A 144,179-nucleotide genomic window follows, 5' to 3' on the forward strand; every position below is an offset into this window, starting at 1 on the left:
CATACATTTTAACATATTCATATAGCAACAAGGGCAGTTTAAAAACTAGGATGTTAAGTAAACAAGGCAAGTAACAAGCTGAGATTGGTAGCTTACTGATTTTATGTAAAATAAGTGGGTGAAAAAACTCACGATATGCTTTTAAAGGAAAAATATTTAAGGACGTATTTTAAAGTTTTTGCTTTATTTTGGAATATAGCCAATTAACAATGCTGTGATAGTTTTAAGCCATACACATACATGTATCCATTCTCCCCCAAGGGGCTTCCCTGGTGGATCAGATGGTAAAGAATTCACTTGCAATGCACAAGACCTGGGTTCAATCCCTGGGTCAGGAAGACCCCCTGGAGTAGGAAATGACAAACCACTCCAGTATTCTTGCTGTGAAACCTCGTGGACAGAGGAGCCTGGCAGGCTACAGTCCATGGTGTTACAAAGAGTAGGACAAGACTGTGAAACTAACACAATTCTCCCCCAAACTTCCTTCCCACCCAGGCTGCCACATAATATTAAGCAGAGTTCCCTGTGCTTTACAGTAGGACCTTGTTGGTTTAAGGATGTATTTTAGACATATGAAAGTGAATGCCTTTAGAAACCTTTAGTGGGAGAGGGAGACAAAAACGGGGGTTGGAATAAAGATGGAAAATACAAGGCATACAATAAAAAAAAAAAAATACAACGCGTTACAATGCAATGTCCTGGTGCGAGGGCCTGTTTTGCATGTATTAAGTTGATAATATGTCATCAAGAACACAATTACCTCTACTCTGCAGATGAGGTAAAAAAGAAGGCGCTCCTATGTTTCAGCCCAGTGACATCATGGGAAATACCAGGAATTCTTTGGCTGCACACAACACTCCAGCTCCTGGCTAAAGGTCCAGTGAAAGAGGTTGAAGGGTGAAAGAAGCATGTCCTTTAAAAATCCTGTTTTCATCAGCAATAACGGGCTTAAGCCCCATGTGAAATATGGCCCCAGTTTCACCTTGCAGGACTCCAGGAACCTGGTTTCCCATCATATGGCTGGGGGATTTACATCTCAGCGGGCAATCACACTGTGGTCAGCTTAGGAGATCACCTTTCGGAAACAACGGATGAATTTCCATCTTCCCAAAGCGGAGGACTTTCTTCAGCCATCCGACATGCTTTCTGAGCAGTCCCATTCACCACCGATATCACAGAGAGGAAAAAAGCATCCCTTCCACCTCCAGAACTGGTTATGTTTTGTAATGTGCATGCTAAGTTGCTTCAGTCCTGTCTGATTCTTCACAACCCTATGGACTTAGCCTACCAGGCTCCTCTGTCCACGGGATTCTCCAGGCAAGAATACTGGAGTGAGTTGCCATTTCCTCCTCCAGGGGATCTTCCTGACCCAGGGATCGAACTCATGTCTCTTAGGTCTCTTGCACTGGCAGGCAAGCTCTTTACCACTAGTGCCACCTGGGAAGCCCACAATCGAAACACAGAAGTGTACATTTATCTTCCATTATTTGATGTAGGGCCTTTGCCTTTTCCTTAGATATATGTTCATCAGTTAGAGCCACGCATCATCTTTTTCTGCTTTGTAAAGTGCTCTCAAAATCATCACACAAGACGTGGGCAGATTAGGAATTATTATCCTTGCAGAAAGAAAATGAAAGGGGGGACAGGGGCCACGTTCAGTGACGTACATCTGCGTGACTTTTGCATCCAATCCTACATCTTTTTAATATATTCTTTCTCATTTAATATTTGTACTACTACTATTACTATGAATCATAATTTCATTGGTCGATTTATGACTATGTGCCAAGTACTTTTCATAGAGGAGGTCCTTCTACATATGACACAATTGTATCCATTTTGCAAGCAAGGAAACTTGGTACAGAGAGACCACTTAACTCAGGCAAGGTAACCTAGCTAATATGTGGCAGAGCTGACATCTGAATCTTGCTGATCAGTTCGAAAGTCTCCAACAGTAACCACTACATTTTGCTATCTAGGCCCATAGATTCAATCCATCTTATATTATGTTCTTAAGACACAAGCATCTCATTAATCCATTCTTGCATTCCTAAGGATGTACTGTGCACCTATTATGTCTCAGACATTGGGCTATGTCCTCTGGTGGGGGGATACAAGCATGAGTAGCTAAGGAAACAATCAGAGTTTCAAATTCTAAATTCAACACTATTTAAGCGCAGGTTCCCCAGAAAACAGGCTGCAACAAAGAAGTAGGTGTTGGTATTTTGATGGCCAGGTGGGGTCCCAGGGTGCAAGTAAGGGATGGAGGGATGAAACAGTGAGCCAATACAAGCAGGTGTCACCACTGAGTGGACCATCATGAGATGACACAAGATACGGGGCTCAGGCCAGCCTGTCTTCAAGGAGGAAGAAGGAGGCTTTATCTGATGCTTGCAAACTCCAGTGATCAAAGGTCCACCCAAACTTGGCATTCAATTCCTGCCATATTCCATGATGATGAGTTGATGATGAGCTAGTTCTTTGTTGTGTCCCATAATTTGACTTCTGAAGAAAAGACTAGGGCTAGAAGCGAGATGTCCACAGAGCGGGCCTGGGGTGAAGCCCCGTGCATTGCAACCTGCGTGAAATATGATCGGACCTTGCATAGAATGGGACACCAGGTAATGGCTGAAATCAAAGATAGAGGAAGCAAAGGGACTGGAAGTGTGCATTGCAAATCTCCTCACCAGCTATTCATCAGTTGAGCTCAGGAGCCAAATATTAAATGATGAAATAACTAAGGAAATAACTATGTTATTATATGAGCATGGTACCTGTCACAAAAGAACATATACTGCCAGATCTACATATGGGCACAATAGGCAGTGTTTCCATGCATGCAGAGAATGCACCAATTTTCATCAGGATCCTCTAAACCAAGAGTGGAGCAGGTATGTTTTCCTTTACAAGTGAAGAACTGAAGCTGAGTGGTGATGTTGGTTTCTATGGTTACCCTGACAGAGAGTGATGGCTGGGATTCAAACTCAGATCTCCAGTCCCAGGCTATTTTCCTGGTATCTGCGAAAACCTCAAATTCTTGCCCTATCCTATTTCAGGAAAAGACAGCTGGGTGGAGGGAAGGACAGCTGCCATCAGCCTCATAAAAGACGAGTTTCTTGCCCCCTACTGCTACAGAGAGAAGGGAACGAATCCTTTGGTTCTAACTGGAAATAAAGAAAATGTAGCTAAACCTTTGTGGGACAAGGAAGGCAGAGTTTCCCAATTTCAATCAGAAATATATTTAACCCATTCAGCTATTCATTATCAGTTACTGCCGGTTTGACCCTGGGTGAGTTACTTTTCTCCAGGGCTCAGTTTTCTTATCTGTAAAATGGCAATAATTATAGCACCTAAATGATTGCCCTGAGAATAATAAAAATAATCAGACCAAACACAGGAAGAGACACAAAAGCGATTATTAGCAATTATTATTACCATCTCTAGACTACTTCTATTAATATTACCTGTCACTGGACTGTTAGGAACAATCATACAGACAACTGTGTTATATGAACCACTCACATCATGCCATTTTCCTTCTCAAATGTCTTCAGCGATTATATTCAAGTGTGGTGGTACTAGTGGTGAGGAACCTGCCTGCCAATGCAGGAGACAAAAGAAACACAAGTTTGATCCCTGGGTCAGGAAATTCTCCTGGAGGAGGGTATGGTAACCCACTCCAGTATTCTTGCCTGAAGAATCCCGTGGACAGAGGAGCCTGGCAGGCAACAGTCCATGGGGTCACAGAGAGTTGGACATAACTGAAGCAACCTAGCATGCACCCATGCATCCAGAATAAGATCTTTTCTCCCTTTTCTCTCATTTTCATGGCCTACCTGCTGTTCCCAGGATGCACACAACCATTTTCAGCTTCCGGGTTTCTTCTCTGGATACCCTTCTTCCCATTCACTCATCCATTCATTCATTCAGAGACACTTAAAACCATCCCTGAGGCAGGATCACAGCCCAGCCACAGAGATATAACACTTAACAAGATAGGTGTCTGTCCTAAAGCATTTGCCCTGTCTGTTTAGGGCAGGCAAATAAGGTGTGTCTTGAGAACCAATTCCAGTTCATTGTAGCTGGTTGGGTTGCTAGTATACCCAAGGTGAAGTGGATTCTAGAGATATAAGGCCACCTTCAGGCTCAGCCAAAATCTTCTCTGGTCAATTATGATGTCCACCATGGGCAGAGGAGATGGATTTGAAACGATCTGCTTGCCCTTCCTCCCCAAGGGGAAGTTGGATACACACATAAAGTCCCTCTCAAATTCTACCTTCCCAGTGAACCGTCTGGTTCTTGCCTTCATTTCATCCAGGTCTTTCTTCCAGTGTCCACAGAAAGGCCTTCCCTGACCACCTTGTCTGCAGCAGCCCCATCACTCCCCACTCCCCTTGTCCTTATCCAACTTGATTGCCCATCTTAGTCTTGACACGACTCAACACAGTTGTTGGTTTCATGTCTCTGCAGCTTGAATGGAAACATCGTGACAGCAAGGTCTCTTCCTTGACTTCTTTAATACCAAAGTCCCTGGGATCCCAGAACAGTGCTTGGCATGTGGGAGAAGCTCAATAAATACTTGTAAAGAGCAAAAAATAAGGAAGGATTGGGAGGGAGAAAGGGAAGGAGGAAAATATCAATGAATCAATACCCAAGTGAATGGATAAAGGATTGAGACGCAGGTGGTACTGTTATCTTTCTAGAGTCACCAATGTGAATATGTCTTCCAAACTGCCCATTTTGTTCCTCTGTGCCAATAAGGCCGTTGGTCCTTAGCCTCTAGGTCTTCTAACTCTGGGAAGTACATTCAACCTATTTTTCATGTTGCTATCTAGATTCTAAAAAGAATGGGTCAGCTGCTTTTGCTTGCCTTCCAAATATGGAACATTACAATAGAATAAAATGTAATAAGATAAAAAAATGATTTAAAAAAAGAAACGACTGGTAACACCTAAGAGGTCAAAGGTCCCAAATCAGTCCCCCCCATATCCTATTAAGTCCACTCAACTTGCTCTGCTTGCAGGTTCCCCACCCCCCACCCCATCGGGGTCCTTCTTCTCTGCATTTCTCCCTGTATGGCCCTCCTCCGTTCCTCCTGGCCCCATCCCTGCCCAGGCCTCCCGCCTCCCATGTTGGAGATTAAAAACAACAGCTAAGCTGGCATTTACTGACTGTCAAACACCTCTTTGAGTTTCTTCAGAACAAACAGACTCAGCCGACTTTTTTGTTTGTTTTCTTCCTTTTCCTAAGCTGCCGAGCTGTCCCTGGCATTGTGCAAGAGGTCACACCGAGGGACTGTCAACAGCTCCCTAATGTCAGCTCCTACTCCAGAATGGGGGTCTGGGGTTTTATGGACCTCAACACACACACACACACACACACACACACACACACACAAGCAGATGTTTGTTTTCTCTGACAGGTCTGGCTTTTTCCCCCCTGGGAGTGTGGAGGCTTGAAACACACAAGGCCCCCTTCCCTAATTGCGCAGGAAAAACAACTTGAATAAACGGAGCTGTACCACCCCCACTGTGTAATCCCTTCCCGGAGACCAGGAAGACAGAACGTGTTTGAAGGATTTCATTTTTACTTTGTTTCTAGATTTTCAAAGTTTCGCAATAAAACATTCATCTATTTTACGTAGCAAAAGAAAAGCCAAAAGTCCCAAACAAAACTTTTAGTTCTGTGCCCCAAAGTCAATAGTGATAGTCTGTCATTTTATCATACATCCATGTATTCATTCAGTAAATATTTACTGGATGTCTGCTATATATCAGGCACATTTCTAGGTTTGGGTCTTCCCTGGTGGCTCAGTGGTTAAAAAAAAAAATAAAATCCACCTGCCAATGCAGAAAATGCAGGTTCAGTCCCTGGGTTGGGAAGATCCCCTGGAGGAGCGTATGGCTACCCACTCCAGTATTCTTGCCTGGAGAATCCCATGGACAGAGAAGACTGGCAAGCTGCAGCCCACAGGGTCACAAAGAGTCGGATATAACTGAGCAACTAAGTGTGAGCATGAGCACTTCTAGGTTTGGGGGGTGCTGTGGTGAGGAAAAGCAGATTCTGGTTCTTCTAGAAAGCTTCTCTTTGCAGCCCAAAATGAAAGAAGGATCTGTGATAAACAGGAGAGAGAGGTGGGCACGTCTGTGTGATCTCATATGTTTTGCACAGAGTGATTCTTCCAGAAACACCGTTCTGCGGCTTAATTTTCTATATTTGACACTATGTCTTGAACTCTTTTTCCTATCAGCCCATAAACTTCTACCTTTTGCATTTCAAATGTTGCACAGTGCCTTATTGTTCAGATGTACCAAAATGTACTTAAACAGTTCCCTGGAGTTGGATGTTTGGGTTGTTTCCAAGCTGATTTCTTAGAAGTGAGATTGCTAGGAAAGGAAAGGAGTTGAAAACTTGACAGATATGCAAACGGGGTTAAAGATTCTGAAAAGTGAGAACTTGGCCTCTTCCCTCAGTTTCACGTACTCCATCTATCTCACCTTAAAACTACAGGAACTTGTCCAAGGACACTCAGGGAGTTGGGACTTCACCGATATTTACTTGGCATAAAGCTACCACAAGCTTTAAGAGACCCTAGTTTCCACTTTTCTTGCTGGTGGTAATTATCTAATTATATGTTGGTTTTGCCAGGAGACCCATGTGCTTCTGAGAAGCCAAAGTCTAATCTTTCCAGTGCCTACAGTAGGACTAGGGACAGAGTGATTACTCAGTGAGAGTCTATGGATGGAATAATTAGTTCAAGAATAGAGGATAAAATGAGTGAGTGGCTGAATGGATACTGGGTGGTTAGAGAGACACATGGGTAGGTGAGGGCATGAAAGGATGAACAGATAGATGGATGGACAGATGGATGGGTGGATGGGTGGGTGGGTAGGTGGGTGGATGGATGGATGGGTGGTTGGGTGGGTGAATAGGTGGGTGGATGGATGGATGGATGGGTGGATGGATGCATAGCTGGCTGGACGTCTGGATAGAAAGGTGGATAGATAGATGCATAGGTGGATAGATACATAAAAACATGGAGGAATGAATGAATGACTGGATGGATGAATGGGTAAATCAATCAATCAATGGATGATAGATAAATAAGTAAAAAACACACGCATGAATAAGTGAATGAGTGAAAGGGTAGATGGATAGACAGATGCTTAGCAATAGCCAAATTTACATGATTAACACATTATAAAGATGACTACTTTGTAAAATATTTAATTGTTTATTAAAGAATCCCCCTCCCCACATAAGACTCCCTTTATGGAGCTGTTTGGGAAGGAAGAGTTTATATTCCTACCAAGGCCAAATGTGTCACGTGAAATCCAACGATCAACATGGAAAAGAGAGGATGCCATGCCAGGAACCCTTTGGGCCTGGAACATCACCACATAAAACCACCACCTTCACAAATATACTTCCTCCTGTCCAGAGTGTCTCAATGTCCAAGCCATCATCAAGGAATTAAAGGCCTCACCTTTCTCCATAAGTGGCGCATTGAGCCAGCTTCCCAAAAGCAACAGAGCTTAACCAGTCACTCCACTTTGGATCAATGCATCACTAGGCTTCTGCCCCAGCTTGTCTGGCAAGCCCCTTTGATCTGACCCAAGCTTCTCTAGGTCTCCTGATCCCTTGCCCCAGCCCTCAAAGGCCATCAGTTAAACAAAGCACCTTGGGAGCCCTCAGCACGTCTTCCAAGGCAAACAAGCCTTGGCCCCAGGAGGTCAGCAGCCAGGAGGATGAGACGATTAAGCCACTGTCTTTGTCTGCAGCTTGTCTCTCGCTGCTATTCTTGACAGAGAGCAATGCGGCAAGAATCTAACCTGCATCTGAGAAGACAGGAGCAAGCGGGAGTCATTGAGTATTTACCGTGTTCTAAGTATTAAGCTGGGCTCTGTACAATGTCTCATTTTACCCTGAGGAGCAGGGAGCAATTTTCCAAAGAGAAAGCTGAGAGGCTCAGAGAGGTTAAGTGGCTTGCCCAAGGTCACACAGCTAGCAAGTAACACAGTGAAGATTTGAGGTCAGGTTTAAGTCATTTTAAAAAATATACTTCAAATCGTGTTTGAAAAGGTACACATGGGACCTGCTTCAAAGTTTGATAGCCTCATACTGGGAAATTTTAAATATCAGAACTTATCAGTGCATCTTTTGGTCAAAATTGAATTTTTTTTTCCCCATAAATGAGGTCTTCTATAGCCCAGTGGGAACAGAGAAGAGGAAACTGAACATTCTTGAGTGTGCCTGTGGATTAGGTGGAGACCATGTGGAGCCCAATCTTACCCAGCACACATGGCTGCTTCTCTGAGATCCAGTGCTTGTTTCCAGACTATTCCACCAGCCTCTTATCTTTTTTTCACTCTCACCTACGTCTCTGTTCCCATTATTCATTCTGAAGTTAAAAAATTCTAATCTGATAATGTTCTTCCCTACTTAAAAATCTTTGATAAAGAGCCAAATTATTACAGAAACATCAAAAACATATAAACAATGTTAATGACGTGGGGAAATGTCCCAAGATATAGGTTCAAGGGCATCTTTTTTTAATAGCATGATCTTAACTGATCTTTACTATGTGGATCACATGACTAGGAGGAGAGAAATAGCCTAGAAATATTATGAGCAATGTGGTTTCATGGATATGCCAAGACCCACAAACCATTCCCAAGGTAGATGTCCAAAGAAACAACTTACACATAAAGGCTGCATAGAATCTGGAAGTGCTGAACTGACATTCAATACACAGTAGATGAATGAGCTGCCCTGGGATATTCCCTGAATCCCACTCTTTGGAGGAATTTGCCCTTGGATGAGTTCAACAGGTAAGTTCATGCAGATCTTATTAAGCAGAAAATACTACCTCTGCCTCAGGTAAAGGAACGCCTGTGTTTTGGGTGAAAGAATGGATATCAGCGCTCATTGGTAGGAGGCCCTGCAGAATGTCTAGGGCCCCCAGCCTCTCCTGACCTGTGGCTGCCAGATGGCATGTTCCCATGGCAACCAGGAGATGTGGGAAAGGATACCAAGAGCACCCTTCTTTTCAGTCTTGGGATTCTATCCTGGTTTAATGAGACGGTGATGTGGGTAAAGAGCTTGATTGTTTGCTGGCAACCCAACTCGCTAGTCCAGTGCCAGTGTTATGTAGTCATTGTGTCTAGAAACTTCTTTTCTACAAAACATTTATGTGCCTGGCTCAATACTAGGTATTTGGGGATAATGTCCCTTACCCTCAAGTACCTCCACTGAAAATGAGTAATTATTTCTGAAAAGATCATTTAAATAGACTATAGCACATGGGATTCATTTTTCAAACATCTCACAAATTATCTCTAAACACATGAAAAGAGTAGAATCACCACTCTAGCTGAAAATACAGGATGTGCAATTAAGTTTTCCAAACTATCTTATAAATGATCTCCAAACACACATGCAAAGGGTAAAGCCATCACTTTAATTAAATGGAGATGCAAAAATGCTTGGCATAAGATAGCTGCTCAGTAAATACCAAATGAGTAAATATTAAAATACTGATTGAATAAATATGTATTGAACGAATATTGGCTAAATAAATTGAGTGAACTAACCATCAAAGACAGAGACTGACTAGCTGCACCACCCCCCAATCTGTTTCCCAGAACCCTTTGCAGTTAGTGTAGTCACATGACAGTGCTGCAGCCAATGGGATGGGACAGAAGTGATAAGAGTATACATCCTGATGTGGTCCACGAAAACCACCCATGGTGATCATTCACCAGCTAAATGGAAAGACTAGGGCTTTGAAGGAACTTGGGTCCCTGAAGAAGCACCATTTGGTGGTCACTGGTGGAGGACATCCCACCAATGAGAGCACCTGATTGGCCTTCCACTGGGTAAAGCCAGTGAAGTTTGGGGGTTATTTGTGACAACAGCAAGCTTATCCTGCCTTATACCACTCAACCATGGCCAACTTCCATAACTACAGCTAACACATATAGCACCTTCCTGCGACTCAGAAAAGGCACTCTTTCCCCATGTTCCCCTTGCCTGCTGTCTCTCCATTTCTCATCTAGACTGGTATGTCCCCAGACATCAGTCATTCTTTATTGTCTTCAGACTTTTGCAACCTCCATAAATTGTCTGCACTATTAGACTTCATGATGTTCTTCATACCAACTCATTTTATTGTCTAGTACTTTTTAGTAAGTTCCCTACATACAGGGCATCCCTGGTGCCTCAGTAGTGAAGAGTCTACCTGCAATGCAGGAGATGTGGGTACGATCCCTGGGTTGGAAGATCCCCTAGAGGAGGGCATGGCAAACCCACTCCAGTATTCTCGCCTGGGAAATCCAGGCAGGCTGCAGTCCATGGAGTCACAGAGAGTTGGACACGACTGAAGCAGCTGAGCATGCATGCCCAGACGCCTAACTATGAATGGGTTCTATTCGGAAAGCATGTTTGTAAGTCCAACCAAGTTAGCCTAAGTACCCAAATAACACAATCAACTATATAGTACTGTACTGTAATAGGTTTATAACTCTTTTCATATAAATAATACATAAAAACAAACACAAAATATAAAGATAGCCTTTTTAACCTCACAGTGTAGTACCTTGAAAAGTATAGTACAACAGCTGGCCTACGGGGGCTGCCATCGAGTGAACAAGCAAGAAGAGTTACTAACTGGAGGAAAGAAGGGAGGTGAGAGATGGGAGAGCTGAAGGATCGTCAGCAATATGAGACAGAGGGCAAGTGCAATGTCACTCATGTCTGATGTTGATGCCACAGGTTCTAGCTACAAAAATGCTGAACTACTTGACTCTATAAAGCGCTGTACAGCCAACCACTTGTAGACGAGGCACCCACTTGAGACTGTACACCCTACAAGTGAACTAACGTGATTGGACATGCGGATGCTCATTCACATCTTTGAAAGTTTGCAGCTTAAAGTTTTGTATGTACGGACATCACTGCATTTCAAAAGACAACTGTATATTACTCCAGCCCTTGGCATCCCAGGGTCCTTTACTCCAAGTAGAAAGTTGCCTTGAAAATAAACACAAAGAACACAACGACTGATGCTAAATTCTAATCAGATTGTCCCGAATGGGCTCTGGGCCTGTGGGGAGCTCTCCTTCTGTTTAAGAGAGATGAGCAAGTGTTGGAGGAAATAAAGCAGTAAAAGAACCAAATGAAGATTTGCTTCCTGAAGAACCAAAGGAGTGGGAAGGAATAGAAAAGGGAATGTTTCCACTGTGTGGTTTAATGTTACATATAATGTCCTATTCCATATATCTTCTGAAAGTCCCTCCCCATCTGAGAAACTTTGTCCTGGAAGCTCACTTAAGATGAAATATTGGGATTTCCCCCGTGGTCCAGTGGCTAAGGCTCCGAGCTCCCAATGCAGGGGGCCTGGGTTTGATCCCTGGTCGGGGAACTAGATCCCACATGCTGGAATTCAGTGTTTGCATGCTGCAACTAAGACCAGTGTAGCCAAATAAATTAATAATAAGAACAAACACTTAAAAAAAAAAAAGATGAAATGTGGTCATTTTCTGGGTCACAAACGTGTTTAAGATCAATGATACCTGGAGAGTTTCTGGCATTTTATCTTTTAACTGCAGTACATTCTGCCCCATCTCCACCAGCCCCATCAGGCAAGCTCTCAGAGCCTGTGGGGGCCTGCCCTATCTTGGTTGCAAAGCTGAGATGTAGTCCCTGCCACCCAGTTTTTCTCAGGCAGAACCATCCCTGCTCACTTGTGCTTCCTCCCCTCCCCCGTTTATTAGTTCCAAATTCTCTTTCTCAGCAGTTTCCCTCTCTTGGGTCCAAGCCACACTTTCCCGCAGGAAACCGAGCTCAGAACATGGTAAAGACGATCTCCTCCAGGACACATACAGATCCCTTGTGCATGCTAAGTGCTTCAGTCATGTCTGACTCTTTGCAACCCCATGGACTGTAAGCCCACGAAGCTTCTCTGTCCATGGGATTCTCCAGGCAAGAATACTGGAGTGGGTTGCCATTTCCTCCTCCAGGGGATCTTCCTGACCCCGGGATCGAACCCACATCTCTTATGTCTCCTACACTGGCAGGCGGGTTCTTAACCACTAGCGCCACCTGGGAAGCCCCAGAGATCCCTTGAGATGGCCTCATCCCTGAGTGTCATGTAAGGGAGAAGAAGAAACACACACAGCATATGTATCGAAACCCAAAGCACTACCCAAGGAAGAAAGGTGTATGATGTTGTGTTGTGTGTGTGTGTGTGTGTGTGTGTAGGTGTTTCAGTGGGATGGTATCTTCAAATGCCCCACCAGGCTACTTTACAAGTAGCTATTATTTTAATGACTTTGCAATTTGATTTGCACAGAAGAGAGTGTGCATTGACAAAAGATTCCAAGGCCCATTGCAATTCTTAAAATAATAATAATCACGATTTCAAATAGTGTAATAATAATAATTATTATTATTCTACAACTCTTCCAGGAAGTCTGTAGCTAACCAGCCTTATGATTGTTGGTGAGTCACTTTGCCTCTCTATGCAAACCTCTAATATTTCACCTAGATACTGCTTACAGTCTCATCCATCCCAAAATATTCATGAGTTTATAATTCTATAAAATATTTACAAAGTCACTGCCACTGGGAAGATGGCATAGAGCTCTGTCATTACCAGCTGTGTGGTGTGTCCTTGGACAAGCAACTCAACCTCTGTTCCCAGTATGATCATCTCTGTAAATAGGTATAAGGATACTGATCATCTCTGTAAATAGGTATAAGGATACTGATTACCTGGCTAAGTCATAAAGAAGATGAATTGAATTAAACCAGGTAAGCACTCAGTATGCTGCTGCTGCTGCTAAGTCGCTTCAGTCGTGTCCGACTCTGTAGGACCCCATAGACGGCAGCCCACCAGGTCCTGCCATCCCTGGGATTCTCCAGGCAAGAACACTGGAGTGGGTTGCCATTTCCTCCTCCAATGCATATGGCGCCTAGTATAATGAAGTCATTAAACACAGCGCTGGAACCCAAGCTGGGTGGCCTCTTCCATGCCTCAGTTTCTTTATCCATCAAATGAGGATGTGCGCAGCGTACCCTTCCCAGTGCTGCTGTGGAGACTGAGTGCGATCAGTGACTGGCACACGGTCAGCTCTTTGGATGCAGCTGTTGCTCTTATGGATGTCGCTGCCATGGTTGTTGCTATCCCCATCTGTGCCCTGAGAGACCAGATGAGGTCACCCTCCCAGGTGAGAGGGCTCCGGCTATGGAGGTTTAGATTCTTTCAAGACGGGAAATTTCAGAAACCCAGAGATAGGCTGAAATGTAAAACCGTTGCAGTAGAGTTCTGCTCAACACTCTAGCAGTTCCAAGGCAAGGTGGGAGGAGGAGAGAGGGAGGGAGGAAGGGAGGACCAAGCCCTAGTGCAAGAAGGGCTCGCGTTCATTACTGCCACTCTGAAGATTCCAGGAAGACTAAGAGGGCCCCCGTGGCCCCAGGGATGAGCAAACACAATCTTTGTGGGGGGCCTTTGTTGAGTAACTAGGGCAAACTCTCTGTGTGTGTCTGTCTTCCTTCCTTTTATTCTACTAATGAAAGAGAAAGAGAAGAAAGATTTCCCTTTAGAAAGTCAGGAGACAAGGGGGAAGCATTAAACGCTGAAACCCCAGAGGGCAAACTTCAGAATCTACCCACACAAGGCAAATTCCTTGTCTCTCTAAATCCTTCCAACTGCTCTCCGGCCAGGTGTTGGCGGCTAAGTCAACGACTGTCACACAGCAGATGAACAAGTTCAAGTTGGCTCTCGGGACCCGTGGGTGTTGGAGCCAAAGAGAGAGAAGGTCTTTATCTGAGGACGTTCCAAAGCATCTGGGGCCAGGAAGTTCTGACAAAACAGAGGAAACCAAGCAGTATTTTGCAGCAGAAACCCTGGTCTCAGCCTGTGAGATTTTGTTTCAGGGTCTGACATACATCTGCTGTGAGACCTTGGGCAAGTCCTTTTCCTCTTCTGGGCTTCGATTTCCAGGTCTGAAAAGTCAAAGTGTCAAAACACGTGACATCTGGGCTCCTCTCTAGTCTTAACCTCTAGTGTGGAGGAAGTTGGACTAAGCTTTGAATCAGTTTCTGAGATATCATATTGAAAAGGCATTTAGAGACAATTACAGCAAACACTTCCGAGTGATGTTGATCTACATCCATTTAACATGGTGCCATGTTGCACCAGGCATCCTTTTATGGGACACAGAGTAGATTATTCTAGTACATTCTTTTCCCATGTTTGGGTTCAGAGAAGGGATCAGAACCCTCAGTGATAAAGATTTAGAATAAAAATATAGCTAAGTACCAGAACACATTTTTTAAAATAATCACCCATTTATCCATTCATCCACAAAACCATTCAATCATCCATCCATCTATAGGCATAAATGCTTCTGTCATCCATTCATTAATGAATCCACTCATCAGCTTATTCCTGGATTCATGCATCCAAACATGCACCCATTCATACATACACATACATGTGTTCATCCATCTATTCATTTATTCAAGCATTCAAACTTCCATTCATCTATTAATTAAGTCATACAGACATACATACCTATATACACCCATCCATGCATGCACCCATCCTCATCCATTCATTTATACATCCATGAATTCATCCAAATATCCATTTATCTATGCATACACATAACTTTCCATCCATCTAGCCAGCCAGCCAGCCATGTACTTATCCCTTCATTTATGAAACCATTTTTGTTTAGTCGCAAAGTCGAGTCCAACTCTCCTGCAGTCTTGAGGACTGTAGCCCACCAAGCTCCTCTGTGCATGGGATTTCCCAGGGAAGGATACTTGAGTGGGTTACACGCATATATATAGCTACCTACCTACCTACATCCAGCCTCCTGTCTTTCATTTATCCATCAATGCACCCATTCACTCATTTATCCATTCAGTGATGAACCATCATCTATTCATACATCCACCTTCAGAGAGAAAAGACTTTCATCCATTCCTTTAAGGAGCTCACGATATAGTAATAGACGAGAGAAGAGATATTTTCAATAGACTGTGTGAGTTGCTATGATAGGAAGTAAAGAGAGAGAGGTGAGGAGGGAGGGAAATACGTCGATAACAATAACTACCAAGTAATAAACCATCTCTGTATGCCTCAGTTCAGTTCAGTCCCTCAGTCGTGTCTGACTCTTTGCAACCCCATGAATCGCAGCACGCCAGGCCTCCCTGTCCATCACCAACTCCTGGAGTTCACTCAGACTCACATCCATCGAATCAGTGATGCCATCCAGCCATCTCATCCTCTGTCTCCCCCTTCTCCTCCTGCCCCTAATCCCTCCCAGCATCTGAGTCTTTTCCAATAAGTCAACTCTTCGCATGAGGTGGCCAAAGTACTGGAGTTTCAGCTTTAGCATCATTCCTTCCAAAGAAATCCCAGGGCTGGTCTCCTTCAGAATGGACTGGTTGGATCTCCTTGCAGTCCAAGGGACTCTCAAGAGTCTTCTCCAACACCACAGTGCAAAAGCATCAATTCTTCGGCACTCAGCTTTCTTCACAGTCCAACTCTCACATTGATACATGACCACAGGAAAAACCATAGCCTTGACTAGATGGACCTTTGTTGGCAAAGTAATGTCTGTATGTATGCCTAGGTTTTAAATTATAGTTCACACCAATTTTGTGAGCTGCATATTATAATCTTCCTTTTGAGAATGGGAAAGCCAAGGCTTAAGGAGGTTAATTAACTCTCCCCACATAACAGGTAAGTAAAACAGCTGAGACACAGACAGCTCGGTGTGAGAGCCAAGGTCCTTCTCCATATATTCAGAGGAAGGAGGAGGAGAAGGGGGTGACCGAGGGAGGATGAGATGGTTGGGTAGCATCACTGACTCAATGAATATGAGCTCAAGCAAACTCCGGGAGATAGTGAAGGACACGGAAGCCTGGTATGCTGCAGTCCACGGGGTTACAAGGAGTCAGACATGACTTAGCAACCAAACAACAACAATATGTAAAATATTTAGTACACAACATTGTAAAACAACTATACTCCAATAAAAGTTAAAATTAAGTTTAAAAAGAAAAAAGAATATTTAGCACAGATATTTTCTAAATGGCTGATGAATGCTGTGCTGCTATTAATAAGAAGGATCTAATCTAGTATCTGATACAGGCATTTGCATAGACATTCTCTCACTGATTGCTTCTAACCACCCTCGAAAGGTAGGGGTGATTATCCCCTATATACTAGTGAGGTGCCCACAACCTCAGAAATTAAGTGATGGTTAGGCAGTTAAAACAGGATTCTCACCCAGCTCCTTGCCAAACCCCTGTGGCCTCAGCACTTCCCTAAGCCCTCTGGGCCAACAAAAGACAAAGTCTAGATATTGGTGCCTGAGTCAGGAGAAGACCATTTTCTCAAGAAGGAGGGGTTACTCACAACAGCGCAGGATGGTACCTGATTGAGGAAGAAATGATGACACTCAGGAAACAGGGCATACTCATAGAAGCACACGGTTCTGTGCTGAGGTGTCTGATATAGGCTGGAGTGACTTGGAGAGGGGAGAGAAGTCCATGAGACCTGGAAAAACCACAGAAGGCTTCATGGATGTGGCGGCTTTTAATGAATAGCAGGGTTGAGGTGTTTGAACCAGTAAGCAGAGAAGACGGGTACGTAGAAATGACAGAGATAGGGCTGACTTTCCTGCAGCAGACAAAAGGAGAAACAATAGAATAAGATATAATAATGACAGAAACTATAACAATAATCATTCACATGCCAGGAAGTGTTCTGAAGTTTATATGAGCTCACTTAAGTCTTTATATTGATCATTGCCATTTTATAGATGAGAAAACTGAAGCACAGAGATGAAGCAATTTGACCAAGATCACAAGTTAAAACGGAGAAAACCAAAATCAGCCAGCAGGGTAGTTATGAGCACTAGTAGGGAAGAGACTATAAAGGCTGCTGAATAGTATAAGAACAAAGGCTAGAAATTTAGACATTCATGAGTTGAATTTAGGGACTTCCCTGGCGGTCCAGTGGTTAAGACTTCAACTTCCAACGCAAGGGGGTGCAGGTTCGATCCCTGGTCAAGCAGCTAAAATCACAGGCCTCATGGTCAAAAAGTCAAAACATAAAACAGAAGCAATGTGGTAACAAATTCAATAAAGACTTTAAAAATGGTCCACATCAAAAAAAAAAAAACAATCTTAAAAAAATAAGTTGCATCTAGACAATTGGGTAGGACACGACTGAGTGACTTCACTTTCACTTTTCACTTTCATGCACTGGAGAAGGAAATAGCAACCCGCTCCAGTGTTCTTGCCTGGAGAATCCCAGGGACAGGGGAGCCTGGTGGGCTGCCGTCTATGGGGTCGCACAGAGTTGGACACGACTGAAGCTACTTAGCAGCAGCAGCAATCTGGGGTCCAGTGCATGCTTCTGTCCACTTTCTGGTGGTGGAATCCTATCAAAGTCCCTTAACTTTCCTGAACCTAGATTCTAAGCCTGAAAACACAGGGCATGGAAATGGCTAGTTAAGTCCTTGGAAGATTGATGTGAGGATTTTTAGAAACCAGAAGTCATCCAAGTAAGGACACAATACATATTTAAATCAGGGGGATGGGACCTCCCTGGTGGTTCAGTGGCTAAGACTCCATGTTCCCAATGCAGGGGGCCTGGGTTCAATCCTTGGTCAGGGAACATGTTGCAAATAAAAAATAAATAAATAAAAATATTTTTAAAATATAAATAAATTAGGGGATGCTGACATCACTGTCTTTTAGGGTGAGGACCTTAGAGACACAGGTGGAAGCAAATGTATCCTGAAGGTTTAGAACTTTGCGGCCACTTTGGGACCCGCTCTCTGGATTCGAATCTCAGTTTGGCTGTTTCCTAGTTTTGTGCCTGGAGATAAGTCACTGTGTGTTTTTGACCCTCCCTTTTCCATATTTTGAAAGGGGATGGACCTGTTTTCAAGGGCTGCACTGAAGATTAAAAAGGGATGGAGACAAGGCCTGCTTCTAACTGTTGCATGGCAGACTAAATGAGTTCGTGGACTGTACTAAGAACCCGAAACAAGGCCAGGGAAAGGATCACTGGGAAGGTTTATGCTCATTGATGCAAGGGGCCAGGTCAAGGGCAACCCCAAGACCTCAGAGCATGCCATGCGAGTGGTTTCTGAGGACGACAAGGCACAATGCATCCGGCAGCCACAGCGGGAAAGCCAAGCATGTCAGCTAGTACGCTGCCATCAATAGCTGTCAATGTCATGGCTCTGGAACCCCCTGCCTTAGACACCAGAATCTCATGGTGAATCTCACCCCCATGAGCACTGGAGCATTCAAGAAACAAGGGTATGTGCAAAGCAGAAATAGAGACACAGGCTTAGAGAACAACTGTAAGAGGGTAAAAAGGGATGGAATGGATTGGGAGAGTGGGATTGACACGCATACATTACTGATAGTAGGTACAAAATAGATAACTAATGGGAACATATTGTATAGCACAGGGAACGCTACTCAAGGCTCTGTGATGATCTATATGGGAAGGAAATCCAAAAAAAGAGGGATATATGTAGCCGACTCACTGTTAAAGACCCTGATGCTGGGAAAGATTGACGGCAAAAGGAGAAGAGGGCTGTGGAGGCTAAGATGGTTAGGTAGCATCACCAATTCAATGGGCATGAAATTGAGCAAACTCTGGGAGATAGTGAAGGACAGGGGAGCCTGGTGGGTTACAATCCTTGGGGTCACAGAGAGATGGACATGACTGAGCGACTGAACAGCAACAACAATAGGTGATTTACTTTGCTGTACAATGAAACTAACACAACATTGTAAAGCAACTATGCTCTAATAATTTAAAAAAAAAAAAAAGAAAAAGTAGGGCTTCATTCTGTAACTGAAAAGACTTCAGCCATGGCCCCAGGCCCAATAGATACACACACACACACACACACACACACACTTCCACCAGGAACCAGCCATTGTGTGATGCAGCTGAACTTTCTACTGTTCCTATTTGAGTCAGCACGAGCAAGCAATTGCTTCCCAAGTCCTATTTATGGCCGTTTTGTTTTGCAGGAGTTAGCAAGGGCGCGGGTAGCAGACGGATATTGTTGTTTTCCAGAAAGTCTATTTAAAAAACAGAATGCCGTGACGGGTTGGGTTTGAAAGAATGAGGATAAACATACGGTGATGTTTTTCCCTTCATTCGTTTGGACTTCTGTTGAAACCCAAATCTAAAACAACCGTGAACATAGATATCCTATTGTAGAGACAGGGTTTTTTTTTCTTTTTTTTTCCCCTTTATTTGTGAAAAAGATTCAAAAGAGCGAGACCTTCACCATTTGAATCAGCTCTCTGATGAAATCTCTGTCAACATCTACACTTGCCTCAGAAGGCCTTGCAAAATCATAAGTAATTCATTCGATGTATAATTGTGTTTTTAAGTCCTGCCTCTCTCACTATCCAGGCAGAGTGGGTCTGCTAGCTTGGCAGGGCCATCTGGCTCATGGGACAAATAGAAGGGGGATCAACTGTTGGCCCTCTTTTACTAACTGGGACAAATGCTTGAAGCTTTCTGATCCTCAGTCTGTGTACAACAAAGGCCAGTAAGATCTGTTTTAATTTATTCATCCATGTGTGTGCATGCTCAGTCACTTCAGTCATGTCCAACTCTTTGCAACCCTGTAGCCTGTAGCCCACCAGGCTCCTCTGTCCACAGGATTCTCCAGGCAAGAATACTGCAGTGGGTTGTCATTTTCTCCTCCAGGGGATCTTTCCCACCCAGGATCAAACCTGGGTCTTTTGCATCTCCTGCATAGGCAGGCAGGTTCTTAACCACTAGGGCCACCTGGGAAGCCCATTCACTCATTCACCCATTCAAATATTTTTGAGGATGACTTTGGGGCAAGGTGGCATGGCAGGCACTGGAAACAGAGCAGTGAGCAAGACAGACACAGATTCCACCTTCATCCTTGTGTAGGAGACGAGATCATGAACAAAATAAGTAAGTAAAGTGCACAGCAGGTTAAATTAAGAAAAACTAGAGCGAGAAAGGGGAATTGTGTGAGTCCATGTGTGTGTGTTGGGATGGATGGGAGTGGGGAGGTTAGATAGTGTGATCCAGAAAGGCCTCACTGAGAAGGTCACATATGTGACAAAATCTAAAGCAGGTGAGAGAACCAACTACACATATACCTGGGCAAGAACATTTGATGCAGAGGAAACAGCAGGTGCAAAAGCCCTGAGGTTGGAGTCTGCCCGGTGTGTTGGAGGAGCAGCAGGGAAGCCAGGAGGTGGGGGTGGTTAGGGCATGAAAGGCTGGGGAGTAGGGGATGAGGTCAGAGACACAACTGTATGAAGTGGTCCTGGGAATGAAATCATTGCATGAGCTTCATACATAATAGATGTATGATGACTGTATTTTAGATGGTGAACTCATGAACATAACTGGAAATTCAATGGATATCTCTTTTATCCATCCAAATACTAGGATTCAGAGAGCTCTATTGACTTCCCTAAGTCCACTCTGCAGGCTCATGAAGAATTTGTGGCTAGACTTCGGGACCCATTCTAACTAGCCCAACATTTAGTCTTCCCTAGGTTATTGACACAGATAAAAATCGTGATCAGTGCCCTCCCCAATGTCAACAGTTGACATTGTGAAAAGAAGGGATTCTGGGTGCACAGGACAAAATCCCCCCCACCCCCCACCAATCACAATTATCCAGTCCCAGATACTCCGGTGGCTCAGCAGGTAAAAAATTCTCCTGCAATGCAAGATATGCAGGAGACAGGTCTGAAAGATCCTCTGGAGTAGGAAATGGCAACTTACTCCAGGATTCTTGCCTGGAAAATCTCATGGACAGAGGAGCCTTGCAGGCTACAGTCCATGAGGTGGCAAAGAGTCAGACACTACTGAAGGGATTGGACATGCCTGCGGATATCCAAAGTACTAAGGTTGAGAAACTTTGGCTTAGGGGAACAGCCCCAAATCTATTGTTGTTTTTTTCCTCTTCAAATTCTTATTGTTCTAAACTCCATTTGGTGATTCTCCAGGGTGTGTAGGGAGCTGATAGTACATGATTGAATGGGGGGTGGGACCCACTAGCCCCTCCACCCACTCCGGGGTTGGGCTGGTTAGGGGGGGATGATTCCTGGCTGGGATGAACTCAATCCTATTTCCCCTTCCGGGGATCTTTGTTGAAAGCATTAGCATGAACTAGGGGGGAAAGGGTGGAGCTAGAAGCAAGCCCAATTTTCCAAAATAAAGTCATAGATAAGAGATTAAGATCCCTGAGACTGTGGCTGTACTGTTTGCAGCACAAAGCCTTTATCCAGGGCTTTCCTAAGCACGGAGGGATAACAGATATTATCAGGGTAACACATGAAAATAATGGTATCTCAGCTCAAAAGGGTGGGTCTTCTCTTTTGCAAAGAGCTCAGTACACTTCCGTCCACACACTTTTAAAGGGACCAGTCTACTGGGAGACGATGTATTAAGCCAATCTGGAAGGAGGGACTAGAATTGAAAGCAAGTTTAACAGCATGCCTGTGGGAGCATTATTGGGCTTCCCTGGTGGCTCAGATGGCAAATAATCTGCCTACAGTGCAGGAGACCCGGGTTGGATCCCTAGGTCGGGAAGATTCCCTGAAGAAGGAAATGGCGACTCACTCCAGTATTCTTGCTTGGAGAATTCCATAGATAAAGGAGCCTGGCAGGCTACAGTCCATAGGGTCGCAAAGAGTCAGACACGCCTGAGCAACTAACACACATAAAAAGAAGATAACTTGGTTTTCTTGAGTCTCAGCCTACAACTGTATCCATTCATCCATCCATCCATCCATCCATCCATTTGCTCTTTCAACAAGTATTTACTTAGTACCCACCATGAATCAGATTCTATGATATAGCTGAGACACATGTGTGGATGACAATAGTCCCTGACTTCCAGAGATTCACAAGCTAGAGAGAAAGGAAGCCAAAGATGTAGGTTCAATGATACCCAGGCTCTTTCCCTGGAGTTCAGGGACCACAGGGTGGTAGAGGCTGTAACAGCTAAGATCAGAAGTGCATGAGAGCCAAAGAACATATCTCTGCTATTTAAGGAATCAAGGAAGGCTTTCTGGAGGAGGTGAGTTTTTTGGTTTTTTTTTTTTACTATTTTTTCAACCTTAACCCTACTGACATTTTGAACTGGCTAACTTTGTGCCATGGAAGCTGTCCTGTTCATCCCAGAAAGTTGAAGAGCATCCCTGGCCTCCACCCAGGAGACACCAGTCAGTAAGTAGCACCCTCCCCCCAAAAGTTGTGACAATTGGAAGGAATGATGCTAAAGCTGAAGCACCAATACTTTGGCCACCTGATGCGAAGAGTCAACTCATTGGGAAAGACCCTGATGCTGGGAAAGATTGAGGGCAGGAGGAGAAGAGGGCAACAGAGGATGAGATGGTTGGATGGCATCACTGACTCAATGGACATGAGTTTGAGCAAACTCAGGGAGATAATGAAGCACAGGGAGGCCTGCCGTGCTGCAGTCCATGGGGTCGCAGAGAGTTGGACACGACTTGACGACTGAACAACAACCAACTTGTCCCCTGAGTGACAAAATCACCCTCCTCTCAATTTCCTCCAACTCCCCCCACCCACCTCCCAGGAACAATCACTGAGCTAAAGAGAGATGCAAAGAATATGTGGAAGGCAGAGTTGTGGAAGGCTCTAGACCACTGTCCCCTGCGGCCTTGTGCTGTGTGAGCCAGTGTACGAATGTGAATGTTATTCCAGGATCCGTTGAAGCTGCTGGTAAGCTCCTGGTCTGGTCTTGGTTTTCAAAGGCTCCCTCAGTGACCGGATGGGAGATGGGAGCGGGGGTCAAGGTGGCACAGAGTGACCAGAAGGAAGGTCTTCCCCAGTGAATCAGTCTGGGGCCTGCAAGTGACCCCAGTGGACCTCACTTGGCGCCAAGGCTGGAGCGAGGAGCCCCTCCCGGGCCAGGCTTGGCCCCGGGGCAGACACATCCTCCTGGGCAGCGGTCCAAACGCTGAGCCGGGGAGGAGTTCCTCTTCCAGGTCCGCTGGCTCCAGGAGACAATACTGACATCCCGACCACCCCGTGACTCAGAGCAAAGGGCCTTTCCCTTTCTGGAAAGATTGCTCAGTTTTCAACAAGGATTAGGTGTCAACGGGAGAATGCTGAGCCTTTACATCGGAGCCAAGGCACCGTGGGAGTTCTCCTGGCTGAATCCACAGCGTTAAAGGGAAGGAAGGGACCACAGGTCTGAAATCTACCATGTGCCTGGTGGGGCTCACGCCTGACACTCTGCCTATAGGACCATGTGTTAAAATGCACAGCATACTCTCTTGTCATCTCATCTCTTATACATAAATGACCATTTTTCAAGGAATTCGAATAAAATGCACTCAGCACTAAAAAAAAAAACTGCTTAAACTTAATTTCAGTTAACTACCTTATTAATATCAATGGTTACTATTCTGAAGGCAGGATTGCCATCTTACACCAGAGGAAACAGCCCCAGGGGAAGGCAATTAATCCCCAAGTCACACAGCTAATGAAGCTGGGGATGTGCTAAATCACTAATTCAGTCAACTGTAGCCTACCAGGCTCCTCTGTCCATGGGATTTTCCAGGCAATAGTACTGGAGTGGGTTGCCATTTCCTTCTCCAGGGGATCTTCCCAACCCAGGGCTCGAACCCAGGTCTCCTGCATTGTAGACAGACACTCTACCGTCTGAGCCACCAGGGAAGTAAGAATGAAACCTGAGTTTCTGTCACTCCCCACCCTTCAAGACTCAGAGACTTCACACACAAATATTAAAGTCTCTAGACATGAACATTGCTGCAAATCACAGGTGTTGGGATTATTAGGAACTGTAATTCTCTTTCCACTTGATTTTTCAAATTTCTCAAGATTAAAAAAAAAAATCAGCCTGCAATCTTGCAGCTAAGGGCTTCCCCAGTGGCTCAGCAGTCAAGAATGCCTGCCAAGGCAGGAGATGTAGGCTCGATCCCTGGGTTGGGAAGACTCCCTGGAGGAGGGCATGGCATTCCACTCCAGTATTCTTGCCTGGGAAATCCCATGGACAGAGGAGCCTGGCAGGCTACAGTCCATAGGATCCCAAAGACTTGGACATGACTTAGCTACTGAACAACAACAGCAAATAGCCAGTTAACAACACTGTGACACTCTCAGGTAGACAGCAAAGGGACTCAGCCTTACATATACATATATCTGTTCTCCGCCAGTGAAATTAAGACTCTTGCTCCTTGGAAGAAAAGCTATGACAAACCGAGACAGCATATTAAAAAGCAGAGATATGACTTTGTCAACAAAGGTCCGTCTAGTTAAAGCTATGTTTTTTCTGGTAATCATGTATGGATGTGAAAAGTGGACCATAAAAAAGGTTTAGCATCAAAAAATTGATACTTTTGAACTATGGTATTGGAGAAGACTCTTCAGATCAAGTCGGTCATGACTTAATGACTAAACAACAACAACAACAGTCTTGCAGCTCATAAAGATAATAGCAATGCATACCTGTATTGACTGATGTGCATATACTATCCTTCTGTCCATATTCAGACCCACACTACAAAGTCAGTACTGTTATTATGCCCATTTTACAGATGAGAAAATCAAGACCCAATGAGACCTCCTTGCTAGGAAATGGCAGAGGTGCGACTCAGAGTGGACTACATTTGGCTCCAAGGCTCTCAGAGAACACAGCCTGATTTTAGTCTCTGCCTACACTGCAGGCTTTCTCCCTGGGCTGAAGCAGCCTCGACAGAGCAACCAACAGGAGGTTCATGTGGAAGACAACAGCACCTGTACCCACAGCTTTTCTTCCCTGGAAAATAGCAGGGCTGTTATGAAGCGTCAGGCAGGGATCCCGGGCTCTTGAGCATGACCTTGGAACTCTCCATAGGAACCAGCTTTTCTCTCGCTCCCCGACCTTTTCAGACCTGCAAACTCTTCTGAAAACTCAGGCATCGAGGAAGGTCACAGGGACAAAGGCACCCACCGTGTGCTTTCAACAAGGATGTGCCAGGATTCCCTGCAGCTGAGAAAGCCATCACCTTAAACTGGTACAAGATCACATCCCTCTTCAACTGAAAAGACTCCACTTTTTTTTTTGTCATCAGATCCAAACTCCTCATGTAGCCCTTCTGACTTGGCTTGGCTGAAACTTCTCCACTTTTTTCCCCTTGCTAGCCACAAACACCCACACTCATGAATACCCATGGTCCTCTGCACTTCCTGTTTTCTCTGCCCAAGACACTGTTTTCTGCGTTCATCACTGGTTCCAGTCTAAAGATTGGTTCCCCAGTCTTTGATTGGGCTGGTAGCAGGGAGCCATGCAAGGTTCCAGACCAGAGGAGTTGACAAGAGAAAGAAACTTGCCTTTATTGACCACCTCTGATAGGGCTGGCAGTGGATAGCATTTCATTGAATCCTTCCACCACCCTCTTAGGTAGTTTTATAAATGAGAAAACTGTGGTTTAAAGAGTGATTGTCATGAGATTTCCCTGGTGGTCTAGTGGCTAAGCCTTTACAATCCCAATGCAGGGAGCCTAGATTCAATCCCTGATCGGGGAACTAGATCCCACATACTGCAGATAAGTGATAACCTATAAAGATCCCACATGCCGCAATGAAGACAGGAGCTGCCAAATAAACAGATAAATCTTTTTTAAAAAATAAATAAATAAAGAGGGATTGTCCTGCTCAGAGCCAGCCAGTTTCCAAGGGCAGAGGTGAAATGTAAACCCACTCTGAAGTCTGCCCAATTCCCCTCCTCTCTACATCCTTGGTCAGAACCCTTTGAGTCATGAGCTTGAGAAATTCTTGGAAGCTCAGCTCTGGGACTATTCACTTGTCCCAGTGGGAGCTGGCAGCCTTCACAAAGCATCATTAACCTCCCGGGAGGCAAAATGCACCAAGGATTTGGACTTCTTGCTCAGCCAGCCAATTGACTGGAGAATAAAAGGGCAAAAGCATGTAGGAGCATAAATCCATCCAGAAGATCTGGGGATTAAGAGCCTCTTAGCATCCTTGCTACCTGTAATTAGAGCCCCCAACACACAGGAACCCTGGTGATGGGGGAGGAGAAAGAATACAACCGGTTAGTGACATGGGAGGCTTGTCGGCATGGTTTATGGACCTACCTCGGGCCTCTCCAAACAACTTTCTGCCTGATCTCTATCAACCCTGGCTCCAGGGGCAGCTGTCCTTCCGTGTTATCTGCAGATCAGCTAAAGAACCAAACAAGGCTTAAATTCCCACCCAGGGCTTGTTGGTGGATTAAGGCAAGACTCTCAGACATCACATGGGGGCCCGAAGGGAAGTCCACAGAGCGGAGAAGGTGTGATGACCTTTGATGACCCAGAAGGGCCCAGAAAACACCACTCACCAGGGCAGAGTCAGGCAAAAGTGCAGAGATGGAGAGTGGCCTCTCCTCTTCTGGAACTCCAAAGCACTAGGACGAACTGATGTTTTACTTTCTCACCCAATCATACAGACTGCTAGGACACGTGCATGCGTGGGCCACAGGAAGCTCTCTGGAGCAGGGCTGGCAAAGTTTTTTCTGGAAAGAGCCAGACAGCAAAGATTTCCTACATTGTTACAGCTCCTGGACTTTGTTGCTATGGCACAGATTGCCAAGTCACTCCAGTCGTGTCTGACACTGTGATACCCCATGGACTGTAGTCTGCCAGGCTCCTCTGGCCATGGGATTCTCCAGGCAAGAATACTGGAGTGGTTTTCCATGTCCTCCTCCAGGGGATCTTCCCAATCCAGGGATCGAACCTGGGTCTCTTACTCTCCTGCATTGGCAGGGGTGTTCTTTACCACTAGCGCCACCTGGGAAGCCCATGTTGACAACATGTGAATGAATGAATGAGTAGGGCTGTGTGACAGTAAAATAGACAGCAGCCCCACGTTAGTCCATGGGCCATCGTTTGTCAACCCCTGCTTCACAAAGCATGTGAGATCTCAGAGATGTGTATCAGCATTTCATGCAAGTTTCGTTTTCCAAGGTAGAAAGAAGGTCCTCCTGAAGGGGAAGATTTTCCTGAAAAGGTGGATGAATATGGCTTCACACCCTTCGGGTAACCTACTTTCCCTGGACCAGACTGAAACTTACATGGACACCTTGCCCCTACCGGAATCTGGAATTGAAGGTCTGTTTGTGGTTGTACCCCTGATGTCCAGGAAATGTCTGGCACATAATAGGTGATCAGTGAAATAACTGTTGAATGGGGCTTTTTTCACCCATTCAATGATAGCCTTGCTACTCTAGTCTGGCATGTCCCAGGAGCTTTGAACAGGGTTTCAACTGGAGTTGGCAGCCACCCTGTACTCAGCCACTTAGGCAAGCCAGAAATGTTCTCCCCTCTCCTTCCTCTGGCTGACGTAGCTGTTAATCACTATCCAGAGATATAAATTGGTAAGCAGAAAACACCCCAGTGAACATTTCCACATGAATCATTCTGTGAGTGTTCCATCTTTAATCACTTATTAAAAGCAGACTAGATTGGTTTCCTAATTGGTTACAGTGAACATGTGTTACATTTGTTGTTAAAAAAAAAAACAAACTTCTTTTCATGGGCAGACTAGCATAGAAAAGCAGGAAGAACTTTCCTCTGAAACACTTGGTCAAGTTTCTCAAATTTCAGAGCAGGGGACACACCACCTGGGTGCTTATGAATAAATACCAGTCCTCGGATCCCAACCCCTCGCAGCTCCTCTGCCATGGTTCTGGGAATCTGCATAAAACTCTGGTCTCCTGCATTGCAGGCAGATTCTTTACCATCTGAGCCACCAGGGAAGCCCTATTTAGAAGACTTTCATGCACGAGTGCGTGCGTGCTAAGTCACTTTAGTCATGTCTGACTCTTTGCAACCCTACGGACTGTAGCCCGCCAGGCCCCTCTGCCCATGGGATTCTCAGGCAAGAATACTGGAAGGGGTCGCCATTTCCTTCTCCAGGGGATCTTCCTGGCCCAGCAATCGAACCCTGCCTCTCAAGTCTCCTGAACTGGCAGGTGGGTTCTTCACCACTAGCGCCACCCAGGATGCCATCTTTCCTTTAACTGGCTTCTACCAATTGCTGCAGCTTTTAAAAGGACATCAGAGGCCCTCCCACCCTAGAAAGAATCCACGTTTTTGAAAAGGACAAAATGGACATCCTGTGACTATTCTGGAGAAATCCAGGCTGTGAATTACCTGTGAAGGTCTCTGACCCACCCAGCTTCCCCTGGTTTAACTGCTAGGTCGCCTGTTTGCTCTGCCTCCAAAGTGAACAGAGCTGCCTTGGAGTCAGAGCATCTTAGGCTGCTTAATTACGGTAATTGCCACCCGGGGCTGTAAATTTTAATGTTAATGCTCTACCAGGTGATTCATGTGGTAAATTACACACTTATGATTTCACCAAGGTTTACCTTTTAATCCTAAACTCACTCAAGACACAAATGCCCACGCCCCTCAGACGTGCAGCAGCTGAAAGAGAGTTACAGGCAAGCCTAGGGACCTCACACAATGCCTCCTCGAATCCCAGTCCCCACCTTGATTTCCTCCTTGTCATCTGTCCTTGGGCAATCAGAACTCTCCCTTCCCTGTGACAGGCAGAGCCTGACTTGCAGACAAATGCCCTCGCCAAGTCATCAATTCCCAGGGATGGATTATAGACTGTTCAGGAAGAGGAATACAGACAAAGGATTCAATCTTCACCTCTCAACAGCTATCTCCATATCCATCTATTCTTATTCTACTCTTAACCTGGCAGGAGCCTCCAGATTCACCTTCCTAAGCACTACTGTGATCATGTTAGTCACAGCTCAAACATGTTCCGTGGCCCCCACTGGCCACAGCTTTAAATCCACATCTTTTCAACTGACTTTCACAGCCCAGCCCTGCTCTGTTATCTATCGCTACATAACAAATCACCTCAAACTTAATGAAATAAAACAACAGTCCTGTGTTATTCTTATCTCTCTGGGAAGCAACCGGGCTCAGCAGGGCAATGAGGACATAGAGTCTCTCGTGTCCTTGGAGGCAGAGGGTGGCTGAGACTGGAGTCATCATGAAGTCTTCTTCACTTACACGTGTGGTACCTGGTCTGGGAAGATTTAAACAGTAGGGGATGGAATAGCTCCAGCTCCTTGGGCATCTCTCTCTATTCTTTGTGGTCCCTACGTGTGCTGCCTCCAGCATGGCAGCTTCAGGATACCCAGACATTTTATCAGATGGGTCAGAACTCCAAGGGGAATGACCCAAGGTGGAGGGCCAGGCAGAAGCAGCATCTCCTTTTATGACCTAGCCTCAGATGTCACGTAACATCATTTCCATTGCAAGACACAAGGCTCTCTCATATCCAGGGCAAGGAAATTAACAACCATCTTTTGATAAGGAAGAGTGTCAAAGAATTTGTGAGCATGTTTTATTTCTCATTTTTATTATTTATTTGTCTGTACCGAGTCTTAGCTGTGGCACACGGGATCTTAGTTGCAGCATACGAGATCTAGTTCCCTGACCAGAGATCAAACTATGAGCACGTTTTGAAACCACTGTAGGGACTTCCCTGGCAGTCCAGTGGTTAAGATTTTACCTTCCAGTGCAGGGGGCCCAGGTTCCATCCCTGGTCAGGAAACTAGACCCCACATGTCGCAACTAAGTATAAGTATGATGCAACTAAGATCTGGTACAGACAAAAAAATAAAAGAAATATTTTTTAAAAAGTGTCCCCAGTTCATAGTGTGGGTTTGATACAGAACATACGACTTGAGTTACAAAATTACTGACACATGCTGCAAAGACTTTGGAATTAATTCTTAGGTCTTTGGCTGGTTTCTGAGTTGCCTGTATCACCTGGTCTGGAGCCTTCCCAGCGACATTTCCCCACTTCTCAAAGACAAACCTCACTTTCTCACACATTTTCCAAGTTTCAGTTTTTTAAAGAACTCTTACAAACCCCCTGACCCATCACCACTCTTTAAGACTTGATTAGTGCCTGCAATATGCTCCTTTATGGGTTAAATTATGTCTCCTAAAAAGAAACGTTGGGCTTCCCAGGTGGCTCAGAGGTAAAGAATCCACCTGCAGGAGATGCAGGCTTGAGTCCTCATCTGGGAAGATCCCCTGGAGAAGGAAATGGCAACACATTCCCATATACTTGCCTGGGAAATCCCAGGCAGAGGAGCCTGGCAGGCTATAGTCCATGGGGTCGCAAAGAGTTGGACAGGACTTAGCAACCAAACAACAACAACCACAAAATGGTATGTTGAGGTCCTATCCCCAGGAAACTGTGAAAGTGACTTTCTTTGAAAATAGGGTCTTTGCTGATGTAATCAGGTTAAGATGAGGTCATCAGGTGGTCCCTAATCCCATAAGACTGATGTCCTTGTAGAAAGAAGAGGCACACAGGGAAAATGCCACATGACAACAAAGGCAGAGCTTAAAGTGACGCAGCCAAGGATTATCCGCAGGAAGCTGGAAGAGGCAAGGAAGGATCAGGATCGTACCATCCAGGCTTCACAGAAAGGAAGGCCCTAAAGACACCCAGATTTTGGACTTCTGACCTCCAGAACTATGATAGAATAAATCTCTGCTGTTTTGTCTTGTAGTGTTTTTATTTTATTTTATTTTAGTAATTATCAAAGATTATAACTGTACAATATTGAGAAGTATAGAACAAAATTATTGGAGGACAACCGCTCTACAATATTGTGTTGGCCTCTGCCACACGTCAACACAATCTTTGCTGTTTTGAGCCACTTAGTCTGTGGTTCTTTGTTATAGCACGTAGGAAGTGAATAGACACCCTCCCCTGTGGTAGTTCTTTGAAGGCCATCTGCAGGTCGGTGTCAGCCCCATGAGGGCATCAGTCTTGTCGTGCCCACTGTGATACCCTTGGAAAGCACATAGTAGGACTTCAATAAATAGTCCTTTCCTACAGACATGAGTGGACACTCCTCCACTCCATGCTGGTTGAATGTTATCCATACCTGTCGCTGTTCACGTCACCTCAGAACCACACAGCCATGGACCGTGACCATTTGGCTGGACTGCTTGACCCTGATGGCTCAAGCGGTAAAGAATCCACCTGCAAAGCAGAGATGCAGGGGATGTGAGTTTGATCCCTGGGTCGGGAAGATCTCCTGGAGGAGGAAATAGCAACCTGCTCCAGTATTTTGCCTGGAAAATCCCATGGACAGAAGAGCCTTGTGGGCTATAGTCCATGGGGTCTTAAAGAGTCAGACAGGATGGCGCATGTGATGGACAGTGGATAGATGGATGGATGGGTTCTCTCACTGGGATGCACAATGAGGACCCTGTAAATTCAGAAGGGCCTGGAGACTTGAGTGTGCCCCACCTAAGTGTCTTAATCCCGCTGGTCTAAGAGTACCCTGAGGATCATCTCAGCCCTGCCCAGTAGGCGCCTCACCCTCTGAGTAATTAACTAATGGGTGGTTTAGAAGTAATTAGGCTCCTATCAGAGATGGAGAGCCAAGCCTTCTTTGGGAGTCTGGAAACAGAGATTATCTACAATGCACAGGCCTCAAATCCAGGGAAATAAACCTAAAAGCTCCATGGATTGAATCGAACTCCCTGCCTCAAATTGAAGAATGCACAGGCTCCCAGCAATCTTACAGCCTGAGCTGTATTCAGCCGCCAACCTTTCTCCTAAATTGCCCATCCCAGATAGACCATTATTATAATGAAATACCTCAGCCGGGAATGTTCTGGGTTTCAGCTAAAAGGTTTTCTTTCTGACTGCTGTGCTCACAGGCGCTGCTTTAATTTGGGGGAACTTCCCCTTGGCTGTCTTGAAAACACTCCAACAGGTCTCTTTCTATTTTATTTGATTTGCTTCATTTCGGAGTGTGGGTCAGCATGCCCCCATCCTAATGATGATGAAAACTGGAAAAGATGGGGCAGCCCCAAGAAAGGATTAAGAAAAGAGAGCCATCATGTTAGTGAGGGAGACATGGGAGTGAAGCCTCAGGTTCTAGAAGGTTCTGCATCCTTCTGCCCTCTGGGGGACAGAGAGCTGAAGGGAAGAGGTCAGACCTGGATGTTGGCAGCCTCTGGACCCTCCAGGCCTCCCTGTTGGAACTGTGAATTATAATGGTCATTGCACAGGGCTGTCCCAGGAGGCTCTGACTTTAAGAGAAGTGTTAAAGTTCAATGCTAAATTCTGAAATGCTGAGAACTCAGACTTAAATGAGAAATATAGGGCCTGCTGTATTTTGAGGTCCTGCTTATGTGATGTCATGTCTCTGCCAGCCTCTATCCTGGGTCTAAAACTGGTGGTCCCAGGACCAACTCTGGCCGTTAGATGTATTGGGTTTAATTTGCCCAGTGTTTTTTGGTTTTATAGTTTTTAATGCAATTTTATTAAGCAGTCAATATTTTTAAGAGAGATTTCACACTAAAATTTCCAATTCATCTTGAAAAATCAGAAAATCTAGTCTGCTAAGCCAGTCTCTTCTGTCCCCAGTTACATGGAGAACGTCCACCTTTACCTACCTCTGACTTCCCTGGTGACTCAGATGGTAATGCATCTGACAATGTAGGAGATCCAGGTTCAATTCCTGCATCAGGAAGATCTCCTGGAAAAGGAAATAGCAACCCACTCCAGTATTCTTGCCTGGAAAGTACCACGGATGGAGGAGTCTGGTAGGCTACAGTCCCTAGGGTCGCAAAGAGTCGGACACGACTGAGCGACTTCATTTCATTTCAGTCCTCTCAGAGGCCTGGCTCTGTTGAACAGATAGCTTGGGACACAGTGCCCTAGGCAACATCACCCTCCTATATACAGTAACAAAGCAAATGTCATCCTTTCACAAAGACTCTCCGCCTTTCCCAGAGAGATTCCCTCCCAATACTTTCATAGGTTTGTGTTTCATCTGCCTAACTCCTTTGGGTATAGGTCTTCCCCTCCATCTGGGTTATCTGAAATAACTCCATTCATCTCTCACGATGCAGCACCAATGTCACCTCCTCCAGGAAGCCTTCCCAGATTATTCCTCCTTCCCACCTCTCCAAGATAGGTTAAGCACCCCTCCTTTCTGTTATCATTAGCAAGCAGTCTCCCTCCACCTGCCCCAACACACACACACAAGCTCTCAGCACCATGCATCAAAATGTCTTTCTCCTTCATCATCCCTGCTGGACAGTGAGGTCTGTGCTGGTGGAGGGCTGCATGAGAGTTCTATAAACTCAGTATGAAGTTCAGAACCTGGCCCCTGGGAGGGTCCCTGAAAGTGTTTGAATAGAGAGTGGGACCGAGAGGAAGGAGGGGCTCTTAGCACAGGGCAGTCAGAATGCTGACAATAAGAATACATGATTATACATGTATTTTTATACTTGATTATAAAAATAGTAAGAGTAATAAGAAGGATAGCGCCTAACATCTACTGGGAACTTTGTATGTGAGCCTTTAACAAATTAGCTCACTGTATTAGGTAGGTCTCTTGGGAAGCAGATGCCTAGATGAAATTAAGTCAAGAGATGTATCTAAGATGCCTCTAAAGGTGGGGGCAGGGCAGAGGCCTCATGCAGAATACAGGGCGGGTCTGACTCCTGGTAAGGGAGAGGAGGGGAAGGGACTGGGCAGGAATTGCTAAGACTGAAGCACTGAGACGCTCTCAGTCAATGCATGACAGCAAGTGTCCAAAAAGGACCACTGGGCAGAGGAGTCGTGAGCTGGGCAGGAGGGGCGTGGCTCTAGCAGCTCGGGCATGCGCAGTCATTGGCTGGGGCTGGGGGCATCCTGGTTATGGATGCTGCAGCGGAACTGAAGATGGGTTTGCTGGGGGCTGTCCACCAGCCCCTTCCTCGCAGCTGGGAGGTCTGAGTGTCCCACTGCTGCAGCACCTGTTTCATCCTCAGGAGAATGCCTGAAGAGTCACTGTTATGATTTGCCCTTTAGCAGAGGATGTAACCTGACTTGGGCCAAGTGGGTGATGTGACCCAAGGTCGCACACACGACTCTCAAAGATGGAAGCAGATATTAATACCAGACTAGCCGGCTCCCAATTGTGTGTGTCTGTAGTCACCCTTCCCTGGGAATCTTGATCTCAGCAACCCTTGGAGAAAGATCGTAATGGCTTAGAAGGGGGGCTGATGAATTAAGACCCCTTTTACTGATGGGGAAGGAGTATGAGATTCTGGGCCAGGATCTGATTTGTCCATCCCCGAGTGAGGCTGCAGTCATGCCCAGTCCTCCTGGCTTCTCTCTGCATCTCAGAGGAAGGAGACTCAGAGGCCCTACTGCTGGGGCTTAACAGAAGGTGGATTTCCACCAGCTCCTTGTCACCCCTCACCTCCCCGCTCCCTAGCAATGATATCACAGCAGTCAATGCCTAAACAACAACTTTTATGTGCTAGAACTATTGAAGCATGGCATCTTTGCACTCCATTAACCCTCCTGGCAGCCCTGTGGTGAAAGCACCTTTTCATTCTCCCATTTCACAGAGATAAAATTGAGGCCCCCTGACAGGAAGATGTTTACCCAAGGCCACAGCCCCAAAGCTGAGACGCAAGCCCACTGACTGCTACACATAAGGGCTCTGCTACCCTGGGTGGGGAAGATCCCCTGGAGGAGGGCATGGCAATCCACTCCAGTATTCTTGCCTGGAGAATCCCACGGACAGAGGAGCCTGGCTGGCTACAGTCCATGGAAACGACTTAGCGCGTACAGCTTCAGCAAAGCAGACAAAGAACGTATTTGACAGACTTGTTGCGTGAACAGCATCTTTGGAAAAAAGATGGGTCTTATTGATCTGTGAAATGCACATGTTGTTCAAAAGCAGAAGCTTCCTAAAGGTCTGAAGATGCAGTCTTAAGATGCACAGCCCCCTGGCCCCCCAGATTGCCAGCCGCGGGTGGGGGTGGGGGGCGACAGGGGCATGGGCCTCCTCTCAGAGGGGCAGGCGGTGGAGGGCGGGATCAGGGCTCCCGAGGGCGCCGGGCTGGTGGCGCGCCGGTCCAGGGCGCTCTGTCCAGCGGCGGTCACTGGCCTGCGTGCGAAGGCGAGGCCGCGCCCCCGCGCCTCCGCTCGCGCCGTGCCTGCCGCCGCCACCCGCCCGGCCGTCCGGCAGGCCACGGAGCGGCCGCCGCAGACTCGGCGGCGCCAGCGCACCTGCAATAAGGCCCCGCTGCCGCCGCCTCGCGCCCAAGGCCGCCCGCCCGCGCGCCGCTGATAAGACGCGGGAGGGGGGCGCGGGGCGCAGGGGGCGGTGCTAGTTTTTTTCTCTGCCTCGCTCCTTGCCCTGTCTCTCCCCAAAGGCTTTGCCCTGGCCATCCCTCTCCTGTCTGTGCCCCTCTCCTCTGGGTCAGTTTCCTTTGCCCCCACCTCATCATACGTGTGTGTGTGTGTCTTACTGATTCTCTCCAACTCTCTCCTCTTGTTTTCATATTTTCAAAACTGGCATTAGGTATTACCGAAATAAAGAAATAACTCTTAGAACGCCAAATGCCTTCATTTGAATGAAAGCACCTTATTATTTGAAAGGCGCAAAAGCAAGAAAATACAACAGAAATGTATCCACATCTTTCAGTGGTTGTCTGTGTGATGGGTAAATGCCACCTAGAAACATTTTCAATAGAAAAAATGATTTCTTTATTCCTGCCTGTCTCTCCCTTTTGATCTTTCTTGCACTGAATCGCTCCATGCCTGTTTGCTCTCGTTTAATCTCTAAGTATTTTGCGACCCCATGGGCTGTAGCCCACCAGGCTCCTCTGTCCATGGGATTTCCCAGACAAGAATGCTGGAGTGAGTTGCCATTTCCTACTCCAGGAGATCTTCCTGACTCAGGGATAGAAGCGAGTCTCCTGCATTGACAGGTAGATTCTTTACCTCTTACCCCATTGGGAAGCCCTTTTCCTGTCTCCCTCCCTTCTCTCCCTCTCTATCTGTGGCCTCTCCCTGTGGCCTGTTCCCTTTCTCTCTTCCTTCCCATGTCTTCTGCGTCTCTCACTCTGACTCCCCCCTCCCTCTCTCCCCCTTCTCTCTCCCACTTTCTTCTCTTCCTGCTTCTGAGTCACTCTTTGCCCTCTTTCCCCTTCCTTTCTCCCTCTGCCCACCTACCCACACCCTGGCCTCTTCCACCCCCACTCTCAGAGGCCAGTGGCTCTCTGTCTTTCTCCAGGCACCATCTCCTGTCTGCCTGCAGAAGCCAGGCCTTCAGAGCCAGCTGGAGCAGGAACAGCTGGACTCCAGGTGGGTGAGGCTCAGCAGGTGTCCTGACATCAGTGGGCAGGGACTGCTCACCTGGGCACCTTTCATCTGAGGCTCTCCACACACTTCACAAACAGTCATTAAGGCCCGCCTGGGGGCAGGTCAGAGAAAATATCACAGCCTGGGCTGTTTGGTTATCTTCATTATTAATACGCAACCCGCTCTCCTTTAAATGAGTTTAGTGCTGGGGACAGAATCCCGGCTGACGCCCTAGAGATTAAGGTCTCTCTGGGTTGCACAGGACAAAGATGACAAACTGATAGAGCAGGGACCTGAGATTCTGCTGCCTCCTTCCTGCTGGGAGCTTAGGGGCTGTGCTTTCTGAGAGCACTCCCGGGGTCAAGAGAGGAGGCCTGATTTCTCAGAATGGATGCTGACCCAGGTAGTCAACTAGACAGGTAGCCCTGCCTTCTCCTGGGAAGAGGCAAGCAGGGATCCCAGTGAAAGTTCAGTCTCTTTCAGTTCAGTTCAGTTCAGTCGCTCAGTCATGTCCGACTCTTTGCAGCCCCATGAACCGCAGCATGCCAGGCCTCCCTGTCCATCACCAACTTCCGGAGTCCACCCAAACCCATGTCCATTGGGTCGGTGATGCCATCCAACCATCTCATCCTCTGTCGTCCCCTTCTCCTCCCGCCCTCAGTCTTTTCCAGCATCAGGGTCTTTTCAAATGAGTCAGCTCTCCACATCAGGTGGCCAAAACAGTCTCTTTGCTCTTGGCTAAATCATGGGGCTTCCCTGGTGGCTCAGTGGTAAAGAATCTGCCTGCCAATGTAGGAGATGTGGGTTTGATCTCTGAGTCAGGAAAATCCCCTGGGGAAGGAAATGGCAACCCACTGCAGTATTCTTCCACGGAGAACTTCATGGACAGAGGAGCCTGGTGGGCCACAGTCCATGGGGTCGCAAAGGGCCGGACACGGCTGAGTGACTAAACAACAACAACAAATCAGGAAGAGTGGCAGGGAGAGCAGTATCCAGGCTTTATTTCAATATTCCTGTTTCTTGTTTGTTTGTTTGTTTTTTAAATCAGGCAGTACATCCAGATATTACCTACAGATAAACCCTCAGAATTTGTAAGCATGGACAACATAGGAATTGGATCCAGGGCAAAGCCTCTGGGCAGAGAAGGCTGTGCCAAAAGCATATTCAGTTCAGTTCAGTTCAGTCGCTCAGTTGTGTCCAACTCTTTGCGACCCCATGAATCGCAGCATGCCAAGCCTCCCTGTCCATCACCAACTCCCGGAGCTTACTCAAACTCACGCCCATCGAGTCAGTGATGCCATCCAGCCATCTCATCCTCTGTCGCCCCCTTCTCCTCCTGCCCCCAATCCCTCCCAGCATCAGAGTCTTTTCCAATGAGTCAACTCTTCGCATGAGGCGGCCACAGTACTGGAGTTTCAGCTTTAGCATCAGTCCTTCCAAAGAAATCCCAGGGCTGATCTCCTTTAGAATGGACTGGTTGGATCTCCTTGCAGTCCAAGGGACTCTCAAGAGTCTTCTCCAACACCACAGTGCAAAAGCATCAATTCTTCGGCGCTCAGCTTTCTTCACAGTCCAACTCTCACATTGATACATGACCACTGGAAAAACCATAGCCTTGACTAGATGGACCTTTGTTGGCAAAGTAATGTCTCTGCTTTTCAAAATGCTATCTAGGTTGGTCATAACTTTCCTTCCAAGGAGTAAGCATCTTTTAATTTCCTGGCTGCAGTCACCATCTGCAGTGATTTTGGAGCCCAAAAAATAAAGTCTGACAGTGTTTCCCCATCTATTTCCCATGAAGTGATGGGACCAGATGCCATGATATTCGTTTTCTGAATGTTGAGCTTTAAGCCAACTTTTTCACTCTCCTCTTTCACTTTCATCAAGAGGCTCTTTGGTTCCTCTTCACTTTCTGCCATAAGGGTGGTGTCATCTGCATATCTGAGGTTATTGATATTTCTCCCTTCAATCTTGATCCCAGCTTGTGTTTCTTCCAGTCCAGCGTTTCTCATGATGTACTCTGCATAGAAGTTAAATAAGCAGGGTGACAGTATACAGCCTTGATGTACTCCTTTTCCTATTTGGAACCAGTCTGTTGTCCATAGTTCATCAGGCACTCTATCTATCAGATCTAGTCCCTTAAATCTATTTCTCACTTCCACTGTATAATCATAAAGGATTTGATTTAGGTCATACCTGAATGGTCTAGTGGTTTTCCCTACTTTCTTAAATTTAAGTCTGAATTTGGCAATAAGGAGCTCATGATCTGAGCCACAATCAGCTCCAGGTTTTGAAAGCCCGGAGGAAAGGAGTAGTGTCTTATTGGCCGCCGCCTCAGGGAGTAGAGTGGGTGGATTTTCCACCAGGGGTCATTCTGTTGCATCCTTGGGGAAGCAGGTGATGTTGACAGGCGCAAGGGCGGTGCAACAGTGTCTCGAGAGCACTGCGGCGGGGAGTGCGCCTGGGAGAGAGCACGCCCCGGCCACCGCAAGGTGCCTAGCAGCAACGCAGCCTGATTTTCAGGGTAGTAAAGTGTCCCTGCCTCCAGACTGTTCTTTATGTGTGTTTTAAATGCCAAGCGCAGGCGGCTGTGATGGCGCACAAGCGCGGCCGAGAGGAGCACCCCACGTCCAAGGTCAGGGGCGGCGACCTAGAGGAGCAACCCCACGTCCAAGGAGCAGTGGCTGCGCGGGCGCAGGAGGGCCGAGAGGAACTACTCCACGTTCAAGATCAGGAGGGGCGGTGGTGAGGAGATACCCCTCGTCCAAGGCAAGGAGCAGCTGCTGTGCTTTGCTGGAGCAGCCGTGAAGAGATACACCAAGTCCAAGTTAAGAGAAACCCAAGTAAGAGTGTAGGTGTTGCAAGAGGGCATCAGAGGGCAGACACACTGAAACCATACTCACAGAAAACTAGTCAATGTCTAACTCAATGAAACTAAGCCATGCCCTGTGGGGCCACCCAAGACGGGCGGGTCATGGTGGAGAGGTCTGACAGAATGTGGTCCACTGCAGAAGGGAATGGCAAACCACTTCAGTATTCTTGCCTTGAGAACCCAATGAACAGTATGAAGAGGCAAAATGATAGGATACTGAAAGAGGAACTCCCCAGGTCGGTAGGTGCCCAATATGCTACTGGAGGTCAGTGGAGAAATAACTCCAGAAAGAATGAAGGGATGGAGCCAAAGCAAAAACAATACCCAGTTGTGGATGTGACTGGTGATAGAAGCAAGGTCCGACGCTGTAAAGAGCAATATTGCATAGGAACCTGGAATGTTAGGTCCACGAATCAAGGCAAATTGGAAGTGGTCAAACAGGAGATGGCAAGAGTGAACGTTGACATTCTAGGAATCAGCAAACTAAAATGGATTGGAATGGGTGAATTTAACTCAGATGAACATTATACCTACTACTGTGGGCAGGAATCCCTTAGAAGAAATGGAGTAGCCATCATGGTCAACAAAAGAGTCTGAAATGCAGTACTTGGATGCAATCTCAAAAACGACAGAATGATCTCTGTTCATTTCCAAGGCAAACCATTCAATATCACAGTAATCCAAGCCTATGCCCCAACCAGTAACGCTGAAGAAGCTGAAGTTGAACGGTTCTATGAAGACCTACAAGATCTTTTAGAACTAACACCCAAAAAAGATGTCCTTTTCATTATAGGGGGCTGGAATGCAAAAGTAGGAAGTCAAGAAACACCTGGAGTAACAGGCAAATTTGGCCTTGGAATACGGAATGAGGCAGGGCAAAGGCTAATAGAGTTTTGCCAAGAGAACGCACTGGTCATAGCAAACCCTCTTCCAACAACACAAGAGAAGACTCTACACATGGACATCACCAGATGGTCAACACCGAAATCAGACTGATTATATTCTTTGCAGCCAAAGATGGAGAAGCTCTATACAGTGAGCAAAAACAAGACTGGGAGCTGACTGTGGCTCAGACCATGAACTCCTTATTGCCAAATTCAGACTTAAATTGAAGAAAGTAGGGATAAGGGGCAGCAAAAGTTCTGCCTTCTAAAGGCAACGTAAATCCACATTTAAGCCAATTTTCCCAATCAACGTTCCCTGCCACCAGACTCTCCAAAAGGGAGATTTCTGACACCTGCTCTGGTGGTCAGTCACAACTACAGAATTGCTGATTGTTTAAGCACCATCTCCTGTAAATAACGTGTTCATGAAAGCCCCTGAGATGGTTGGAATGGGAAAGGGCGATGCTAACAAACTGCTATACCATTTCAGAATTTTCCACCAGCTCTGCGCCAGTATCAGAAGTCATTGGTCTACTACTGTTCCTGAAAGGCCTCCCTGTGTGATCTCAGGCAAGACACTTGGTCTCTTTGGGCCTTCTCCATAAAATAAGATAAAGATTTCTTTGGCTCCTTCAACTCTCTGGCCAGGCCATTTCTATCTTCTGATCTCACACACACATTCCCCATAGAAAAGACCTAAAGTAAATATCTATTCCATGGTTGCGGGTCACACTGTCTGTTCTAAAACGCTGTTTTTATTTTTTAAATGTGGGAGGGATTATTTTTAAAATAGCCAAATCTAATAGCATACCATGACATTTTATTTAAAGAAACGCTAAGGTATATTCTCAATGTGAAAACCTTCTTGAAATCTGCTATGATTTCACTTTGGTAACAAATACTACAGTCTGTGAGTGAAGAGCTAAAAGATATAAAGAATTGTTAAGACTTTTTCTTATCATTTTCAGATATTTTTAAAAGATTTTTAATAGCATCACTTACTTTGACTATCATTGAAAAGAACTTTGCCTTCACTGTTTTAGCAGTCATTCAGCTAATAATGCAAAATTAACAAAATATTAATTGTAGAATCTAGCCATTGGGTCCAGAGGTATTTGTAAAATTCTTTCAGTTTTCTGTTTGCTTAAATATTTTTGTAATATGTACTAAGAACAAAAAGATAGGATGTCAACCAGCACCTTTCCTGTTCTTCTAAGAGAATGTTTCATATGAAAATCAAACATCTTGACGTTAAAGATCAGGGTCTAGCTAATAACTGAATTACAAGAGGAATCTGGGTATTTAAGTAGCTCCTCTCGAGGAAGAAGAAATGCTGCCTGCCTGGCAGCCCAAAGCTAGCCTGGAGAATCCACAGAAAAGACCCGAAGGTAGAGAAATCTGGAATCCGATTACACACGGGTCACTGATTACACATGTGGCCTTGGGTAAGTAAGTTACCTGTTTTTCCATCTGTGAGATGGGGTTGATAATGCAGGGCTGTTGGGACAAGCAAGCAGATAACTTCTAGGAAGCCCTTTGAGCTTCTTGGAAATAGCACTTGAGATATGATTAGGCGCCAGCCTGCTGCAAAGAAGTGTGTCTGGTGGCAACTGGAATGGTCCCCGTTCACTTTGGGCAGACGTGGTCATTGGGTTATCAGTCAGTTCAGTTCAGTCGCTCAGTCGTGCCTGACTCTTTGTGACCCCATGGACTATATACAGAGCGATAAACAGAGCTTTTTTGTTTTTATAGTTAAATCTCAACTTTTAATGTATTTCTTTACATTTTATTTTACTTTCAACTGGAGGATAATTATTTCCAATATCATGATGGTTTCTGCCATACATCAGCATGAATCAGCCACAGTCATACACATGTCCCCTCCCTCTTAAGCCTCCCCCCCACCTCCCTCCCTACCCCATCCCTCTAGGTTGCCACAGAGCACTGGCTTTGGATTCCCTGCATCACACAACGAATTCCCACTGGCTGTCTATTTTACATATGGTAATATATATGTTTCAATACTATTCTCTCAAGTCATCCCACCCTCTCCCTCCCCCACTGTGACTTGAAAGTCTTAAACAGAGCTTTTCGATTCCTCCACCTGGCTTTTTTCATCTCTATTCTTCTTCCCTGAAGCCCCACCACCAACAGTGACCACGACACTAACACCAAGCCTACCACCATCAAGGCCATCCCCACCACCAACACCAGCACCACTCCCAATAGTCTCTGTCACCATACTTTCTCTGGAAGCTCCTCCCATCATTCCAGCCTTGCTCCTGTCTTCCCCCACAGCCTGAAGGGCCCTCTCCTCCAAACACTACTACTCTCTCAGCCCAGTCATCTTACAGTAAAAATGTCCACCCAAACCAGTAATTATTATTACAAATAGTTGCCTCCATGTTATTTGATTGGCCCTGTGCTAAATGCTTGAAAATCATCATCTCATTTCATCCTCATTCTTACTATCTCCCCTGTACAGCTATTTCTAAGACTAATAGCTACCCACTCAAAAAATAACTTTTCCTAACTCATTCCATTAAGATACTTCTTCTGCTGGGTGATTCCCATAAAGGACACCATGGAGTCCTCACCATAGCCGGGCAAGATAGGACTTTCTGTTCTTACTTCACAGAAGGTCTTCCTTTCCACCTTCTCAGTGCTGGTATCCTCCCTGTGCCTCAGTACATTTTATTTGACTTTGTCAAGATGCTGTTTTGTCCATTTCCCTGGTATTTCAAGGATGTATAGATCCCTGTGGGGCATGTATTAGGTTAGACTAGCTGCTGTAACAAACAACACTCTCAATGATACTTGGCATCTGGTCCCATCACTTCATGGGAAATAGATGGGGAAACAGTGGAAACAGTGTCAGACTTAATTTTTGGGGGCTCCAAAATCACTGCAGATGGTGATTGCAGCCATGAAATTAAAAGACGCTAAAACTAATACAATTATGTAAAGTTTAAAAATAAAATAAAATTTAAAAAAATAAAAATAAAAGACGCTACTCCTTGGAAGGAAAGTTATGAGCAACCTAGATAGTATTGAAAAGCAGAGACATTACTTTGCCAACAAAGGTCCGTCTAGTCAAGGCTATGGTTTTTCCAGTGGTCATGTATGGATGTGAAAGTTGGACTGTGAAGAAAGCTGAGCGCTGAAGAATTGCTGCTTTTGAACTGTGGTGTTGGAGAAGACTCTTGAGAGTCCCTTGGACTGCAAGGAGATCCAACCAGTCCATTCTGAAGGAGATCAGTCTTGGGTGTTCTTTGGAAGGACTGATGCTAAAGCTGAAGCTCCAATACTTTGGCCACCTCATGCGAAGAGTTGACTCATTGGAAAAGACTCTGATGCTGGGAGGGATTTGGGGCAGGAGGAGAAGGGGACGACAGAGGATGAGATGGCTGGATGGCATCACCGACTCGATGGACAAGAGTTTGGGTGAACTCCAGGAGTTAGTGATAGACAGGGAGGCCTGGTGTGCTGCGGTTCATGGGGTTGCAAAGAGTCGGACATGGCTGAGCGACTGAACTGGATACTAAGTACAGCAAAAATCAGCAAAAGGCTCTGTTCTATACAGTCATTCAGAGGTCCAGGCTCCTTCCATTTGGTATATCTGTCCTGCTCTAAGTCCTTGGAATCTTCTTTATTTGGCAAGTGGACGGGAAAAGAGAGCAAAGAGGATGACTTAGACGTTGGGAATATCACTCATGCCCACCATCTCATGGACATAACTTAACCACAAGGTCTTACCCAACCCCTGGAGACACTGGAAAAAGTACATTACTTTTATGTTGGACATAAACTTTCATTTCCTCATCTGCTAAATAGGGATGAGATTATCTAAATTGGACCACTGGTGTGAGAATTAAACAGCTTGTACCCAAGAGGACAAAAAAGAATTTGATAAATTCTATGGCACAAATTATCAGAATATATGGATGTAACAAAGAAGTATTCTTCTTCTGGTACAATTCTGAGGTTGAGCATTTTCAGAGCTGTGCACCTCACCTGAGCTCTAAATAACCTGTCTTCATAACAAGTGGTGCTGGGAAATCTGGTCAACCACTTGTAAAAGAATGGAACTAGAACACTTTCTAACACCATACACAAAAATAAACTCAAAATGGATTAAAGATCTCAACGTAAGACCAGAAACTATAAAACTCCTAGAGGAGAATATAGGCAAAACACTCTCTGACATACATCACAGCAGGATCCTCTATGACCCACCTCCCAGAATATTGGAAATAAAAGCAAAAATAAACAAATGGGACCTAATTAACCTTAAAAGCTTCTGCACATCAAAGGAAACTATTAGCAAGGTGAAAAGGCAGCCTTCAGAATGGGAGAAGATAATAGCAAATGAAGCAACTGACAAACAACTAATCTCGAGAATATACAAGCAACTCCTCCAGCTCAACTCCAGAAAAATAAATGACCCAATCAAAAAATGGGCCAAAGAACTAAATAGACATTTCTCCAAAGAAGACATACAGATGGCTAACAAACACATGAAAAGATGCTCAGCATCACTCATTATCAGAGAAATGCAAATCAAAACCACTATGAGGTACCATTTCACACCAGTCAGAATGGCTGCAATCCAAAAGTCTACAAGTAATAAATGCTGGAGAGGGTGTGGAGAAAAGGGAACCCTCTTCCACTGTTGGTGGGAATGCAAACTAGTACAGCCACTATGGAGAACAGTGTGGAGATTCCTTAAAAAACTGGAAATAGAACTGCCTTATGATCCAGCAATCCCACTGCTGGGCATACACACTGAGAAAACCAGAAGGGAAAGAGACACGTGTACCCCAATGTTCATCGCAGCACTGTTTATAACAGCCAGGACATGGAAGCAACCTAGATGTCCATCAGCAGATGAATGGATAAGAAAGCTATGGTACATATACACAATGGAGTATTACTCAGCCATTAAAAAGAATACATTTGAATCAGTTCTAATGAGGTGGAGGAAACTGGAGCCTATTATACAGAGTGAAGTAAGCCAGAAAGAAAAACACCAATACAGTATACTAACGCATATATATGGAATTTAGAAAGATGGTAACAATAACCCTGTGTACGAGACAGCAAAAGAGACACTGATGTATAGAACAGTCTTATGGACTGTGTGGCAGAGGGAGAGGGTGGGAAGATTTGGGAGAATGGCATTGAAACACGTAAAATATCATGTATGAAACGAGTTGCCAGTCCAGGTTCGATGCACGATACTGGATGCTTGGGGCTGGTGCACTGGGACGACCCAGAGGGATGGTATGGGGAGGGAGGAGGGTTCAGAATGGGGAACACATGTATACCTGTGGCGGATTCATTTTGATATTTGGCAAAACTAATACAATTATGTAAAGTTTAAAAATAAAATAAAATAATAATAAAAAAAATAACCTGTCTTCAATACACCAGCTGGGATTTCCAGCTCCTTAAATAAAAATTAAAACATCTGCCCTGGAAGTCTTAACTCTCTGCTAATAGAATTTCCTCAGGACAACAATAGGAAGTCTCATGACTTCCAAGATTAAAACCTATCAATGACTCCATAAGAACAAGATCTCCTCTTCTTTGCATGTTATACCCACCCTTTGGGATACAAGGAACAAACAGACCTGTGTCTGCCTTTACCCATTGGTGTGTGAGAAAGTTGCCCAAGACAGCAGGACCAACAGGGGCAGAACCAACTTAGCAAGGCTGGCCAAGGAAAAGACAGAAGGAACCCCAGTCTTCAGTGATGCTGTTGAGCCTCTGAATTGCTCAACCCTGGTACCATGCTAACTGCTCTGCTTGATCTGTGAGCTTATAGAGTCCCTAATGTCTAAACCTCCTGAATCTTGGCTTCTTGTTGCTTGAAGAAAATAGCATTCTAATAAGTAACCATGCCATTTATAATTCAAACACTTTTGAGGTGTGCAAGGAACCACTATTAACAATTACACCAAGACAACACGTGTGAACTGCACTGCTGCTGCTGCTGCTGAGTCACTTCAGTCGTGTCTGACTCTGTGCGACCCCATAGACGGCAGCCCACCAGGCTCCCCCGTCCCTGGGATTCTCCAGGCAAGACCACTGGAGTGGGTTGCCATTTCCTTCTCCAATGCATGAAAGTGAAAAGTGAAAGTGAAGTCGCTCAGTCATGTCTGACCCTCAGCGACCCCATGGACTGCAGCCTTCCAGGCTCCTCCATCCATGGGATTTTCCAGGCAAATCAAGCAAATGGGAATTATATTTATCTTAAAGCTAGATTAGATACAGCTCAGCTCATATTCAAGTTTATATACCTATTGGACATAAACTTTCATTTCCTTGTCTGCTAAATATGGAGGATGTCATCTAATTTGCATCATTGGTGTGAGGATTAAACAAGAAGGGATGTGAAGTACTCCCGATAGTCTTTAACACATGGCAGGTAGCTGTCCTTCTTCCTATACCCTAAGGAGAATTCCAGTCTACCCAGGCAGTTTCTCTCTCTCTCTCACATTCAACTGTTGCCCCGCTGAGTCTTCAGGTTCTGTTATACAGAATCACAAAAACAAAGAAGAAGAAGAAGGAGGAAAAGGGGTCCATAGGTTCTGGTTCCATTTCCCAATGTCCAAGAGACAAAAACAAAGAACTTGAGTTATTAGGAAATTACTTCTTCGGCTGTCTGTGCTTTATTAACAGCAATGGGGGACCTGAGCCTGAATCAGACAGTTCATGGGTATCTCACAGAAATGAGTGAGTGAGTGAGTAAATAAATGAATGAGTGAATGCCTCACTTGGACCAGCAACCAGGCAAGAGTCTATTTACCAAGAATATGGCTCCCCTATGGGTGGGTCTGAAAAGAAACGTTTAGAGAAATGTGTTTTGTGCATCTTATATCCCAATTCTCTCCAACTTTTCAGTAGCTGTGCTTTTATGTTGGCCATTGTATATCCTCTTGTTCTCCATGCTCCAGTTAGATAGAAACCTCAGGAATAAAATCAGTCATACGTAAGAGACAAATCTTGGGGAGATCCCTGTGTCTTGTAGTGTTCTTCAAGGAAGAAAATTTGATATAATTAACAATGTCATCTTACAGTGCAAGTCAATCAAGATTTTATTGAGCACCTACTAGGGTTCAGGTACTGTTACTCCATCCAGAGGTATCTGAATTTATAGAGGAAAGGGCAGGGCAATACTTAATCCAAGCCAATCAATTTTAAATGCCCTGCCAAGCCCCTCGGGGGATATTTCCCCCCAATAGAGGTAAATATTTATGATTTTGGAATCTCTCTGAGTCCTCATTATCCCACTGAATGAATGTTCTGTTTATCCCTCACCTAAAGTTTTATGTCATGAAAGAAAATTGGTTAAAAATAAAGAACCCAAGGGACTTCCCTGCTGGTCCAGTGGCTAAGACTCCACACTTCCCAATGCCAGGTTTGACCCCTGGTGAGGGAACTAGATCCCACATACCACAACTAAAGAGCCTGTGTGCCATAACAAAGACCTTGTGCAGCCAAATAAATAAATAAACAAATAAATATTTAAAATAAAGTTATGAAAAAATAAAAAAACTCAAAGGGCAGTCAGCTTCTTGATCTGTCATATTGAAACTCTTTTTATAATATTTAATATGACCTCTTATGATTAAAGAAATAACACAGGAGAATTTGGGTAATATAGAAATGTGCAAAGAAAAATTAAAGCCACCAGTCAGAGAACTACCGGCACTATATCTATCTGGCACTATATATATATTATTATTAAATTTAATAATTATATATATATATAATTATATATATTATATATATAATTAAATTATCTTTAATAATTTTTCTTGGTGTGCAGATACAGATATAGTCTGGAGTTTAGAAAAAGTGGTATCATGTACTGCAGACCTTTTTTTAAATAATTTGTATTTTATCTATCATTGATATTTCTTCCTATTTTTTAAGACCATGGTTTGAATCACTATATAGTTGTCCCTTGTATATATTTTCTGTAAGAGTCAACTGCTGAGTAGCCAATTTCTCTCTTCCCTATCATGTTGTTATGACTATCTTTATATACATATCTTGATGACATCTCTGCTTATCTGTATATCATCTGACTATCCTCACCACCTCAATAATCATCACTCTATTTTTTTCCCCATTTGATAGGCAAAACACAGTATCTTGTTTTAATTTGCATTGATTTTATTGTAATGCTATTGAATAGCTTATTATAGCTTTAATTTATCATTTATATTTCTTCTTTGGAAACTGATCATGCATAGCCCCACTTTTTTTAATTTACACATTTATCTTCTTGCTCATGTATAATAACTCTTCTCATTGTTGTTGTTGTTGTTCAGCCGCTAAGTTGTGTCTGATTCTTTCTGACCCCCTGGCCTGCAGCACACCAGGCTCCTCTGTTCTCCACTATCTCCTGGAATTCACTCGGATTCATGTCCATTGAGTCAGTGATGCCATCTAACCACCTCATCCTCTGCCTCCCCCTTCTCCTCGTTCCTTCAATCTTACCCAGCATCAGGGGCTTTTCCAATGAGTCAGCTCTTCACATCAGGAGGCCAAACTCTTCACATAATAAAACCAATAATCATTTTACTCCCATAATGTATATATTTCTCTTGGTCATCTTCCTTTTGATTTTTATGGTGCTTTTTGGTTTTCACTTTTTATTTGGTTTACTATATCACTTATAGTGTTTACTTCCTTTTAATGACTAAAATAAAAGGCTGTTCAATCCAGGGTTCAGGTAAAGGTATATCTATATTTCTAATTCTTTTATAGTCTTACTGTTTACAGGTAACTCGATTTGCTCATATTAATTACTTCTGCTACATGACATAAGGTAAGCGTTTGACCTTATTTTGTCAAATAGTTATCATATGTCAAACCATATGTCACAGAATCATTTTTCACTTAATGGTCATATTTCCACTGATTTGAACTTCCACCTTTAACATATTCTCATCAGTAATTGGGAGTATTTATGGAATTTTATATTTAATTCCATGGATCTAAGTGTCTATTTTGCATTAGGCCCAGACTGTTGGAATTATTGTAGCTTTATTACATGCTTTAAATTTGGTAGTGTAAGACCTCTTATTTTTCAGATAAAACTGTATGGCTAATCTCACCTAATTTTAACTTTAAGATCATTTTCACCTAATTTTGATGATCCCTTTTTTAAAAAAATCATTTTTAGAATTTTATTGGTGAATTTTTAAAAACTAGGGAAGGTATTGGTCTTTTTCTTTTAATGTTCTGATTATAAAAATTTCCATTGATTCAATCAGGTCATCTGCAAATAATTAATTACATTTTATTTCTCCCTTTCTAGTTTATCTTCTTCTTATCTGCTTTTTCTGCTTTATTGCATTGGCTAAAATTTCTTAAAAATTATTAACTTAAGGGCGCTCATATGACTCTTTGTTCCTGACTTTAATGAGAAGGCCTCCATTATGAATGATGTTGTTAGTGATTTGAAAAAAGATAATCAGCATTAAGTTAGGGAAGCAAACTTCTAGTTCATTGAAGCTTGGTTGGCATTTTGTTTTGTTTTGTTTTAAATCATGGATTTTGTATATCAAATACCTTTTGATGTACATCAAGATAACTCTGTTGGACCATCTTATGTTTTTGGTATAGACCCTACTTCATTATGATGGTCATTATTTTGATGTTGGATTTCCAACATCCTTTGGAGGGCAGTAGGGGTTCTGTGGAGCCCCTTGGGGGAATATGTGGGAGTGGGCTTAGGAATGAAACTCCAATACTTTGGCCACCTGATGTAAAGAGCTGACTCATTTGAAAAGACCCTGATGCTGGGAAAGATTGAAGGCGGGAGGAGAAGGGGATGACAGAAGATGAGATGGTTGGATGGCATCACTGACTCAATGGACATGACTTTGAGTAAACTCCGGGAGTTGGTGATGAACAGGGAGGCCTGGCGTGCTGCAGTCCATGGGGTCGCAGACTCAGACACAACTGAGTGACTCAACTGAACTGAACTGAACTGAGGGAAGAAAGAAGTGGTTGGGGTTAGAGAGAAAGAGGCCCAGAAAGGGCTGCCCACACCACCTTGCTTAAACAAATTCAGACCTCACAAATTATTTTATTGGAATAAAGTTTCTTAATCAAACAAGCAAATAAATTAAAATACTACTTTTACATACCATGATTTAACTTTAATGTTTCCTTTTTTACTCATTTATATTCATTACTGGATATGGCCTATCGTTTCTTGTTTTCAGTGCTGAATTAATGTACTCTCTCTCATTACCTATGGGAAAGTCAGATGACCAGGTTTCCTCAAGACTTTCCAGGTTTTTGCACTAAGAGTCCTGCATCCCAGCAAACCACTAAATCTAGAGGAAACCAGGACAGTTGGTTACCTTGGCAGTGTATAAAGAATGAAAATTTATTATCTTTTGAGCATGGCATACAATTCACTGATAAGTTCCTTCTGACCCAGAATTTTGTTTTTTAGAGATGACATGTTAACTTTACAAAGGTTTTTCCTGGCTTTTATACATATATATAGACACACACATACACATGCATATGTGTATATTTTTACTGAAATCACTAATATTTCCCTAGAATATTTTCCATGTCACGAAACTTTTCCAAAGTGATTAATATAGAACACGGGTTTTCAACAGGGGGTGATTTTGGCCCCTGGTGACATTAGGCATAATCTATAGATATTGAGGCTTTCAAATTGTGATGCTGAAGAAGACTCTTGAGGGTCCCTTGGACTGCAAGGAGGTCAAACTAGTCAATCCTAAAGGAAATCTGTCCTGAATATTCATTGGAAGGACTGATGCTGAAGCTGAAACTCCACTCCTTTGGCCACCTGATGCGAAGAGCTGATTCATTAGAAAAGACCTTGATGCAAGGAAAGACTGAAGGCAAAAGGAGAAGAGGGCAAACAGAATGAGATGGTTAGATGGCATCACCAACTCAATGGGCATGAATGTGAGCAAACTCCAGGAGATAGTGGAGAACGGGGGAGCCTGGCGTGTTGCAATCCATGAGGTCGCAAAGAGTTAGACACAGCTTGGTGACTGAACAGCAACAAGAGAGACTGGGGGTTGTTATAACTTGAGGGGCAGGGGTAGATCCTAGCATCTAGTGGAGAAGGCAATGGCACCCCACTCTAGTACTCTTGCCTGGAAAATCCCATGGGCGGGGGAGCCTGGTAGGCTGCAATCCATGAGATCGCTATGAGTTGGACACAACTGAGCGACTTCACTTTCACTTTTCACTTTCATGCATTGGAGAAGGAAATGGCAACCCACTCCAGTATTCTTGTCTGGAGAATCCCAGGGACGAGGAAGCCTGGTGGGCTGCCGTCTATGGGGTTGCACAGAGTCGGACACGACTGAAGCGACTTGGCAGCAGCAGCAGCAGCAGCAGTGGGCAGAAGCCAGGGATTCTGCTAAATACCCTGAAATTCCCAGGACAGCCCCACAGCAAAGAATCACCCAGGCCCTCAGTGACGAAGCTGAGTAATCTGGATACAGAATGCCTATAGCACTCTTATAATTTAAATATCCCCATTATAACTTCTTATCTTGTTTCTCATTGCTGACTCATTGGAAAAGACTCTGATGCTGGGAGGGATTGGGGGCAGGAGGAGAAGGAGACGACAGAGGATGAGATGGCTGGATGGCATCACTGACTCGATGGACGTGAGTCTGGGTGAACTCCGGGAGTTAGTGATGGACAGGGAGGCCTGGTGTGCTGTGATTCATGGGTTAGCAAAGAGACGGACACAACTGAGCGACTGAACTGAACTGAACTGAACTTGTGATACTTAGGTTTCCTCATTTCTTTTTCTTCTTTAAACTTATCAATAGCTTGTCCTCTTAAAATATATTTGTTTCTCAACATGGATATACATGTATATACACTACCATATGTAAAATAGCCAGCTAGTGGAAAGCTGCTGTATAACACAGGGAGCTCAGCTCGGGGCTCTGTGATGACCTAGAGGGGTGGGATGTGGGGAGTGGGAGGGAGGCTCAGGAGGGAGGGGATATATGTGTGTATATATATATATATATATATAAATATATATATATATAGCTGAGGGGTGGGATGTGGGGAGTGGGAGGGAGGCTCAAGAGGGAGGTGATATATGTATGTATATATAGAGAGAGCTGAGTCACCTCATTGTACGACAGAAACTAACACAATATTGTAAAGCAATTATACTCCAATTTTTAAAAATCATTTAAAATAAAGTTTGTTTCAAAAAAAATCTCTTATATTTACTAATCAAATGTTGGCCATTTTTCAGTCCTTGCTTTCTTATTTTATGTTAACTGCTTCTTTTCATCTTCATTTGCTTGCTTTGTTTTGATATCCTTTTTCTAACTCCCTTCATTGAAAGCTATTAGGTGTGAATCAACAAGACCCATTCCCAGCCGACATTCAGTGACACACACTGTGGCTTGACATCACTTTAACCATCAAAGTCTTGCCAAAGACAGGGGGCCAAGTGGTCAAAACATATATCATGACTTGTTTTCCAGCAGAAATCCTGACTCCAACAGCTGGATCGATTCAACTCACTATGTTTTAACTAAGCCCACTAATGTCCACAGTTATAAAACGGGATTTTCTTTCAAAAATACAAAGAACATGAGATTAAAAAAAAAAAAAAAAAAAAACAAAGATTCATAAGGAGACCCAAGTTATATAGGATATAAGGCAAGGGGATAAAAGAAGTAAAAAAGTTGGAACAGCTGGAAGGAGGGATGGGATCCAAAAAAAGCACCAAAAATGAATGGAAATAATTGTGGCAAAAAGCTGGTGAGAGGCAAGACAGACTGCAACAAAAATAAGTCTTAGGATCAAAACAGAAGGTGGTACATAATGATAACTACTCTCTCTGCATCCCTCGGCATTGAGATCACTATTCCTCTTTTATAGGTAAGGACGTGGAGAGGTTTAGGAAGAGCAGATAACTTGCCCTAAGACACAGTGCTCCAAGAGGCAAACTCACGTGTTCTGTTTGTTTTTTTTCTGATTCCAGAAGCAACGTCTTTCCCCTGCACCACGTTTCCTTGCAATTAGGCCTCACAGGTAAGAACTAGTCTAAGAATCTCACTACAAAGCAGTTTCTCCAACGTTCTCGGCTTCACACACTTCTGCCTGAAGGAAAAAAAAATTATACCCACAACTGAGAATTCAGCTAAGCTGGGAAAAATCCACATAAGGAGCATAAATCTCTAGTTTACAAGAGCAAGGAAAATCCCCCTTGGGAAGGTTCTGGAGACGGCTCAAAAAGACAAAGTCTGGGAATTTAGAAAGGAAAGCTAAAATGAGTTTGACAATGATCCCCGTGAATCGTCACATCCCGGGGGCACCAACATCCTTGGAGATTTATGGTGAAAGAGGACTACGATTTGATCATGTGAGAGTTGCCAAAAGCCCAGTGGGGCAGGGGGGGTGGGGAAAGGCATAAATGTTCCTTCTATTTGGTATCTGCATACAGGGGTGTGTAGCTTTGCCTCTGCTCAGATCTGCCAGTGAAAGCTCATTCATTCAACTCCGCAAAGTGGACCGACCCAGATGATGGTGATCCGGAGCTTATAAAGAATCAGCATTTGGGCAGAGAATTCACAATCAGGTAGAGGAGACAGGTTCATGAAGATAATCACAACAATGTCCACCCCAAGATAGATGCTATTGCCAAAGAAAAGCTGGGATTAGGTGGAGGGAAAGAAGTTCCACGGTCAAATACAAAATTTGTTGTTCTTACTTATGGTTCAGTCACTAAGAAGTGTCTGACTCTTTGTGATCCTATGGACTGCAGCCCTTGAGGTTCCTCTGTCCATGGCATTTCCCAGGCAAGACTACTGGAACAGGTTGTCATTTCCTACTCCAGGGGATCTGATCTTCCCAACCCAGGGATCAAAACTACGTCTCCTGCACCGGTAGGTGGGCTTTTTGCCACTGAGCCATCATCTCTATTATAATGTGTGCTAAGTTGCTTCAATCGTGTCCGACTCTTTGCAACTCTATGGGCTATAGCCTGCCAGGCTCCTCTGTCCTTGGTGATTCTCCAGGCAAGAATACTGGAGTGGGTTGCCAAACCCTCCTCCAGGGGATCTTCCCAACCCAGGAATCAAACTTGCATCTCCTATATCTCCTGCATTGGCAGTGGGTGGGGGAGTGGAGGGGGGGATTCTTTACTACTAGCGCCACTTGGGAAGCCCATCATCTTGATAAATTGGAATATTATTCAGCCATGTGAATGAAGGAAATCTGCCACTTAGGACAACATGGATGGAACTTGAGGCATTATGCTAAGTGAGATAAGCTAGACTGAGAAAGACCAATATGGCATGGTATCATTTATTCATAGAATCTACAAAGAAAGTCAAACTCATAGAAAAAGAGAGTAGAAAAGGGGTTGCCAGGGTTTGGGTGGATATGGGGAAATAGGGTGAGGTTGGTAAAAGAGTACATATCTCAGTTCCAAGATGAACAGGGTCAGAAGACCTAATGTAAAGCATGATGACTATAGTTGACCCAGGTTCAATCCCTGGGTCGGGAAGATCCCCTGGAGAGGGCATGGCAACCCACTCCAGTACTCTTGCCTGGAGAATCACATGGACAGAGAAGCCTGGCAGGCTACAGTCCATGGGGTTGCACAGAGTCAGACACGACTGAACAACTAACACTTTCATATTTATCAACTCTATAGTGTATAATAGAGATTTTCTAAGAGAGTAGATCTTAAATGTTCTCACCACACACAGAAAAAAAGATAAACATGAGAGATGATGGATGTGTTAATTAGCCAGGTGAGGGGAGAAGTTTCATGATGTATACATATGTTGTCAAATTACCATGATGAAAACTTTAATACCTTACAATTTTGTCTGTCAATTATACCTTGAAAAAGTTGAAGTGTTTAAAAATTAAAAAAAAAAAAATTAACATAAAAGCCCCTACCTCGTAAATATCCATTAGGTGTCAGACATATAGTGGAAGCTCAAGTGTGCTAATTATTAGTATTGATCATTATATTCAATAAAATAATTAATATTGATATTAACTAATAACACAATTATTACTTGTGTCATTATCATAATTATTGTTACAAACATGATATATTAATTAATATAATTTAATACCATAGAGTTGTTATTAATATTTAATATATAATTTTTATTATTTAATATTAATAGTTTGGTGGATCCTTATTCTTTGGGAACGCCAGCCCCTTGCACAATATGTACTACGTAGTGGTTTTTACGGAAATGACCACCTCACCCAGTCTTCATTCTTTGCTCTGCAGGTTGTGGGAAATGCCTTACGGGGGTTAAGACCATGGATTCAAGCCAGATTTAGTAGATCCATGACCTTGGCCGAGCTATACAGCCTTTTGTACCTTCATTTTCTCATTCGTAAGTGATGCAATGGTACCAACCTCACAGTACTTGTGAAGTATAATTAGGTTAATTATATATAACACAGCGGGGTGCCAGGCACATAGGAAAGTGCTGTATGCTTGTGTATTATTATTATTTGATGGTTTCTTCATCTACAGATATTCCCTGTGATTCAAACTTGAATGCCTAGAAGCTGCCATTTTCCCAGTAGGTCTAACTGGAGAGACTACCAGTGATTCTGGCTTAAAGAAAAGGTGGAGAATGTGTGAACATCTCTGTCTACTATGAAACAAGAACCCACAGACAATAATCTCATAGCTGAGGCAGCCCCGCCCTCGGTACCAGAAATTACTGAATACAGGCAAGACCCCTTTCCTTGTTTGAAAAGTGACGGAGAGTTTTCCTTTGGAGCAACACAGCTCTTTCTAACCAGTGTTTTCTTGTTGGGCAGCCTATATTTATTCATTCTTTCATTTACCAAATATTAATTGAGCCTCCAATCTGTGCCAGGCACTGTGGTAGTAGCTAGGATCTAGCCACAAATAACACGGTATGGGCTTGTCCTTATAATTTTATATATAACAATAATACATGCACATATATAATACATAAATAAGAATGCTTATAATCATCTCTATTTAATATATTGTAACATATTATTTATACATATTATATTACATATACATAAGAGTTTATAAGGACTTCCCAAGAGGCACCAGTAGCAAAGAACCCACCTGCCAGTGTAGGAGACGTAAAAGACTCTGGTTCGATCCCTGGGTCGGGAAGATCCCCTGGAGGAGGGCATGGCAACTCACTCCTGTATTCCTGCCTGGAGAATCCCATGGACAGAGGAGCCTGTCAGGCTATAGTCCATAGGGTTGCAAAGAGTCAGACACGACTGAAGTGACTTAGCACACCTGCATGAGTCTATAATCCAATAGAGAGACAGGCATTTGATTAAAACAGCTTTTATTCTAGTGGCAAAATAAAGAAAATGGCCCGTATGAAATAGACCAGGCCTTCTGCCAAGTATTTTTTGCTCTGTGTAAAGAATGAGATTTTCTTCACTTCAATCCAATTTAGCAAACGTTAACTGAGCATCTATTATGCTTAAGGCTCCATGCTAGGTACTCTGAGGATACACTGACAAAAGAGAAGCTGCCTTCAGGAAACCTGAGCTCTGGCATGATAAGGACCCCAAAACATTCATTCTTGGAGTGCCCATCCCTATCAAAGGGAATGGGGTGGCTGGGTGGGTAGGGCCTGGGACTTGATCTCAGGTCCCCCGAGTCCCAGCTACCTGCAGCAGGCACCACCTACCCACGACCTTAGGCAAGTGACCTTGTCTTAGTCTCAGTTTCTCTATCTGTTCAGTTGTGCTTCCAAGTAGCTCCAGCGTCATGAGTTTGCTGTGCAAATCTAAAGAGGTGCTATGCCAATGGCCAGCAAGGAGCTTGGCAAACACTCTCAAAAGACAGCTCTTAGGTTGGCCAAAAAGGTCACACGGTTTTTCTGTAAGATGTTACAGAAAACCCAATGAAACCTTTTGGCCAACCCAATATTATTATTGTGATTATTTTAGTGCATAATAGTGGGCCCGGAGGATATCATTTTATTTATTTTTTGTTTTTTTAAAAGTCTTTATTAAATTTGTTACAATTTTGCTTCTGTTATATGTTTTGGTTTTTTGGCTCTGAGGCATGTGGGATCTTAACTCCCTGACCAGGCATTGAACCCACACCCTCTGCATTGTAAGGTAAAGTCTTAACCACTGGACTGCCAGGGAAGTCCCACGATATCATTTTAAAAGCCCTTTTTTGAATTAAGAAAGTGCTGGATTTAATAAAGAAGACTGTCAGATTGTTTTTTTCCCTAATGAGGGTATTTTCTTTTGTTTTTAAAAGTCAGAACAGCCCTTGCTACCATCCACTGCAAGTTTCTATTACCCTGGTTGTTTTCGAGGGCCTCTTGCCTTTTGACAAGGCTTACTTGTCAATCTCCAGGCAAAAGGACCTAGTTAGGGTGACCCAACTGTCCTGGGTTGCCAGAACCTGGAGGATTTCCCAGGATGTGGGACTTCCAGTGCTAAAACCAGGACAATCTCCCACAAACCAGAAGAGATGGTCCCCATCCTGGGCCTTCCCTTACAGTAGAGGACACACAGGTACATGGAAAGACTCTGTATGTGCTGTGGCGTGAGCCTCAGAGAATGCAGGCGACACCCCGACAGGACCCAGCTGGGTCTGGCACTCAGAGGACAAGGTCCATGTGACACAGCAGGGTCATGAGACTTGCTTCCACCCACCTCGGCAGTGCCTAAGCCACACGCAGCCTTTTGGTGACTCATGAGGCTCTCAAGCAGGAGGACAGACGCAAAGATTTTTAAGTAATCTGGGCCTTGGCATCCAATTACTCAGGGCAGCCCTGGCTCCTGACAGGAGGTGTGACTCCCCTCTGAGTCACCCTGGGAGCATTCGGGGTGTTGATAGGAATGAAGGGTGAGCGGGTCCGTGCAAGGTGGCGATGTTATGGTCTCTGCGTTGTGCTCACTGTTCGTCCTGGCTTCAGATGCTGGCCCTGGTACTTTCTAGTGATGATTTCAGTCTGTAAGCCACACACCCTCCTCTGATCATCAGTTTCCTCTTTGGAGGACTAAATTGTATCCATAATGTATGCCTCCTACTTAGTGTAGGAGGGGCTTATAGACAGGACTTCATAAACAGTAGCCTTGACAGATAATCCTTACTACTGGATCAACATTCTTATGAATAGTATTGGTATTATCTGATATTGTGACCAATACAGGTGTTTCCCATTCTTTACCCTTCAAGTAAGCTATTTAAAATAGCCGCAAAGGACTTCTCTGGAGATCCAGTGGTTAAGACTCGGTGCTCCCAATGCAGGGGGTGTGGGTTCAATCCCTGGTTGGGGAATTAAGATCCCACATTCAGTGTGCAGCCAAAAAATTTTTAAGTAAATAACTAAAATTCAGCTTTAAAAAAGAAATAAATAAAATAGGTGCAGAATCTCAGATGAACACTCCCAGGAACAACAGTAGTAATTTAGAAGTGGTGGTGAGCGCGCTTACAAGTTTTAAAAAATGATATACAGGTAGGATGCATTTAAAACACAGATTCTAAAAAGATTTAAAACCTTTTTTCCGGCCATGGAGAAGACAATTTTCTCAAATTCTCTTAGTCTAAATCAATCTCTCCCAAAGCATATTCAGAGAAAGTATATGTTATTTTAAGAAATCAAAGGAAAGGATTCATGTATTTAAAAGGTTTGAATAGATGAAGAAATAAATTGTGGTGTAGTGGTGTACATATATATATATATATACATACACCAGAGAAGGCAATAGCACCCCACTCCAGTACTCTTGCCTGGAAAATCCCATGGACGGAGGAGCCTGGTAGGCTGCGGTCCATGGGGTCGCTAAGAGTCAGACAAGACACACACATACACTGGAATATTACTCAGCCATAAAAAAAGAATAGAATAATGTCATGTGCACCAACATGGTGGGACCTAGAGATCATCATATTAAATGAAATAAGTCAAACAGAGAAAGACAAATACAACATGGCTTATTTCACTTATATGTGGAATCTAAAATATGACAGAAATGAACATATTTACGGAACAGAAACAGACTCACAGGCATAGGAACATAATGTATGGTCACTAAAGGGCAAAGAGGGTAGGGGAGGGATAAACTGGGACTTTGGGATTAGCAAATGCAAACTGCCACGTGTAAAACATAAAAACAAGGCCCCACTGTATAGCACAGGGAACTATACTCAACACCCTATAATAAACCATGATGGAAAAGAATATGAAGAAGTATGTATAACTATCTACTGAATCACTTTGCTCACACCAGAAGCTAATGCAACACTGTACATCAACGATACTTCACTAAAAGAGAATAAAAAGTTCAACAGGTTTGGAAAATATTGAGTTAAACCAAATCCAATCGATTTCACTACTGAAGGACTTCTCAGAGTTTTTACTACAAACTTTGTGGCTTTCCAAAATTAACATAGAATGTGCTGCAGTCTCCCCACTTACTTGGCCAGTAACTCTGTTCATGGAGTGTGAATCAGTGGACAGATGTTGGGTAGAAAGAGTTGGAAAATCCTGATCTAGATGTTTCTGTGCAAATCCTAGTCCCTGCTTCAACTCAGCTCACACCCCATGGCCTGGCTCCCTTGGAAATTAGTGCTTGATTCCTGGTCTCTGAGTTCTTCCATTCAGCCACCTGAGAGCTCTGATTCATTCTTGCACTGGGCCTTTACCCTGGGGTGAATCCTCCCCACTGATCTCCCAGGGAGCATGGTATCAAGAGTCTGAACAACCATAAAAAACCCTCTGTGTGTGCCTCACACCTCCTTTCTGGGAAAGGAGTTTCTTTTCAATGCACCAAGATGTGTCATTTCTCCTAGGAGAGGCTTGCCATTTGAAGAAGATGATGAACACGCTGATGACCGTCATGATGATAAAATAAGGAATAGCATATCTTTACAGAGCACTTAACCACATACCTAGAGCTGTGCTTCACCCCTGGGAAGTGGGTACTATCAGTATCCCATTTTCCAGATAAGAAAACTGAAGTTCAAAGAGGTTCTATGACTTTCACACAATTACTCAGCAAGTAAGTCCTGGGATTTGTTATTTGTACGGACCACCATGAAACTGACTTAATCCAGAAGCCATATTCCTAAAGTACATGACGTGGGTTCACTCAGAAATACATGGAACTGGAGATCTTAAGGAAACTCACACTGGCAGAACTACCTCCAAATGATCACACACCGGGGCCCTGAGAAACATCAGCTCTGAACACCAAGCTACACTGCCTCAAAACACAACACGAGCAACCCAAGCCCCACAAAATATGGTGGCCAATGCCTGAGCCTTGGCTAACCAACTCCACCTTCAACTTCACCTTGGCACGCAGCCGCATGGAACATGCTAATGTGATTCATAAATGCTTTGGCTTTACTCCATCTCTGCCATTGGCATACTTTTATTTGTTTTGTTTTTTTTCCCCCCTCTGTACAGTGGGGTAACACAGCACCAAGGGAAATTGCCCCTCCTTGCCCCGCGACGGAAAGATCCGTTCTTCACCTGGGCTTCTCAGGGAGTTGATCCTTCAGCTAATTAATAACAAGTCCAGAATCACCTCCACCCACCCCCCCACCCCAGCCAGAGGAGATAAGACACAGCCTTACTTCCTGCATCAGACTGTCTCCTCGCCTCGTCATTGGCGCCACTGAGGTGACTGGCGCCTGCCGCCACCTCCCACCCCATTGGATGGCAGCTTATCATCTGGGGGTGAAGGGGAGTGATGCGTGTGTCCTCACAGGGGCCGATGGCAGAGAGGCTTGTAAAAGGTGCTGTATAAATCAATTATTAATACTAATCAGAGCTATTATGCACCATGAGCTGGAGACGGGAGGCCTGGAGACAGTCACCACACCCTCTTTGACACCGTACCAGGGGCCAGGTCTCTCACGAACTAGGGAGAGCTCTGAGGTGAGATGACCCAAGAGCAGGAAGAATTAACCCCTTCGGGCTACCCTGGTGGCTCTGTGGTAAAGAATTCGCCCACCAATGCAGGAGATACAGGCTTGATCCCTGAGTCAGGAAGATCCTCTGGAGAAGGAAACAGCAACCCACTCCAGTATTCTTGCCTGCGAAATCCCATGGACAGAGGAGCCTGGTGGGCTACAGTCATGCGGTCGCAAAGATGCGGACATAACTTAGAGACTAAACAACAACAACTGCAAATCCCACCTGGTCTTTCAAAAGTCTGCCTGACAGCAGGGCCTGAGGTAGAAAAGGTTCCAGAACTTCGAGAGTGTGGGGCCTTGGCAGCAAAGTTTTAGTATGGCTACTTACTTCTACGCTCTTCATTGAATGGGGCTGTTGTTTGCCCCATTGGACTCTGGAGAAAATGGGGCCCACCAGGATATATTTCTCCAAGCCAGCTTGCCGCTTTCTGGCGTGGAGAGGGTGCCATCCACAGGACCAGTGAGCTGGGTTTATTTTCTCAAGCCACTTCCTCTTCCCTCCTGGGATCCACGTCGTGGGCTGGGAACAAAAGCAACAGTTTGTTCAGGTTATGGATGTGATGAGTTGATTCCATGTTTATATTCTCTGATGTTTTAAGACCTGGGTCTGATTTGGTGACCCTCCTGAGAGTATCCAGACCTCCATGGAATGGTGTTGAACTCAACTTCCCTGAGAAAAACTCACCTGGGTTCTCTCAGAAATAAATATTATGCATGCATCCCATGGCACTTTTAGAATCTACTGGTGACAAGTTAAAAGTGGCCAGTGGTTAATACTAACATTCTAAAGGATGAATATCTCTGTCCTAAGTCGGGTGGGGGGGATTGATAAAAAGAATGAACATTTGTCCAGCATGAACTGCCTGAGAACCTAGGGTACCAAAAAAGGTGGAATAAGAAGGAGGAAGGAATTGTGGAGGAAATGAAAAGGAGGAGATGCAGTGATGGTGAATTCAGACAGCAGACAATAGCTCCAGGAAGGGGGACTTCCCTGGTGGTCCAGTGATTAAGAATCCACCTGCCAGGGCAGAGGACACAAGTTTGATCCCTGGGCTGGGAAGATCCCACAATGCCGTAGAGCAACTAAGCCCGTGGGCCACAACTACTGATCCCATGATCTAGAGCCCATGAGCCACAGCAAGAGGAGCCGCCACAAAGAGAAGCCCGAGCACCCAAGGAAGAGTAGCCCCTACTCATCACAACTAGAGAAAGCCCGAGGACAGCAACGAAGACCCAGAGCAGCCAAAAGTAAATAAATTTTTTAAAAAAAGAACATCTCAGATCATCTTCTTTTTTTTCAGACAGTAGAGGTGGCATGGTTGGCAGAATAATGGTCCCCCACAAAGATGCCCACATCTTAATCCCCAGAGCCTATGAATATGTCACTGTACATGGCAAAAGGGACTGTGCAGATGTGAATAATTTTAGGATCCTGAGATGGGGAGATTATCCTGGATTACCTGGGTGGGTCCAATGGAATTACAAAATCCCTATAAGAGGGAGGCAGGAGGGTCAGAGGGAGGAAAGGAGGTGTGATGACAAGGAGAGTCCAACTGACGCAATTACTGGCTTTGAGGAACCAGAAGGGCCATGAGCCAAGGAACGTGAGTAGCCTCTGGAAGCTGGAAAAGGTAAAGAAACAGATTCTCATTAGAGCCTGCAGAAGGAACACAGCCCTAGGGACATCTCGATTTCAGCTGTTCTGATTTCCAGAACTGTAAGATGGTAAACTTGCAAGGTTCGAAGCCACTGTGTCTGTGGTCATTTGTTATAGCAACAATGGCAAACTGATACCTTGGGTAAAGTCGGGACATTCTCCAGTCTCAGCCCTCATGCGTGCTCACTTCATGGAAACACGCTGAAGAAAGGTGGTCAGTGTAGAGTATTATACATGCTTCATTTCTAAGAATCATTCAATTGCTGAGGCTTGGGGATCACTTACTTAAAAAATTAAAATAGGCTTGTGCATTTACTCATTCATCCAACAACTATCTACTGAGCAGTCCCTGTGTACCTGGCTCTCTTCCCAATGTTGGGGGTGCAGATGCGAATGGTCCAGATGTGGAAATGATGGCCTCATGGAGAGACACAGCGATGAGGGAAACAACTAAATGGCTCGCATCACTGCGGACAGTGATGAGGACCATGGAGCCTGCGAAGAGCTCAGTGAAGGCTTCTGAGGAGGTGGCGTTTGAACTAAGATGAACCCATGAAGCCATGGGTGAGACTCCCCCAGAAAGTCTTAAGGGAGAAACTGGCTTGGTAGGTCAGAGGAATAGCAAGGCAACCAGTAAGACTAAAACTGAGCGAGTCCAGCCTGGTAGAAAATGAGGTCCAGGAGGGAACTAGGGACAGATCACGAATATCTTACCAACCACAGTAAGGAGTGGGATTTTAGTGTAACTGAATGGGGAGCCACTGGAGGGTTTTCTGCAGAGCTGGGCAATTCTTTATTTACTGTTCCAAAAAGATCTTTGGTTATCATACCATCAGGCACATCACATCACCCACAACTGCATTTCAGGGTGCCTCCTTGAGGGGAGGAGAAATAAAGCAGAATCAGACCAGGGACTGATCCTGACCCTACCAATGCCCACAACAGTTAGGGACAAGGGGAATTCACATTTGGTGGACATCGACCCTGTGTTGGGTAGCATGCAGGTTGCTTTTCACTCATTATTATGGTTCATTCTCCCAAGAGCCCTGAGATGTAGGACGTGGAAGATCATCAGGTTGAGGCTTAAAGAGGGAAAGACACCTGTTCAAGATCCCCGTGGCCGTTAAGTGACAGAGGCCGGGTTCAAAACCATTTCTAGCCAGGGTGGCTTTCCCTCATCAGCCTCACGACATCAAACCCTCTCCAACCCACAAAATTTCCCATTGAGAGAATTAGTCACAACTGGCTTTGATTGGCTGGGTGGCCAATGCAGTTCCAGCTCAGGGCATTTCTCTAGGGCCCTTATCTTTATTAGCTGTGAATTTATCTCCCAACAGAGATAGGGCTCTGGGTGAAGGGCCCCCCTGTCCACACCTGGGTGAGTCGTACCTGCTTCAAACAGGTCAGCAGGCAACTGGGAGCCTTGTAATTGCCTTCTTCCTCACCTCACCCCCTCCCTCAAGTTCAAACCTGCAATGTCAACACGGTCTCCAGGACCAAAGGTAGCGGAGGGGAACCATGAGGGTATTAACCTGTAATCCCTTGATAAGGCCAGCACATTTCACAGCACCATAAATTAATTCTTGTCCTCCAGGGCCCGTGAGGAGTGCAGAAGGTAAAGAGCAGACGGAGAAATAAAAAGAGGCCAACGACTGAACAGGTAGAGCAGAGCAATGCCATCAGAGGAGCAGGAAGCCCCCACGGGTCCCCTCCTAGCAGGTGAAGGGCTTGACTAGGACTGCCCTGCATGATTTGTGACATTCTGTGAATTCATAGTAGATTTCACGGAGGAAAAAAAAGAGAAAAAAAACACTATGAGACGGGGCACGAGAGGACTTGACCAACCTGTTCTGTTTGCTAACACACAGTTCATCTTCCAGCCAATAAGCAAGAATTAGCTATTTGGTTTTTTCAACAAGGCAGAGATATCCCTCAAATCAGACTGAAACCCACCGTCTCAGAATAATACACCCTGAGAATGAGCAGATAGAATAGGGACCTAAAAGCACGGTCAAACTCATATCAGCCTCATCAGTCAAAAGGTTGTCATCCTAGGGCTTCCCTGGTGGTCCAGTAGCTATGAATCTGCCTTGCAGTGCAGGGCTCGATCCCTAATCTGGGAAGATTCCACATGCGGAGGAGCAATTAAACCCGTGAGCCACAGCTACTAAGCCCGTGTTCTAGAGACCGAGAGCCACAACTACCGAAGCCCATGCACCTGGAGCCTGCACTCTACAACAAGAGCAGCAACTGCAGTGAGGAGCCCACACACCACAACTAGAGAAAGCCCACGTGCAGCAGCAAAGACCCACCACAGTCAAAAAAGAAAAAGGTGAATACAAATTAATAAAAAATGAAATAAATATTTTTTTAAAAAGGTTATCATCCTGATATTAGGAGCCACCTTAGTTAAATTCCTTGTGGTTCTAAAAGATCCACCCTATGAAACTTATGAAAATGAGTTCAAAAGTCTTCTGGTCTATGATGATTCCTCATGAGCAGAGTCATTTCCCAAGTATTTACTTGCAAGATGGTCTGTGGCTAGTTTTCTCACTTGTTGGCTTCCAACACCATTTTATGAATGCCAATTAATATGTGACCCTGGGAATACTACAGTGTCACAGATGTTTATCCATGGCTTCCTGAAATTCATGATCTAGTGGAGGATAAAGACAAGTCTGCTGCTGCTGCTGCTAAGTCGCTTCAGTCATGTCCAACTCTGTGCGACCCCATAGATGGCAGCCCACCAGGCTTCCCCGTCCCTGGGATTCTCCAGGCAAGAATACTGGAGTGGGTTGCCATTTCCTTCTCCAATGCATGAAAGTGAAAAGTGAAAGGGAAGTTGCTCAGTCGTGTCCGACTCTTAGTGACCCCATGGACTGCAGCCTACCAGGCTCCGCCAACCATGGGATTTTCCAGGCAAGAGTACTGGAGTGGGGTGCCATTGCCTTCTCCAAAAGACAAGTCTACAGGACCATAATATACTGTGACAAATTATGTGATGGAAGCCAAGTCCTGGTGGGGTTTTGGACAAAGCCCCATATGGGCTTGTTTTTGTTACCCAGCAAATATCTCTGATCCTTACTCATTTGGAATCAGCAAACACATGGAAAATGAAAAATCATTTCAAAATAGCTAAAACTTATTTACAAGATAAAACTGCTATTTTCATTGTGTTCTTATATCACATTCCAAAGTCAATCATCAAATATGGTTGGACTTTCTGCTTCTTAGGATGGTCTGCTCATCGGTTCTCTTCTAATATGATATGCATTTGTCCACATTCCAAAGGTTTTAAAAATATCACTTGAGTTGTGGAGAAAAAAGTGAAAATCCATTTAGGCATAGAAAAGAAGAGTCTTTAAGAATCTAGCTTTGAGAAATTGATTCAGGATAGAGATACGGTTTAATTCAGCAACCCATCTGGGCCTGGAAAATATGTTTACCTCCCTAAAACAAGAAAAAAAAAAAAAAAGAAAGAGGGAAAGAGGAAGAAAGAAAGAAAGGGACTTAATACCACAAGCTGACTTTCAAAATCAATGCATTTAAATATGTGTGGATTTTAAAATGTCCCTTATAGTGTTACTTATAATATAAGAAATTAGAAATATCTTAAAAGTCCACTAATAGGAAAATGTTTAAGTAACAAGTAGCAATTTAAAAGGTTATAAAAAGCTCTTACATGCAAAAAAAAAAAAAATGTTTCTGATGCTAGGGGGAAAAGGCAGAATACAAAATAAAATTTTATTTTAAAGAAATTTTTTTAAATCAAGGATAAGAAGGACACCAAAATGTCAACAAAAATTGCCTCCGGCTAACAACATAGTATAGTAGTTCAACAAGCGAGATTTGGTGTCAGGGACTTTTGGATCAAATCTGGGCTTTACCACTTTCTAATTGACTTGCTTTGGGAAAAGTGTTTCTCTCAACCTTTCTTTCATCTTCCGGACAATGGAACTGATAGCAACGCCTGCCTCATAGAGCTGTTGTAAGCATTAAGAGAAATAACACAAGTTAAGAATATATAATAAATGTTCAGTAAATGACAGCTCTTATATGGGTATACACATGATGAAATACCATGGGTGTCTAACTTAATAAGCATTTCACTATTTAAATCTACTATATATTGCATCAGAAAGAGACAGACATTAAACATTTTTAAATTTTATAATCACATGTAAAGTGAGTTTATGAATAGCTGAGGAACACAAAAAATTGACACTTAGAATATGAATTCCTAAGTAGCTAGGACTTTCCATTTACCCATTTACAAATATTAAAAGTGATGAGTCATAAGACAAACCAAGGAAATATGTACTTCCCCTTGCTGGTCTAGCTCACCAATGTGCCTGTCATTGGATGAATTAATGAATTGAATAAATGAACTGCTGCCATATAGGAAACATGTACAACGATTACCCACGAGAATGGGGACATGCCAGGCACTGAGATTCCATGTTAATCTCAGTTACACATCAAACCACCTTCACTGAACACCCAGTTTCCCGAACATACCACGTAACATTGTAATGTCTGACATTTTCTGCAGAGATAGAAGTTCCAAGGAGGAACAACCCATCCCACGTCAGAAGCAAGGAAGGATCAACAGGTTGGAATTGTAGAGTAAATATTTAAACATGGGAAGTTCAATAGCTGTTAAGTAGGTTCTGTAACAGGCTCATTTTTAAAAATCAATACTCTTACTAATAGCAAGATGCTAGCCTTTAGTGGAGGGGAGGCAACTCAGTTGAAATCATTTTTTGAATCAGAAGTCAATAGGAGCCAGTGTCTCAGACAAGTCTCAATTGGTCAAAGAAAAACACGGTCATGCAGCTGTCTCCTAGGTATTTCCATGAAGCTGGGTCTGGGCTGCTGAAGCTGATGGGGACCACAGATGTGACTTGAGCAAGGTGGAGGGTAGAAGCTGGATAGGAGGAACGGGTAAGACAAGGAGAGACGGAATCCATCACTTTTCTCTGGGATTATTTCAGCCATCAAGCACTTGGATTTTTAACCTGGTTGAGGATAATAGCTGCATGACCTTGAGGAAGGAAGGTAACTACCTTAACTGTGACAGAAGCCTGAGCATGCTCCCTACCTCTCCTTGGTCTGAACCATTTCAATGCAGTCAGGCTTCTAGCTGCCAGCACCTGGTCTCAGCCTGAGGGCTCTGCCTGGACTCAGACACTGAATGAAGGCCCCCACAAAGTGGCCGGCAACCACTGATGGATGGGAGCTGGCTCCTTATCTGCAGCGTGTGCTCTGCACCACCTCTCAGCTCCCCAAATGGGATGGAGCCCCCCATTGCCCAAGGAGGTGACCTGCTATTACATCCCCTACGTTGGCTGCTTTCTCTTATTCCATCCTTCCAACTCCCCACCCAGTGCCCTGGGAACACCTCCCATATCAGCCACTTTCACTGAAATCTTGTCTCACTGTTCTGTGCCTCAGTTTCCCCAAATGTAAAATGACGGTGGGGGTCGGGGAAGCATCTCCTTCTTAGGTTTTCAAAATGAAAATACACGTAAAACATTTAGCACAGTGACTGACACATAATAGGAGAGGAATAAAGATTAGCCATTGGAATGAAAAAGGGATTAATAAAGAACAGATAGATCCTATATGTATTAGACGTACATATAGATGATTTCCTATATCATGACTAAAAAAATTTTTTTTATTTTTTTACTTTACAATATTGTATTGGTTTTCCCATACATTGACATGAATCTGCCATGGGTATACATGTGTTCCCCATCCTGAACCCCCCTCCCACCTCTCTTCCCATCCCATTCCTTTGGGTCATCCCAGTGCACCAGCCCTGAGCACCCTGTATCATGCATCGAACCTGGACTGGTGATTCGTTTCACATGTTATAATTTACATGTTAAATTTTTTTAAATAAGCTTCCTATTGAAAGAGAGCTTACCCCATGGCTCAGCAGGTAAAAAATCTGCTTGCAATGCAGGAGACATAGGTAATACAGGCTTGATTCCTGGGTCGGGAAGATCCCCTGGAGGAGGAAATGACAACCCACTCCAGTGTTCTTGCCTGAAAATCTCATGGACAGAGGAGCCTGGCAGGCTACAGTCCAAAGGGTCACAAAGAGTCAGACACCTTAGCGACTGAGCACACATTGAGAATGAGGCAAATTAAGCTTCCAGAAGGTCATTTTAAAAAAATACTTTAATGCCTTTACCTCAGAAAGAAGGCTGAAATGGGTTATCAGGACACTAACAATACATACTAGTAATGAGCCAAAGAAAAGAGCTAGAAATAAATCTTTTCAAAATGATCTATTTAAAGAAAAATATCTAACAGATGTTCAATAAGAATGCTGTCTTAAACTCATTGATGAGGAGTACAAAGACAGAAAATATGATCGTGTGGTTTTACCTCCTATGGAAAACCTAATAAAGGGAATTTAGGTCCAAATTACACACAGGTGCCTGGAAGAAAGATGAAAACTTCCGAGAACCCAGTCAAGGAATTGACGGCAATGGTAACAGACTCTGATGTGCTGAATATTCTGGAATTGACTGTTTAGCTCAAAACTGTAACTTATCCATTTTTCTGTTTATTCATGCATTCATTCACTGCTCAGATGCCTAATATCTACACCTCAAGTATAATAATGACACAACACAAGTAGCAGCAGGTAATGTTTTATTTATCCTTTACTATGACCAACCTAGACAGTATATTAAAAAGCAGAGACATTACTTTACCAACAAAAGTCCGTCTAGTCAAAACTATGGTTTTTCCAGTAATCATGTATGGATGTGAGAGTTGGACTGTAAAGAAAGCTGAGTGCCAAAGAATTGATGCTTTTGAACTGTGGTGCTGGAGAAGACTCTTGAGAGTCCCTTGGATAGCAAGGAGAGCCAAGCAGTCCATCCTAAAGGAAATCAGTCCTGAACATTCATTGGAAGGACTGATGCTGAAGCTGAAACTCCAATACTTTGGCCACCTGATGCAAAGAGCTGACTCATTTGAAAAGACCCTGATGCTGGGAAAAATTGAAGGTGGGAGGAGAAGGGGACGACAGAAGATGAGATGGTTGGATGGCATCACTGACTCAATGGACATTGAGTAAACTCAGGGAGTTGGTGATACACAGGGAGGCCTGGAGTGCTGCAGTCCATGGGGTAACAAAGAGTAAGACACTACTGAGTGACTGAACGGAACTGAACTGAAATGATGCTCCAAATACATTTTTAAGACCTTTATTTGTTATTAACTTATCTCATTCTCACAGCAATGCTACAAGGCGTACTAATATCCTCACTGTGTATCAGAGAAAACTGAGGTACAAGGAATTAAGTGACTTGTCCAGGATAGCACAGCTGGGAAGAGGGAGAATGTTGACTCTAAACCTTCATGCCTTAAACATTGTGTTCTGTGTCTTCAGGTCCCCGGCATATATTTGGCATCAGTGATATCCTATCCCCACTCCATCCTTCCCACAGTTACCCTTAGTAGATATCGCTAATTGAGTGCTACACTCTTTTAGCTGATCTTGCCTGAATCCTCTGAATCCTTCTTAACACAAAATTCCATACATTCACTACCAATCAATTGGAATTGGTGTGGAAAATAAAGACAGTTTGACAACTGAACCAGTTAGGACTATTTGATTGCAAGCAGTGGAAGCTGACTCTGGGTAACGTAAGTTTAAAGGGACTCCACTAAAAGGATGTGGGAGAACTCAAGATGACTGAAGAGTGTGTTCAGGAGTTAGGAGTTTCCTAGGGGGCTTCAGAGCAAGTATTTATATGACAGGTTTATTTGGATACCTCCACTGAAATTAATGTGTTCTAAGCATATTGTTTCCTTGCCCTTGAGTCCTTCTGATTAAAGTATAAATTCCCAATGGAATGTCTATTGGTTTATTGGTGTAGATCATTGTCCACTAAAACAACAAGAGTGAAGATGACCAAGAGCCCATAAAGGAAATGAAGGGGCTATATTCAGGGGGCAAAGAATTCTGAGAAGTCCAAAAGCACACCCCCAGCACCATCACCAACCATCCACTGCAACAGATTTGATCTATACACAATTAGCCTCTACCAAAAGATCTAACAGGGCCATGGGCTGCTGAATGGGTTATCTGATTGCACTACAAGTCATCACTAAAACAGTTCTGCTGCTGATTATACATTGAGCGTGGGTGTCTTTACCTGGGGAACTAACTCATCAGCCAGAGAAGGAATTGGCAAAGTCCAGGATGAGCCTTTGAAAGCCTCTGATGAAATCAGGCTGTTGATTAACGCAATTAGCACCATTAGGAGAGGAAGTTGTTAACCTAAATCAATTATCCACAGACATCTATCATGCTAAGTGTTCCTCTTTGTCTTGAGCATATTGCACTGTTGGTGTTTCAGTGGTGATGCCCATTAAAAATAAATGATTATTGTTGATTTTCTATTGATATAGCTATTAATGTATTGGTGCCTGTGTGTATAAGCCGCTTACGTGTAGTGTACAGAAAATAGATGTACTAACAATAGGAAGTAAGTATCGACTCCCATTTGTCAATTCAGGAGATACATATTGACCAAAAAAAGTGCTACTAGCTTTTGATGAGCTAAAAGGCAAAATGTTCATATCAGCTCATTTTTCTTGAATTCTTTGTAGCATTTATCTTCTACAATGCAAAGGTTCAGATGTATGACTATAATTCTTATTAATTTTTATTGGAGTATAGTTGCTTTACAGTGTTGTGTCAGCTTCCACTTTACAGCAAAGAGAATCAGCTATGTTTATCTATATCCCCTTTTTTTGGATTGCCCTCCTGTTTAGGTCACCACAGAGCATTGAATAGAGTTCTTTATGCTATCCAGTAGGTTCTCGTTAGTTATCTATTTTATACATAGTATCAATAGTGTATATATGTCAATCCCAACCTCCCAGTTCATCCCACCCACCTCCCTTTCCCCCTTGATACCCGTACATTTGTTCTCTACAGCATGGATGTAATTCTTTATCTCGGCCTCAGTATCTAATTCAGACTCCTTAATTGTGGTCCTAAATTGTGGTCCTCCTTAATTTTGTGCCAGTTGATTTACATCTGTATGAAAACTCCCCTGAACATTCTCACCATTTTGCATTAGCAAATTGAAGTCTTCTGTATCAATCTTGCACGCTAACCATGATATCATTTTCTCAAAATCATCCCCAAATATCCAGAACAATAGTCTGACAATGACATTTCACGTTCACTGAATCTCAGCCACCCAACCCTTTGCATAGATGTCTAGTGACTACATCCAGCTTACAGAATAATAATAATGAAAATAATAACTATTAGTGTATATGCCAGGTATGAACTAATTCAAACTCTCATCTCTTAAGGTAACATTATTATGGCCATTTTACTGATGAGGAAACTGAGATATGGGAAAGACAAGTCCTAATACATGGCTGGTTAATAAACTCAGTCGTTCTGGATGTAATCACACCACTACCCCTGCCCCTACTTGTCCATGCTTCTCTGATTATACTTTTGTAGTAGGTGTTAAGTATTAGGAATATATTTTTGCTCTCATAGAAACCTGGCCTGGTGTGTAGCATGCCTGTGTGTGTGTGTGTGTGTATGCATGCCTCCATTCCACCACCAGATAAAGGAACTTGAATTTATGGGTTCAGGTAATTTGCTAAGTTTATATACCTAACAAGTGATGCAAGAGATTCAAACCAAACTCTGCCCCCACACTTTCCTCTTTAGGGACTCTTTAGGTAGAGTCTGGAAAAGCATGACCTTTTAAGAGAAGCATAGAGTTTTTAAGCTTTTTGTTTGCAAAATGAACCATTGGATTTCTGCATCACAGCAGTGACTGGAATTAGTAGTACAGGAATAGAGACGATGTACAATGCTTTATGTTCCCAGTGGGGCCTGGAATATGATTACAACATCTAGAAATACCTGCTTGATCGATTGGAGTGACTAGATTCAACAGAGCAAGTAAGCCTAGGCTGGGGAGGGAAGGAAGGTTGCCGAGGGTGACCAGCGTGCATTAATAGGAAGAAAATCACGGGAGGGAGAAGGGCCAATTGTTCCTGACAGTACCCGAGAAGGTCAGACTTTCACAGAGTCATCAAAAGGAGGTTCAAGCACGGCAAACCAGAAAGGCAGGCTGGGCTTTCCCTTGGGAGCTGAATTGTCAAGAACTTATTTCAAAATCTTAGACTTTCTGCCAAGACAACACGTCTTCAGCTGGTTAATTAAAACTGGGAGTCAGCAGTGCTTCGAAATCACCAAGAGAGGTGTCAGCTTCAGGGCATGTGCTTGGGAAACCTCACAGGTTTTCATCTAAGGGGGGAGTTTCTTAAGTGCTTAAGAGAAGAAAGGAGGGAGGGAGGAGAATGGAAAGGGAGGAGGCCACTGAGACATGGATTTGGAATGGATTTACCCTTTCAACTCACTTAGAATCACATTCCAATTTCCCTGGAAAGATTGGGCTTCCAAAATAAAAGTTTCATTTTTGGTTATTGTTCCTATTAAAAGATCTTTAAAGACAGATCTTAAAAGATCTGAAAATCCCAAATCACCTTGTGCTGCTTTCACATCAGAAATAATTAACTAGGTGGTTGATTGGATGGTGTGGGGGCAGAATAATGGAATAATGCCCCCCCACCACCAGATATCTACTTCCTAATGCCTGGAATCCCAGGGATTTATGAATAGATTAGCTTTGTGCAAGAGTGATTAAATTAGAGATTTTGAGATGAGATTATTCTGGATTCTCCAGATGAGGCCAAAATGTAATCATAAAAGTCCTTCTAAAAGGGAGAGTCAGAGAAAGGAGATATGAAGATGGAAGTAGAGGTCAGAGTGACTAGAGTATTCAAGTGTCCTCTGGGAACTGAAAAAGAAAAGCAGGGACTTCCTTAGTAGTCCAGTGGTTAAGACTCCATGATTCCAATGCAGGAGACGTGGGTTTGATCCCTGGTCAAGGAACCAAGATCCCACATACTTAGTGGTGTTGCCAAAAAGATTTTTTTAAAAAGACAAGAAACAGATTCTCTCTTGAGCCTCCAGAAAGAGTACAGCTCTGCTGTGACCTTGATTTGAGTCTCATAGGACCCTTTTTGGACTTCTGAATTCCAGAACTATAGACAGTAGATTTGTATTATTTTGAGCTACTGTATATATGTGTGTTAATTTGTTACAGCAGCAAAAATAAACTAGCACAGACATGTAGCCCATTTTTTCCTTTAATCTTGGAATGCCTTAAGGCAATTCCAATGACAAATCAAATGCAACAAAAATAACCAAAGGTATAGCTGATTTAGGCAATTTTTTTCCCCTAAAAACAGACAAGACCATCGAGTTTGAGGGTTAAAACAGCAGAGAAAGAGGTGGAAGTATGGCGACCTGTCCATTTGCCAAGTGTGTATTTGTCTGGTTCTCAGCTTCCTGGCAGCCAGTGTGAGAAAGATGAATCAGAAAGTTGTATGATTCCCAAGCCTGCACAAAACCAAGCCAATGTCTAGAAGAATGGCTATTTCTCATATTTAGATCAGAAAACCACTTTGTCTCGGGGTCCCCATCTTTATCATGTAATGAAATGGAACAGAATTCATCTGACCATACATCCCCTCCTCACCATTGCTCGGGACATCTCTGTAGTCTGGATACTGAGACACAGAGATGAAGGGCAATCCTGGGGACACAGTGCTTCTAGCCTGAACGAAAGAGCAAATAATAAATATGATGTAGTAAAATGGGGATGATGGAATTGAGGAGAATGAGAGAAGCCCAGCGGAGACATATAACCCAGCCTGGGTACAGGGAGGAGAAATCGCTTCCAGTGGTATCCAGGTTGAGTCCTGAAGGCTGGAGATGGGTAACCAAAGTAACCAAGTAAAGCACGGGTTTATGTGTGTAGGGAAGAGGAGGTATGGAGGAGGCTGAAGACACTGTCAGGAAAAAAATGGAATACATTGGGTTGGCCAAATGTTCATTTGGAATTTTTAGTAGCATCTGATGGAAAAATTGAAATAATTTCTTGGATAACACAATATATAGACACATGGAAACTAGGGTGCCCAGAAACGGTGATGAATTATGTAGATCAACCCCCAAGATGCCAGGGAAAGTGTAGAGACTGGAGGATGGGAGTCTGGGAGGTAGGGAGAGGTCAGATGTTGTCTACAGAGTTCTTCTAAAACTCTTTCTTACAGAATAGAATCACAGGGAGAATGAGCCACAGGTGTTGACCAAAACACTGTCTCATAGCATCTTCCACTAGAATAATTCTAGAGAAGAACTTAAGTATAAAAACTGACCATTGCTTATTCAGCAGTGACTTTGTGGCCCTCATTCAGAAGATGCCATCATTTCTCTCATTCGACAGAGAGATGAGTCCAAATGGACTGTCCCAACATCACACAGCAACAAAGGGGCCCGGAAAAGCTGAACTGGGTTGGTCCTCCTTCCTAAGCTGGAAGAACCATGAGGGATCATGAGCTTAGGGCTTAAAGAAGAGTCAACGCATAGCGTCTCCTCACCCTCCACCTTGAAATGACTACTATGGATAAGAAAGAATTTCTACAGCCAACATTCATGTGTTCATTCATTCATTCATTTATTCAGTAAATATTTATCCAGGGCTCATTCTGTGTTGGGCACTGTAGATATAATAAAGAACCAAACAGAAAAACATCCTCAAACTTTTTGGAGTTTAATTTGGGAGAAGAAAGATAGCAAGTTCACAAACAAATAGAAATATGTTGCACAGTGATAAATGCTACACAATACAGAAATCTGGGCTAGGGGTGAAAATCCACCATAGTGATTATGCTGGGGCAGAATGAGGCCTGGGGGGAAATGGGATCGGGGCAGTGAGCAGAGGCAGATCCAACAGGAATAGCTGTATTGACATAGGGAACAAATGTATGGATATCAAGGGGGGAAAGGGATGGGTGGGATGAACTGGGAGATTGGGACTGACATATACACTACTCTGTATAAAATGGGCTTCCCTGGTAGCTCAGGTGGTAAAGAAACTGTCTGCAATGCAGGAGACCCTGGTTCAATTCCTGTGTCAGGAAGATCCAGAAGGGATAAGGTTGCCTACTCCATTGTTCATGGGTTTACCTGACGGTAAAGAATCCACCTGCAACGTGAGAGAGCTGGGTCCGATGGCTGGGTTGGGAAGATCCCCTGGAGGAGGGCATGCAACCCACTCCAGTATTTTTTCCTGGGGAATCCCCATGGACAGAAAAGCCTGGCAGGCTATAGTCCATGCAGTCACAAAGAGTCGGATACGATTGAGTGACTAAGTACAGCACAGCACAGCACGTATAAAACAGATAATTAATGAGAACCCACTGTAAAGCACAGGGAACTCTACTCAGTGCCCTGTGGCAAGCTAAATGGGGAGGAAATCCAAAAACGGGATATATGAATACACAGAGCTGATTCACTCGCTATACATCAGAAACTCATACTGAAAAGCTACTATATGCAAAAAAATTAATTGAGAAAAGAAACAGCTGTGTTTTAGCTCCTAAGTGGTGGGTTTACAGGTGTTTCTTTTATCATCAGGCTTTCATAATTACATGGATGTTACATATATTCTTTTGGGTGTGACAGATACTAACTGACAAATGTTTTACAGGGTTATGGGATGCTATTTTATATTGGTGGTCAGGAAAGCCTCCAGGTTGAGTTGGTATTTGAGCATAGGCATCAAGGAAATGAAAGCCTGCACCATACCTGTGAGAAGAGCATCCTGGTAGTGGAAACAGGTGCGAAGACCTGAGTGCTTGGAGTTTTGCCTAATCAGTGGTGGGAACAAATCTTGGAAGCACAGAGCTTTCTCTTCCTGATAGATACAGATGTTCCCTGTATTTTACATTATTTTCTCACTACTCCAAGGTCTTCAAAGGAGATAAGAAAAAGCCATTAATCTGTGCATTACTTTATTCACTAGATATTCATTAAGCACCTGCTGCGTGTTTATCACTGCTGATAAAAACGGCAAAAACATGGTCTGTGCCTTTAAGGAATTTATAGGAATTAAAGGAAGGAAACTGGGGAAGGCCAGGGATGAGACTAGATGTTCATCTTGTCCCTTTTCCTAGGACCCTCACCCATGAACTTGTTTCGGTACTTCTAAATCTCAGCTAACAGGATTGGGTCTTGGCTGAGAAAGCCCTCCCAGGTCAAGCAATTACTCATGACTCAACAATTATAGACTCAGATGTTCCCAGAAGGTGGTTTTAGCACCTTTTGAGGAGCCATGCGTGATAACTTTTCCAGCCAGCATTGGTCCAGAAAGCGCCACAATCCCCATAAGTTACCCACACCCAAGATTTGCTCCAACACCTGCTCTGTAAAGTGACAGGATCAGGTTTAGGACATTCCACCCGAACTATAGTTTCCCCAGGAGAATTAGCACAAATTTCCTAGCTCTCTACCCACTATCAACTGCTAAGAGAAATCAAAGAAGAATGAAATATAGAAAGTGCTTTGTACAGAATGGAAATTGTTGTAAATCCAGTGTAAAGATTTACCGCGTACCTACAGCATCAAAGAAAGTTTCATTAACAATAATTACCCCAACTTTTTTAGCTACCCTTCTCACTTGCTTAAGCCAGAGCTTAGCTGCGTGTGTACTGAGCTGTCTTTGCCCCCAGGTTTCTTGAAGAGTTCAAAGGAGTATCTCACACATGGATAAAAACAGGTCAACCGACTGCTCAAAAAGTTAAACACAGAATTATCATAGAAGCCAGCAACTCCATCGCTAAGGATATAACCCCTAAAAAAACTGAAGACAGATACTCAAACAAATGCTCGTTTCATACTGGAATGTTCATAGCAGCATTATCACATGTCCATTAAGGAATGAATGGATAAACATAATGCGGTATTTTCATACAATAGAATATTACTCATTCATAAAAATTGAAGAAGTTCTGATACACAGTACAATGTGGATGAGCCTGAGAAACATGATGCTAAGTGAAACATGTCAGATATGAAAGGTTACATACAGTGTGCATGCTCAGTCGCTCAGTCGTGTCCAACTCTTTGCAACCCTATGGACTGTAGCCCGCCAGGCTCCTGTGTCCATGGAATTTTCCAGGTGAGAATGCTGGAGTGAGTTGCCATTTCCTTCTCCAGGGGATCTTCCCGATCCAGGGATTCAACTCACATTTCTTGCACTGGCAGGCAGATTCTTTACTACTAAGCCTCCTAGGAAGCCCCACATACAGTATAATTCCATTTATGAGAAATTTCCAGAATAGATAAACCCCTAGTGACAGAAAGTGTAAATAGGAAGTGACTGCTGGATGGGATGGGTTTTCTTTTGGGCTGATGACATGTCTTGGAACTAGACAGAGGTTATGGTTGCACGACATTGTGAATGCACCAAACTTTTCTGAATTGTATATGTTTAAATGGCTAATTGTATGGTATATGAATTTTACCTCAACTAAAAACAAACCGTCAGATTATTGGCTGCTATGATTTTCTCAGCTCAGTGCTGTGAACTCCCATTGGCCACTGCCAGGTAACCACTGGGTTTCACCATGTTAGTCCTCACGTGCTTTTGCCAGCATCAGTTGGGTACCACTATCTGCTATTGGGTAACCTGCACAGCTGAAGACCTGGAGTTCTAGAAAGACCAAGATGTCCAACCCCCTTATTCTACACACTTCCATTGGATTTGATTCTGAGCAAAATGCAGGCAGGAGCCACTTAGAAACAGAAGAATCTGCAAAGCAAATGAAAGATATTTAGGTATCGCACTAAACCCACACGAGTGCTTTCAGCTTGTGTGTGCATGTGCTAAGTCACTTCAGTCGTGTCCAACTCTTTGTGACCCTCTGGACTGTAGCCCACCAGGCTCCTCTATCCTTAGTATTCTCCAGGCAAGAATACTGGAGTGGGTTGCCCTGTCCACCTCCAGGGAATCTTCCTGACCCAGGGATTGAACCCACGTTTCTTATATCTCCTGTATTAGCAGGCAGGTTCTTTACCACTAGCGCCACCAGAGAAGTACCTTTCAACTTAGAACCTGGTAAAAGGATTAGCCCTTTGCCATCCACAAGGCTGCATGAAAACAAGTCTATTAAAAGACTCTTGTAGGCGCTCCCCAGCTCAAGCATCAAGCTCTCTCTGCACTTTGATAAAACCAGACCTGCTTGTATAGACGCATGGCAAGAGAATAATGGACACCTGCTAAGAGAATAAGAGAAATTTATGTGGGGAGGGGGAGACAGGCTAGATACAAGCACTTTGCATCATCCTCTCAAATGGTAGAGAATGAATTATTTCTTCCCAATTTGGCGCCATCATCCATCACAGTCAATTTGCAGCCCATCTGGAAGGTTTCAAAAACGCCAGAATGGGATCAGAGTCACCAAACAGTCGCAGCAGCAAGGCTTCCTAAGTGGATTACAGTAAATACAAACATAAAAAAGAGTTCCCTGTTTAGAGGAATTTACTGTGTGCTATGTCTTGCACTTGAGTTCCCTCACTGAATCCTCGCAACGAACTTAGGAGGTGCGAACTCTAACCATTTCCGTTTTGCAGGTGAGAAAATCAAAGCTCAGAGAGGTCAGTGGACTTCCTGAGGTCACACAGGCAGAAAGTGGTGGATTTAAGACATAGAGGTAGATGACATTGACTTCAGATTGCGCATCTCAGTCATGATGTGAGTGCTGTGAGCTCAGTAAATCCTACACTCCTTTCCCTTCACTCCACCCAAAGTTCACCTTGCTTCTTCATGGAGGAGTAAAAGTGCATCAGAAAAAGAAACCCCTCCTTTTAGACCCATCTGTCTTTTCTCATTTTTCTTGGATACATTCTCATAGCTTAGAAGACACATAACACAGACTTAAAGACAAAGAGGAATGTGTTTTGTGTGCACTGAATTTTACTTTCTCCAGCTGAGTTGGTTCTTCTGATAGATGCAGCATTTGTAGGCAAAAGGAATGCAAATAGTGGTCCAGAAGTTAAGAGTCCACCTGTCAATGCAGGGGACACAGGTTAGACCCCTGGTCCAGGAGGATCCCATATGTTATAGGGCATCTAAGCCCATGCACCACAACCACTGAGCTTGCGTGCCCGAAAGCCCATGCTCCACAACAAAAGAAGTCACTGCAGTGAGAAGCCTGCACAACTACAGAGTAGCCCCTGTTTGCTGCAACTAGAGAAAGCCCATGTACAGCAATGAAGACCCAGGGCAGCCAAAAATAATAAACTAATTAAAAAAAAATTTTTTTTAAGGAATCCACCCAGAGAGAGAAAATATGAGTGTGGGAGGCTGAAAGGAAAAAATAGGCCGCTCTTCCCCTGCATTAACTGACTGGGACCTGCTTCAGGGTCTCCGAGCAAGAAATATTTGCTCATTCTATGAATAATCATCAGTGCCTCCTCTAGCCTAGCCCTCTGCCACATGGTGAGAAGTAGCAACAAATAGGAAAGACGACAGTCCCTGCTTTCATGGAACTGCATACTTTGGGAAGCATAGATTAAATAAGTGAAAGTGAAAGTCACTCAGTTGTATCCAATTCTTTGTGACCCCAGGGACTATACAGTTCATGAAATTCTCCAGGCCAGAATACTAGAGTGGGTAGCCTTTCCCTTCTCCAGGGGATCTTCCCAACCCAGGCATCAAACCCAGGTCTCCCGCATTGCAGGCAGATTCTTTACCAGCTAAGCCACAAGGGGAGCCCAATAGATTAAATAATAACAACTGTAAAATAAATAATGCAATTCGACTGTAATGAGTGTAAAGAAAGGGACATAGAGGATGTCATAAGGACATATAAAAAGAGTCTGAGTCAGAGCACATTTAGGAGAAAGAAGGCTGCAACTGACAGAAAAATCAACGCAAAAGTGAGTTAAATGAGGTAGAAGTTTATATCTCTAGCATCTAACAGAAGTTGAGGGGTAGTTGTTCAATGCTGATAAGGCGGGTGAGTGGTGACATCAGGGACACAAAACTCAACTTTCTGTACTGCTTTCTAGTAGGTGATCAAGTCTCATGATTGCTTCATGGTTCAAAATAGCTGCTGAAGCTGCAGCCATCACTTTACTCAAGTTATAGCCGCAAAGAAGGAAGAAAGAAGGCAGAGAGGGAAATAGGCTTCTCCCACCTGGGTTACCTCCCTTTAAGCCATCTTCCTACGAGACCCACAAGTCAGTTCTGCCTTTATTTCTTTGGCCAGAGCATGTCAGATTACTGACTGCCAGTGAAAAGGGAAAATGTAGCTTTTTTATGATAGGTGGACATGTGTTCAACTAAAAAGTGCGGTTCTTGCCACAGGAAGTCCAGACTAATAGAAAGTGGCTGTATTGAGACGAAGATGATTTCTGTTCAAGCCTCATTTTCATCACTAACCTGCTGTGTGAGCTAGGACAATCCACTTAACCTCTCTGAGCTACATTTTGCACCAACAGGACTTACTTCACAGTGACGCTGGAGTCTTAATTGAGGAATGTAACTTGAAAGTAACTGTTTTGCAGAATCTAACACTGAGTATGCCTGAAAAGAACCATTATACTTCATAAAACATTTTCCTTTCCTCCTTTTTATTCCTCAGGATCCAGCAAAGCTGGAATATTTCCTGGGAGCAACTGTTCCTAGCTTTCTCTTCCAAAGACCTTGGCAATGACCTTCCTGCTTCAAGAGGCTGATCTTAGAAATGGAATTCAGGAACTTTAAACCCAGGCTCTGAATCATGACGGCGGTTCAGGGGTCATGCAAAGACACCTTACAGGAACAAGACACACTAATGAGGGCTTTCAGAGGCTGTAATCGACACCCCAACTTTCTCTCAAAAGGAAATCTCTTTAAGCAAGAAGGGACCAGTGCGCCTGCCTTGCAGGCTAGGAAAATGTTCATGGCACCTTGTTGCTAGATGGAGCTTCACAGAGATGGCTGTCCATGGAGCTGTAAGGAAGCAAGATAAGCCTGGGAGGTCGGGGAATTGGTATTTTCGACTCTAGCAAGAGCAGGGGCAGCTAACTGTGAGCTGAACCAGGCACCAAGCTCTGCCCTTAACAGTAGTATTTTATTGACTTGTGGATACAGCATTCTAAGTATGTCATTTCATGATCCCTCTCTTTCAGATGTAAAGCTTGATGCAAGAGGCAAAGCACCTTTCTCAAGGTTGTGCCACTAGCGAGTGGAACAGGTAGGACAAGTTAGGACAGATAGAGCAGAAGTGGGAAAGGCACTTTGTGCACCAGGGAACTGGAAGGGCATGGCGTGGTGGGGCAGAGAGGAGGCAAGACTAGACGGGCAGGGGGGCCACAGACGGACAAAGGGTTGGACACTGTAGGTCCAACCACATCGTGGAAAGCCTTGAATTCTAGGTAAGAAGTGTGTGCATGTATATGCTCAGTCATGTCTGACTCTATGCAACTCTATGGGCTGTAGCCTGCCAGGCTCCTTTGTCCATGGAATTTTCCAGGCAAAAATACTGGAACGGGTTGCCACTTCCTACTCCAGGGGATCTTCCCGACCCAAGGATCGAACCGTCTTCTCCTGCATCTCTTGTGTTGGCGGGCGGGTTCTTTACCTCTGCACCACCTGGGAAGCCCTCTGGATAAGGTACTAATATTTAGCCCTCAAGGTAGCAAGGAGCCATTGAAGTTTGTTGAGCAGGATAGTGACACAATAGAAGGAAATTTGGGGGAAACTTTGTCTGAGTGAAATAGATTTTCCAAGTTAGTACTGGTCCCTGAGCTCAGGCCATCTGGTTGCTCTGCTACATGGTGGACAATGGTATTTCCAAAGTAAAAAGTCACGAGTTAAGTGGAAATGTCATTAAATCCTTGGCATGGGAAACTGCGGGTTACAACGTCAGCTTGAAGGACGTCAAGAGGAAGCCATCATAAGTAGAGACTTCCCTGGCAGTCCAGTGGTTGAGAGTTGCCTTGCAATTTAGGGAACTCAGGTTTGATGCCCTGTCAGGGAACTAAGATCCCATGTGCTTGGGGACAACGAAGCCTGCATACAGCAACTAGTGAGCTTGCACACCGCAACTAGAGCTTGCACACCACAGCTAGAGCCCACAGCGTGCCTCAACCTACAGAGTCCATGCGCTTTGGAGCCCGCATGCCACAATGAAGACCTGATGAAGCCAAATAAATAAACCTTTTTTAAAAAAGAAAGAGAGCTGTCCTTGCAGGAGCAGGTTTGCGGGTTTACTTCTGAGAGCAGCTTCCCCCAACCTGCTCACTTCATCCCCAAGAAGGATCTCTCAGTGACCCTTCACCTTGCTTGTCTTTCATCCCTGGAGAGTGAGGGGAGCAGAAAGATACCCCTATCTGCCACCCTGGAAAAGTGAGGCTACAGGAACCCAGAGGCCAGTATTTCTAACAGATAATTGCTCTAGTATTTAAACAACAGCCACTGAAATAGCTCAGTAAAAGGACAAAGGTAGTAATTACCCAGATTTTTATCTGGGGAATCTAAGAGAAATACCAGGGGTTACATTTCTAGGTAACCTAAGAGCCTGAGAACCACAGCAAAGCAGCATCCCAAGGGCCCAGACCAGTTTGGCAGAAATCATTGCTCCCCTCTTCGGGGATTCACTGTGCTCAGGAATCATTACAGGTGAGGCCGACGTTCCCATGCATTTCATGTTCACAAGGAATCATGCTCAGTGTACGCTTGCTGTGTCTTTGAGGTGGCACAATAGCCCTAGGGCGAAGGTATGATTAAGAGCCCCATTTTACAGATGAGGAAACTGAGGCTCAGAAAAGGAACGTCATTTGTCCAAAGTCATTAGGCTGGTAGGGAGTCATGCTGGGACTCAAGTATAGGTGGTCTGCTCCACTCTGCTCTCAACATGAGGTCTTCAGCTATCAAGACCTCTGCCTCAAAGCCCAGCCAAGGGGACCCTCAACAAAGCCTCAGAGATGGGTGTAGGGATCGCAGCCTGTAGGGATCCAAGGTTAGTGTCCTGGCCCCCTGGGAAGGCTCAGGTGCTAACTCGGTTGCCCCTAACACATGACTTTCTCAAGCCAGGTGGAGGCCACAGGCAGGAGGCCCGTTTGATTTTTATAGACAGAGGATCTGGACACTACAACCTGTGAACCAAATCCAGTCCACCATCTATTTTTGTATGGCTCATGAGCTAAGAATAGTTTTCACCCTTTTAAATGGTTACAAACAATACAAGGAGGACTATCCTTTCACAGGTGAAAATTGTATGGAATTCAAATTTTAGTGTCCACAAATTTGGTTTTATGAGAGCACAATCACACTTACTCGTTTCTGTGTCATGTGTAGTGTTTGCTGAGGCTTTACAAAAGCAGAGGTAAGCATTGTGGCAGCAACCACCCGGTTACCACGTCTAAGACACTTAGCGTCTGACCCCTTAGGGAAAAGTTTGCCAACCTCTGGTCTAGATCATGAAGGTTTAACCTCTGGGCATCAACTTGAAAAGTTCATGGATTTGCGATGGTGGGAAAACCCTGGTTTCTTGGAGAGGAGGTGAGGGATAAATACACACCCCTCTGGGGGGTTACATACGAAGGATCACATCCTTTGGGGGAGGGAGGAGAGCATGGACCACCAGGTATCATACCCCAGAGAAATGCAAGCATCCAAGGGAGCAGGCAGAAACAAACACAGAGACAGAGGGAAATATCCAGGAGCACACTCAGAATCTTCAAACCATCAAGGTGTACACAGACACTAGAGCACACGGATAAACACAAATAGGAAACCCATATTTCCAACACACACAGACACACACAGACTTCTGGGGCCCCAAAGAGAACACACCGACTACCAGGTGTACAAATATATATCATGTTCCATAAACAACGAGAGGGAGCAGGGCCATCCAGGCAGATACACACACAAAGGGAATCCCTGACTGTCCAGACATCATACACTTACAGGTAAAGAAAGCAATGTCCACAAACATTCAGAGAGAGAGAGAAAGAGGGAGAAGGGAAGGACAGAGAGAAGGGAAATAAAAGACAGAGACAGACAGGGAGCAATACTAAGAAAGAGAAAGGCAGGAGACTTCCCTGGTGGTCCAGTGGTTAAGACTCCATACTACCAGTGCAGGGGTATCAGCTTCAAGCCCTGGTCAGGGAACTAGATCCCACAGGCCACAACTAAGAGTTTGCATGCCACAGCTAAAGATCCTGCGTGCCTAAACTAAGACCTGGTGCAGCCAAATAGATAAATACTATAAAAGAAGAAAAAGAAGGAAAGAGGAAGGCAGAGAGAGAGAGATCGGGATGGAGGCAGAGATACAGGGGTAAGGAGGGAAGGGAGAAGTAGGGGCAGGGAGAAGAGAGGAAAGGGGAGCAGGAGACGCCAAGTTCCACCCCTCCCACCCAGTCTCTCCTGGAAGGTCACCAGTCTATAAGGACAGACATTTCTCCCCTCACTAGAAGCTGACACAGGAGGAGGAAGGCTCGGTGTCCACAGCCAGAATAGCCCCTTTCTTTTACGTGTCAGTGTTGGGAACCCCGTTGGCAGTCTCATGATGCCTACAGACCCCTCTCCCAGAATAACATTTCTAAATGATGAAAAGGGGAGAAGAGTCCATTGAAAGAGGACTGAAGCTCTAGAATCCTGCATAAGAACAATCACGCCCAAAGATGCTAAACCTGGCCCTTTCTTCCAAGGGCAACTTGTGCCTCGTGACTCCATCCTTCTTCCTGCCACTCTTGAGAATTCCTTTCTGGAGGTATTCATGGGTCACTGACTGGGGTCCAGGTGTTGGGGAGACACAGGCAAATAGAACTGGATCCTTGCTCACAAGGAGCTCACATTCAAGCAGGGGTGAAGGATGGGTACCCAACGGTGATGGGAAGTGAGCAAATGCTGTTGGAAAAATGGCATCAATAGAGTTTGCTCGATGCAGGGTTGCCACCAACCTTAAGTATGTAAAAAACAAAGTTATCTGTGAAGCACCATAAAGCAAAGTGCAGCAGAAGGAAGGAAGCCTATATTTGGTTTGAGGCATTTCAAGTCAGAAGGGAGGTTTTGTGTGTCTGGCTGTTTTTGTTGGTCTGTTTCTCTTTGACAGACATTCTCTCCCTGGGGAGAAGGAAAGAGAGCCAACAGGATGACATTCCTGAGACTCAGCTCTCTGCCCGCCTAGTCCACAAGCAACAGAGGAGACCCCTCTGCCTGCCCCCTTCCTCTGTCCCTGGGGGTCTCTGGGAATCAGGCTAAATGACAGTGCCAGCTGAGATGTCCTGGGGGGTTGAGGGGGCAGTTGCTTCCTGCCCAGTGGGAGCCCAGAATGCAGAGGAATGTTGAAAGGAAGCCTTCCAGGCGGATGGGCGGCCCCTCAAGGAGCCAGGGAGGGCTGAGAAGGGCAGCTTACAAGAGTGTCTTTCCTCCTCCACCCTCGGCAAAAATACAAGCATTCCTGACCTCCGACATCTGCGGCCACTCATCTCTGCTTCATCAATGCCCGGGATCTTTGACTTGGTCTCCTTTCCTTGACCAGCTGCGCTGCACAGTGGGGATGCATAATAGAGGGGGTTGGGGGTCAAGGGAGTCCACAGCGTCTCATCAGAAGGCATCTGGCGTGGTACCTGGGCCGACCAGGGCATCACAAGGTTTGTTTGCTTGTCTACATGCTCAGGCCTTGCCCTCTAGGGCGGGGAGGCCAGTCAGATCTGGAAGTGACCAAAGAATGAGCTATAGGTAGAGATGGACCCTGATCTTCTCCAGGCATGCCAGACAGCTTAGAGGGGAAGGAAGCAGGCATGCAAGATCTCAGGGCTGATTTTCACATGCTGCATTGCCACAGAGGTGGGTCCTTGCCACCTCGCATTGTACAACAACAAACAGAGGCTGGAAAATTCAAGCGCCCGACTGAGGTCACATCAGGGTTAAGAAACAGAGTTGGGTTCCCATTTGGCCTAGTGAGGACTGGACACGTTGCTCAATGAACAAGTAGATGGATGAATGCACCCATGCATGACTTCAGACTGAGAAACCACACACGGCTAACTCTCAAAACTGCATGATGAATGCACCCATGCTCACAGCAGCATTATTCACAATAGCTAAAACTAAAACATGGAAGAGACTGAATGGATAAGCCAACTGTGGTCTACTCATACAGTGGAATGTGTGTGCGTGTATGTGTGTGTTAGTTGCTCAGTCATGTCCTATTCATTGTGACTTCATGGACTGTAGCCTGCCAGGCTCCTCTGTCTGTGGGATTCTCCAGGCAAGGATATTGGAGTGGATTGCCATTCCCTTTTCCAGGGGATCTTCCCCTGGAAAAAAAGGGTCTGCATTGCCTCACTGACTCATTGCTTCCTCTCTCCCCTGCCTCTGGTAACCACCATTACACTTTGTGTCTGTAAATCTGACTTCTCCGGACACCCATTAGAAGTGGAATTGTGCAGAATTTATCATCTTGTGACTGGACTACTTCATGGAGCATACGGTCCTCAAGGCTCATCCACACTGTAGAGTGTGTCAGAACTCCCTTCCTTTCAAGGCTGAATATTATTCCAGTATGAATGGACCACATTTTGTTTGTCTGTTCATCTGTCAATTGATCCTGAGGTTGTTTGCACCTTTTGGCTATTGTGAATAATGCTGCTATGGACAAGGGTGTGCCAATGTCAGCCCAACACTCTGCTTTCAATTCTTTGGAGTAGATACCTAAAACCAGAATTTCTATGTCATATAGTTATTCTTGGACTGCAAGGAGATCAAACCAGTCAATCCTAAAGGAAATCAACCCTGAATATTCATTGGAAGGACTGATGCTAAAGTTGAAACTCCAGTACTTTGGCCACCTGATGCGAAGAACTGACTCATTGGAAAAGACCCTGATGCTGGGAAAGATTGAAGGCAGGAGGAGAAGGGAACAACAGAGGATGAGATGGTTGGATGGCACGACTGACTCAATGGACATGGGTTTGAGCTGAATATGGGAGATAGTGAAGGACAGGGAATCCTGGCATGCTGCAGTCCAAGGGGTCACAAAGAGTTGGACATGACTGAACAACTGAACAACAAATAGTTATTCTGCTTTAATTTGCTGAGGCACGCGCCAGATCTGTGTTACTGCAGGGACACCCTGGTTGCTCTATGTGGAATGGACAGACAGAAGGCAAGAGTGAGTGCTGAGAGACCCATCAATAAGCCACTATGGTTGTCCATTAAGGGCTAAAAAAACATGGGGACTCAGTCTTGATGCGGGCTACTGACAGAGAAGGTGAAGGTACCTGAAATGCAAATCGTGGCTTTCCTAGGAGATGTTGGGCTTCTGCTCAGAGAAAAGCTATTTAGAGAAGGGCAAGGAGATTGCTGAGATGAACTGGAAGTTTCCTACCTTCAGAAAGTGGACTTTCATACCATGTGTAAAATAAATAGCTGGCGGGAACCTGCTATAAAGCATCGGGAGCTCAGCTCAGTGCTCTGGGAAGACCTAGAGCGGTGGGATGCGCGAGGGGCGGGAAGGAGGCTCACAAGGGAAGGGATAGAGGTATACGTATAGCTGACTCACACTGTTGTACAACAGAAACTAACACAACATCGTAAAGAACTATCCTCCAATTTAAAAAAATAAGAAGAAGAAGAATGTGAACTTTCAGAGTGATGAATCACACAGGCTTTGAGGTCAAACAACCCAGGTTCAAATCCTAGGTCCTGCATCTTATTGCTGAGCCTCAGTTTTCTCATCTGTAAAAAGGAAATAATAATATCCACTTCTTGGAGATGGTGGGGATGAAATACGATCACTCGAAGGGGCAGTGCCTGATTCAACTAAATGCTCAGTAAAATCTAGATGAATAGGAAACCCCTTCCCTGTTGTCTCAGATGGTAAAGAATCTGCCTGCAATGCAGGAAACCTGGGTTCGATCCATGGTTTGGGAAGACCCCCTGGAGAAGGGAATGGCAACCCACTCAAGTATACTCTCCTGGAAAATCCCAAGGGCAGAGGAGCCTGGCGGGCTGTAGTTCATGGGGTCACAAAGAGTTGGACATGACTGAGCGACTAAGCAACAATGACAAGCAAATCTAGAATGATGCTGGACACCTAGCCTCTCTTCGCACAGCCCTCAGCCAGGAAGGCTTGAGGTGGCAATGCCATGTGTCCCAGTCCCCTGTGACATCAGCACTGTCACCTGGGGGCGGTCCAGGGAGTCGGGACTACAGAGCTCCCTTTCTGCGTGTTCTCAGACACCTTCTGCATCACCCCACATCCATCATCAGGCCTCTTGGCTTGGTCTCTCCAGTGACTGACAGGCTCCTGAATTATGAAAAAGAGTGAGAGATATTTATGTCTCTGCTTGGGCATCACCCCCACCCTTCAGAGGGGTGGGAAGGTCTTGCCATGCAGGGGAAATCTCTAAAGTCCCGTTTTTCTGCCCTTCTCAGGATCCTCTTACAGCCCCTTTCCCCCTCAAAAGACAGCTGGCTCCTGCTGACTCTCCAGGTGGAGGCCTCGGGAAGGGAAGCGGGAAGAAGGGGATGGAGTGGCGGAGGGGAAGTGCCACCTCCAATCGCCATCAACTCTGCACCTTCCTCTTGCTGTCTTCTCAGGGGATGCACTTTCTCCTTTCATTTGTGTGTTAAGGAAGAGCCAGCCCTTCCGATGTTCATCACCTGCCTCTATTCTCCTCTTTCAATATCCTTAACCATCCTCTCCTTCTAGGCCAGCTCGAAACCAAGCACGCAGCTGGGACCCAGCTCTGAGTGCCCACGTCCACTGCTGCCTTCAGTGTCATGGTTGTGGCTATGAGCTATGGAATCTGACAGTCCGGGGCTCAAATCCTGGCCCTACCACTTCCTAGCTGTGTTCAGCTTGTTGGACAAAACACCTTATGACAAGGTGCCTCTCGTTATGGGTTGAATAATGACCCCGACCCCAAATTTCCTAAGCCCCAAAACCTCAGACTGTGAACCAATTTGGAAATAGGGGTACTGTTGATGTCGTAAGTTAAGATGAAATCATGCTGCAGTAGCTGGGCCTCTAATCCACTATGACTGGTGTCCTTATCAAAAGGGGAAATTTGGACACGGGGCATGCGCACAGGGACAATACGACATGAAGATGGAAGTCGTGCTGCCACAAGCTAAGAAACTACTAAATGCTAAGAGAGGGGCCTGAAACATGCCCTTCTTTGGTGCTTTCAGAGGGAGCAAAGCCCTGAAGATGCCCTTATCTTCAGCTTGTAGTCCCCAGAACTATGAGAGAATACATTTCTGCTGTTCAAGCCAACCAGTTGGTAACATCACTATACCCGTTTTACAGATGAGGAAACTGAGGCAAGGAGGAAGCTGAGCAGATGTTATCTGTCCCAAATCATACAGCTAGAAAGTGGCAGAGCTGGGATTTTGTGAACCCTCTCAGTAAGGCTCCCACCCACCAAAACAGGCGGTCTGGCTCACTGGGATATTCACAAGGTCCAGGGGAAATTTTTTTTCAACTCAACCACACAAAGACACTCTCTGAATCCGGTCCCTCCTACGCATTTCTAGTGATTTCCACGGACACACATTTCCCCCAAGGCCTTCAGAACAGCTCCTGGGCGCTCCGAAAGCCCCCAGCTGGGGCCTTCCTTCCTGTTTTAAGAAGTGAAAGCACAGAGACACCAGGCCGGACCCAATATAGTTCCAGATCTAAATTTAACAACAATAACAGGGCTCCAGCCTGACCCTGCAGAGAAAAAAGGGGAGAAGGGAAAGAGAAAAAAAAAAAGCAACAACTAATTCTTCACAAATTAGGACAATAATAAAAGCTCCTTTCAAGTGTCAGGGCATATTCTTAGCCATAAGGGTAACACCTAAATCAAGTCCAGGCTGTAAAAATGGCATAATAGCAGGAAGCCGGGCTACAGGCCTAACTTCCTCCGGGGAGACAGGGGACCTAGGGGGTGTCGTGGGCTGGGCGGGCAGGGAAGGAGCCAGGTGGGGCCTGACTCACTGGGAGGCATACACCTCTGTCTGGCCTCCCACCAAGTTCCATCTGGGTCGCCCACTCAGCCCCTCCTGCCTGGGCCTTCAGGGCCAGAGTTTTCAGTGGTCATCAGCATGCCTCTTGTCCACCTTCCCAGCTGGGCTCCTTAGCATAGGCCCTGTGCAAGTCTAGAATGCAAGTTGACAACTGTCCCTGGTGGCCCAGTGGTTAAGACTTCACCTTCCAATGCAGGGGGTGCAGGTTCAATCCTTGGTTGGGGAGTTAAGATCCCCCAGCCCTCATGGTCAAAAAGCCAAAAGGTAAAACAGAAGCAATATTGTAACAAATTCAAAAAAGACTTTTAAAAAATAAAATGTAATTTGGAAAGATAAGGTGAGGATACATCTCTAGACCAACAACTGCAAGGAACACAGTGAACCGGGGGCCCCAGCTGCTGGACTCTTGTATTTCCTGGGCGACCACATCTTCCATGGCCCGTGGTTCCTGGGGACCGCATTTCAGCCAGCGTCTGAAACTGACAAGGACACTGAGGCAGGTCTGTTCCAGGGAGACACGGAGTTCCTCTGACAACTCCAGGCCTCCCCATGGCTTTCCTGGGTCTTCCTTAGCCTGCGAGGCACCCAGGCATCCTGCCATCCGGCCTTCTCTCCCTGTCTCCTCCCTCACTCAGGATCAGACCTGCACTGAAGTTCAACAGCTCTCCCCACCTGTTTCGGCTCTCTGTCTCTCTGCTGCTGCTGCTGCTGCTAAGTCGCTTCAGTCGTGTCTGACTCTGTGCGACCCCATAGACGGCAGCCCACCAGGCTCCCCCGTCCCTGGGATTCTCCAGGCAAGAATACTGGAGTGGGTTGCCATTTCCTTCTCCAATGCATGAAAGTGAAAAGTAAAAGTGAAGTCGCTCAGTTGTGCCCGACTCTTAGCAACCCCATGGACTGCAGCCTACCAGGCTTCTCCATCCATGGGATTTTCCAGGCAGGAGTACTGGAGTGGGGTGCCATTGCCTTCTCCCTCTGTCTCTCTACTTGCTCTCAAACAGGCACTTCCCCTAATTAAATTCCTGCACATTTAATCCCATCTTGGTATTTGGTTCTTGAAAAGGCCCAGACAAATACATAGAATCACATCCCTTCTTCGCATAACACACTTCCAGGAGCTTCTGGTGTCACTGGAAGAAAATCCAAATTTCTTACTCTGGCCTCCATGGTCCCTGACACCTCTCTGACCTTGACCTCGAGTCTCACCACCTGGCTCAATGGTCTTCTTGGTGTTCCTTGAACATCCCAAGTTGGTTTTGCCTCAGGGTCTTTGAACGTACTATCCTTGCTGCCTGGACCCCTCTTCTTCAGGCCTGGAGGCTTCTCACTCCTCCTCCAGGTCTCAGCTCAGATGTCACCTCCTCAGAGAGGTCTTCCTTGACCCACTTGATTGAAACAGGCTTCCTGTCTCTGCTCCCCAATCAATACCTGCTTCTTAGACTGAGAAGACTCATCACTCTGCTCTTCACTGATTTGTCTGGCAGCCCTTCTTGAAAGTAAGCATCTGGAAATATCACAAGAGCCAACATTTACTAAGGACTGACCAAGGGCCAGACGTTCTTCTAAGAGCTTCCCACCTTTAACTCATTCAGTGCTTCTCACGCCCCTGTGAGATGTAGGTACTCATCTATAACTGGGGAGTTAAGATCCCATATGTGTTAAATTAGAGATCATATTATAAATGAGAAAACTTAAGTGTAACGCGTTTAAATGAATTCCCTGGGACCATACAGCAATAGGCGGGAGAGTGGGATTTGAATCAAAGATGTCTGGCTCCAGAATCGACACTGTTTTCTAGGATGCAATTTTGCTTCCTGTGAACAGAGGACACTTTTGAGTACCAACAAGGATCCCCATGCCTTATCCTGTAACAAAACCAAATGGATTGGCCGCATGCCTCCTACAGAAGAGGTGTTTACACGAGTCACCTTATTCCCTTTTCATGAGGACTGAGGAAGGTGGGACTTGGTTATTCTCCATTTGCCCTCTCCCCAACACTCTGTGTCCCAGAAACTGACCCCTAGCCTTATGGACTACACTTCCCAGAATACCTTGTGCTCTGATTTCCTGTTGCAATCATCCAATGGGAGGCAGTGGCCAGAGGTCAAGGGGTAAAAGGAAAGAGGCTATGTTATCTCTTCCATGTTTTCTCCCTAACTCAGGATCCCATCACTGGCAAGGGTTCTGTGCAGCTCCTGCCAGGTGGCTCCTCCATCACCACCTCAGCCTGCCATGGGCTCCTGAAATCTCACTTATGTCTTGCTCCTTCGACCTACAGAGGGTGACAGCTCCCCGCTGCTGCCAGACTCTGGGGGCCTTAGCATCCCTCATGTGTTCACTGAGCCCTGCCCACCCTTGGATAAGTTGCCCCTTGATGAAACTCTCTCAGTTTGCACCATCCAGGGTAGATTCTATTTCCTATGAGACTCTGGTATGCAGACGTTAGGACTCCCCATCTTACAGATAAGGAAGGAGGCACAGGCACTGGAGACCACCAGCCCAAGGCTGCATGCGTGGCTGAAAGCAGAACCCAAGTATGCTTGCTCTCAGTGTCCCTGGCTCCACTCTTTCTTACCAAGGTCCACTTGAACCTAGTGGTTAAGAGCACGGGCTCTGGAGTCACTTTGACCTGGGTTCAAGACCCAGCTTGGTGACCTTGGGCAAATTATTTACACCTTCCCCCCCTCCCACCCCAGAAGCCTCCTTTTTCCTCATCTAAAAATACACATAATAATAATAATTGTTTTACCTTCTAGGGTTGTTGTTAGAATTAACTGCTACTGTATATGCAATACTTAGAGTGTCCGGAACACAGTAAGTGAACGATAAATATAGCCAGCATCATCACCATCGTCATCATCACTGATACTATTGTTGTTGTTGTTGAAATTCCCTGTTCACCAATATCATTTCCAGACTTGCTACTCCCCAGAAGATAACAAGAGAACAATTCACACAAGAGTTGATGAGCTAATAACCCCAAAGCTATTCATAGAGTTTATTCTCACCAACACAGGACGACAGCAGACCCCAGAGTGACTTAACTGGGTCAAAGTTACACCTGACCCCTCCTTTCCTGCCCCCACTTCCCAGCTCTGGCACAAGGATTATCACAGCGTCCAGCGCCTCTGAAGGCCATCCCTGCTGCGGGGCTTTGATAGGGAAAGTGTGAAGAACAAAGGCCATTGTTCACAGAGGCGGCTGGTGCCTCTCAGGCCCCAGGCCAGCTTCCCAGGGGTGAGGTCTGGCTCCAAAGACACAAAGACCAAAGTCATTAGGACCAGGGACAAACAATGACGGAATCACTTCTATTTACCTGAACCAGAGGGGGCTGCCAAGTGGGGAACAATGAAGTTGGGACATTCTCCCTCTGTTATTCCCTTAGCGCGTTTCTTTCAAAATAATGGGAGAGTGTGTGGTCCACGCGGCTCCTACCCGCTTCAGATTCTATTTCTGGAAAACTGGCATGGGACAGTGCTTAAAAGACAAGTGCTGTGACATCCAAATGCCTGGATGCAAGCCTCGGCTGCATCATAACTGGCTCTGCAACTTGGGTCAAGTGACTTCATCCTGAAAGCCTGCTTCTTCATCTGTAAAAGGGAGGTAAGAATCGCTCCACCTGCTCCTACAACGTATGTAATTTTGAAGGGCTCCCTACAGAGTATCAGTTACCATTACCGTTCTCCTCCTCCAACTTCTCTCTGTTGTCTTGGTCAAGTTCCCTGCCCTTGGAAGAACCTTAGTTTCCATATCTGTCCAACAAGAATGAACAATCAGTTCAAAAAATCAGGCGAGAACCAAATGAGAAGAAGAAGAAAGCCATTTGGAAACTGTGATGCTGTGCCCATTTAGAAGCGAGATCTCATTAAGACTCTAGTCCTGGCTGACCTCTGCAGAGGAGCCTATGTGACCCTGGCCATGCCCTTCCTTCCCAGGTTAGTTCACCCATATATAAAATGAGGTGAGCCATCGCATCTTCTTCCGAGAGTGCCCAGAGAATTCAGGGAGGTAATGACACGGGCAACATGTTTAGCACAATGCATAATATATATCAAGTGCCTGATACCTTGGCTGTTTTCTTACTCTTAGGAGATTGAAGGTCAGGAACAGATACAGACAAGTAATTAGTGGAAATGAACATGCTGTTCTACCGGATGGCTACACTGCACGGGCATACCCGTTTCGTGGAAGGAAAAACTGAGATCTGGGGAACATGAGGGTGGGGAGGGGAGATACGCCTTCTAATGTTCAGTGATATCTGGTGAGTTCAGGTCGTTTTTCACCAGTGTCCTGACCGGGCAGTGTCACAAAACCAAGAATGAACCTTTGTCACTTGTTTTCCAGCATCCTTATTCCCTGTTCTCACCCAGAGAGGTGTTGATGGGGGTGTGGGAGCAGACAGTTACTGCCTAGTCCGGACACGGAAACCAATGCAGATTAACTTAAATCAGTCCCTATTCTCCTCGTTGTTCTGCTTGTATTGGCTTCATTTGCAGACAGATCCAGCTCTCAGGGTGGCAAGATGCCCACCACCAGCTCCCAACAGACGTCTTACCAGTTCAGCAACTCCAATGAAAAAGAGCTCTGCTCTAGCCAGAGTCCAAGGAGTGTTGGCTCCCATTGGACTGTCTCGAGTCACATGACCATCCTTGAGCCTATCACTGGGGCCCAGGAATGGGATGTGCTGATTGGCCAGATCTGGAACAGGAAGTAGGTGCGATCTCCTTGGATGATTGGCGGGGACGCCGGGGAGGGAAAATTGGGATGTTATTACCAGAAGAAGGCAGGGTGGGTGTTGAGTGCGCCTGAGAAAAACAGATGTCACTTCACCCCTACAGTCCGTTTCCCCAGCTGCCACTCAGGACAGGCTCCTCCTCCCCTGTCACTGCCCAGGGTCCACCTCCAGTGTCTCCCTGTACCTATTCAGTAATGTTCAGAAGAAACAGGCAGATGCCCACGCAGGCTGAGTTAAGTGACCTGGCTGACTCCCTGAAATTCCTGGACCTCCATTCTTCCCTCTGCCACGTGGGGCAAAAATGTCTCACCTCAGGGCATCAATGAGCAAAATAATACAAAAGCCCTTTGCAAAGCATAAAGACTCTTTAAGTGCAAAGTCCCACTCAGCATTGAACTGGTACCTTTTTCTTCCAAGCCAAGAATCGCAACTTGAGTTTTATTTGCAACTCACTGATCACTCAGTTCTCACTCACCTGGTTCCCAATAAAAACAGCTTTCTCGATTAATTCACACACAGTGATGCACGGGCTTAGTTATTTCCTCAACCCACACACTAAAACCACAAGGACAGACACTGTTCTCATGCCAGCTTTACAAAGGAGGAACCTATGTAAGGAGATGTTTAATCACTTACCCAAGACTACAAAGGTGTGAAATAACAGAGCTGAGACACAAGAGCTGGTCTGTGAGGTGACTGCACCCAGCTTTCTGGGCATGGTGACCACACCATACACCATGCATAGACATGCTTTTATGGTTTGTATTCAGCTGACAAATATTAAGTGGACTTCCCAGGTGGCCCAGTGGTAAAGAATCTGCCTGCCAATGCAGGTTCGATCCCTGGGTTGGGAAGATCCCCTGGAGAAGGGAATGGCAACTCACTCCAGTATTCTTGCTTGGGAGATCCCACGGACAGTGGAGCCTGGTGGGTTACAGCTCATGGGGTTGCAAAAGAGGCAGACAAGACTTAGCTACTAAACAGCAACAATTGCATGCCAGATAACAGAGATGAATCAAACCTTGTTCAGATCCTCAAAGAGTCCCCACTGTCTCAGTCAGCAGCTCCTATCTGGAGGTGATTTTACCCTACACACCCATCTCATCCAGGGGCACTTGGCAATACCTGGAGACATTTTTGTCACCACTGGGGGTGGGGGTATGACAGGCGTCTAGTGATAAGAGGCCAGGAATGCTACTAAACACCTCCAGTCCCCACCACAAAGAATTACTGAGCCCTAAATGTGGAGTGCAATGAGGTTGATAAACCCTGATTCAGATGAAGGAAAAATACAAAATCCATTTGGTGATCAAACGTCAAGTTCATCCACGTATTTCTAAATAATATCTAGATTGTAAGGGACAAAATATTCAAATGGGAATTGAAACAATCACCAGGTAAAGAGACATGGAAACTGTCGGGACGGCACACCTAGCATTCCTGGCCTCTTATCACCAGATGCCTGTCACACCCCTACCCCCAGTGGTGATAAAAATGTCTCCAGGTATTGCCAAGTGCCCCTGGATGGGGTGGGGGTGTAGGGTAAAGTCGCCCACAGATAGGAGCTGATGACTGAGATGCTGGAGCTCTTTGAGGGTCTGAACAAGGTTTGATTCATCTCTGTATCTGGCATACAGTTCAACAGCTTTTGGAGTGACCTCTAGGAAAGTCAGCCACAAACCCAAAGCCTCAGTTTCCCCATCTGTTAAGTGAACGTGCCTCTCCTTGTACCAGTTGAGGAGGAAGCAGAAGCCACATAGACAGTGGTGAGGCAAGATGACAAACCAGAATTTCCTCCTAGCAGCCTGGGGGGCCAGATCTGTTCCCCAGACATGTTTTGCTCACCAACATAACACTATTCTTCACACAAGCTCTTAAATAAAATAAATCATACAAACCGTAAAGTGAATGCGTTTTAATATCGAAACCCTTCAGTTTTGACAAAATGGACATCCCCTGTCACGACCATTAAGATAAAAGCATAGTCTATGGTGACCTAGAGGGGTGGGATGGACGGGTAGGGGAAGAGGTCCAAGAGGGAGGGGATATATGTATACATATAGCTGCTTTGCTTTGTTGTACAGCAGAAACTAACACAGCATTGCAAAACAATTATACCCCAGTTTTTTTTTTTTTTGAAAGGCAAAAGTTAAAAGATGGAAGCATAGGACGTTGCAAGTCCCCCATTACTACGCTCAGCCCCGCCTTCCTGTCCTTATCCCTTCCCAAAGGTGGCCCCTACTCTGACTACCTTCCTATAGTTTTAACTTGTACCTTTGACCTTTCAATAAATGAAATCATGGAGCTTTATTCTTTTGTGTCCAGATACTTTTTCTCTATATGATGTGTGTGTGTCATCCAAGTTGATGTAGCTGCATTTCTTTTTCACTGCTCCCTAGTACATCACTAGATAGACATGATACCACTATTAATTTATTCATCATCACACTGTTGGTGGGTATTTAAGTTGTTTCAAGTCATTTGCTGCTAAGAACATCCTAGAGTGCATCCCGTGGTGCATATATGATCCCGTTTCTGTTGAGCAGAGTTGTGAGCTGGTCATGGACTCACAGTTCCTTTTTAAAATTCCACACACTTTCTACTACCTTGTGCAAAATTCTGATTCAAAACTGTAGCATTACGTCCTGCCTAAGAGTTTCCAGCCTGTGGGCCTGCCCTACAGATTATAGACCTGCTAGCACCCATGACTGTATGAGCCAATGCTAAACATAAGTATTTTAAAACATACACACACATACACTCTATTGGTTTATTTCACTAGAGAAATTTGGCTGAGACAGATGGAAAAGGTTCCCACTGAACCAACAGAAGAACACTAATAGGAGAACATACATTGGCCTCATTTACAACTTGCTTGAGAGTGAGATTTGGCAAGGAATTAAAAAAAAAAAAGATTGTGGTGACATTAGAAAACTGAGGAGTGGAATGAGGAGAAACTCAAAGAAAAGCAAAAAGGACACCTTGTTTCCCAGGACTGCACAAATCTAATCCCTGCAGGAACTATTAATGAGCCCTTACTCCATGCCACATTTATGCTCATTACACAGATGAAGAAAACTGAGGCTCAGAAAGAGGAAGAGGACTCCCTCAAAGTTGTACAACTATTAAAAGACAAGGGTTGGATCTGTTTGTGTTCAAGACTTATGCTTGTAACCAATCAGCTATGCTTCCACCTCCTTTGGATGTTTCAGTTTGTAAGACCCCTCCTCACCCCCAGCTCACTGCCCCAAGGTTACTTTCACCTTTGAAGTCAGTCTTTCCTCCATGTGCCTCTAGGCAGAAATGCCCAGGCTTACACCCCCATATGCATGCAAATCATATCACTCACTGGAGGAATTGAACAATATATTTATTCTTGAACCCAGTCTAATCCCAGACCACCAGTAAACCATCCAGCAACCACCTGACTCATGGTTACCTAGTTTAATATGCAATAGTAAGAATAGACACTCAGTTACCCCAAGCCTCAGCCACACACCTGTTCCCTGGAGTTGTCTGGGATGCCATCTCCAGACTCATCTCTCTAGTCTTCCCCTTCCAAGCTGTCCTTTATTCAGGGTCCAGAGTGTCTTTGCCAAAATTCAAATCTGATCACATCACTTCCCTGCTCACAGTTCTTCAATGGCTCCTTATTGTCTTCAGAACAAACTTCACCATTTTGTCTAAAAGACCCTTCTTGATCTGACCCTGTTTATTGTTCTGACACCTCTCCTGTCGTTTCCTGAACTTCCTTCCCCAGCAGTCCTGACTTACTGGTAGTTGCCACCAACTGCACTCTTTGAAGCCTCCGTGGGTTTGCATCACTGTTCCCTCTGCGTGGAATGCCCTCCCCTCCTCCCATTCTACTGGCAGCTCCTCTTGATCATTCAAAACCAAGCTTAAGCACCATTCCCTCCTCTGTCTGTGGAATCTGATTTTCTCTCTGGGGTTAATCCTGACTTCTGCTTGTCTCTTTAAAATTTCATTTTATTTCTTTAATTTTTAATTTTTGGCTGCTCTCGGTCTTCATTGCCGTGTGCGGGCTTCTTTAGTTGTGGCTCATGGGCTTAGTTGCTCTGCAGCAGGTGGGATCTCAGTTCCCCAACCAGGGACTGGACCCATGTCTCCTGCATTGGAAGGTGGATTCTTAACCACTGGACCACTAGGGAAGTCCCCTCTGCCTACTTGATTATTACCCAACGTTCACTGCCTCCACCTCCCACCCCGTGCTTCTACTGTGAGCACCACACCCTCTGTGCTTTCCCCTTCATAGCCCTTAACACACTTCATCATGTGGCTCATTAAACGCTCTGCCTTCCCAGCTAAGCATCAGCCTTCTCGAAAACAGACCCATCCTGCCGTGTTCACCATCATATGTCACTGCTCAGCCCTGAGCCTGGAACATCAATAAACATTGTTGGGAGAAAAGGAAGAAAAGATAAAGGAATTTAGTGTCCTTCTATTTCATGAGATTGCGAACTTTCTTATTGACCTCCATATATTTTTTTCAGCGCTGCAAACATTTATTGCACATGTCCTATGTCCAGGGAGCTCTAATTCCCACGATCCCTCATAGTCTCATCTGTATTGAGCTGTCCAGACATTCTAGTATTGACCTCCATATTGACAGACTCAGATCTAGGTCCAGAAACACAGTAGGCATCCATCAAGACTAAACTAAACAGCAGCTACGGAGACATCACTACGAAATCTAGCATGAACCCCCTACTTTGGCCCAATAGTCCAGTATCTTCATGCCCCATTAGTCACAGCTCGAGAACACCCCTAAGTCTTCCTCCTCAAGGCCTCACAACTCAAAGAGCCTTTGTTTTCCCACTCAAGGCCCCTTCAGTGGTTTTGTTTTTCATGGAAAAGCAGGGTGAGTTCATTACATTGTGTTCCTGCCTTGGAGATCATTGTCATTCATCTGACATCAAAGTCAGACACCACGATCTCGGCTCACTTAAGGCTCGCCCCACCCATATTTTCTTACAACCAGGAAATGGGGAATTTCCTTCATTTTGTTAAACCATCCCAGCGAGCCTCTGCCACAGGGCTTCCTTTTACAAACTTTTCTTGAAACACAAAGATGGAATGAGGCCTCCCCCTCTGACTGCAGGGTCTATTAGAGGTCCTGGCCTTCCTCTGATCTTTATCAAACACTTACCCAGCATCTTGAAATGACAATATTTTTTGTTTATACAACACCTTTCTGTGGGGGCCAGGGTTGGGCTGAGCACGGGTGGGAGGCAGATTAAAGCCTTATACAGATGTTGCTCCATGTATCCTGCAGATCTGGAAAGAATAGTCTTTAATGGGGGGATCTACAAAGTTAGAGAGGGAGGTGGTTTACCACCAGAATGAAGGAAGGTGTCAAGACTGGGACCAGATACCTGACCTTTTGACGGCTTTGTTCCACGTTGATTGTTCCTTATTTTCCCTGATTCTTAAATCTATGGATTTAATATTCACCGAATAGCCAGCAACCCCAGCCAACTTTTGTTATCCGTCTTCCCTGCTGGGCTCCCAGTCTTCCCTCCATCAGGATCCATGGAACCATCCTCTTCTGGATGTCCTCCAACCTTCTGCCATCAGCTTCTTTGGGGGAATCTCTTCTCCTCCTTTGGCCATATCCTCAAATTTCCTAATCCTCAGCCCTCAGGTCCTTTCTCAGCTCACTATCCTGGTGATCTCAGGCTCTCTCACAGCTTTGGTTGATGATAACTCCTAAGAATGTAACTCTGCTGCTGCTGCTGTTGCTGCTGCTAAGTTGCTTCAGTCGTGTCCAACTCTACGCGACCCCATAGACGGCAGCCCACCAGGCTCTGCTGTCCCTGGGATTCTCCAGGCAAGAACACTGGAGTGGGTTGCCATTTCCTTCTCCAATGCATGAAAGTGAAAAGTGAAAGTGAAGTTGCCCAGTCGTGTCCAACTCTTCGTGACCCCATGGACTGCAGCCTACCAGGCTCCTCTGTCCATGGGATTTTCCAGGCAAGAGTACTGGAGTGGGGTGCCACCGCCTTCTCCGAATGTAACTCCAGCCCAGACCTATTTGAACTCCAGGTGTGAGTGGTGTATTAGTGTAGGTTAAACTGTTATAACAAATAACCCCCAAATCTCTGTGGTTTAACACAGTAAAGGTTTATTTTGCATCCACACCCCAGTCCAGTGAGAATGAGCAGGGTGAGCTCTGCTCCACACAGTCATTCAGGGACCCAAGGAGCTTCTGTCTTCTCTTCTAGGACAGTGGTTTTCAAATGGGGACATCGGGTAACATATAGATGTGGTTGTGGTTGTTGAAATCAGAGGCGGGGAAATCTGACATCTCATTGGTAGAGGCCAGGGATGCTAGTCAATACCCTACAGTATATAGGGCAGTCCTCCAAATCAAAGAATTGTCTGGTTCACAAATCAATGGTTCAGAAAACCTGTTCCAGGGCATCCGACCTTCTACTGGGTCTTAAGCATCTGGCTCTCAGGTGAGTAAACGAAATGCATGGAAGATTATGTGGTAGGGTTTAGGGCTTCCCTGGTGGCTCAGTGGTAAAGAATCTGCCTGCCAATGTAAGAAACACAGTTTCAATCCTTGGTCAGGGAAGATTCCACATGCTATAGAGCAACTAAGCCCATGTGCCACAACTACTGAGCCTGTGCTCTAGGGACTGGGAGCTGTAACTACTGAGCCCACGTGCTGCAAATACCGAAGCCTGAGAGCCCTAGAGCCTGTGCTCCACAACAAAAGAAGCCACCGCAATGAGAAGCCCGTGCACGGCAACAAAGAGTAGCCCCTGCTCCCTGCAACTAGAGCAAAGCCCACGCAGTAGTGAAGACCCATCAGTGACAAAAATAAATGCATAATTTTTTAATGCATATTTTATGTTTGAGGTTTTAGATACCAGGCCTGGAAGGGACCCATGTCACTCTTGCCCAATTCATACTCCCACTTAACTACAAAGGGAGGTTGGGGAATGTAGTCTAGCTATATGTCCAGGAGAAAAACAAATCAGAGCTAGGCGAACACACCGTGTCCCTGTGACAGGTGGCATCAACTAGCTACGTCCAACCCTGAGTGCATCACCTTCTGTCTCCTAAACCTCCCATCCCTCACATAATTCACCTCAGTTCCCATTAATTTCTACCTGTCCCCCATTCAATCCCATCTTCTGCCACAGAGAGTAACTTAATCTCAAAGGAACTTGTTCCTGGAATACTGATCCTGTCCCCTAGATCACCCTAAACCCGCTACTGACTCTCTAAATAGCCATCAACAGTCACTACTATGTTGTTTTTAAGACTTCCCTGGTGGCTCAGACGGTAAAGCATCTGTCTACAATGTGGGAGACCGGGGTTCGAGCCCTGGGTTGGGAAGATCCCCTGGAGAAGGAAATGGCAATCCACTCCATTATTCTTGCCTGGAGAATCCCGGGGATGGGGGAGCTTGGTGGGCTGCCGTCTATGGGGTCGCACAGAGTCGGACACGACTGAAGCGACTTAGCAGTGGCAGCAGCATATATATATATACACACACACACACACATATACTTTCTAATTATCTGTCTCCTACACTAGATTGAGGGGCTTCCACTAGTGCCTCAGTGGTAAAGAATTCACCTGCCAACGCAGGAGATGCCAGAGAAGCAGGTTCAATTCCTGGGTCAGGAAGATCGCCTGGATAAGGAAATGCCATCCAGTATTCTTGCCTGGGAAATCCCATAGACAGAGGAGCCTGGCGGGCTACAGTCCATGAGGTTGCATAGAGTCAGACACGACTGAGCGCACACACACATGCTGGGTCAAACTCAAGAAGGATAGGGTGTTTCTCTTGTTCACTGCTACTGCTAACACCTAACAAGAAACTGACTCATGGTAGCACCCAATATACTGGTTGAATAAGTAAGTAAATCTTATCCGTACTAAACAGCCATGCTAGTCTTTGCAAAACGCAGATCTGGCTATAGCCCCTCCCTATTCTAATCTCCTAATATAATTCCATCCAAACTGTTCAGCTTGTTATTCAAGGTCCTTCATGATCTGACCTATCCTACCTTCCTACTCTCTTCTCATACACTCCCAGCCATGAACCCTACACTTTGAGCACCCTACACTTTAGATCACAAATCACTGAATGCAATGTGCTTAACATTTTTTTTATTCTTAGCTTTATAATTCTGTACGTACTGTTTCCATCACTTAGAATATCCTTATTGCTTATCTTCCTCCACTTAGCAAACTCCTACTCATCCCTCAGTACCCAGTTCCATGTTACTTCCTCTGAGAAAGCTTTTCTGATAACTTAGGCTGTCACTTGCTCCTTCCTTTTCATTCCTTATGTGCTTTTGAAAAAATGTATTGTAATAATTTTCTCTGTGGTTGCTTCCTCCCCCATCGGACTATGGGTTCCTCAGGAAAAAAAGGAAGAGTGTCTTACTTGATGGTGTGGCTGCCTTCCACCCCAGTGCCAGGCAGAGGGCCAGGCCCTGAGCATGTGCTCAGAACACATATGAAGAAATAGAAGAGGGATAGATGGAGGCTCTCTGGCCAATCTCCCCAGATTCTCCAGGCATTTTCTTAAATAAGCCAAACAATCAACATGATGACGACATCCCTCTCGGAGTCAGAGCCACTTTATCTGCAAAGCCAACGGGTGCTCAGAAATGCTTGTGGCTGGATCCAGATCACCCAGATTGTTGTAACTGGCGATCAGTCACTGGAAGCAAAATGAGCACCAGTGCCAGGAAACAGAGAAGGCAGGGGGCAGCCCCACCCCACCCTGTCAACTGATGCTACTAATGGTAATGAGCAAAGGGGCTGGCCCCTGCCTTGCAGCTTGGGAATACCAGAAACTTCCCTGATGTTTAATTCCTGTTTATCCTTCAGATCTCAGTCTTTCCAGACCTCCAAGACTGTATTAGAGCCCCCAGGGCTCTGTACTGCCCATGCTTGGCATAATCGCCCTGCCTGCCTTCTCCATCAGAGTGCAGATCCTCATGGGGCAGACCCGTCATATCTGGATCACTCTTCACTGCATTTCCTGTCTTTCTATAGGTTCCCGGCACAGAGTCCAGGTATCATTCAGGGACCAATTGTGGGAACAGAAGCCACTCTGGGTATTTAATGCAGGGGATCAGTTACCCAAAAGATGGAAAATCTGAGAAACCAAAGGATACAGTGAGGAAAGCAGAGATTACCAACAGCAGGGGGTTACCAACACTCCTCAGCTGGAGGACAGAAAGAAGAGGTGATATTACTTCAGCCCAAGCTTGGGGTCTCCTGCTGATGCAAGCTGGAACCACAGCCAGACTTGTGGAAGGAGCTAAAGAAAAGAGAAGATGTAGCTTCTACTAGAGCTGTGGCCTGAGTGAAGAATGGAGGGAAAGAAATACCTTGACCTCTCCCTTCATCCCACCTTCCAATAGGTCATAATTTTCACCAGTGGAATAGGGAAGCTGTGAACTACAGCTTGCAGAGCCCAGCCTCTGAGACACAGAGCAGAGAAAGGAAAGAGGAAGGAAGGGATCTGACAGCAAATGGTCCTGGTCCAACCTTGAAGGAGACCTGAATCACCTTCTGTCTTAGACTTTGCATTAGTCACGGTAAGCTAAGTTATGCTGCAACAACAAAAATGCCCCTCGTGTCAGTGGCCTAAGACACCAAAAATTGAGCACAGGTAATTAAATGCTGTCACTTAGAAGTCATATCTGTCACTTTCACATTTCACTGGCCAAGCAAGTCATAGGCTCATAGTTAATTCAGGTGAGTGGGAAAGTATAACCCCTTGAAGTGAAGTTGCTCAGTCGTGTCCAACTCTTTGTGACCCCATGGACAGTAGCCTACCAGGCTCCGCTGTCCATGGGATTTTCCAGGCAAGAGTACTGGAGTGGGCTTCCATTTCCTTCTCCAGGGGATCTTCCCAACCCAGGGATCGAACCTGGGTCTCCTGCATTGCAGACAGACGCTTTACCGTCTGAGCCACCAGGGAAGCCCATAACCCCTTCTTATGCTCTAAAGAAGAAACCTGGAGGACTTCCCTGGTGGTTCAGTGGTTGGGAGTATGCCTACCAATGAACAGGACACGAGTTCGACCCCTGGTCCAGGAGGATCCCACATGCCTCAGGGCAACTGAGCCCATGCACCACAACTACTGAGCCCAGGCACCCTAGAGACCATGCTCCACAACAAGAGAAGCCACTGCAACGAGAAGTCCGCGCACTGCAACAGAGTAGCCCCTGGTCACCACAAATGGGGAAAGCCCAGGCATGGTAACAAAGACCCAGTGTGGCCAAAAATAAATAAATAATATTTTTTTAAAAGAGAGAGACCTGAGAATATAGGTGGGCAACACTGACCCCAGCTATCTGACCAAGTCCCTACCCAATTCTGGAATGCCTGCCAGTTTAGGTAACAACCTAAATCACCCTCCACACATGCATACACACAAACACACATTTCCAACTGCCCCCCTAAGAAGATGCTATAAAGTTATATTTATTTATAGTTCAAAGATGATCGTAATACACTGATTCAGAAAATGGCAAGTCACAGACACTTAGCAGCTTAACACAGCGACCATTTATTATTTCACAGTTTCTGGGAGTCAGGAATTTGAGTGTCTCAACTAGTCATTTTTGGCTCAGAATTTCTCATGAAGTCACTGTCAGATGTGGGGGGATTGCATTGTTATCAGAGTCTTTACTGGGGCTGGAGAATCTGCTCCAAGGTGACTTAGTCACATGGTTGGTAAGTTGGCATGTAGACTACAATGCCATCTTTTTTTTTTGCAGAAAGAAAAAAGGTATAGGTATTATATGATGATAGACAACAAGCAACATGACCCCTAGTATCCTTGCCTCATCACGCTTGTGTAGTTTTCTGCCACAGTCGATCAGGGCAGATCTGTACAACTCATAGAATACGGCAGAAGTGATGAACTATAACTTTGAGACTACGTCAAAAATATCATTCCCACTTTTGCTTTGCTTCTTCTTGGATCACTCACTCTGGGGAGAAGCCAGCTGCCATATTGTAAGGTTGGATATTCAAACAGCCTACTAAAAGAGAGTTCCATCTGATTCCCTGCCAACAGCCAGCACCAAGTAGCCAGCTAAGTGAATGCACCATCTCAGCAGCAGGCTGTCCAGCCCCAGGCAAGCCTTCAGATGACTTGAAGCCACAGCCAACATCTGGCTGCAAATTCATGAGAGATAATGACACACCTGCCCACACAAGCTGTTCTCAAATTCTTGACCCACAGAAACTGTGAGATAATAGATCTGTGTTGCTTAAGCTGTAAAGTTTTGGGGATAATTTTTAGGATCCTTATTTAATCATATCTAGGAATATATGTGGTTTTCTCTGATGGCTCAGTGGGTAAAGAATCTGCCTGCAGTGCAGGAGACACAGAAGACACAGGTTCAATCCCTGGATCAGAAAGATCCTCTGGAGGAGGAAATGGCAACCCACTCCAGTATTCTCACCTGAAAAATCCCATGGACAGAGGAGCCTAGCAGGCTACAGTCCACAAGGTCACAGAAAATTGGACATGACTGAGTGACTAAGAAGAAACGCACTTAGGTATATATGTATATATATATTTAGAGAAAATTTTTATAAGAATAAGATCATGGGATCGGGTATTTATTTTTTTCCTAGTGCTTATCCAGTTTGTAATTTTTCTACAGTGAACACATTACTTGGAACAAGACAAGAAGAAGAAGGGGAGAGAAGAAATAGCAGCAGCTGTTCGGTGATGGGGGCTTTTCTGGTGGCTCAGCAGTAAAGAATCTGCCTGCAATGCAGGAGCTGCAGGAGACTTGCAGGCCCAATCCCTGGATAGGGAAGATCCTGGAGGAGGGCATGGCAACCCACTCCGGTATACTTGCCTGGGGAATCCCCATGGACAGAGGCGCCTGATGGGCTACAGTCCATAGGGTCACAGAGTCGGCCACGACTGAAGCAACTGAGCAAGCACACACGTAGGCTGGGTGATGAGGGACCTGTTAGAGCTACTTCAAACACTGCAACACAGCTAGACTGTGCCAGAGAGTTAGCATAGCACCTGCCAGCATAGACAACTTGTTAAGGAAGATGCCTGGGCCAAAGGAAGAACCGCCAATGTCCATCTTGGGCTTTTCCACCCAGTTAGCTCTGCTCTGAGCTGCTCAGAGGTTGTGTTTGGAAGAAACATGGCCGGAGACTGGCCGCCAGGAAAGGGCGGGGGTGTTGCATTTGGAAAACCTCAAGGTTTCTGAGCTGGCAAGGCATGTCAGCAAAAAGCCCTCGCCTGTCTAGACAAAAGTTTGATTTTGAATCAAAAAAGGGAAGGTTTGCAAGTAGGAAAGCAGTTTAAGCATTTTCCCTCCTTTGAAAATAACCATGAATTTTTAACTATCAACCCTTAAAGAGAGACAGTGAGACTCCAGCCGTGACACCAGGGATTCTAGCATTGCCCGCTCCCCTGGATGGATTGTGAGATGGGGCCATTTCTGAGGCTGGACATTGACTCCTGGAGCTGAAGAGAGAGCTTTAACAAGGCCCCAGGGCATCCAGGGGGAGAGACAGGTTTCCACTGCGAATATCTGAGGCTCGGGAATTGGCGTTTCTCAGGCAGCCTGAGAAAATGATCAATTTGGCTGCTGACAGAGGGAAATCACTGTGCTAGGTTTTGCTGACCTTGGGGGGAAAGAAATCCACATTGGTTCACCGGGCCTCAATGGTAAGGGCTCCTGTTGGCTGCTGTCTGAAACCACAGTTCCAGCCGAGTCTGAGGGTCAGAGAGGTCTGCTCAGAAGGGATTCCCCTTGAATTGCCCCATAGACTTGACCCAGCTCTGGGCAGAGAGGTTGGGCATTTGAGACCAAGCTGAGTGATTGTAAGTGACAGAAACTGGATAGAGGTATTTTAGACAGCATATATTATAAAGGACTAAGGGAGTCACAGTGGTAAAGAACCCACCTGCCAATGCAGGTAGACATAAGAGATGTAGGTTCAATCCCTGGGTTGGGAAGTTCCTCTGGAAGAGGGCATGGCAACCCACTCTTGTATTCTTGCCTGGAGAATCCCATGGACAGAGGAGCCTGGCAGGCTATACAGTCCATAGGCTCACAAGAGAGTCGGACATGACTGAAATGACTTAGCACGCACACAAGGGAGTCATAGCGGCTTCTCTGATGGCTCAGCACTAAAGAACCTGCCTGCCAAGGCAGGAGAAAGACACAGGTTAGATCCTTGGGCCAGGAAGATCCCCTGGAGGAGGAAATGGCAACCTACTCCAGGATTCTTGCCTGAGAAATCCCATGGACAGTGGAGCCTGGCAGGTTTCAGTCCATAGCGTCACAAAAGAGTTGGATACAACTTACTGACTGAATAACAACAGGGGAGTCAGGGAACCTTAAGACTGGAATGCAGCTGAACTTGTGGGAGGTGTAGAACTGGAAACAAGGCCCTCAGGTACCCAATGGCCCCCTTTCCTCACTCCCTCTGTCTCTCTACAGGCTGCCTTTATCCCTCTGCTTTAACTGGAAACAGACCCCAAATTCTTCAACTGCATCGTGGGCCACCCCACAGCACCCGGCGGGGGCGGGGATGTCATTGGTTCAATCACAAAAGAGAATGAAGCAACATGCATGTGAGTGTGTGTGTGTGTGAATCTTTTTTAATCTCAAATAATCTTTATTTTATATTGGGGTATAGTTGATTAGCAATATTGTGTTAGTTTTGAGTGTACAACAAAGTGATCAGTTATACATATACATGATTTATTCTTTTTTAATGAATTAATTTGGCTGCACCAGGTCTCAGCTGCAGCATGCAGGATTTTTTATCTTTGTTGCAGGATCTTTAGTTGCAGCATGAAAACTCTCAGTTGAGGCATGTGGGGTCTAGTTCCCTGACCAGGGATCAAACCCAAGGCCCCTGCATTGGAAGTGCAAATCTTAGCCACTGGACCACCAGGGAAGTCCCTTTCAAATTTTTCCCCGTTTAGGTTGTCACATACTACTGAGCAGAGTTCCTTGTGCTATACAGTGTATGTGTTATCTTTTCATTCCTCTCTCTCAACTCCAAATTATCAGGGGAAAAGCTCTGATTGGCACATCTTGGGTAAGGTACACCTTGGCACACCTTGGTCTAAACAGGATGACCAATAGGTATGGACTTACAGTAAAAACACTACAGGCTTTAAAAAGCCACCAGGGCCCTTAGCTGGGAGTGAGGGAATCATGGTGAGCTGGGAATACTTTCCACAAGGATTCGGCTACTCTACAAAAGGGACTCATGCCCTAGCACGGAGGGCTCTGAATGATCATGTCCAATCCAAATATTTGTGAATCTGAATCTATGTGCCAATCCTTGATACTTCTCCCCAGTACTCAACAAGTCCCAACACTGAAATTTATTTTTATTTTTCTGGTAATCCCTTTATTTCTTAAACTCAGCCTTATTCTGAGCAATAATACCAGTGAAACCACAAACTTAACTTGGTAAGAGGCAATATTAGGCAGAGGTCTAGAGTCAAACAGACAGGGTTTGAATTTCTGTTCTGCCATGTTCTAGCTGTGTGATCTTGGGCAGGTTGCTTAACCTCTCTGTTCCTTCATTTCTTCAATTGTCTAATACTTTCAATGGCGTAATAGCCATGTTATGGAGATGTTTCAAGAATTAAACATATCACAGTACCTGGCACAAGATAACTCTTAGCTAATTGTAGTAGCATTGTTACCATTATCATTATGCATTTATCATATGGTAAACCATTATCATGTGTTTATCATTATGTCTTACCATATAAATAAAATAAATGCAAAGGATCAGAAATTTTACAAATGATCATCTATGTGGTATACCTAGTAAGAAAAGGATTCCTAACATTAATTCTCCCTCATGGTGTTCTCCACTGTCTAACAACAATAAAACTTTGTATAAAGCAAAGGATCAAGAGCTATAAATGAGGACATGATGAAACGAAATGGTGAGAATTATATGCATAACAAAGGGCATGGCAGGGTCAGATGGGAAGGCATGTCAAGGGTCATGCCTTGGGCACAGGCTTAGGAATAAGGCCAGCCTAAAATCAGCAAATGTTGGCGAGGATGGGGGGACAAGGCAACCTATGTACACCATAGGTGGGAATGTAAATTGGAGTAGCCACTGTGGAAGACAGTATGGAGGTGCCTCAAAAAGCTAAAATTAGAATTATCATATGACCCAGCAATTCCACTCCTGAGTATATATCCAAAAAGAACGAAAACACTACTTCAAAAAGACACACGCACCCAAATGTTCATAGTGGCATTATTTACAATTGCCAAGATAAAGAAGCAACCTAAGTGTCAATCAATAGATAAATCGATAAAAAGATGTGGTGTGCACACTCAGTGTTTCAGTCATAGCCTATTCTTTGTGATCCTATGGATCATTGCCTACCAGGTTCCTCTGTCCCTGGGGTTCTCCAGGAAATAATACTGGAGTGGGTTGCCAAGCCCTCCTACAGGGGATCTTCCCCACCCAAGGATCGAACCTGCATCTCCTCTGTCTCCTGCACTGACAAGTGGGTTTTTTACCACAGAGCCACCAAGGAAGCCCCATACACACACACACACACACACACACACACACACACACACCTGGCATCAGCCAGCCTAGCAACAGCCAGGGTGTTGTTCACCCTAAAAACAACAAGTGGATGCTGGATTCTGTCATTCCTAAAGCTGGCTTACTCAAGATCATCCAATTGCAGAAGCCAATAATAAAAGACAAGTATATAATTTGCAAGTATGCCTTTTTGGCACAGTTCAGTTCAGTTCAGTCTCTCAGTCGTGTCCGACTCTTTGTGACCCAATGAATTGCAGCATGCCAGGCCTCCCTGTCCATCACCATCTCCCAGAGTTCACTCGAACTCACATCCATCGAGTCAGTGATGCCATCCAGCCATCTCATCCTCTGTCGTCCCCTTCTCCTCCTGCACCCAATCCCTCCCAGCATCAGAGTCTTTTCCAATGAGTCAACTCTTCGCATCAGGTGGCCAAAGTATTGGAGTTTCAGCTTCAGCATCAGTCCTTCCAAAGAACACCCAGGACTGATCTCCTTTAGAATGGACTGGCTGGATCTCCTTGCAGTCCAAGGGACTCTCAAGAGTCTTCTCCAACACCACAGTTCAAAAGCATCAATTCTTCGGCGCTCAGTTTTCTTCACAGTCCAAGGCAACCATAATTGGGTTCTCCAGCCTTGCAACCAGAACGGTCCTAACTACAGCTCTGATCTGCAGGAGTAAATGAGATGGTAAGGCTCAGAAAATACTTAACACAGAGTAAGATTCCACCATGCAGAGTTATTCTATTTTCAAGGTGATTAGGAAGAAATTGGACGAGGTGGAGGCGGGGAAGAGATACTCCAGCCATGAAAAGATACCCCACATCCAAGGTAAGAGAAACCCAAGTAAGACGGTAGGTGTTGCAAGAGGGCATTAGAGGGCAGATGCACTGAAACCATACTCACAGAAAACTAGTTGATCTAATCACACTAGGACCACAGCCTTGTCTAATTCAATGAAACTAAGCCATGCCCGTGGGGCAACCCAAGATGGGTGGGTCATGGTGGAGAGATCTGACAGAATGTGGTCCACTGGAGAAGGGAATGGCAAACCGCTTCAGTATTCTTGCCTTGAGAACCCTATGAACAGTATGAAAAGGCAAAATGATAGGATACTGAAAGAGGAACTCCCCAGGTCAGTAGGTGCCCAATATGCTACTGGAGATCAGTGGAAAAATAACTTCAGAAAGAATGAAGGGATGGAGCAAAAGCAAAAACAATACCCAGTTGTGGATGTAACTGGTGATAGAAGCAAGGTCTGATGCTGTAAAGAGCAATATTCCATAGGAACCTGGAATGTCAGGTCCATGAATCAAGGCAAATTGGAAGTGGTCAAACAAGAGATGGCAAGAGTGAATGTCAACATTCTAGGAATCAGCGAACTGAAATGGACTGGAATGGGTGAATTTAACTCAGATGACCATTATATCTACTACTGTGGGCAGGAATCCCTTAGAAGAAATGGAGTAGCCATCATGGTCAACAAAAGAGTCCAAAATGCAGTACTTGGATGCAATCTCAAAAATGACAGAATGATCTCTGTTTGTTTCCAAGGCAAACCATTCAATATCACAGTAATCCAAGTCCATGCCTCAACCAGTAATGCTGAAGAAGCTGAAGTTGAACGGTTCTATGAAGACCTACAAGACCTTTTAGAACTAACACCCAAAAAAGATATCCTATTCATTATAGGTGACTGGAATGCAAAAGTAGGAAGTCACGAAACACCTGAAGTAACAGACAAATTTGGCCTTGGAATACGGAATGAAGCAGGGCAAAGGCTAATAGAGTTTTGCCAAGAGAACACACTGGTCATAGCAAACACCCTCTTCCAACAACACGAGAGAAGACTCTACACATGGACATCACCAGATGGTCAACACTGAAATCAGACTGATTATATTCTTTGCAGGCAAAAATGGAGACGCTCTATACAGTCAGCAAAAACAAGACCGGGAGCTGACTGTGGCTCAGATCATGAACTCCTTATTGTCAAATTCAGACTTAACTTGAAGAAAGTAAGGAAAAACCACTAGACCATTTAGGTATGACCTAAATCAAATCCCTTATGATTACACAGTGGAAGTGAGAAATAGATTTAAGGGACTAGATCTGATAGATAGAGTGCCTGATGAACTATGGACGGAGGTTTGTAACATTGTAGGGGAGACAGGGATCAAGACCATCCCTGTGGAAAAGAAATGCAAAAAAGCAAAATGGCTTCTGGGGAAGCCTTACAAATAGCTGAAAAAAAGAAGAGGAGCGAAAAGCAAAGGAGAAAAGGAAAGATATAAGCATCTGAATGCAGAGTTCCAAAGAATAGCAAGGAGAGACAAGAAAGCCTTCCTTAGTGATCAATGCAAAGAAATAGAGGAAAACAACAGAATGGGAAAGACTAGAGATCTCTTCAAGAAAAGTAGAGATACCAAGGGAACATTTCATGCAAAGATGGGCTTGATAAAGGACAGAAACGGTATGGACCTAACAGAAGCAGAAGATATTAAGAAGAGGTGGCAAGAATACACAGAAGAACTGTACAAAAAAGATCTTCATGACCAAGATAATCACGATGGTGTGATCACTCACCTAGAGCAGACATCCTGGAATGTGAAGTCAAGTGGGCCTTAGAAAGCATCACCACGAACAAAGCTAGTGGAGGTGATAGAATTCCAGTTGAGCTATTTCAAATCCTGAAAGATGATGCTATGAAAGTGCTGCACTCAATATGCCAGCAAATTTGGAAAACTCAGCAGTGGCCACAGGACTGGAAAAGGTCAGTTTTCATTCCAATCCCAAAGAAAGGCAATGCCAAAGAATGCTCAATCTACCACACAATTGCACTCATCTCACACGCTAGTAAAGTAATGCTCAAAATTCTCCAAGCCAGGCTTCAGCAATATGTGAACTGTGAACTTCCAGATGTTCAAGCTGGTTTTAGAAAAGGCAGAGGAACCAGAGATCAAATTGCCAACATCCGCTGGATCATCGAAAAAGCAAGAGAGTTCCAGAAAACCATCTATTTCTGCTTTATTCACTATGCCAAAGCCTTTGACTGTGTGGATCACAATAAATTGGAAAATTCTCCAAGAGATGGGAACACCACACCACCTGACCTGCCTCTTGGGAAACCTATATGCAGGTCAGGAAGCAATAGTTAGAACTGGACATGGAACAACAGACTGGTTCCAAATAGGAAAAGGAATACGTCAAGGCTGTATATTGTCACCCTGCTTATTTAACTTATATGCAGAGTACATCATGAGAAATGCTGGGCTGGAAGAAGCACAAGCTAGAATCAAGATTGCTGGGAGAAATATCAATAACCTCAGATATGCAGATGATACCACACTTATGGCAGAAAGTGAAGAGGAACTAAAAAGCCTCTTGATGAAAGTGAAAGAGGAGAGTGAAAAAGTTGGCTTAAAGCTCAACATTCAGAAAACGAAGATCATGGCATCTGGTCCCATCACTTCATGGCAAATAGATGGGGAAACAGTGGAAACAGTGTCAGACTTTATCTTTTTGGGCTCCAAAAATCACTGCAGATGGTGACTGCAGCCATGAAATTAAAAGACACTTACTCCTTGGAAGAAAAGTTATGACCAACCTAGACAGCATATTCAAAAGCAGAGACATTACTTTGCCAACAAAGGTCCATCTTGTCGAGGCTATGGTTTTTCCAGTATTCATGTATGGATGTGAGAGTTGGACTGTGAAGAAAGCTGAGCGCCGAAGAATTGATGCTTTTGAACTGTGGTGTTGGAGAAGACTCTTGAGAGTCCCTTGGGCTGCAAGGAGATCCAACCAGTGCATTCTGAAGGAGATCAGCCCTGGGATTTCTTTGGAAGGACTGATGCTAAAGCTGAAACTCCAGTATTTTGGCCACCTCATGTGAAGAGTTGACTCATTGGAAAAGACTGATGCTGGGAGGGATTGGGTGCAGGAGGAGAAGGGGACCACAGAGGATGAGATGGCTGGATGGCATTACTGACTCGATGGACGTGAGTCTCAGTGAACTCCAGGAGATGGTGTAGGAGATGGTGTGGGAGATGGTGTGGAACAGGGAGGCCTGGCGTGCTGCAATTCATGGGGTCGCAAAGAGTCAGACACGACTGAGCGACTGAACTGAACTCAACTGAACTAGGAAGAAATCTTTCATTGAGTGCCATACAAAATGGCATGCTAGCCAGATTTTAAAGCTTCCCCCTCCCTTCTAAATCCAGCGTTCTTCAGCTTAAAAGTCACACAGACATCAGCACACCAGCTCGGTGACCTGCTAAGCTAATTAGCCCAGCGTTACAGGCGTTATGTGGACTTGCCGGAGATGATGTTTTGCAAATTCGGGGTGAAATATTTAATTAATCAAAGCTGCTCAGCCAGTTGTCACACCGAATCAGTGTGCACTCGGGCGAGGGCTGGGGGTTCGTGGAAGGAGGCCAGGGCAGACCTCTCCTGAGCCTTCTTCTATTGCCTTCACCACGGAAACCAATCGAACGGCATCAGCCACGCTGGTGAATTTCAAGCACTTGCTCCTGGCACCTGACATTTCACAGCTCCAGGGTGTCTGGGGTGACCAGTGGCAGGTCGTCATGTGTCCCCGGGGGTTCTACAACACCGTGCCAGAGGAGTTGTGATTACATGCTTTGGGAAGCAGACATTCCCACTGTGGGACCAGGTCGGGGAGAGAAGACCAATGTTTTATGTATGTGAGTGTGCATGCGTGTGTGCGCATGTGTGTTTGGTAGTACATCCATAAAATATTTCAGGATAGACACGCATTGCCTCCAAGGAGAAAACTAGTGGCAGAGAATCCTGAATACCTTTTTCATATTTCTAATATATTAAGTGACAAAGCCAGTTACAAAAATGTATGTCAACATTTTTATATGATGTGTATCAAAAATAACAATATAACATTTTACATAAAATTGTATGCACCCTATGCATATTTTTAACCATGATAATGTATATTTTAAAATGTAGCTTATTTTTTGTTTTACATATTTTAAGTAGGTAACATACTTGCATGTAATTTTAATAACAATTTTTAAGATAATAATTTTTAAAAATAATAAAAATAAATGAAAATATAGCTATACAACTTATTGTGTCATTATGCACATACGCATTTGTTAAGTCTTCACAACTACCCTGTGAGTTACAGACTATTATCACATCCATTTTATTAATGAAGAAACAAAGGCACAGAGAGGTTAAGGTATATGCCCATAGTCACACAGCCAATGAGCAGCAAACCAGGACTGAAACTGGAGCAATGTGCCTTGGAATCTGAGCACTTAAGATCTAGGCTGGGCTGCCTATCACTGCCTCTGAGTCTTGTTTCATTTTTCAGGAAAGTAACATGCTCATTGGAGGAAAAAACTCAGAAAGTACAAACTATGAAGAAGTGAGGGGCTTCCCTAGTGGCTCAGCGGTTAAGAATCTGCCCGCAATACAGGAGTTGCAGTAGAAGTGGATTCGAAGATCCCCTGGAGGAGGGTATGGCAGCCCACTCCAGAATCCCATGGACAGAGGAGCCTGGCAGGCTACAGTTCAGTTCAGTTCACTTCACTTCAGTCGCTCAGTCATGTCCGACTCTGCAACCTCATAAACCGCAGCACGCCAGGCCTCCCTGTCCATCACCAACTCCCGGAGTCCTCCCAAACCCATGTCCATTGTGTTGGTGATGCCATCCAACCATCTCATCCTCTGTCGTCCCCTTCTCCTCCTGCCCTCAATCTTTCCCAGCATCAGGGTCTTTTCAAATGAGTCAGCTCTCCTCATCAGGTGGCCAAAGTACTGGAGTTTCAGCTTCAACATCAGTCCCTCCAATGAACACCCAGGACTACAGTTCACAGGGTCCCAGAGAGTCAAACAGGACTGAAGCGCCTTAGCACAGCACAGAGAAAGGTGATTACTTAAAATTGCACCACCTTCAGATATTATGTTACATATCTCTCCAACCCCATTCTGTATGTATTTATGACTTTATGTAAAAAATAGGATAATATCTGACATACCTTTTTGTAACATGCTTTGTCACTTACTGGAAATACATTGGAAATAGAAAAAAAGTATTCAGGTATGTACATACTACCACACACACACACAGACACACACACATACCCCATATATACTTTTTCTAGATTTATTAATACATAAATGGTAACCTACTATACATAATATTCCATGTTTTGCTTTTCTTTTCCTTTTCCTTTCTTTCTTTCTTTCCTCTCTCTTTCACTCCCCCTTTCTCTCTCTTTGTTTTACTTATTTTTTTCTTACAGCAGACTCCTTACTCATGTGGACAGAGCTTTTCATTCTTTTATAAAACAGCACTGTGTTCCACTGTTGATACTTATACCCTAATTTATTTCACTACTCCACGTGTGTTAGTTGCTCACTCGTGTCTGACTCTTTGTGACTCCATAGACTGTAACCCACCAGGTTCCTCTGTGCATGGAATTCTCCAGGCAAGACTACTGGACTGGAAAGGAAAGCTGTTCCTTTCTCCAGGCGATCTTGCCGACCCAGGGATCAAGCCTGGGTCTCCTGCATTGCAGGCAGATTCTTTACCATCTGAGTCACCAGAGAAGCCCTCACTAGTCCATACTGGTAAGTATTAAGGTTGTTTCCAATCTTTACAAAGAAGGTGACATTTGAACTGAGACCTAAAATAAGGCAGACAGACAAAGATCAAGAGAGGAGGTAAAGAAAACAGAGTCAAGATGTAGGAACTAACACATGCAAAGGTCCTGAGGCCTACGAAGTGGAGAGAAGATATGTACGGCAGTGGCCCAGAGCAAAGCAGAGGCGCCAGATGGATCTGAGGCGGGCAACAGAGAATAGACCCTGTTGGACCTGGCTAGTTCTGTGAAAAGTCCCATCTCCATCCTAAGAACAATTGAAGCCACCAACAGGCATGTGTTTCTGGGAATTAAATAGAAAAGTCCCACTTCCCCTTCTCTAAGAAGCCCAACCCAGGCCTGAGCTCCCCACCGGCCCAATGGTGTAGATTGAATCAGAGATTCTTGACTCCACGCTCTGCCCTGGGTGACCCGTCCACTTCCTTCCAGTTAACTAGACAGAGTCAGAACTCAAGGCACTTCCTCCATCCTGCCCAGCCCCCTTCTTCTGCCCCAGGGCAAGGGTTCTCAGCCGTGTCTTGGGAATTTTTGTCATCTCCCACCCAGGAGTGGGTATATAAAGATACAGGAGAGGTGTTAAGCCTTCGGTAATTATCACCTCTGGGGTGGGAGGAGGGAGTCCAGATGGGGTCAAGTGGGGAGCAAGTTTATTTTCTCACTGAATTCCATGTTCTCGTTAAGTCCCAAGGCCTGGGCTCAGGGTGTGTGCATGCATCCTCCATCAGAAGCAAGGGGAGTTGGTGCCATCTCCACCTGGTTTCTCAGACAGAAGGGTCTACCTGGAATCCATGGAAGCAAGCCTGCTTGGGCTAGAATTAGGCTGAATATGTTGGAGCAACCTCACAATCTAACATGCATTTTCATTTGACTGGATAGGAATGCACCCCACCCCCACCACCATCACCACACTTTTATGTACCTCAAGAATGCTGACACTGCCCTGGTGGTCCAGTGGTTAAGAGTTCACCTTGCAGTGCAGGGCACACGGGTTCGATCCCTGGTCAGCAAACTAAGATCCCACATGCCACGGGGCGGCTAAGCCCGTGCACCACAACGGAAGAAGGCCCCGCCTGACGCAATGATGGTCCCGGTGTGAGACAACTAAGACCCCACACAGTCAAAGAAACAAACCATTTTTTTTTTTTAAAGAATGCTTCCTCCCAAACCTCACTTCCAGGATGAGAAATGTGTATGTTTTGATTACAATTTTCTCATTTATTAAGCTTCAGAGTCCCACCGAAATCCCAGATAAAGGACTGAAAACAGAGACAGAAATAGATCCCAGATTTCAGAAGTTTTCTAAGACCTCATGAACCCTATGGGGTTCAGAGGGATTAATATTCTGGGACTAAAGCCACAGCTTGAAAAGTCCTCTCTTCTAGTCCTTGAATCTCTTTTGTTAAAATAGCCTCAACAAATGTCTAACTGGTCTACCTGCCATCACTCCTGGCATTGCCCATTGATTCCATACCTTTGCCAGGCTGATGTTTTGTTTTTTTCACATAATTATGATTATTATTGTTCCTGTATGCTTTGGGCTCTTTAAGTGTATCAACTTATTCAGATCTCTCAATAGGTCTATTATGTAAGCCCTATGGTTATTTCCATTTTACAGATGAGAAAATAGACTAATGGAAGAACTTAAGCAGATTCAACAGCTAATTAGTGGTACTGCTGGAATTTGAACCTAGGTAGTCTCTCCCTCAGAGAAGGCAGTGGCACCCCACTCCAGTACTCTTGCCCGGCAAATCCCATGGACAGAGGAGCCTGGTGGGCTACAGTCCATGGGGTTGCTGAGGGTCTGACACGACTGAGCAACATCACTTTCACTTTTCACTTTCACACATTGGAGAAGGAAATGGCAACCCACTCCAGTGTTCTTGCCTGGAGAATCCCAGGGATGGGGGAGCCTGGTGGGCTGCCATCTATGGGGTCACAGAGTCAGACACGACTGAAGCGACTTAGCAGCAGCAGCAGTCTCTCCCTAACGCTACTCTGTCTAATATGGCAAGTAGCCATGTGGGGCTATAACACATTTGAAATATAGCAAGTTCTCATGGAGATGCTTCCCTGTTAGCTCAACTGGTAAAGAATCTGCCTGCAATGCATGAGACCCTGTTATGATTCCTGGGTTGGGAAGATCCCCTGGAGAAGGGATAGGCTACCCACTCCAGTATTCTTGCCTGGAGAATCCCATGGACAGAAGAGCCTGGCAGATTATAGTCCACAGAGTTGCAAAGAGTTGGACATGACTGAGTGACTTTCACTTGTCACATTGAGATGTGCCCTGAGTTAAATACACACTGGATTTTGAAGGCTAAGTTCGAAAAAGAAAATGTAACACTTCTCATTCATTGTTTTATACTGATTGTATGTTAATATGAGAATATTTTGGACATACTGGGTTCCATACAAATATATAATTAAAATCAACTCATCCTGTTTCTTACTTTTTTAGGTAGGTTGGTAGGTTTTGTTGCTAAGTTGTGTACAACTCTTACAACCCCATGGAGGGGTTGTAAGAGTCTGTAGCCCACCAGTCTCCTCTGTCCAAGGGATTTCCCAGGCAAGAATATCGGAGTGGGTTGCCATTTCCTTCTCCAGGGGATCTTTCTGACTCAGGTATCGAACTCAGATTTCCTGCATTGCAGGCAGACTCTTTACTGACTGAGCAACCAGGGAAGCCCCTACTTTTTTTAAATGTGGCTTTCAGAAATTTTACAGTCACATGTACAACTCATACTTTATTTCTACTAGACTCTAGCATGGGCTAGAGTCTTAACCATCATGCTATATTGTCTCTCACGCCAAACAGATCATGCCTCTATCCCTTAGGACTCAATCATTTCTTTTCCCCTAATACCAGAAGACGCCTTGGCCTCACACCATCTCATTCTCTGGTTCCTGCCTCTCTCCATCTACATGTCCCACTGCTCTTCTCACTGGAGAGGTGTCCCCAGCCACTCGTGAACCTTGTGCTCACCCTCTGAGCTACTGACCAGCGAGGCCAATGTGCCTCATTCTCTTTCTGCTCTTGTCCATGCTGTTCCTTGAGCCAGTACACTGTTCCCTGATTCCCTCAATTAACTCCCACTTGTTCTACTTCTCCAGGGATGCTTCCCCTGACCACTCAGCTTCCCCCAAAATGCTCTCATGGTGTCCTGAGCCTTTCCTTAATGGCACAACCACCGTTTATGATGACATGTATGTGGAATTTTTTGATTACTGGATTTGAAACTGATTTGAAACTGACAGAATTCAATTGGGAGTCTAAAAGCACACCAGTTACCTTAACAGACAGAATTTAATATAAAGAACTCCTGGGCTTCCATGGTGGCTCCATGGGAAAGAATCTGCCTGCAATGCAGGAGATGTGGATTCTACCCACCCTGGATCAGGAAGATCCCCTGGAGGAGGAAATGGCAACCCACTCCATCATTCTTGCCTGGGAAATTCCATGGACAGAGGAGCCTGGCAGGCTACAGTCCCTGGAGGCACAAAGAGTCAAACTACAACTGAGCATGCACACACCACACTTTAAATCAAAACTTGATCAGAAATGTGGAGAAGCGTGGGTGCCAGGCCTCATGGTCCTCCGTCTTGCCCAATGACATGCACCTCCTGTTGTTGTTCAGTCACTAAGTTGTGTCCAATTCCTTGAGACCCCATGGACTGCAGCACACCAGGCTTCATTGTACTTCACTATCTCCTGGAGTTTGCTCAAACTCATGTGCATTGAGTCAGTGATGCCATCCAGCCATCTCATCCTCTGCTGCTCTCTTCTCCTTTTGCCTTCAATCTTTCCCAGCATCAGGGTCTTTTCCAAAGAGTCAGCTCTTCGCCTCAGTGGCCAGAGTATTGGAGTTTTGGCTTTGAAAGCAGTCCTTCCAATGAGTATTCAGGGTTGATTTCCTTTAGGATTGACTGGTTTGATCTCCGTGCCGTCTGAGGGACTTTCAAAGAGTCTTCTCCAGCACAATTCAAAAGCATCATCCTAGGTGGCCAATAAATATTTGCTGAATAATAAATAGATGGAGGAATGAGTGAATGGATTCATCTAGAGACACTCCAGCCTACCCACAAAATAACAGGACTCCACGTATGGAGAAAATCTTGGACTGGGTTGAAAGGAATAATGGGGCTCAGCTTCAATGACTCATGGTAACAGTTTACAGACTGGGAAACTGATCCTCAAATTCTTAGGATTTGTTGGGAAATTCAGCAGGCATGAGCTCTCATCTTTAGTATCAATATTATTATTTTTCAAATAAACTCTTCATGCCTATTACAGACTATAAAAGTGAGACTTTTAATAATGTAAATATTTAATTCACTGTTGCCCAGTTCAATAAATAATGTAAGAATCATTTATTTTTAACCTCAAATGTTAAAAAATTATGCTCATTGATTTTTTAACTCACTCTTTGCTTGTTTTTCAAAATAAATTATGTGTCAGAGATGCTAAGATAGATATATAAGTACACACACACATAGATAGATAGATATAGATATATATATTTTCCCATCAGCTCTTCACAGTAAGTGACAGTAAAGAAACTATGAATAATCAAGGCTGGGCCTGAGCTGTTCATATTAATATCAGGAATTCAGAGATGAGTTTTACTTCTCTTCTCACTGACTTTCTCCTATGGGTGAACCACAGACTTATCCTGGACACTCAGAATGTTTGTTATGTGTCCCTAGCATTTTGATGACCTTGGACGTGGACAAGCCATGTAACCTCTCAGGGATTCAGTTGCTCAATTTGTAAACTACTAATCATCCCTGATATGCAGATGACACCACCCTTATGGCAGAAAGTGAAGAGGAACTAAAAAGCCTCTTGATGAAAGTGAGAGAGGAGAGTGGAAAAAGTTGGCTTAAAGCTCAACTTTCAGAAAACGAAGATCATGGCATCTGGTCCCATCACTTCATGGGAAATAGATGGGGAAACAGTGGAAACAGTGTCAGACTTTATCTTTTTGGGTTCCAAAATCACTGCAGATGGTGACTGCAGCCATGAAATTAAAAGACGCTTACTCCTTAGAAGAAAAGTTATGACCAACCTAGATAGCATATCGAAAAGCAGAGACATCACTTTGCCAACAAAGGTCCATCTAGTCCAGGCTATGGTTTTTCCAGTGGTCATGTTTGGATGCAAGAGTTGGACTGTGAAGAAAGCTGAGCACCCAAGAATTGATGCTTTTGAACTGTGGTTTTGGAGAAGACTCTTGAGAGTCCCTTGGACTGCAAGGAGATCCAACCAGTCCATTCTAAAGGAGATCAGCCCTGGGTGTTCTTTGGAAGGAATGATGCTAAAGCTGAAACTCCAGTACTTTGGCCACCTCATGCGAAGAGTTGACTCATTGGAAAAGACTCTGATGCTGGGAGGGATTGGGGGCAGGAGAGAAAGGGGACGACAGAGGATGAGATGGCTGGATGGCATCACCGACTCAATGGACATGAGTTTGAGTGAACTCCAGGAGATGATGATGGAAAGGGAGGCCTGGCGTGCTTTGATTCATGGGGTCACATAGAGTCAGACACGACTGAGCGACTGAACTGAACTGAACTGAATCATCTCTGATGTTTCTTCCAGCCATAAAGAACCACTCAAAGAATTGGAATCCTCAGTCCCCGATTTATATCAATTCCTGGAATCTCACTGTATTCCATAGGCCTTTCTTGCTCCTAATGTTGGGGACAAAGTGATTTCAGAGGAGAAGAAATAAGATGTGGGCAGCCTACGCACGCTAATAACAAAAGAATTGGACTCACACACAAAGGAAATGAGATTCCCGAGCAATGCCCCCATTTATGAAAGGGCAGAAGGAAAAGAGAGAGACTTTTTATACGGCTCGAGGTTTAAACACTCGAGAACATTACCCAGGCATCGGATATCTCAGGAACCAAGGGAGCTGGCGTCCCACTAAGTTAAAACACATATGGAAAATGTTAAACAGGGAGGCGAGGCAGTGAGAGTCCTCATGAGTTCAAGAGACACCTCGATTTGTTTCTGGGAAAGGAGGAAATTGTCGTACATGGCAAACAAGTCGAAAGGTTGAATTAAGCTAAATCCCAATAGAGGAAAGAGTGGATGGGCTGGAGTATATTTTTTTTCTTTCTTTCCTTTTGTGAGCGTGTGTGTGTTGGAGGAGGGGGAGTATTGTTCTCATTTCTTTCTCTCATATTCTTCTCATAGTAAAACGTCTCTGCTCAAGATATTTAACCAACACACCAAAGAAGCGGGACACAGTGGTCGATTGGGATTGACATATATACACTGCCACGTGTAAAACAGATAGCTAGTGAGAAGCTGCTGTGTATAACACAGGAAGCTCAGCTCGGTCCCCCACGATGGCCTGGCTGGGGGGAAGGCAGGGGGGAGAAGGTCCAAGAGGGAGGAGATGTATGTATGCATACAGCTGATTTACTACACTGTACAGCAGAAACTAACACAACACTGCGAAGCAATTATATTTCAATAAGAAATTAAAATAAAGTGCTCTGAGTCCTAATCCTAACCACCAACTTGTGTGACCTTCAGCAAATTTCTTAACCCAACATGGACCTCGATTTCCCCTAATGGCATCTGGTGGTGAATTTGCTTAAGCAGACCTCCTTGGGTGGAGAATAGGAAGACAGGATTCAAGACCCAAGGTATCCATTGGAGGACACCTGAGTTATCCAAATTTCCATCTGCACATCCCAAAGTCTTCCTGAAACTGACTCAGTCCCTTGAAGAGAAAGATGCAGGTAGAGCAGTCCTTCCCCACGCTGTCCACGGGTAGGGATGGCTCTGGATTTTGGATAAAGACAAAGTTGTAGGAGTCTTTAGGATGTGTAATTGAATTTTTTTTTTCATTAGAAGGTACAGAATACATTTTATCACAGCATTGTCCATTGTAGCCAAAGAAATAGAAACAATCTCCATTGCAAACCGAAAGGAATCCTGAACATGTATAAAGGAGAACACCTAACAGCCAGTAAAATTCAGGTTTTTATAGATTTGGTCTCATGGGAAAATTCCTACATACACAAGTGTAATAAGCATGATCAGAACTGTACACAAATGTAGAGTCTAAATTTATCTTACATATTGCGCTTATGCATGCAAATATTAGGCACAGGTTCTGGGACTGGTAAATTACCCTGGAGGCAATATCCAGTTCATGGTCTCCCTTTTCTTTTTAGCCTATGAGTTAAGAACACTCGGTTTCTTTTTTAAGATTTTTAAGTGATTGAAAAAAAGTCAAAAGAAAAATAATATTTCAGAACACATGAAAAGTTGTAAAATGCAAATGTCAGTGTTCAAAGATCGTGTTACCAGTGGTCTTCATACTAGTACGGCACCGCTGAATAATGCAACAGAGAGTGGAAGTTTGCAAAGCTGAAAGCACTGCTATCTGGCCCTTTACAGAAAACGTTTGCTGACCCGTGCACTTAAGGACAGTGATAAAGGATACATACCTAAGAGATCATCGTGGGATGGCTGGATGGTATAGGCTTTTCGTTTTAGTCTTAAAAGTTTCTCTCAATTTCTACTTTTTCCAAACAATGTCTATTTGATGACTTTGATACTAAATAAAACATATCCATTTATTTAAAATCCTGCAAATAATGAAGACCTAAACAGACATTTCTCCAAGGAAGACAGATGGCCAAGAAGCACATGAAAAAATGCTCAACATCACTAATTATTAAAGAAAGGCAAATCAAAACTACAATGAGGTATCACCTCACACCAGTCAGAATGGTCATCATTACAAAATCTGCAAACAATAAATGCTGAAGAGGGTTTGGAGAAAAGGGAACCAACCCTCTTACACTGTTGGTGGAGAATATAAATTTGTTGTTCAGTCAGTAAGGAGGTTCCTCATAAAATGAAATATGGAGCTACCATATGATCCTGCAATGCCACTCCTGGGCATATATCTGGACAAAGTATAATTTTAAAAGATGCCTACACCTCAATGTTCATAGCAACACTATTCACAATAGGCAAGACAGGGAAATATCCTAAATGCCCATCAATAGAGGAATGGATAAAGAAGATGTGATACATATATACAATCACTGTGGATGGAGACTGCAGCCATGAAATTAAAAGATGCTTGGTCCTTGGAAGGAAAGCCATGGCAAACCTAGACAGCATATTAAAAAGCAGAGACATCACTTTGCCAACAAAGGTCCATCTAGTCAAAGCTATGGTTTTTCCAGTGGCCATGTATGGATGTGACAGCTGGACCATCAGATCAGATTCAGATCAGTCGCTCAGTTGTGAATGAATCGCAGCACCCCATGAATCGCAGCACGCCAGGCCTCCCTGTCCATCACCAACTCCCGGAGTTCACCCAGACTCACATCCATCAAGTCAGTGATGCCATCCAGCCATCTCATCCTCTGTCATCCCCTTCTCCTCCTGCCCCCTATCCCTCCCAGCATCAGAGTCTTTTCCAATGAGTCAACTCTTCGCATGAGGTGGCCAAAGGACTGGAGTTTCAGCTTTAGCATCATTCCTTCCAAAGAACACCCAGGGCTGATCTCCTTTAGAATGGACTGGTTGCATCTCCTTGCAGTCCAAGGGACTCTCAAGAGTCTTCTCCAACACCACAGTTCAAAAGCATCAATTCTTGGGCGCTCAGCCTTCTTCACAGTCAAGGTTTTTTTATTGTGGTGCTGGAGAAGACTCTTGACTGAAAAGAGATCAAACCAGTAAATCCTAAAAGAAATCAACCTTAAATATTCATTGGAAGGATTGATGCTGAAGCTGAAGTCCCAATACTTTGGCCACCTGATGTGAAAAGCTGGCTCATTAGAAAAGACCCTGATGCTAGGAAATATTGAGGGGATGAAGAGAAGGGGGTGACAGAGGATGAGATGGTTGGATAGCATCACTGATTCAATGGACATGAATCTGAGCAAATTCCGGGAGATAGTGAAGGACAGGGAAGTCTGGCATGCTGCAGTTCACAGGGTCACAAAGAGTTAGACACAATTTAGTGATGGAACACCAACAACATATATACAGTGGAATATCACTCAGGCATAACAAAGAATGAAATTCCAATTGCAGCAACACGGATGGTAGAAGAAGAGCATGGAGGCTGCGTGTTAGACTCAGACACTTCTCTCCCTAGAGAAGGAAATGGCAACCCACTCCAGTATTCTTGCCTGGCGAATGCCATGGACAGATGACCCTGGGAGGCTACAGTCTATGGAGTCACAGAGTCAGACACAACTGAGCAACTAACACACACACTCCCTGCCCCACCCCACCCCCAGACAGCAGGATGGACTGCATTCTGCATAAGTGGAGGACAAGTTAAAGATCCTTCCAGGTGCCCTTGCCAGGGTGTCCAAGAAGGTCATGCTTCCATTTGTCACAGCTGTGTGTGCCGTTCTGTCATTTGCCTTTTAAAAATTTAACCATCAGATCACTTTTCCATGTAAGAGGGGGGAAATCCCGGCCAGAAACTGCAAACCAGGAGCTGCTGACCAGATGCGCCCGTCTTAAGAGTGCATGAGCTGCTGGCTTATAACAGTTAACACAAGATCCCCTGGAAAAGCCTGTAGTTAATAATATCCCCGTCTCCACACCCCAGGGACCTTTGGCTTCCTCCACTCCTGTCTTCAACACCCACAAGGTATGCTAAGCACAGAGAACCCAGAAAACAGAATGGGCAAATCCCCACAAGGATGCATGCCCATTTGGCATCAATGCTGAGGTCAAAGGAAGTCGACGTGCAGCGAACAGCAGCAGCAGGAGCAGTTTGGGACAGAGGAGATAGTACATTGCCAAAAAGGGGCTCAGGACTCTAAGGAGAGATGGAGACCAAGGAGGAACATTCTTCAGGGAGGCGGCATCCGGTGGAGTTGACGTGCTCAAGACGAAGCATCAGACACACCTGGAGCTATTCCCAGCCCGGCCATTTACAAGTCCTGGGACCCGGGTAAGTCCCTTATTCTCTCAAAACCTCAGTTTCCTCATTTAAAATAATAATGTTAATTGCCAATTCTTGGGCTGTTACAAGAATCAAATTGGAGAGTGCAAGGAAAGAGCTTGGCATGAACTTTGGAACCTACTGAGCACTCAATAAATAATAACCCTGTTATGATTGCCATTTAGATTTTTGTCATTACTATTATTATTACTATTGTAGCATTAGGCTGATTGGTTTGGAGGTAGTTTTAGTGTTTAAGGTTCCCGGGATTCCAGCAACTGAATGAAAGAAACACTGGAAGTTTCTGAAATCAGACGAGGACAGTGGTGGAGTAAGTATGGGCTTTCAGATCATAACCCCTGGTGATCAGAGCCCCAGCTCTGTCCAAAGCTAGTTAGTCTCAGCTTTCTGAATCTCAGCCACTTGCAAAATGGTGATCAGGGCATTTTCTTCATTGTAGAGGTTGCAGAACAAATAAGAAAATTAAAACATCTAGGAACTTCCCTGTGGTCCAGTAGTTAGGATTCTGTGCTTTCCCTGCAGAGGGCATTGGTTCAATCCCTGGTTGGGGAACTAAGATCCCACATGCTGCCAAAAGACAAAAGAAAAGATAAAATAATTTCTATGCATCAGTTACTTTCTTGTGACTCTGAGTGATGTGGTCTGTAAAAAGGGGGAGTAAGATAGCTGTGTTGCCTGTTGCCCCACCAGCCCCCTAGAACTCACCGCTTCTCTTATCCAATTCCACCCTCACCACCACCCCCATGCCCAGCTGCCAAGGTCTCTAGGATCTGAAACCATCTTTCACATTCCATCCTGTCTCGTCTCTGAAAGGCCTGCATTGTACTAGAAGGGGCTTAGGCTGAGTAGGTTTCTTTGCAAAAGTTGCCTGGCCCTGTAAGCTGCCTGCCAGCAGCAAAGGAAGGTGTCAAGGTGCAAATGGGAACCAGATTTCTTTCCTTTAGAAGCTTCCCAAGGTTGCAAACTACTGGGTTGGTCTGCCTTTATATTCTGAATTATTGGGCCACACTTCGGCCAACAAAACAATATCCTTAAAGATTAGCATGAGAACATGGAGAGAAAATAACTTGACTGGCTGTTGGGATTAGATGGTGTGTTTCTCTCCTGGAAGAGAGCATCACTGAGTACGCTTTGAGGTACAAGGAAAAGACTGTTGCTGCTGCTGCTAAGTCGCTTCAGTCATGTCAGACTCTGTGTGACCCCATAGACAGCAGCCCACCAGGCTCCCCTGTCCCTGGGATTCTCCAGGCAAGAACACTGGAGTGGGTTGCCATGTCCTTCTCCAGTGCATGAAAGTGAAAAGTCAAAGTGAAGTCGCTCAGTCGTGTCCGACCCTCAGCGACCCCATGGACTGCAGCCTTCCAGGCTCCTCCATCCATGGGATTTTCCAGGCAAGAGTACTGGAGTGGAGTGCCATTGCCTTCTCCAGGAAAAGACTGTTAAGGTGGCTTAAATGGGAGATTACTCTTCTCATGTGGCAAGAAGCCTCACCAAGGATGTTCCAGGATTGTTACAGTAGCTAATGATGGTAGGGATCAGGAGCAGAATCCATGACGCTCTTGTTCATCCCCTCATGGTCACAAAATGGCTGCAGCCACTGCTGACATCAAGCCCTCACAAGATGATCCCAATGTGGATAGTAAAGGGGCTGATAAAAAAAGACTCTCTTCTGGCAAATCTCTCTCTCTTTTTTTTTTTCTTAGGAAAGAATTTTTCTAGAGCCCTTTGTTAGAGCACCCCCTTACATCTTATTGGCTAAATTTGAGTCACTTGTCCACTCTAGATAATCATGGACCCAGGGAAACTCAGTTGTATGAACACAACTGATATTGACACAACTCAGTTGTATTAACTGGGGCTTGCTCATTGTCACCCCGATGAAACTGGGATTTTGTTAGCAAAGAAAAAAAAATGGTGAGTAGGTCAACTGTCTTGTAGAGCTTATCCTTGAGGACAAGTTGTGATCATCGTCTTTGTCTCTCCTGCCTCATCTGGCACAAAGTCAGGGCTCCATAAATCTTTGATAAAAGAATGAATAAACATATCCGACCTGACATTTATCATGATACCTAGTGCCTAGTGGGTGTTCAGTAAATATTTATTGAATAAATGAATTTGTCCCAATGCTTGTATTAAGTTGCCAAATCAACTTTAATATCCAGTTCTCAGATTCCTTATTTCTTAAAAAAACCTGAAGGACCTCAAGGGCAGGGAGGGCTTCCCAGGTGGCTCAAGAATCTACCTGGGAATTCTCAAGTACAGAATTCACCTGCCAAGGCAGGAGACACAAAACACTCAGGTTTGTTCCTTCAGTCAGGAAGATCCCATGAAGGAGGAAATGGCAACCCACTCCTGTATTCTTGCCTGGGAAATTCCCATGGACAGAGGAGCCTTGCGGGCTACAGTCCATGGGGTCACAAAGAATCAGACATGACTCAGCAACTAAAGAACAACAACAAAGGGCAGAAAACATGCTATTTATCCAAACACTATCCAAACAGCCAGATATGTTGTTCTAGACCATCCACCAGCAAACTTCCTATGAAGGGCCAGATAGTAAATATTCTAGGCTTTGTGGGCCATATGGTCTTTGGGAAGCCCATTTCACTCCAGTGCTGAAGCGTGGCAACAGTCATAAACAATGCATTCATGAAAGGTTCTGGTTGTGTGTGAATAAAATGTTATTTGCAAAAAGAAGCAACAAGCCGGATCTGGCCTGAGGGCGGGAGCTGGCCACCTCCTGCTCTTGACCACAAAAGCAGGATCCCAACCTGGATCAGGGCCATCGAGCTCTGGGGTGGCAGCAGAGGCCAAGGATGTTTTGGCTGCTATGTTAGGTTCTCTGAAAAGTAGATTCCAAAACAGGTTTTGATGTGCAAATGATTAATGGAGGGGAAGTGCCAATGAAAGGCTTCCCTGGTGGCCCAGTGGTAAAGAATCCACCTGCCAGTGCAGGAGATCCAGGTTTGATTCCTGGGGTGGGAAGATCCCCTGGAAAAGGAAATAGCAGCCCACTCCAGTATTTCTGTCTGGGAAATCCCATGGACAGAGGAGCCTGGCAGGCTACAGTCTGTGGGATCATGAAGAGTCCGACATGACTTAGCAACTAAGCATCAACCACAATGCCTATGAAGGATTAAGGGGAGGAGGCAGGAGAGATAGGGTGGAGCCTTCATACCTGGATGCAAGTCCGAGATGTCTGAAGGAGGGTGGGGGGAGGAAGAAGGGCTGAGAAGGAAGACCTTTAGATCACAGTGCAGGCCTGAGGAAGTCTCAAGCAGGCTAACAGGGAGGTGTCAGGTCAGCATCACCTGTGGGAGGAATCCTGTAGCCTGCAGGTGTGGGCCTGAGGGGCTGAACCCGTTAGGTGCGGTCAGTGTCTGGAAGCAGCCTAGGAGAAACACTTCTTATCATCAGTGCAGTAAAAGATCCAGGAAGGCGACCACTGAGGTTTTTCAGTCACCTATGCTACCCAGAGCAAAGATCTCATTTCCATCACAAACCTTCCAAAGGCCACCGCTCAGAGAACTCATCAGGAATTAGATCCACAGACAGCAGTGTCTCTGTGTGTGTGTGTGTGTGTGTGTGAGTCACTCAGTTGTGTCCGACTCTGCAACCCCATGGACTGCACCCATCAGGCTCCTCTGTCCATGGGAATTCTTCAGGCAAGAATACTGGAGTGAGTTGCCATTCCCTTCTGCAGGGATCTTCCTGACCCAGGGATCGAACCCAGATCTCCTGCATTGCAGATTCTTTACTATCTGAGCCACCAGGGAAGGAGGACACATGGCAAATACTGGCTGGTATATTCCTTTTCCGCTTGAGACCAGGGGATCAAATGCCTAAAGTCTTAGGTATACTTCTTGACACTTATAAAGTGTTCCATATGTGGTTGCTGTTACTATTACTGTTGTTTTAAGAACATAGTTTGGGGGTGTCGTAGTATGGATGAAATCCATCTTCATTCTACAAGACGCTGGAAGAGCGAGAGTCCAATGCTTTCGCTGGAAGGCTTGATGTCCTTGATATCCAGATGGAGCCTTGTTTCCCAGACTGTGTTCTGTGGAACCCTGGTCCTCGGGAGGCTAAGGCAGTAGACAGGATGCTAAGCCAAAATATTCCATGCTCAGCTAAGTTTGAGAAATACTTCTTTAACTAAATTCAAAAAAGTTCTCTTCCTGCAAATCTCCTCAGGATTTTGGTCCCAGATTCTGAGAAGTGCCCAAACTCTGACTTACCATGGAGCTCTTTTTATCATTAGGCTCAAGAGAGTGAGCAATCCAGAGCAAAAATTGCAGGCCCACTGTCAGTCTGTGGATAGGATCCTGGTTCTCTCATCTTTAAAGAGTTTCTCACGCTCTTGAGCAATATCCAGATAATAAGAATGCCTGTGGACGCTTGAGAGTCTTCTAGAGAAGCAGTATTGCATCATGCTTTAGAGCAGGGGCTGGGGCACCAGGCCTACCTGCCTCGGTTTCCTCATCTGTAAAATGGCGATAACAATCGTTCCTACCTTCTAAGGTGATTCTAACCCTAAAAGGGACAGTTACTGCATGAAGACATTGAACACAGGCACTGAGAAAGTAGCACTGAAGCGTTACGTACGGCTGCATGCTAGACACTTTATAAATGTCACCTGTATTCCCCCAGGAGCTCTTAGAAATTGGCTCAAAATGCTAAGCAAAACCAAATTTAACGTGTGTGACTTTGAAAGGGTTTCAGTGAAATCTGGTACCCGAGTTGCGGCAAGATGATTTCCTGGCGGAATGATTACAGGTCACAAAACCACCAGAGTACGTGTTTGCGGCGGGTCTCCAGGTGGCGGTTTGACAATTCTCTCCCCTGGGCCAGATGGATCGGAAATTCTGCAGGGAAACATGGAGAGGCCAGGCCCAAGCCACACTTGGTGACATTCCCCAGAATCTTTTGCAAGTGTCAAAGGATATTGGAACCATGCTGGGGAGTACCGCATTGTTTTAAACATTGTGAAAATTGGCCACTTTGGAGACAATATAGTTCTACTCTGCGTATTAAATCATTTCCCTATTTTATGAGTTTTATAGAAAAATAATAATAAACTATTTCTCCCCAAGGCCCTAGGAGAAATTGTGTTGCAGTATTAGGTTATGATCTCTTGTACAATTTAATAGATATTCAAGGCTGTTTTGTTTTAATACACAAATATAGAGACTTAGTGAAAGGTGTGATGGGAAATACATGTTCTTGGATCATCGAGGATTTAGCATTGGGGTCCCTTCCAACTAACTCCATAACCAAAATTATATTTCAGTTATAGGCTTCATTGGGGGATCTCTGTGCCAGGTGAGTAAATTGCTCTGTGGGCATGAGCTGGCTATTTAGGGAAGTTCATTGATTGTGGCAGGGGGTATGTTAGTGAATTATAGTCCCAGGAACCTGACAGTTGGGGAAAGACCTTTTTCATAATCAACTCTTGACTTACTCTTTTTTAAAAAAATCTTGTCTTTTTCTTTTATGTATTTATTTGACTTCTTCAGGGCTTTGTTGTGGCATGCCGGCTTAGCACCCTGTGTCATGTGGGATCTTAGTTCCTGGACCAGGGATTGAACCTGTATCCCCTGCGATGGAAGGTAGATTCTTAATCACTGGACCACCAGGGAAGTCCCTTGCTTGACTCTTGTAATTGAAGGAGCAACAGCAATGGGAATCCTACAGAACCCTGAGTGATCCCAAAGTTGATCCTGATGGAATCAGCAAAGTAAGTTTTACAAAAAGATTTTTGTTTCCACACTGAATTGGCCATGTAAAATGGAATGGGAAAATGAGACAAGACAGAGCAATGGCATGGAAGCCACATTGGGAGCATCTACTATGTGCCAGGTGTCAAGGACTGAAAACACAGTAGTAGGGACTTTCCCGGAAGCCCAGGAGTGGTTAAGACTTTGCCTCCTGATGCAGGAGCCATGGGTTCAATCCCTGGCCAGAGAACTAAGGTCCCACATGCTGTGGGGTGAGGCCAAAAATTAAAAATAAATACAGGAACAAGAAAATAAATAAATGTGTTTGTACCAACTCCCTCTTGAGAAATCTGTATGCAGGTCAGGAAGCAACAGTTACAACTGGACATGGAACAACAGACTGGTTCCAAATAGGAAAAGGAGTACGTCAGGTCTGTATATTGTCACCCTGCTTATTTAACTTATTTGCAGAGTACATCATGAGAAATGCTACGCTGGAAAAAGCACAAGCTGGAATCAAGAATGCTGGGAAAAATGTCAATAACCTCAGATATGCAGATGACACTACCCTTATGGCAGAAAGTAAAGAACAACTAAAGAGCCTCTTGATGAAAGTGAAAGAGGAGAGTGAAAAAGTTGGCTTAAAGCTCAAAATTCAGAAAGGTAAGATCATGGCATCTGGTCCCATCACTTCATGGCAAATAGATAAGGAAACAGTGGAAACAGTGGCTGACTTTAATTTTTTGGGCTCCAAAATCACTGCAGATGGTGACTACAGCCATGGAATTAAAAGACGCTTACTCCTTGTAAGGAAAGTTATGACCAACCTAGACAGCATATTCAAAAGCAGAGACATTACTTTGTCAACAAAGGTCTGTCTAATCAAGGCTATGGTTTTTCCAGTGGTCATGTATCGATGTAAGAGTTGGACTATAAAGAAAGCTGAGTGCCAAAGAATTGATGCTTTTGAACTGTGGTGTCGGAGAAGACTCTTGAGAGTCCCTTGGACTGCAAGAAGATCCAAGCAGTCCATTCTAAAGGAGATCAGTCCTGGGTGTTCATTGAAAGGACTGATGTTGAAGCTGAAACTCCAATACTTTGGCCACCTGAAGCAAAGAGCTGACTCATTTGAAAAGACCTTGATGCTGGGAAAGATTGAGGGCAGGAGGAAAAGGGGATGACAGAGGATGAGATGGTTGGATGGCATCACCGACTCAATGGGCATGAGTTTGGGTAAACTCTGGGAGTTGGTGATGGACAGGGAGGCCTGGCATGCTGTGATTCATGGGGTCGCAAAGAGTCAGACACAACTGAGTGACTGAACTGAACTGAACCAACTGAATAAAAGAAGACACAGTAGTAGACAAAACCTAAGTCGGACACGACTGAAGCGACTTAGCAGCAGCAGCACAGCAATGTCTGCCTTAATAGAAGCTCACAGGTGAAATGCAGGCGTGACCTTCAACACATCTGACTTCTGCAGTTGACAGACTTCTGAGACAGCTTCCCTTGAGCTCCATTCCTGGTATCCACAACCTGTGCAGTCCTCTCCCTTTGAGTAAAATGTTTCTAACAGAACAGAGCATCATCAGATCCTAAAACAGTGTGAACTTCTGAATATTTATACACTCTTGGGATTCAGAGAAGGATGCTGGTTCTGAGATGTAAAATTTCAGATAAATAATTGTAGGTGAAACAGCTCTCATGAAAAAACAACTTTTCTCAAAGATTCTCACTTCTTAAACTCACTTCCTTCATTCACATACACACATGATCTCGGCTCCGAGGACCCAGCAAGAGAAGGAAGTTCATTATAGCTCCTCTCTCTCAAATCCTGTCTTTACAGCCTGATGTGAAATCTTACTTGATCATGAGTATGTCATGTTTTAGTGAGTACAAACTCAGCCATGCCTTGGCCAATTTAAAAACTCTTTCTCTCCTCAAAGCCTGAACCTCCTTCAGAGAGAAGGCAGACAGAAGTTGATCTGGACACGGACTGCCTGCCTTTAAACCCCCTAGCAATGTGCGACCTGCTTCCAGACACCAATACCAATAACTTGGTACCCAGGGCATCTGGGAGACACCAGTCATCCCAGCACAATGACTTCCAACTTAGTCAACTGGTAGAAGATGATGGGAAAAGTCAGAAGGAAAAAGAGGAAGGATTTGACCTGGGGAAGAGGAGGGCAGAACCAGAATTTCAATCAAGAGAAAAAGCAGAGCTAGATGGAAAGAAACTTTCCTCACTGGCCTCAAAATAGCCTTACTGGTATGGCTTTAGAGTGTGGACAACTAGAAAAAATACTTAGCACACTATTCTGGAGACTTCCCAGGAACATGGGAGACAGTGAGACCGTATAGTCAAGTGACTGTTAGCATGAGTCCTGAGTTAGAGAAACTGGGATATAGTTCTGGACCACTACCTACTGGCTGTGGAATCTTGGAAGCGTTCTCTGAACTTTGGAAACTCGAGTTTCCTTATTTGTAGACTCTGTAAAACTCCCCCACCCTGGAGAGGTTGTATGGATCAAAGGAGGTGGTGCGTTTAAACAGTACAGGGTGGGTGTTGCGTTAGTGTTGTCAGTTGTCTTGGGGGAGGGGGAGAAATGAAAGTGAAAGGATCAAGCAGATCCTTCACTCTCTCCCCACCATTTCTGAACTTGGTTTGGAAAGTACCGTATCCACTGGTGGGGCCTCTCTGGAAGTCCTGAGATGCTCTGGGCTGGACTGAAGGCGTCTGAGGCACTTGTGGCCACACTTGGAAAGGCAGCACGGCGTAGGCAGCACGGAGAGCTGCAGAGCAGAAAGCATTTCACTCCCTCTGGCCTTTCCTGGGCTGGAGTTCAGAGAGACACAGTTGCTTTCCTTACCCAAGACCAGGGAAATCAGAAGGCTGAGGGAGGACCTTAAGCCAAAAACTGTGCAGAAAAATCCAGGTCAAAACAGGGAAGATCCCACTGGGGTTGGAACTTGGGTTCAAAGTCAGGGATTGAAACCAAGAGTAAGCAGCGGTTAAGAGAGACTGAGGAAGAAGGGGAGCAGGCTGATCACATAAGCTGGGACCCAGGTTCTTTCTGTCTTTCCGCTCTGCCTTTCTCCCAGGCTTGGCTTGTCCTCTTAGGCTTCCCAACACGGCTCAGAAAGATCCAGCATCATGGAAAACAATTTCCAGATGTAGAAAACATGCATCTGTGTCTTGTGTCTCTTTTCAAGGGTGAGATTAAAGACATCTCAAGAACTGCTTAGCAGATTTTCTCTCACTTTTATTGGCCACAAGCATGTCATATGACCTCATGTAAATCTATCAGTGGAAAGCAGGAAGGAGCAACCATGATTGACATAAACCAGACATGATTCAAGGACCCAGCTTTTCATGGGATAGGAGCTGGGGAGCTGTATAATTTCTTGCAATGTGCATGGCTGACCAAGTGATTCATGAAAAATATTAGAGCTCTACTTCTAAGCCAGAATGGACAATGTGGCTGTTGAGTAGCCAACCAAGAGCATCTGTAACTCCTAAGGGTCGCCTCCCTCCTCGAATTGTGTCTTCTAACATTTATTGAAGATTTGGATTCCAGGCACCAAAGCTAAGCATTGCAAGACATCACCTTGCTTAGTCTTCACATCAACATCACGAGGTAGGTACCATTTTTATCCTCATTTACTGATGAGAAAACTGGCTCAAAACAGTGAAGCGATCTTCCTAAGTTGTGCTGAGTCACTCAGTCGTGTCTGACTCTTTGTGACCCCATGGATTGTAGCCCGCCAGGCCCCTCTGTCCATAGGGATTCTCCAGGCAAGAATACTGGAGTGGGCTGCCATCCCCTTCTCCAGGAGATCTTCCCAACCCAGAGATCAAACCCAGGTCTCCCATATTGCAGGTGGATTCTTTACCTTCTGAGCCACCAGGAAAGCCTGTAATAACCTTAATTTTAACACATCTTCCTGAGGTCACACAGTTATACAGTAGTAGACTCAGGACTCTTGAAATTGACAGATGCTATAATTGTGTTGCCCGATACAGCAGCCACTAGCCACACGTGACTTTTTAATTCTGAATTAAATAAATAAACTTTGAATTAAAAATCCAGTCCCTGGAACTTCCCTGGTGGTCCAGTTGCTAAGACTCCAAGTTCCCAATGCAGGGCGCCTGGGTTTGAGCCCTGGTAAGGGGACAAGATCCCACATGTCATGGCTAAGAGTTGCATGCCACAACTAAAGATCCCATGTATCACAGCTAAAACCCAGAGCAGGGCTTCTCTGGTGGCTTAGGGGTGAGGAATCTGTCTGCCAATGCAGGAGACACGGGCTCTATCCCTGATTTGGGAAGATCCCACATGCCATGGAGCAACAAAGCTCATGCACCACAGCTCATGAGCCTGGGAGCTGAAATTACTGAAGCCCACGCACCCTAGAGCCCTGCTCCACAACAAGAGAAAACGTCGCAATGAGAAGCCCGCGCAGCACAACTAGAGAACATGCCACTCGGTAACGACAATCCAGCACAGCCAAATCTTCCAAAACAACCAAACCAAAAGACCTGGTGCAGCCAAATAAATAAATATTTTTTTAAGTTAAAAATAAAAATCCAGTCTCTCAGTTGCACTAGCCATAGACCAAGTTCTCACCCAGTAGTGACATGCGGGCTGGTGGCTGCCATAATATGGTAGCCATAAAACCTTTTCCTCATCACCGAAACTTCTGTTGGACAGCATTGTTCCAGAACCCATGATCTTAACCCCTTCACCAAAAGGTTCCATGAGACTCATGCTGTCAACTGGTAGTCTCTGTGGAGGTTTCCCAGGAAACAAGATCCAAGACAGGAAGATTCCCATCTCTTCCCACCACCACCCACCTTCAAGGGAAAAAAAAAAAAAAAAGCTCCACCACCATGTAAGATTCTTAATTCTTTTCTGAGAAACTTCTCAACCACCAACTTAATGGTGTAAGGGAGGGAGACATGGAAAGGCAGTCCTCATACCCTGGGAGTGTCTCAGAGGAGGAAGAACTAGGCAAGCAACAACTCAGAAGTACTCTTTGAACTTGGAGGCTGTTAGAATTACACTGTGGTTACCTCGTTCCTCCACACCCGGATCTGGCAAAACCCCTGCCAGCTCCACGTTCCCAAGTTCATCCCAGCTCTCACCCAAACTGCCAATCCACAGCAAACGTGTTTCCCAATTTGCCACAAAAAAACATTGTGTCAATGCTGGGTGACCATGCGGTATGAGGCAAGGCCCCGGATGAAAACCCCCAATACTCACACTGTTCCACCCTCGCAAAAATTCCTCAAGGGCCACGGCTCATGAGTCAGTTTGTGGTCTGGTTTTCCTTTGATTTTGAAACACTGATGAATTAGGGGACTAGGCATAGCTCTTTCTCCAAAGGTGTTGTAACAGCCGTGGAGATATTTAAGAGAGCGCACGTGTCTCTGCCTTTATTCATCTTCCTGCAGGCTCAGCTGGGTGCGGGCTTGGGGCTGCCAGGACTAAACTGTCCTCCAGAAGATGGATGGTGTCCAGGAAGGAAAATGTCTTTAGGAGACCAGACCTCTACCTACCCTCTGAAAAAGAAAGGTCATTGATCTTTTAGCTCCCATCTCTATTAGAAGGGACCAATCTTTTAGGGTTATAGTGAAAGTCAGAGAAGGTGATAGTTATAAGTATCTGGCACACAGTAAGACTTCAGATAAATGCTGCTTCCTTTTTCCCTCCAACAACTGGATATTTGCACTAAAAATTTGGGTAGAGCTGGGGGTACGAGTACATAGTATTCTGGATAGGAAACCAGAACTATCCAATCCTGATAGTTATCCTTTTCTAAAGGGGGAATCATCAAAGAACAATATCAGACAAATGGAAGGCAAAATAGTATTGTGTTATTAACTGGGGCTTCAATGCCAAGTCCCAAGGCAGGGCAAGAAAGTCACCTGGGCTGGGTCATACCACATGAAAGGCTTCTCTTCTGAGGCTAGTGCAGTCTAAATAGCCTGTGGCTAAAGTCAACCTTGACTCTAGCTCTTCTTCACCCCATATTACCTCACCTGCAAACTGACACAGGACAGTTAGGGGTGGGGAGCAGTCTTAAAGAGAAGAGGCTGAAGCTCTGTGTTACCCCCAGTCAGAGAACCAGAAAAGAGAGGAGAGGAAAAGGCAGGCAGACAGACATAGAGCCACACTGCCCTGCCCTGGAAACGCCAGCCTTAGGAAATGGAACCTAATCTGTATTCCCTAATATCACCAAATCCTATGAACAGAGGAGCCTGGAGGGCTACAGTCCATGGGGTCACAAGAGTCAGAAACGACTTAGCGACTAAACCACCAAGGAGGTCAGAAGAAGCCTTATTAATACTTAGAAGACTCTAACTGGACAATCCTCCTGGCATGGAGATCCCTAAAGACTCTTCATGTAATGATTCCAGGCTGGCTTTACAAAGTCACTGGGAAGGGAGGTGGTGAAAGTTCTGATTCCTGGTCCGGTCCTGAAGACAGTGATCAGCAGGTCCAGAGAGGACCCTGAGAATCTACATTTTGCAGGTTGCTGTATCACCAGGAGGGAAAGACTTGTGACTCTCGCTTTATTTTCATCTAGCGTTGACTCAATCCCCTGGTGACTGGTCCACCTCTCAGGCTGCTTTCATTTACATCGTCTTCCTGAGCCTTGCCATCGACGCTTTCCTTAGTGAATTCTGCTTCTTCCTCAGATCCAAAGCCCCAACCTCCTCTGAAGAAATCTCTCCCCTCCAACCCCTTTGACTTTCAAAGCCACTGCTGTGGTCAAAGTGGGTTTTAGTCAGGAATGTGTTTTTCCAACTGACTTTTTATTTCTGCCTATATGTCTTTGAGAAGGCCCTGCATCTTAGGAAACCTGTGTTCGTCTGACAATAGGCATGTTGAAAAAGTCTAGTAAGAATTTATCATGGAAAAACCTGCATCTTCAGAGCTCAAAACTAAGTTGTAGGATCAAAGAATCACAGGTCAAATATGTGAATTCACACATGCACACACAGAAAAAAAATACCACCAAAATGTGGTATTGTTCTGGGCACACATACGACTCCCATAGGGACCATAGAAAAGTCAGTACATATATATTGGCCTACATGTCTCTGGACAGCTATGCACCTCTACCCCAAATGCATCTAGTTCCCTTCCTGGGGACAGGATAAAACAACAGGCAATCAACACGCAAAGGCCACCCATATAATTTGCCTTAATCCCCATACCTTACTCTCACCCAATCTCGATCCATCAGCCAATGCTGACCTTTCATTCTAAGTTCCATCTTTAACCACTCTATCCCTGACCACTTCCTCCTTCTATTCCCCACCTTCTGAGCCACCCCCGATCACCTGTCAGAGTATGAGGCCAATTATTAAGTGAATCTGAGGGATGGCATGAGAATTTCTATGCGTCATTCAACTGAGGTCATCTTCAAGGATAGATATAGGTATACAAACAGATCATAGGAAACACACACACACCACAGAAACTTCAAACCACAGAGAGGGACACCATTAGTTCCAGCCATGGGACAGAGACTACCTAAAGTTTCTTGAAAAGAAATCTGATTGGCCCATCTTGTTTCTTGAGCTTATGTCCAATCCAATCAGCTGCAGCCAGGGAGGGTCACATGATATCAACATGGCTGCTGAGCATCATACAGTGAGTGAGAGGGACCTTCTCAGAAATAAAGATTTATGGGATGAGCAGTCACTCTACAAGATAGCCATCACTGTACTTGGGCTACTTTTGTTTTTAAAACTCTTCCATAGCACTTTTTATGTGCCAAGTACTGGTCCACATGTTTCCTTCACTCCTATCAACCCTTTGAGACAGACTATGTTATCATCCTATTTTAGCGATGAGGAACCTGGGGGACAAAAATACTAAGTCATTTTTCTAAGGTCATACACCTGGTAATTAGGAAAGCTGGGATTTGAAGCCACACAGTGTGACTCAAGGATTCATGCCTTTAACCACTATGTTCTCCTCTCTCTCAAGTTTAAGTAGAAAGAAACACGGTCTCCATCATCTGGCTCCTTAAATCCTTCAGAGATAAAAGTGCAGGAGTGCTTCACACAGCCTTAAAAAGTTGTGTGGTGAGCCCAGAGTAAATCACAAGCCTGCAAATGGCAAAGGAACCTGTCCGCCTCACCCCAACCCATCCCATCTCTTCCCATTCTCCTGACTTCTAGCAACAGGTTTGGAAAACAGAAATGAAAGTGAGACCAAGAAAGACAGAATTCTCAGGCTTCATCTGCAAATCATCAGTAATGGTATCATTCAGAAAACAAAACACCACAACAAACTATAAAGGTAAAACAATGCCCGAGAGTCATAGAGTTTAATGCTTGACTTCTAACAGGTGATATGGCAGCCCATCTATACAGCCTCTTAGCACTGTGTCCCACTTGCTGCTGTTCCAGAGCCCCAAGCCTGCACAGAGCACCTCAGACCTGTTCCCTTTGAGGCAAACCAGGCTTCTCCTTGGGAGACCTCATCCAGTCCCGTGGGTTCAGTTACTTACCAGATGTTGGTGACTCTCCAATCTAACCATCCTAGATCTCCCTCCTTCCCTGAAAACCAGTGAGTCAACTTGTCACTGGCCATCTCCTCTTGGCCATGACATGAGTGCTTCAAATATGGTGTGCTCAAAGCCAAATCCAACATTTCCTTGCCCAGATTCACTCCTTTTCAGTTGGTCCTGACTTCAGGGGAAATGGTATCACCACGTATCCAACAACACGAGTTTCAGAATCCTAGAAATAACTCTTGACCCTTTCTTCACCCTCATTTATTCTACTCACATCTATTCATCAAGTCTTACTTATTTGGCTTCCTAAATATCCCTGGAATCCTTCACTTTTCTTCATCCTCTCCACCACTTCCCCTCTTCAGGCTGCCATTTTGCTTGCTTGGATAACCAATGTGGTCTTCTTGCAACAACAAATGCCTCCCTCCAATCTATTTCCCAAGCTGCATCCACCTAAAATTAAAAATCTGGTCGTATTTCAGTTTTCCTTAAATCTCTTCAAAATTTCTCCATTACTCTTGGAAAATAAATCTCAAATCCCTTTAGAAAAAAAAAAAGATATTTCAAATCCTTAACATGACTGATAAAGCCTATAAAGTGCCCATCCACTTTTCTAGACTTATCTTACACTACCCTTCCATTCACTACCCTTTCTTGTGAAACTGAGAACTGAATAAATATGCCCCTGGTATATTTTAGAGTTGCCTCTAAAATGACCCCAATGACCCCTCTTCTAGTATTCAAGCACATGTATAATCCCTCTCCCTTGAGTATAACCTGGACCCAGTGACTCACTTCTAATGAAAATAAAATGATAAAAGTGAAAAGATTCTCCTCTAAGATTAGGTTACAAAAATATTCTGACATCCATTATATTCTCTCTTTTCTCTTCCTCTCCCCACTCTTACTCTGCTCCAAGCTATTGCAAGTAGCTCTACGAAGTCGTGTCCGACTCTTTGTGACCCCATGGACTGCAGCCTACCGGCTCCTCCGTCCATGGTATTTCCCAGGCAAGAGTACTGGAGAGGGTTGCCATTTCCTTCTCCAGAGGATCTTCCCGACCCAGGGATCAAATCCGGGTCTCCCACAGTGTAGGCAGATGCTTCTTTACCTTCTGAGCCACAAGGGAAGCCCTAAGTAGCTCTATACTGCTACTGCTGCTAAGCTGCTTCAGTCGTGTCTGACTCTGTGCGACCCCATAGACGGCAGCCCACCAGGCTCCCCCGTCCCTGGAATTCTCCAAGCAAGAATATGGAAAGCATCAATTGGCAGGAAATAGATATATCCACCCAATAGTCATTGGGAACCTCAGGCAAAGCCATACCATATTCCTAACCCAGAGACACTGACATAATAAATGTTTGTTGTTTTGAGCCATTATATTTTGAAGTAATTTGTTATGCAGCAGTAGATGACTAATGAAACTCCAGAGACTTTCTTATTTCTGAACAACTGCACATGCTGTTCCCAGCTCCTGGGTTACTCCTCCTACTCCTCCTCATGCAGATCCATTTCACCTAACTCCAATATAGTCTCAAGACCCAGGTGAGATGACACTTCCTCCAGGAAGCCTTCACTGACTTCCTTCACTATCACGTTGATCATACCAGACAGAAAGCTCCGTGAGGACAGGCACCATGGCTGTCACAACTCACTTTGGACTGTCTGTATCTAAAAAAGAACTGGCAATAGAATATGGGTTGTAAATACCTCCAGAAAGAATAAAAGGCATAGAAAGGCTTCTCCTCTCCATGCTGATTTGAGTCTTCTCCTTACGCCCAGCGTATGACTCTATCATATACACACTAACTACATCCTGAGTTTCTAGAAGCTATGCTTTTAATTTACATGGTTATAATATTGAACTCGAATCTGATATTTCCACTGAGCTTTAACATTTCCTTTTCTCATTCGCTCTTTTTTCACTTTCACAATAACCATCGGGACATCACTATCCTCATTTTACACATAGGAAAAATGAGACAGAAAGACCTGAGTTAAGTTTCTTGGACAACCAAGTGCAAATTGCAAGTCTTGAAATGAGTCTCCAATCTCTCAGCCTAGGACTGTTTCTCAGAAGGAAGTCAGATGAACCAACACTCTAATTACTAAAAATTTTGCTTTAAAAATGCAGGTTGTCTTTCATAGATGACTGATGCTTTCACTTCATCACCCAGGCATCTTGGTAAGTAAATAAATGACAATATGAAATGCTTGGTCTCTAAGGGGAAAGATCGCAGAATCAAGGAAATAAAGTAAAATCTAATTAAATCAGATCTGGAAAAAAAGGAGGTTATGAAAAAAAATCAGTAACAAGCAAAGCATAAAATGGAAAGAAATCAGTTTCAATGCTTTCAGATACATATTGGTAAGCTTAAAAATTGTTAGAAAAAAATAAAGTAGGCAGAAGCAAAATAGGC

General features: G+C 44.8%; 1 non-coding gene across 1 annotated transcript; it reads right to left on the minus strand.

Moving 5' to 3' along the window:
- Positions 1–105,217: 105,217 nt before the first annotated feature.
- TRNAC-GCA lies at positions 105,218–105,289 on the minus strand. The gene has a single exon. It is a non-coding gene; the product is annotated as a tRNA-Cys (tRNA).
- Positions 105,290–144,179: the final 38,890 nt, after the last annotated feature.

The sequence above is a fragment of the Bubalus bubalis genome, chromosome 17, assembly GCF_019923935.1.
Source record: "Bubalus bubalis isolate 160015118507 breed Murrah chromosome 17, NDDB_SH_1, whole genome shotgun sequence".
Classification (NCBI taxonomy): domain Eukaryota; kingdom Metazoa; phylum Chordata; class Mammalia; order Artiodactyla; family Bovidae; genus Bubalus; species Bubalus bubalis.